General features: G+C 40.2%; 1 protein-coding gene across 6 annotated transcripts; it reads right to left on the reverse strand.

The window, feature by feature from the left end:
- Window positions 1–20,981: 20,981 nt before the first annotated feature.
- TBC1D1 (TBC1 domain family member 1) lies at window positions 20,982–119,580 on the reverse strand. Of its 6 annotated transcripts, none has more exons than XM_058802972.1 (22): window positions 119,274–119,580; window positions 112,253–112,775; window positions 71,447–71,980; window positions 68,347–68,436; window positions 67,246–67,350; window positions 66,502–66,634; window positions 65,003–65,094; window positions 63,293–63,403; window positions 59,699–59,827; window positions 58,567–58,653; window positions 57,225–57,475; window positions 56,030–56,158; window positions 54,733–54,852; window positions 53,363–53,502; window positions 42,715–42,900; window positions 38,789–38,950; window positions 36,813–36,971; window positions 33,597–33,841; window positions 33,010–33,169; window positions 28,574–28,743; window positions 25,692–25,862; window positions 20,982–22,760 (listed from the first exon to the last, which is right to left on the reverse strand). In XM_058802972.1, the coding sequence occupies exons 2-22, from the start codon at window positions 112,667–112,669 to the stop codon at window positions 22,611–22,613; spliced, it is 3,741 nt and encodes a 1,246-aa protein (XP_058658955.1). In that variant the 5' UTR covers window positions 112,670–112,775; window positions 119,274–119,580; the 3' UTR covers window positions 20,982–22,610. The 6 variants fall into 6 exon arrangements, with proteins under 6 accessions (XP_058658955.1, XP_058658954.1, XP_058658957.1 ...); XM_058802971.1 differs by having other exon boundaries at window positions 57,186–57,475; XM_058802974.1 differs by lacking the exon at window positions 54,733–54,852.
- Window positions 119,581–121,896: the final 2,316 nt, after the last annotated feature.

Here is a 121,896-nt window from a genome sequence, read left to right on the forward strand (position 1 = left end):
ACCTGGTACTGCTGCCTGGCAAGGAGCACTGGGAGACTTTCAGTTTCTCCAATAATTAAGAGCTTGCTCCTGCCAGCTGCTGAGCATGCCCATCTTGTGTCCCTTCTGGCTGATGGTAAGGACAGTCATATCTGCAAGACAAGAAGCTTTGGCAGGATGACAGACCATAATTTCATCAATAAGATCACATTAAACATTTACATGGTAAAAAAAATCTGGAACTAAAAACAAATCAACACCTCTGTCCACCAATACACAAATCTCTTCATTTTCTTGCCTTTCTCTTGATGTGGGTTTTAAAAACATGCTGAATTGTGGGGAGCTGTTCCAGACCCTGCATAATGAAAATGCAGTCTGTGGAACTGATGAATTGCAGTTAGCTGTTAATATACAGGACATCCAACCTTTGCTGCCACAAGCAAACTTCTTGGCAAAATTTGGAGAAAGCAGACAATGTTATACATGAGTAGAAGGACATATTTTTATTAAATACCTCAAGGAGAAAACTTATGTCTATATCATGCATGTTTTTGTCAACAACAATATGGAGAATTTGAGACAACCAATGGATTCCTAATTTTGAAATTATGTCAAATTCAGAATGCAGAAATAATAATAGGATGGTAAGATCATGTTATGGTCATCTACTGTACAGAGCATTCTATGGTACTCTAATAAATAAATTCATTTTATAATCCCTGAGAGCACATTTGATCTGTGGAGAGTTGGACAGTTTAAGCTTCTGTTAATAGCTTGGAATGTTTTTTATGCTGCAATTGAGAAAGCAGCTTTGAAGTCATTCAAAGCAGGGACTACTTTGAGATAATCAGATTTTTGAACATTCTTGCTACTTCTTCTGAATGGAAGAAGGAGGAATAAGGAGGAGTTGAAGAAGGAGGAATTGACTGAGGAATATCAGTGGCAGGGATATGGTGAACATCAGTCAAAATCCTGGAAGACCGAGATTTCACAGGTGATATCTGAATCATTGACCAGACATGTGACTGCAAGGATTTACAATGGGAGGAAACTGAAACACAAACTTGCAAAGCAGGAAGCTGATAGAGCAGGGAAGATAAAAAGGATATTGAATAATGTAGCAAAACACACAGACTGCAGAAGTAGAGTCATTCAGACTGAAAACTTTGTGAGTTTTGATGCTGTGACATTAAAGCAGATAATAGTACTGGGAATGGAGGGGAACCAGTTGATTTTACTGTTTCAAATGAAGATTAACGGAGAAATAAACTTCTGTTCTAAACAGAATGTAAAGGAAATTTTATTGAACAGCTCAGAGACACTGGGGACCACAAAGGAACTGATGAGAACACTTCTAAACACTGCTATGCCTCCACATTTTAGACAGTAATGGATGGTTGGATGGATGACAAATGAGAGCACAGCATAGTACAAGGGAGACACATCAAAGCTACTATTAAAGAAAGTGGAAATGGATTACCCACTGTCTGGGGAAATCAGATATCAGAGCTAGCAGTCAAGCCATGGAGTGGAGTCTACAGGGTACAGACAAAAAAGACCATAAAGGTTTGTGCTAAAGAAGATTTGTCTGGCTTGGAAGGATATCAAACAGCACTCTAAGAAAAAGATGAGTTATGGCTCATCTCAGAGGCCCTAAGTGTCTCCTAGATAAGTAATACTAGGAGGAGACTTGTCCAGTATGCCTTTAGACAAGTCTCTGTGAAGTGCATTGGAAAATGGAGCTGTGTTAAACAGGTGGTTCACTTGTTCTCATGAGGGGGACACTTCACTGTGCATTGATGGTACAGTGGCTAATCAATATCTGGTGGAAATACATGGCAACTGTAATTTAGGACTTTAAAAAAAGACAGTTTTCATTTTTTGCTCTGTACTACTACATGGCTGATGGCTGCTAATGTCCAAAGCAATTGTTGTGACAGAGACACATTTCAGCTTTTTCTTACCCTGTCACAGCAGTGACTTCTCTTAGCTTTCCTCCCTTCTCTCCTCTCAATGACTCTCCTGTTTCTCACTTTGTTCTACACTAGCCACAATTTTTTCTCAGCCACTTGTTTCCCCTTTACTGTAGCCACTGGCTTCCCTCACTGCCTTTACACAAATTTTGCTGTGATGAAAAAGCAAGAACCACGAAGTGGACTTCAAGTTATATGGAGGGGAGGAGCAGACACAAGTGGGGACCAGACACAAAGACCTGTATCTTCACACACGTTTTGTAGAAAATACAACCCACTTTCCTTCATGGAGGGGCCAAGCTTCCCTCCTAGGAATCTACAGTAGAAATTGCTCTCAGAGGAAAAGAGAGAGAAAAGTTTTGTATTCCATATTGGCATGAAGTTAGCCAGCAATTATTTGGGGTGAGCTAACCAAACATCAAAAGGAACTAGATAGAGCACACACAGAGCTTTCATGTCAAGAACCTTGCAGAGTGATTGCACTGTGTCTAGTGCTTATGAGTCCAGGAAATTATCCATCTCACCAAAATACAATCTTCCATCAGGCAGGCTACTGGAACTAGACAGATTTGGAATTATTGACATTTAGAAACTCATTTTCAGAGACAGGCATCAGCCAACAAATGGGAAATATCTAAGCCAAAGAGACTATTGTAATGTGGAAAATAAATAATGCACACACTGAATTATTTATTAATTAATTAATGTTGTCATAAACAAACTTTTACTGCCTAGCCTTTCAAAAAGTGTAAACGCATCTAAGTAAAAGAAAACTCAAGCTAAAAAGAAGGGGAAAATAGTCTGGATATTGAAAGCAGTGAAGTAAAAAATCCTAAGGAACAATTTTGTTAAACTTCCTACCTTGGGGTTGACAGTGACTGGAGCTTCCAAAATAGTGATGAAAAAGGTGGTGTCTCTAGTGTAGAGATTTATCAAAATACTTCACAAAAGTCTCAACATACATTGTTAAGAACACAAATTCCTCAGTGGCATTTCAAACTAGTTATCCTAAAATCCTCATCTTTAATTTCCAGTGACTTCACTCAGGCCTCGTTAACAGTTATTGCCTCAAAGAGTAGCAGTGGCACAAGTATTTGCTAATGCAAACCTTTTTTTCCTTTAAACACACCATTATTAAAACAAGTTTCTATGAAGTGTAAGTTTTCTTACCTTAGAGTTGCTTACAGAGATTTAAGCTCTTTATGTCCTTGTCTGCTAAACTCATAGCCCAAATGATCCCCAACCCAGTCTCAAAGAGAAATATCCTTCAGCTCAATTTTTGGAACAATGTTTTTGGCTGAAAACACTTTAGGGAACTCTATTCTGTTACAAGCTCACACAGCAATGCAGGCAAAATATGAAAAGCCCTGAAGTGCAGTGGACCCAACCATTCCTTGACCCCACTAAAAGTAAGCCTGACACATGAAGACTTTGCTGTTCTGGCAGTTTCTTTGGCTGCTTCCTAACATGTTTTCTGAGGAATAGCATCTGGTAGAAAATAGTTTCGTCCTCCCACAAAACTGCAAGACTTTGAAATCTTTCCTATCCTGAGCTGGACAAAACCCAAGACTTTTTGAAGCAGTTTATAGCAACCAAGACATGTCTCACCAGCCAAGAACCTGGCCTGAGGTGTTCAGCACTGACTGTCCTTCTCCCTGGGCTGGCAAGCCATTTGTTCCACCTGCCTCAAGGTGAGAGCGACCATTCATAAAGAAAAGAAACAATTATGTCTGCAAAATGAGCAATTTTCTCTAACAAGCATGGGAGCTTTCACAGAAACCACCCCAAACACATTCCTTATCACTCCCCAACAGAGAAAACACTTGGGAAGGAAAACAGTCAGTGCTGTTCCCTTGGCCTGGAGCTGGCAGGGTATGGATCCAGCCTTGGGCTTTTTTCTCATTCCAGGGGAGGGATCTAATCCCAACCAAATGGGATGTTATGACCAAATAGCCTGTTCCGTCCCATAAACACTCCTCTTTCTCTCCCTTAGAATGAAAATGAAGGAAAAGAAAAAGAAAGAGGAAAGGAAAAGGAAAAGGAAAAGGAAAAGGAAAAGGAAAAGGAAAAGGAAAAGGAAAAGGAAAAGGAAAAGGAAAAGGAAAAGGAAAAGGAAAAGGAAAAGGAAAAGGAAAAGGAAAAGGAAAAGGAAAAGGAGAAGAAAAAGAGAAGAAAAAGAGAAGAAAAAGAGAAGAAAAAGAGAAGAAAAAGAGAAGAAAAAGAGAAGAAAAAGAGAAGAAAAAGAAAAGATTTGTTTGATATATACACATCCTAGTGAAAGATTCTCAAGCCTGACCAGAGCAGGCAATATCTAATGAAAAGCATTTGGCTGCAAAATTCATGACCAACTCTGTTTGAAAACTGCTATTCAGAGGTGGCTTTAGCCGCCACCACCGCTTTCTCCAGGCTCCTCCGTGTTTGTTTTTCCATATCCCCGGGTAAATTTGCACAAGGGTTCAAGGTCTGCTGCCGTGTGTGCCCCCTTTGCCAGCCGTGTTTCTGCGACGTGCGCAGGAAGCTCCGGGGTGACCTTTGAGTCCCGCCCAATCCCCGGCCCTCGGCGCTGCCCGTGCGCGGCCCGGCCCGAGGAGCGGGGTGCGGGGTGAGGGGTGCGGAGTGCGGGGTGAGGGGTGAGGGGTGAGGGGTGAGGGGTGCGGGGTGCGGAGTGCGGGGTGCGGGGTGCGGGGTGCGGGGTGCGGGGTGAGGGGTGTGGAGTGCGGGGTGAGGGGTGAGGGGTGCGGAGTGCGGGGTGAGGGGTGCGGAGTGCGGGATGAGGGGTGCGGGATGAGGGGTGCGGGGTGCGGGGTGCGGAGTGCGGGGTGAGGGGTGAGGGGTGAGGGGTGAGGGGTGCGGGGTGCGGAGTGCGGGGTGCGGAGTGCGGGGTGAGGGGTGCGGGGTGCGGGATGAGGGGTGCGGGGTGCGGAGTGCGGGGTGAGGGGTGAGGGGTGCGGAGTGCGGGGTGCGGGGTGAGGGGTGCGGGGTGCGGGATGAGGGGTGCGGGGTGCGGGGTGAGGGGTGCGGGGTGAGGGGTGCGGGGTGCGGGATGAGGAGTGCAGGGTGCGGGATGCGGGGTGCGGGATCGGGGTGCAGAGTGCAGGGTGCGGGATGAGGGGTGCGGTATGCAGGGGTGAGGGGTGTGGGGTGAGGGATGAGGGATGCGGGGTGCCGGGTCTGGGATGCGGGGTGCGGGATAAGGGATGCGGGGTGCGGGATGCAGAGTGCTGCCAAGGGACTGCCAGTCTCCTGGAGCAGTGCGGAGCGGCTGGGGCTGCCTGACCCTCCGGGACAGTTTGTCACTTGGCCCCCAGCACGCAGCCCTGGGCGGATATGATTTCTTGGCTTTGCCCCCAGCACTCCCTGCCTGCCAATTTCTCCGCATTTGCATTCTGCCGGCGCTCCCGACAGAAAAGGCGCTGCTGCCGCCCGCGCCAGCCACAGCTGCTCTGGGTCACAGTGGCCCAATTCACAGCATGAACCTTCCCAAACCTCAGCCTCCCCTCCTGCACCTTCTGCAGCTGCCTCGAGGAGTCCTGCCTGGTGATCTCTCCCAGGACAAGCCCCTGTTCGCTTCACCCCTCTCCCACTGGCACATTGCACAAGCCAGGCATCCAGAAAAATAATTTTAAAGTCTGTGTTAGTTACTGTTCTAAATGTTAAGGGGATAGCAAAGGAAAAAAAAATCCTACTTAACTTTCAGATCCTTGGTAACATAAACTTTGTTGAGTCTATAACTAAAATATTAGGGAAAGACCATCAATAAATGAGATTTCTTTGGATGAACAGAAAGCTCTGCAGAAAGAAAAAAAAAGACAAAATTAGAGTGGGGTAAAATCAAACAACTAGAGTGAGGTGAAATCCACAGTGGGATCAAGTGGTTGGCTGTGACTAAATTAAGAAGACATAGCTAAAGAAACACAATATTTTAGTCTTGATTTTCATTAGTAGATACAAGCAAGTATGCATAGAAAGTAATCCAGACTCACTGTGCACCAACTGCTCTGAGCAAGCACAGTAAGGACAGCCCAGGCACTGGTACAAGCTGTACACAGCCCTAGGGCACAGTCTATCCACAAGTCACTTCTGTCTGCACTGCTTCACACCACAAAGGCAATGCAATTACATGTGCTCTTGCTTTTCATCATCTCTTTTTCGGTTTTCTGTCTCCTTTTCCTTAAATTCTCAGTCTATAACTTAAAAAAAGGATTACATAACTTAGTACAATGTAATTAGCTTAACAAGGGAAATCAAATTTACTAGGAGGAAATCCTGGTTTTGCTCTAATGCTTCCTACTTGTTCTGGATATTAGGCTCAAAAAGATCAGAGGGAGAGTACCTGTTTCATTATCAGCATGTTTTTCCTTAAAATCTCTAGACATCAAATGTATGCATTTACTTTCCAATTCATCATAGGTATTTATTCATAGCCTTACTGACTGGCATAATCAAAAAGTCAACTTATAGTGCATGACACTCATGGTTTAGCCCCTTCCAGTTCTTCTGCAGGAGTTTTACCCCAACGGCCTACACCAGTTTGAGTAGTGCTGCCCTCTTCATTAGCCCCCCTTTTTCCTGTACAAGCTTTCTTCCCTCAGTGCTGCTCACATTTCAAAGCACACATGTGCTACAGGTGAGGAATTCAGCTCAGCTTCCCCTCCTTTACCTGCTGCACGGGGCTCACCTTGATGGAGAGGCTCAAAACAGGTGAAGCAAGGATGCCCTGGGGGTAGGAACTGAGGGAGCAGTTTCTCAGCATCTTTTGTAGAAACATGTGGCATTGGGGTGCAGCTTGAAGCTGGCCAGCTGTGCTGCTTCAGTGACCCACGGGGACTTGGAAAGCACCTCTCTATCTCACACCAGTGATGGGAATGCATGTGGACTCCCCTATGCTGGTTTATGTAAGGGCAGCAGTGCAGGGAGCTCTGCTCCAGCTGCAGAGCTGTCCAGAAACAGGTGTTTAGCCTGTGGGAAGCCAAGACATGAGCTTATGTTAGGCCGTGGTTCCTTTGACAATTCCATGAATGGCCCAAGAATTTTTGTTGGTGTCACCCTCTCCCTGAACTCAGCTTGGTTGCTTGTAAAGAGGCAGCACAGAATCTCACCACACTTGTTCTCAGGCAAAGTGATCTCAGCTCTATCAGTCTGCCTTCTCCAGAGGTGTTTCCTGCTTCCCCTCACCTGTTTTGTTCTGCACAGACTGTGACAGGATGTATCTATCCCCCACTCTGTCTGCCATGCTGTGCTCCTGTGTCCCTCCAGGATGAACGGGCAGTGACACACGGGAATAATCTGGGACACCAGCCTGTGCCAGCCTGGATCAGTCATGGCCCAGTGGCTCTCACATGTTGATGCTTTTCTCAAGGCCCCCTCTGCTCTTAAGAGATACTCTCTGGATCTGCCACCCTGCTCACACCAAATACAAAGCTAGGGAATTTTGGAGGGCACTGCTCAACAAAATTGGGCTCCTGCCGTGCCTTGCTCAAGCCCTGCCCTGTTCACACATCCCTGGCCAGTCACAGTGGCCCCACATCAGGCAAGGGGTGTTTGCTGTCCAGGGTGCCCCTGCCCAGCCTCTCATTGCTTGCTGGTCCTTCATATATTTCTCTTGTTGCATGGGGAAAAGCATTAGTCTCTCTGTTCTTGGGTGTTTTTTATAGAAATTCATTAATTTGGACAAAGGAAGTTAATAACCTTTTGCTAAAAATAGGGATGACTGCAGTGCAGACCTAGCAGCAATATAGATCTGTGGTGATTTAGTGTTAGGGCCCACTCTTGGAAGAACAGCTAAATATTCCAGCTTTCCAAAGGTTAAGATACATGTCTAATCATTATCTATTTAGAGAAAATAGTTCAGACATCTAATACATAGCCCAAAGTGAAAGGTTAAAGTCTTGGGTGCCGAGCAGGCTGCTGCCCGTCCCTATGCCCTAGCACTACTCACATCTCACATCCCCCCAGCCCTGCAATAACTTTCAACATTTTCTGCCTCTACAGCTGAGCTTCTTTGTCCTGGCTCAGTGCCACCATGCTCTGCACTTTGATGAGTTTATGCCCAGGAAAGGCAGGGCTGTTTCAGGGTAAGAGTGTCTGAGTGGGGCTAAAGGACTTTCCAGCACCCATCTCCATCCTGCTTCTGCTTCTGCAGAGCACAATGAGCCCAAACAGAAACATTAAACTCATTATGTTCCCACCACTGTGCTTATAAAGGGGAAAAAAAGGGGACATCCTCTTCAAGGCACTTGAAAAATCTGCAGGTGAGAAGTTCTATAGAAGAGCAGAGGAATGGAATAATGCTTTCAACTAGCTCTTTGGGAACAGAGGGATGTAAAATTGCTGGATTCTAATTTGAAGTGATAAGTTGAAAACATTAATTTTTTTCTAGGTAAGAATTTTTAAAAATTGTCAAATTACAATAGGAAGAATTAAATTTCATAATATTGAAAGATTATGAGACTATGACACAAACATCTTACTCATGTCAACTTGAACAAAAAATCTGCATTTTCAGATCTTTTTCTTTGCATGTATCTAGCAACTGAGCAGTGACCTGGCAGCTGTGCCATGTGTCAGTGATGTGAAACAGGTTCTGCCCCCATACCTGACCCACAAGAAAATTGTGAGGTCAAGTACTGCCTTACCTCTGGGAGTCTGACATCTAAGACATTCTGATGCCCCAGAATTAGATGAAACAGCAGGTGCAAATTAGGAAAAAAAACCAAGAAGGTTTTCCTGCTCTCTTGTGTATTTTCTCTGGAAAAAGCACATTTGGGTTGCTCTGCCAACAGTCAGACACTTGCATTGTGTAAGGCTGACTGGGCCTTGTGGATTGCTGTCACCAAGTACAGACAGAAATTTGTATTGTGTATAGAAGATGGGCTGCCCAGAGATTTTCTTAAGGGCTTGTTCTGCAAAGCATGTCAGAAGTGCTGCTCTCTTTATGCATCCAGATGATCACAACATGAAGAAACGAACAATATAATGTGAATCTTAAATTATCTTGTTATGTTTCAGAGCAGCTGTTTGTGACAGAATATTAAAATAATAAAATCAGCACATATGCTGTGGTGCGGTGCAGACAGGGAAAGCACGATGCACTCATCCTTCTTCTTGGTCTTTGGCCTTCAGAGGCAGTTTTGGCAGAGACAGCATAATTTACAATCTTTAGAAAAAACACCACCTTTGCCTTCTTAAACTAAGGTCTCTGACTTGTGTGATTGCTACTCAGCTGGGGACTGAATTAGCCACAGGCACAAGAAGGTGTCTTTGGTGGTCAGGTCAAGCCAGCAAAAGCAACCAGGGAAACCAGTGTGGAATGCTTGGGATGCCCAACCTTCCTTCAGTTCTGATACTGCAGCCTCCTGCCTGGACAAACGAATACAATCTGAGCCCAGAAGGATATCAGATGGGTTAGCTCTGATTAAAACTGCTACCTGTCATTGTAAATGCTGCCTCTCTAGATAAGGCACAGGGACAGCAGCTGGCAATGGGACAGTGCCCTTAGAAGTGCCTGCAAAGTCTTCCCCGAGTGTGAGATTCATCTCATGTCTCTTGAGAGAGGGATAAACCTGCTTCTCTGATTTAAAGCAAAACTGACAGTTATCCATTGTTCCATCTAGCAAAGAATAAGGAATAGGATCCCAAACTTGAAGCAGAGGCATTACATTTTTCTCATCCAAACCAAACGGTGCCTTTCCATAACTGTATCAACAGCCACAACAACATCTGCAGCCAAGGCTGGATTAATTGATTAGTAACAATGAGATCACATTGCAGAACTATCAAATTCCAGAATTGCTTTTTAAATTGAACTTCTCTTGAATTTTCCTAATCTCTTGTCCCAAGTGAAAGGTGAAAAGTCTTTTTTTAAACTTCACTTTATTGCGAAAAATAAAACAAGCACAGATGAACTTTGAAGTATATGTAATTGAGTCTCATGTGATCAGAGGATCCAGTGTTGACAGGGACTCACTTTATGTAAGTCAAAAGATGACATTCTCAGCTAGTGCTAGAGGAGAGCTGGTTATTGTTTGCAAACAGAATAAATCTGCTCTTGATTTGTAACATTGATGGGTCACTTCGAAGAAACAAACTGAGCTAATTTTAGGTTTGGATTTTTAATACATCGGTTTAGACCTGTCAGCACATTACAGTAAAATTTAATTTTAAGGATTTCACTGAATTTTATGACAAATCCTAATACAGAAGCTGGAAACCTTGGGTTCCGAAGGTGGAAACAGTGTTCAGCTTTAATGCTATGTGCTATTTAAAGACTTTAAAAAACATTTTCCAGAGCTGCACTGGCCTAGGATATTGCCTGGGAGCAAGCCTGCAGCTGTTTGCTTGCAGCACACGCTGGGACTGTGCTTCTTCTTGTGGGGCAAGTTGGCCCCTTTTTGTTTCACAGTGGTTGTGTTTTGCTGAACACAAATAAATAAATCATGTTTGTGTGACAAGGGCCGTCCTTTGGTCCCAATGCAGGCACATTCCCTGTGAGCACTCAGGAACTGTCTCCTGCTGCTGCTGCTGCTGCTCCCAGTGCTGCTGAAGCTGCCTGGCAGGGCTGCCCTGCTGCTCTGCTGGGACAGCCCTGCACCCGTGAGTGTGCTCAGAGAGCGGGGCCCTGCCAGCATGCAGGGCTGCCACCGGCACAGCAGGCACACTGCTGCTGGGCTGCCACCTGCACTGCAGGCACACTGCTGCTGGGCTGCCACCGGCACTGCACTGCAGGAACAGCGCTGCAGGGCTGCCACCAGCACAGCAGGCACACTGCTGCAGGGCTGCCACCTGCACTGCAGGCATACTGCTGCTGGGCTGCCACCTGCACTGCACTGCAGGCACACTGCTGCATGGGCAGCCTCCACTGCAGGCACAGCGCTGCAGGGCTGCCACCTCCACTACACTGCAGGCACAGCGCTGCAGGGCTGCCACCTCCACTACACTGCAGGCACACTGCTGCAGGGCTGCCACCTGCACTGCACTGCAGGAACAGCGCTGCAGGGCTGCCACCTCCACTGCAGGCACACTGCATGTGCAGCCTCCATTGCAGGCACAGCGCTGCATGTGCAGCCTGCCAAAGCCAGCCCCAGGGAGCAGGGCAAGGGCAGCACAGCTGCTGTTTTGCCCCACATCCCAATGGAGCTCGAGAAGTTTTCTAGCACCATGGCAGAGTGTTTTTTTACTCCTCTGTCTCCATTGCCATAAAAGGAGGAGAAGAGCACTTTCCTACTCCCCAGGAAAATCTGTGGCTAAAAACAAATGAAGGATTTTGAGTCACTCAGTAACAACGATGGGTATCGGATAGCGTGAAGTAGAGATCACTCTGCTTGTCTTCTGCATTCTCTGTCAATTGATTCATTGCTTTCAGACCTTTTCAAACTTGTTTCAGGAACTAAGACTTCCATGATCCTAGTAATTACAGTATATACAAAGTTTTCATCAAAACCTTTTCAAAACAAAAATTATTTATAATAACTGGAAACTTTTTAATTTTCCAAGTCATCTGAAGATAATTTCTTGGACGTATCTCATAGCTTCCGCTTTCTTTCGGAGTTGTTGGCAAGGAAGCTCCTTTAAACACAAACTATTTGAAACAACATTACCATCTAGTGGAGAATATGATCCAGGACTGATGTGAATTCCTCAATGCAGAAATATACACTGTGTGACTATTGCACAAAGACTGTTCACCACTTCCTAATGCTGAATTAGGAAGTCAATTAAATACTCATTTTGAAAATCAGTGCTTGAAGTTAGTTGAGTGGTTTAACAGAGCAGTAAAAGAGTCTTTCAGTTGTACTGTAGATCAGTAATATTAGAAATTCAGGAAATCAGTACAAGAATCTCTAGATTAGTTTTAATTCCCTAAGATTTTCAGAAGAAAGCTTTGATATTCATTCCGAAAAAGCTGGTCACAGAGCTTTCACTTCCTGCACCTCCACCCCGACCTTCCTACACTTTCTCTCTGATGCTCAGTTTGTTTATTGGGTTTCTTTGCTGTGTCCCACCAGTTGCTTCCCCTGCACAGGCTTTGGTAAAAGAGCCAGCATTCAATGGGGCCTCCACAGTGAAGCACAGCTCTAGGAGCGTGCAGGACATGAAACAACTCCCCTAAAATCTGTCTGGTCTCATCTGTGTCGTTCCTGACCTACCATGCTTCCTCCCTCATTGCCACATTTACTTCAGCATTTTGGCTGAAACCAGTTTGCAGTTTTAGACTTGGCTAGTTTGTCAATCCTCTGTGGCCTAAACCCCTCTGATGTAGGTGAAAGTTAACTGTGAGGAAAACACTCCATCCTCTAGGGACACTAACTTTATACAGTGCTCAAATGCTAAAGTAGAAAAATCAAGGCCAATGGCTGCTTTTAAATCCACCCATGATGAGGGCCCCACTTTCACTTGCAGAAGGTTGCCTAGAGCAACTTGCATACGTGTGGATGTCATACTGGGAGCTTGGTTCATCCCCCACTTTCCCTGCTGCTCTGCACAAGCCCTGGTTTCCCTGAGGAAAGCTGCACTCGTGGGAGTTGCAGTCTGGAAGAGAGGGAAGCGCTCTGTGCAGCACAGCCACAGGGGTTGCACAACTCTGAATAACAGCCTTGCAGCACCTCCTGGCCTCGGGGTCACAGCAGCTGCTTTGCTTTGGAGATTACAGGCTTAGGTCTAACACTCCTAGGGTAATAAACACATTAAAAAATAACCCAGCAGCAACAAGAGAGCCCCTCCCCCAGAGGCAGTTTGTTATCTGAGGGTGTCATCCTGTTCCTGTTGGAATCGATGATCAAATTCCTCCCTGGGGATAAATTTGGGTACTTGAATATCAGCCATTAAAAGGCAAGTAAAATGAGACAATAAAATATCTGCCAAAAGTTTTGTGAGTTTTCTTTTTAGAATCAAATTTCTTCCCTTCTGATAAGATGCACTGGGGTAATACTTCACAATTGTTGGTGTTTGTTCACTTACACAGACAGAACACTGTAGATCTGAGAGACAGAAAGCCCTTAAAACTTGTAATTAAGAAGATCATTACAATATGCCCAGGGTAAGACTATATTGAAATCAGCTTGATTTTTGTGAAGGGCCTGGGAATGAGACATGTTTAATTTTTAAACCTTTTCCAGTAACAGCAATAGCTACATACCCAGGCTAATTACCTGAAGCTTTATAATCTTTTTGCAAAAGATGGTTGGAGAGAGCTGGAAGAAGCTCTTTCAGTACAGTCAGAAAATAGGAAAAATGGCCAAATGAATTAAGGCAAGGGAATGAGCTCAGCATTTTCTTTGTGGAAAAAGAAAATAAAAAGATGCGGTAAAGTAAAAAGATGCAGTACATCTTTTCACAATTTTGTTTAACCTCAGTGAGACTCATAACTGGTTTTTTTTGCTTCCAAATTAGGCCAGTTTGGTATCCAGTTAGAACATTAGACTGGATGTCCAGGGGCTTGGTAAACTAACACAGCTGACATCTCGTGAGCACTTGCTTTCAAATATTGCTTGCTTTTAAATGTTGCTCCTACCTTTAAAAAATGAAACTACAATCTGGTCTCAGACAGCTGCCTTGCCCATCTATGTAACAGTGGGGACTGGAAACGACTGGGAAGCTAGGGGGTCATGATGTACATAATTCCAGACTGGAAACTTCAGTGAACCTTGCAAACCTCTGAAGGGGAAAAAGAAATGCAGGTATAGAAGATTTTTTGCACAGATGATGTTTCAGAAGGTTTCTGATGTTTAGGAAGGTTTCTGACTGGTCTTGATTCTTATAATGATACTGTGTCCTGTGGAAACAAAATGCCTTAATACAGTGGAAATTACATAATTGGGAATGAATAATCTATACTATAACTACAGAATAAATCTTGGGATGATAAAAAATTACTGAAAAGGCCTTAGGAGCCGTGGCCATTGCCAGCAAATTTAACATGAGTTCCCTATGGGTGCTGGAACAAGAATGCTATCTACAAAGATGGAAATGAAGGACTAACCAGGGGCATGCAGAAGACCAGGGGCATGGACCATCCCATGGAATATCTGTTCCTGTCTTCCAATAATTATGAAAAATGAAAGGTGATACAGAAGCCCACAACATAAATGGTCAGGGGCTGGTAAAATGCTTCATATTACCTGCATGCTCGTTGTACTTTGGTGAAGAGAAGTCTTGAAGTTGACCTGAAAACACTCAAAGGAAGTCAACATGGAATGGTGTAGACAGACATGAGCGAGCTTTTTCTATACTCCAAGCTTCATGGGCACAGAGTAACTCCAAACTGGGAATCATGTAACTCCTGAGTTTGGGACTGCACTGAGCTCAAACCAACAAACTTGGCCAGGAAGCAGAGCAGTAAGTTGTGGGTTCTGGGTAAAATTAAATACCTCTTTTGGAAGGCTTAGTGTATCTCAGATCACAGACAGCTTTTTGTAAATCTGCTTCTTGGGAATTGTGGAGATACACATTGGGAAATAGCCAAGAATCAAGAATGGAAGGGAGGAGCTGAATTTGGAACCATTCATCAGGAATGCTGGGTACATGTCTAACTTACATCCTTCTTTTCTGACTGAAAGAGCCAGATCTTGGTATGAATAAAAGCTTCAAGACTGCTCATGCCCTTAATTTCCTTTGGGAAGAGGGCTGGCAGTGCCAACAATTTCTGGGCAGAAACCATGCTTGGCAATGAAGGAAATCTGGGGGAAAACATAAAATCTTCCAAGAACTCCATTCCACTGGCTGATCTGCCTCAACAACAACAACAAAATCTTTTGGCTCTGCAGGGTCTTCAATGTTTTGTTCTTGTTTGAACAAAAGAAGGGTCAACCCTTCTAGATCAAACTCTCATGGAAAGTGGAAGAGTCATCATCTCTTGACACTTGCTGGATCATATGCTTCTGGTTTTCCAGAAGAGGTGCTTCACCAGAATGCACAGGACTGGTGTTAGTACAGAGCCAGTGACTCTCCTGGACCTCACAGCTCACAAAGGAAAATACCTTAGTCCTCAGTGATGTTTTTCCTCTTGACTGTTTGGCTCATCAGGGCAGGGTGCTCAAGTGACAGACAACAGAGCTTGCAGACGTTCTGCTTATGTCCTTATGTCTGTGTTGTGTGCATGACCCACCTTTATGTTGCAAGATAGAATAGCTGGTGGGAGGGAAATGCAGAAGAGGGAAAGCATATCATAACCTTCTCTCTGAGAGAACTTTTAGTCACTGCAGTAACTAAAAATTGCTGAAATTCATAGCCGACAGCAGTGAACTGTTGCATGCTTTTTGCTGGGATATCTCTGGAGGTCACACAAAGGGTTTGGGTAAATCACTGCTGTCAGCTCTTTGCTTCTGAAACTCATTTCCTCCTTCTCTCACATACACTTATGTTCCTTTAATCATAGAACTTCCTACTTCTTTTTTAAGCAAAAGCTGACAATGGAAGTTTTTATCTTTTGTTAAGGCATGAGGTTTTTTAAAAGGGGAAACAAGAATTTACTGCACTTGCAATATAAACTCAGCAAATAATAATTAACACAGATCCACTCAAATGTCCAAATATATATTCCCTTATTTGTCCATAATTTTAAGCACATGTTGCCTTAATTTGTACCTATTTAGCCATGTCTTTTAAACATTAGCCCCAGTTAAAACAGTATTGCTTTCTGGAACAATCTGAAATGCTGGCTTTTTTTTTTTCCTTTCTTTTTCCTTTTAAACAAATGCTAATAATTTTGGATGCCTAAAGATGTGCTGAGGATAGAAGACACTGTTAATGTCTGCTGGATTTAGGCTAAAACAGACTTATTTCTCCTACCCTATATGGAACTTGGCAGCTGCCAGAGTGTGGGTAATGGCTTGCATGGCACCTTTCCTGCCAGCCAGTGTATCCAGGGCAGCATGCAGCAACACTGAAGTCAGCAGTTATATATGACTCCATCACTCTATCCTGTTAAATCCTGCAGGAGAGAGGTGGGTCACCTGGAGTTTCTGCAGCTGCAATTTCTGTTCAGACATGGTAAAACACCCACATATGTTCTGTCTCACCATTCTTTTTCTTGTTTTCCTGCAAAGTCAGTGCATTAAAGCAATCTTTCTACCCCTTTGACATAGTTTAGGAGTTTAATGCCAAACAATGAAGGTTAAGGTCAGAGACATGACAATAAACCCCAAAACTGGGAGTCAAACAATAAACCCCAAATTTGTAAGCAAGTAACTTTCTCATTAAATGTCAGGTAAGGTGGCAGGTATCACCAAAAAATGGTTCCATTAGGGGCAGCATAATAATAGATCAGCATAATGGACTGCCTTCGTGTAAGCTCCAGCAAAGTCACATGTTCTAAGTGTCTGTGGCTGAACTTGCTACTTAAATTATTTGATTTCTAGGTACTGTGGAAGCTTGTTCTCAGCATGATGAAGATGTCAGTGCATCCCAGAGATATGCCAGAAACTCTTGGAAGATATGGAAGATATTTTTGTATTAACAAGTCTTCTTTCATTTTCCATGGTCTTACTTGACTTTCTCCACTGCTTGAAAAGAACAGAACACTTTCTTTATCAGAAAAACCCTGCTGACACTGAAGCCTGCCTTTATGAGCTCCATCAGGGACTGAAAAAAAACCTGAAGGTTTTCTGAGGCTTATCCCAATTATTTCACTCTGCTCACATTTGTATTGCCTCTCAGTTCAGTGGGTATTTGTCTTTATGGTATATCAGACATCCTACTGCAGGTGTTGAAAATGTCACAGCTTTATCCTGTCTGGCCCTACATGCCTTCTTATCAGTCCACCTCTTTCCATTTTTAGTAAGCATCTTGGTTTTTCCTTCTCTCAAAAATGAGCATAATGGCTGTTAACAACTTGCTGGACACATTTCCTGTATAGAATGAGCTTCAAATGCTCTAGAATGATTCTGTACTTACATAATAATTAGATTGCTGTTTTACCATTTGCAAGGTTCACTGCTCCTCTGTATCTGCCTGTTACCTCAGTCTCTAACCACTGAAACCACCATTTAAGATTCCTTATCAAATAATACCAGAGACAATTGGTGTATCAGGCCGTTAAACACTAAACAATAACCGCATTTCAGGTTTTGTTTGTTTTGCAGTCAGACTTTTTGTGATATGCCCTAAGAGAAAACTGTGAATAATGAACTGGGAAGACATACATGTACCACTAATCCCAGCAAGAATCCATGACTTCATGAGCTCAAAGTCCCAGCCAGCAGCAGACTCTTGAAGCTACTCAGCTTATCTTAACTAGCACATGGAAGAAATGCTCTTTAAGACAACCATTGCCTTGGCAATTTCAAATCTGCAACATTACAAGAAGTGTCACTATCTACAGAGCCAACAACATCCTATGCATCAAATGCTGGAAAGACAGAAAAAAGAGACTGAATATAGTAGTGTTATTAGTATTCACTCATCCTGTAAAAACTTAGGAAAAAAAAGAAATCTGAGAAAAATGAACTTGAAATAGGGTAATAGGATGAACCAAACTGTAGCAAGAGTTTTATCCTAAGGACCATCTTGATTAGAATGACTTGCACATAACTACTGAGAAATGGAAACTCACTGCCTCACTAGTAGCAGAGGACCAGACAGATACAAAAGATAATTATCATATTCTGCTTTTACCTAGAAAATGAAAAATGTATTTCTCCACAAGCAGTCTAACGTGAAATGGTTAACAAAAGGAAAGGTATTACATAGGAGCTCTAGAAAATGACAGAAACAGGCATTTGGTTGAACCTAGGATCAATGGCTGTTGTCAGAACATTTTTGTCAGTTGTTCCTAATCAAAAAAAGAAATGTAATGAAATTTTTCTAAAATGTCTTTGGTTCTGAAATGATGCACAAGAAAAGTCAGGGATGGGGAACTAGTAAAAGCTTCTCCAGAAGCCCTGTTTTAATCATCTCCGTTCTGTCTGCAAGAGGAGTTTCATCATCTTTTAGCATCTATAGCCCCAACACTTTTCTAGCACCATGAAAATAAATATATGATAAAATCAGACAGAAGGAAAAGTGCATTTATACAAAAGAATAACTTGAAGTCCTTCTTAATTTGCTTTGGGTTATGCTGAAAAGGCCTATTTTGAGGCACAGAAAGTTCTTGCAGCTTCGGGTTTGTCTAGATGAAAGAAATGTTTTCTGGCAGCTACATGAGCAAATGAGTGCCTAGTGACCCACCCTAACTTAGGTTATGTAAAACTCACACGTGTGCCTTCTGAAGGCAATGCCTGGATTGGAGTCCCCATGGCTGGCCTGGCTGCCAGAGCTCTCCTCCCTCCCACGCACCTGCTCCAGTAAAGCTCTGTTGAAGAAAAATTGCTTCATGTCACAGGGTGTGACACCATATAAATGCTGTGCAATGATCTAAGGTGCCTCAAGCAACCATGGCATTTGTCCAGCTGTAGTCAAAATGTATTAATTTCAGGCATTTTTTCTGGTGTCATCAACACCAAAATTGTGTTTGCAAATACGGTGCAGTGTTTGATGTCAAAAAGAATGTGAACATGGAATTTTGAAATGGATAGCATACTAGTAAAGGGCTGTGTTACACAGAGCAACCATTGTGCTGGAGGTGCCAAAGCAGGCTCTAAGAGAACAGGCTGGCTTGTTCAGGGAAGAGCAGTGGCATGCACAGACACCTAAACAAGCCCTGGCCAGCCCAGCCCCAGAAACAGCAGCAGGGCAGACATGAAACCTGAGCTTGTGCTGGGGAGCAGCAAGGGCAGGGCTGCTCTGAAGGGGACACTGAGCCAGGGGCTGAGGGTGACAGGCAGGCAAAGGGAACAACTTGCTGACAAGGAGCAGGCAGGTCAACAGCTCAGATGACCAGTCAAGGCTGAGCTCAAGCAAGAAAGCCAAGCCCATAGGCCAGGGTCAAAAAGGGTACATAGCCAGATGCAGGTGTAGCTGCAACATAGCTCAGGCAAGGACCAAGCACAGGAAATACAGTTTAAATGCATCTCCTAAAAGATGGTGGCAGTGTGGGAAGCAGCTGGCTTCTTCCAGCTTTCTGTTGAATGGTTGCAAGGCCAGTAGGCATTGAGGCCCAATGCTGAAATGCCTTTAAGACAGATGTCTGCATTATGTAATTAAGCAGCCAAATCTCCAGCAGAGAGGGGAATGCAGTGAGGGCACTGACAGTATCCTACCTGACTTGGCTACAAAGTGGTATGCTCTGCCATTTTGACATACCAGGCTGTTTTATTACAGTGGAATTGCAGCACCTACTGTAGTGGGCTTGAAGTAAAAAAATTGGATTCAGTTCCTTGCTTCACTGAATGATGGAAGAAGATCCCAAAGGAGAAAAAGAACCAGTTTGTTGCCTTCTTTGCCATGCAGAGACTACTGCCCTTCATTCAGAGTCCTACTAGCTGCAGTTTTGTGATTTATTCCTAAATAATGCAATTCCTATCAGATTATTGTGTTTGAAAAAAATTCCAAGAATATTTATTGACTGCTATACTACAGTCCTTGCTGATCAGAATCGCTGGCAGAGCCTCTGCTCCAGCACGTGTCAAACAAGAGCTGGTGTGTGCTGGGTACCTACAGAGGTACCTGGCAAGGACACAGCATGTTTTAGTGGGACTGAGAGAGTTATTTTTGGGAAGAAGGAATAGCTGCCAGTAAAGGACAAGGCTCCAGTGGCTGCATTTCCCATTTTACATTGTTTTGGCAGAGCATTGCCTGACATACCAAGTACATGTTACAGACCTTCTGGAACAATCTTTCAGAAAACCAGTAAGACAGTTTGACATGACTCAGAAGATCTAGATTGCACTGGATGTGAGCAACCAGTGAGAAATTGAAATATTTGGTGCAAATCATTGCACTTTTTTGTGACTCAGTTCTCACTCTAAGCAAGAGAACTTGTGCCTTTATGAAAGTGCTTTGATTTTCCCACGATAGGCACTGTATCATTTCTCCAATTCTGTATGAAATAATGATCTCTGGAAATAGACACCAGGGCAAGAAGTACACCAGACAGTCAGAAGCACAGCATGTCCCAGGTACCTACCACAATTACTCGCTGGAAGAAAACCAAACCAGAACTGGTGACCACGACACAGCGCAGCCAGTCCTCCGTCCATGCAGCACAGTACACTGCAAAGGTTTCAGAGATCCTGCCTTTTTCTTGTTGCTCATGTCAACATCAGTTCTTGCCACATTTCAGGCTAGTCTCTCTCTGGACTACTGCATCCATGTAATTCACTAGCACACTTACACTGCATCCTTTGCTGCCTTTGTCATGCACCTTTGGAAGCCTAAGTTGCACATACCAATGAACCCCTTCCTTCCTTCCCTCCTTCTTTCTTCACTGTTTTTTCTTTTCTTCAAAGATTAGGCATCACTGCTGGGGATTTTTATCTGTAGAAATGATATGGAGAAAATGTGGATTATTTCAACTTTGATTTTCTGTGAGTGATTAATTTGCTATTTCTGCTGAGAGATTCAATTCAAATTCCACCTGATTTGCAGATGGCTTTTAAAAAAATATTCTCTGAATCAGAAATTACTGTTAATAAAGAAGATGGTATGTGATGACAATTTCTGGTGCTCAGAAAATAGGAGACCTAATTTTACACATTTTTAAGGATGCTCAGCTACAGCATAGTTAGAGTATCAAGTATCTGGGACTAGCTCTGGGCTCTATTATTTCTTTCTCATACTTCTGGACGGAAAAGCCCTGAGCTTTTTCAAAGTTGGGAACTTGGTAAGTGGTATTACTTCCCTTCAACTTCTAGTCCAAAGCCTTTACTGAGAATTTGTGTAAGCACATTACTAAGTGCACTTAGGTGAGAACTAGAGTCACTGTTCTCAGAAAGCATGAATGGGTAAATAGGTAACAAGCAACTTTAGGCTTTTCTAACTATATAGAAGCAACTGTTCCATTGGACCAGGGAGCTCAATGGAAATTAACAACCACTGTAGACAGCACCGTACTTCCAGGGGAGGTCTCATCTCACGTGGTTTTGAACTGGCACCCCACCAACTGTGGTTTTGTGTTTGAATACCAAAAAATGTAACAACATAGATGTAGGCATAGATTATTATTATTTTTATTGCTTTTGTTAAAAAGTCAGTGAATGAACGATGGCACTATGCTGTAAAAACACAACATTACTGAGTGATCTGACAGTATGAGGTCCATTATGACAAGATTTTAAACATGAAGCATAAGCTTCACTGTGGATTTCCAAATTAAAAAAAAACAAGCTTAAGAGGTAAATGGATTAATAATAACTGATGTATGTGGAATATCAATACTAAGTGAATACAAAGTGGACTTGCAAAAACCAAACATATAAAAATCATGTCCTGGGTGAATCTCCATTATAACAAAACACCAGTGCCTATAAACTCGGTGCTTAGCGACTGAAAAAAACTATGGCAATATTCCTAATTCTGAAGTTAACCCAACAAAAACATATCCAAGGGTATTATTGCACAATGTTGCTTTAACTGGCTTGCAAACTACTTTTGCATTAAGAAAAGTGAGACTTACTCTTTTAGATATGTAATCTTATTTGAAAGATGCACTGCAAAATAATGGCGTCCTAATTAGAACTTCTATACCCTTTATGAAACAGTTTAAGCATATCTGGCACATCATAAAGCTCTTGAAAGGACTCCACTTCAGAAAAAGTCTTTAGATTTCCTAAAGGATGGGTGTGCATAGAGTAGTAAATAAAGGGGGAAAAAACGACAGTGGATGTTACTTTCCCAGAAAAAAAAAGATGTCTTACATTACACAGCAGATCAGAAATAAATAAGATGAAATTTGAAGAGTCTGAATACAAATCCTTGAATGATGCTGCAAGAGTCACATGCTTCACCAATTAATGTCAGTATATTTTGTTAAGAATAATGCAATTACTATATACAGTATGTTTATCAGATAATGCTAACTAACAATACACTAAATTAATGGTAGTTAAAGAAGAAATATACTAAACCAACATACTTAAAAAAAAGGAAGGCAACCCCCAGTTATGCATAGTTACGATAATGTCCAGCTCCCTGGAGTTCAATGGATTCACACCTTCAAGCATCAGGAAGCAGTTTTCTGAGGTGTAAACAACATAATTAACAGAACCCAGCCAAGCTGTAGGGGAGTTACACCAAAAAAAATTTCAAGTCCAATACAAATCACCTGTAAATGTTACCACTGCACAGCTGCAATGGGGCAGTCATCCATTGAAAGGTTTTACACTGACATATTTCTTCAAAAGACCTTCTAAAGGATGTGCTATTTAACTTGGTGGTGATCCAGACACAAACAAAAATGTGACAAACCCAAAGCACTTAGGTTTAGAAGCACTTATTGAAGAATCCACACCATATTTACAGTGTATTGCATATGACTGCACACACTAGCAAGTTTCTCCTGTTTACTATTTCTTACGTGGCATCTTACTCTTCACAGTATTTCTACATACTAAGAACAGAAGAGTCTTTCCCCAGGCAACCAGCTTCTCTGAAATGGAAAGCCACCATGCCCTTATCTTGCTTTGCCACAGTAAGGTGTGTACAACAAACACGACAATGTCAAATCCTCACGGACAAAATGACTCAGTTCTTCCCTTTGTTTCTTGCTCAGCTTCTCTGCTCCCTTACAACTATGCAGGTCAGTCAGCATCCAGTTCTTGTCTAGTAAGAAGAGGCTTCCCATCTGTATCACCCATCTTTTTTTTGCATCTCTTCCACAGCTTTCAGCAGAGCTGCTCGCTCCTGCTCAAGAGTGAGAATGGACTGCTTCAGTTTGCCTTCATTGGTCAATAAAAGCTCTACTGTAGCTTCAAGGTTTTGGATTTTTCCATTAGCCACCTATCAAAGTAAAAAGACAGTAGGGGAGAAAGAATGGGAAGGAAAAAACTGGTAAATTTATTAATGACTGAAACCATCTTTAAACTATTTTTTGAGATTAATATATATAAAATACTAAAGAAATTATGAAAAATTAAACTCAGAATATAATGCAAAGTAATGAAATTAGAAAGTTGCCAAATCTCCAAATTTTATACCAAAGAATTGCAGGTTAAGATAAGCTTCTGTATGGGTCAGTTGGGAGATATTTTTGGCCAGCCACAGTTGTTGCTTTGCAAAACAAAGACAACTCAACATGTTAGCTGCATCCTCATTTCACCTCAACATTGAGTCCAATGAATACCAGGTTTGAAGGCAAAGGAGAAGAGGATTTAGAGCAATATGCAAATGAAAAACACATTGCGAAAAATTTCAAAAGTTCCCCCTCAAAAGGCTGCAAATACTGGCATTCTACTTTATGGTGAAACAAAGTATTAGATGGTTCAGTCACCATGTGAGACCTGTAGGTATTCTGACAACGTCAGGTATCTGTCTGGAAGTTTCAGCACTGGATAATAACATTTAGAGACAGGATGAGTACAGGGTGGTCTTTGCTTTCAGGAAAGTATTTCCCTTTCTGATGAGCCCACTACCCATCATGTAATTATGATGGGTTAAAAAGTTCAGCCCTTGGGGACAAAGTATTGACAAATGATATTGACCCATTGACATTATCTGGTGATGCATTTCCCTCCTATCAGCAATGGGTCACCTTCCACCCTATGAAACAAGGTCTGATGCAGCCCACCTCCAAGACAAAGGGATTGTTCCAACACTACAGTGTAAGATGGTGAAGTTCCCTGCTGTGATTCTAGCTGCTGACTTGCCAGTACTCAGGTGGAGATGAGCTTCATAATAAACTGATTAAGGCTGTCAAGTCTATAGGGACAGGAGTGGGTGGAAGATCACAACATCACAGAGTGGATAGGGTTGGAAGGGATCCCTGGAGGTCATTCAGGTGCAACCTCCCTGCTCAACCAGGGTCCCCTAGAGCATGTCATTCAGGTCTGTGTCCTGAGTGCTTTTGAATAGCTCCAGTGAGGGAGACTCTACAACCTCTCTGGGCCACCTGTGACAGTTCTCAGTCAAGGACATTGTAAAGTTCTCATGTTCAGGTGGAACTTCCTATGCATCAGTTTCTGCCCATTCCCTCTTTTCCTACTGCTCTGCACCTCTGAGTGGAGCCTGGCTCCATCCACTTCACACCTTCTCTTCATATCCTGATGACCTGCTCCAGGAGCTCCATGTCTCTTTTGTTCTGAGGAGCCCAGAGCTGGGCACAGCACTCCAGATGTGCCTCACCAGTGCTGAGTAGAGGGGCAGAATCACCTCCCTTGACCCACTGGCAATGCAGTTCCTAATGCCCCACAGAATTCCATCGGCCTTCTTGGCCACAAGGACACTCTGCTGGCTCATGGACAGCCTGTTGTCCACCAGGATCCCCAGGTCCTTCTCCTCAGAACTGCTCCCCAGCAGGTTGGCCCCCAGCCTGTGCCGGTGTCTGGGGTTATTCCTGCCCAGCTGCAGGACCCTGCACTTGCCCCTTGTTACATTTCAGAAGGTTTTTCTGTGCCCGTCTCTCCAACCTGTCGAGGCCCTTCTGAAGGGCTGCACAGCACTCTGGGGTATTGGCTGCTCCTCCCAGCTTTGTGCCATCAGTGAACTCACTGAGGAGGCCTCTGCCCCTTCATCCAAGTCCTTGATGAATGAGACAAATAATACTGGGCCCAGTATTGAACCTTGTGCAACACTGCTAGTCACAGGCCTCAAACTGGACTCTGTGCCACTGACCACAACCCTTTCAGCCAGTTTTCAATCCACCACACTGTCCACTGTCCAGCCCACACTTCCCAAGCTGAAGATCCTTGATACAGGTATTTACAGGACATCACATCTTGATTATCATCCCAGAAATCCGTCTTCCCCTTACTGTATCCAACAATTTCCTTGTCCATATTGGCCCAAAGCTTTATGAAAATATCTTGCAGAAGAGTGCCTCTCCTTCTGACTTCTCTAAGGCTCAAGCTAGAACCTAAAACAGGATCAGATCTCACAGGATCAGAATGTACAGCTGAAGAAAATTTTTGTTAGGAGGGGCAATCTAAATCTGCATGATTGACTGGCTTTAGTCAGGAAAAAGAACCAATGTCTGAGAAACCTAAACTTCCCTCAGCAATTATCTTACTAAGTTTATGTCTAACAATAATCAAAAGGTTTGAAATGTCTGCTTCTTACCCTTGAAGTCCCTTTCTCCATCCAACTAAATGCACAGTCAAAAGTTCTATAGCAAACATCTGTTATAAAGCAGCCAGAAAACGGACTTCTTACTCAGATAAGCAAAGAATAACCCCTTACAAAGAACAGATACACTGCCTCTGAAAAAGCTGCAGAATATATATTTTAGAAATTATTATTTCACGTAATGTTTAAACAATCTGGAAAACAGCTAAAAATTTGCAATAGAAAGTATGCCTTTATAGACAATGCATCCTTTCTAATGTATCCTTAAATTGTGACATTAGAATTAGTATACCCATTTTTGGCAGAGTAGTATCCCTGCTGTAATAAAGCAGTGACTGAAAATATAAAAATGAAGCTGAAAAAGCACTTTATTTTTAGTTATCTTCTACAGATAAGATTTTAATTAAAAGAGAAGAGGCAGTGTATTGAATCTTTTCACTAACTACAAGTATATGCTCTAACCACCCCTCAGAATTTCTTCTGCATGTAAAATTTGACGGCTAAACTAAATAAAACTTTAAGTGGCTACATTTTAAATTCACTAGACCAAACACCAATCCCTCCTGTGAAGTGGAGTAGGACAGGCTCTTCTGAAAAGGTGCATCAATTAAAAAATTAGAATGTTAATCATATATGAAATATAAATTGTACCTGTAGTTCTTCCAGGAGATCAAAGTTTTGTTTGCGTAAGCTGCTGTTTGCCTTTTCTAATTTATCCAGTCTCTGATTGTCATTTAAAGAAGAATCTATAAGCTCATCCTGAAGCACATGATATTCAACTTCATAAGCTTGCAACTGCTTGGCAATATCCATTTCAAACACCTGTTGTATAGAAAAATATTATTAGGTGCTGTGCAGATCAAAATTGTTGCTCTTTCAAGGCTTTAAAATCTATTGATCTAGATCTAGACTCAGATATTTAATCAATGCATACAAGAAAATAACTTATTTTTTGGTATACACATTTTCTATTGTGGAAATGGCAAGCCTGAGGCAGTAGAGTGCAATACATTGGCATTGGATCTACTTAAAAATTTTGCTACTGATTTGCTGCCTGACTTCAGCAAAACTACTTACACTAAAGGTTTCAAGGCTGTGGACATTGTAGGGTATTCCCCTTTTCAAACTGAATACATCTCAGTTTGGCATAAACCCTTCTAGTCATACTCAGAATTAGTTGTCAGTTCAGAAAAAGTGTGGTCCAAAGTCCTGCCACATGTGTAAGGCTAAGTAAAAGAAAAGCCTTAAATGAAAAACTGTAGACTTTGCTATCTTTATTTATGACTCTATAGTATTTTTACAGACTGAAAGAATAAATTTTCTATCCTTACACTAACACACTTAACAAAAACATAATGTAACATCAAAATACATTTCTATTATTGTTAAATACAAATCACTGAAACGAATGCTCAGTCTTATCCATGAACATTAAGAAAAACTTTTATTTTAAAAGCAGATAAATAAACTGAGATGCAGAGTGACCCAAGGGAAAAAAACCCTACTATTTTCTTTTCCTTTTTCAAGGTTTTGGCAAACATCTGCCTTCAAATTATTCATTAATATGACTCCAATTTCCACTACAAGCAATGAAGAAGGTAGTAAATGAAAAGGACAAGTGTGCCAATCACAGAACATAGAAGAAATAAAAGTTGTTTTAAAAATGTATTTGAAAAATACCCCACGAAAGGAAATTCCAGGGTCATTCTTTGTTTTTAAACCTCTTGTACTTTATTCATTTTGAAAATCAGTCAAATGTCAAATCCCATATGAAATACCTCTTAAAAGTAACAAGGATATTTGCCTATTTTATTTATCTGCTCTGTCTACGAAACTTTAACTGTTGGTTAAAGAAAACATCAGATTATGAAAAGCTTCTGTCATATGTCCAATAAAAAATTATCTCATAGTTAAATAGCAGCAGAAATGTATTTACTGAGCATCTAAGCACAGAAGGCTGAAATACAATTTTAGTTTGAGTTTGATTACGCATAGGGAATTTTCATTTTCTGTGAATCTGAGCATCTCTGGGGAAGACACCCTGTTGAAATTTCAATAAAACAAGCAGCGCAATTCAGCAGGGCAGAATGTTAGTTCCTCTCATGACCTCTGCCACTTTTAGCCTCTGTGCTCCTGAGGAGGGAGGGAAATCCCTGCTGTCATAACCAGAGTATGAAATCTGAAAGAAGGGAAACTTGAGGCAATAAAATGTTTGATTTGAAACCTAGCTAACTGAAGGCATGTTAAGGCATGGAACCAAAGGCCATGCTGGAGAAGGATGAGGAGCATGGGGATTAACACAGGAGCTGTGTATGGACTGTGGGCTGGTCAAACAGCTTCTCTCTTCAGAGTCAGCCCTGATCAAAGGGGGGAACTGCTCTTCCTTCTACTCACTTCTACCTTCCCACTGCTCTTCCTTCTACTCACTTCTACCTACCCACTTCAAATTTAGAGCAGTCAGGGCTGCCTAAACAGAGCATCCCTCCCTCCTTCAGCTCAAAGCACATGGTTTTCTGCAGGTCACCTAAGCACTGCAAGTTTTTCAGCCTGACAGGTAACACACAACCTCCTTTGCCCCTTGGAAATTCCTTCTTTCCTTCCTCCTGCACAGACGTTCTAGTTCTCATGTCTTTCCTTTGACAGTAAGCACCAGGAGCCTTTTTTCTGGCCCCAATGTGAGCTGTGTGCCCCTGAAGCTTTGCTGCCAGGGCTCAGAGCGAGCCCTTCAGCAGCCCTCTGCAGAGCACTGTGCTGCTGCTTTCTTTATCAACCCACGGGCTTTGATCTCTGGCAGCCCTTGGTGGGTGTCAGCATCTGCAGTTCTGCACAGCACAGCCCCCATGTTCTGGACCACAAAAGGACTTCAGAAAAACTGGCTAAAGCCCATCTTCTATTTGTCTGCTGCAGTTTAGATGTCAAGTGTAAAAAACACTTAGGGTTTTTAAACAGGCAAGCCTTAATTTAAATAATTTCTGTTTTTTCATAATACTTAAGTATCATCTGGAGTATTAGCAATGTTGCATCATCTTCCTTGTCTGCTGTTCAAAAGAATTGTATCAAGGATTCCAAGTCTTGCTCTCTAGAGTCACTACTCACTGCAACAGTCTGCACTGCCCAGTGTACTCCCGACAGAATTAGAAAGGTGCTGCTGTTACACACTGGGCCAGCACCATAAAGGCCAGTAGAGACAGAGTGGATGTGGGAAGGCTTCTAATTTCATTAAGGTTAACATTTGTGAGGCTCTTGTAAGTCAATTTTTGCTTCTGATATGAGACTTGGAAGGCAAGCTTTGATGAAATAAGAATTAATTTTCACTAAAAGTTTCATAAAGTGACAATAACCAATGGTTACAATATCATACAAAGCTACTAAGTCATCTTGGTTTACAAGTCATCTGCTTCCAGAAGTTTTCAACATCTTCCAAACTTCAAGTGAGTTCTCAGCTTGAAGTAGTAGCTGTTCTGCTTTTTCTGTTGAGAACTTAACAAAAGCATTCCTTTGCATACCTCTCATGTGTTCAGTTTATTTCATACCTGACTAATGGTCTTTTCCATCTGTACCAAACCCAAGTTGGGAAGAGTGCTTTTAATAAAATCAACAATAGTTTCTAGATTTTCATGCTGCAGAATCAAGGGCTTGTGGCTTCCCAAAAGGCTTAAAGCCACTTTAAATATAGCCTCTGATCCTTGAAGAAAGAGCATATCTGTGAAAACAAGGAAAAAACAGGTTATATCAAGCAAACACATCTTTTGACAAGAATATCAAAGCCAAAAATAGTCAAAGGACAACAACTTCTGATAGGAGTGACCTGGAGGTTAGATACACTGTGCTGGACATGTGCTCTTGGCTTTAGAAGTTTTATAGGATCAAGATTATTACTGTGAATACCACACTTGACTAACACAACACTTATTAATTTGTTTAGTGAGTTTTCACCAAAAAAAAGCAATTCAAGTTTAAGCTAGGTCTACAATAAACTAAGTAGTCAAGTTTATCAATGTTGCCACTTTTTGTGCATGTAATACTTTAGTGGACTGTTTTCATGCTTGTAGGAATATAAATTTGAATAGAAATCTACTCCCAATGCCCTTTAAAAATCGTAGTACAATAGGGAAAAAACCTATACCTGAAGACACAACTGAAGAACTGAAATTTGGTTTTTCTCTCATGTGGTGGAAAAGCCACAAAACCACAATAAAACATTTAGCACATGAGGCTAAATGCACACTTTCCAGTAGCCTCAAGTTTCAGGTGCATGTGTTTATTTTTAGTAGGTGTCTCAACCACTTCTGTTAATATGCTAATAAGGGTATTAATAAATACCCTGAAATCTTAGTCATACAGCTTAGGTGTAAATATTGCAGGTGGCCCTGCAATGACAGCACCTGGCATACCAAGCACACTGAAACCACAATATACAGTGACCTTTCAATGTAATGTCCTTTCCTTTCCTTTCTTTTCTTTTACAAAGTGCTTATGTATTTATAGAGTAAAGAAATAGAAGTCTGCAATAAAGGCATCAGAGAAGAATCCCAGTCTGTACAAACAGCATTGCCCTGCACTTGACTTTCCTGCTACTGTCAGAATCTGCTCCTGGTCTCACTGAAGGGCTCAACTTGCTACAGACAAAAGCATCTAATGAATTAAACAATACTCATGGAGGTGATAAAGGAATAGAAGATACTGTGGAGTTTTTATCATATTTCCTAAATATAAAATTACTTTGAAAAGGCTTCTCTCTTGTTCTTTCCCTGCTTTGTATTTGAAGCTGTGAATGCAGCCACAATCAATATTTCAATACACAAACACTTCACTTAAGAAGTAGCATAGTTAGCATAGTGACACAAAAAAAAGGCTTGATACTAAAAAAAAAAAAAAAAGAAAAAAAAAAAAAGAAAAGAAAAGAAAAGTAAAAAAGTAAAGCAAAGAGATAGAAAAAACCCAGCATGCTTTCCAGCAAAACTACAGTTATCTCTGATGTAGTGAAGAACCTATGAAAGCACTGGCTAACAGCCTTTCTTAGTAAAACCAAACTCTATTTCCAAATTTGTATTATAATGAAATTCCCCTCTTGCACTCTTTAGCTTGCAATGTTGAAGCTATAAGTCATTTCACTCTCTCCCTCCAAGAAAGAAAAGCACAAGTAAAAACTAACCACAAATCTCACACGTTCTTGCCATTTGTCCTAGAAGGGGTGTAACATTTTTCAGCTCTGTGTTGAGCTGACTGTGAACTCCAGTGGCAGAAATGATTAAAAAGTTGTAACAGAGAAGGCATCTGCCTCAATTCTCTATTGAAACTCATAAGTATGGGAAAATGATTCATAGGGAAAGCTCCGTATTAGGACAGGAAATACTGAAGAACAGCTAGAAACACAAAGTGAAAAAAGCAAAGCTAAAAAGAATGTGTTTTTATGATTCAGCACCTGCCCCATAATGACATGCAGATTAACTCAAGGTGACCTGAAAGTTGTTAATGAAAGTCTGCATGACTGAGCTGGTAATACACAGCTGAAATCCCTCTCTCATTTAAAACAGCAAGTATTTAACAAAGACCTGTTTGTTGTCCACTCCCCATGCTTTATATTAAGCAGGCTCCCAGCCAACAACAACACAGTGAAGGTACCCAAATTAATGTCAGCATGACTGGCAGGCTACAAGATTAAAAAAAATTACGTTTTATCTACAATCTTGAAACAAAATAAACACTATTCCATCAAATCTCCTCTATGAAAAAGTAAGCAGGGGTACTAAAGAACGCATCTTTCGTAACACTCTACTTTCATCAGCTCCTGCTCAGAAGTGTTCAAAGTTTGGACAGATAAATGAAAATTTAAAAGGAGTTTTGCTATTTGATTTATAAAACAGTCTAACCCATTTATTTTACATATTGCCTGTTAGATGTCTGCAAAAAGCATGCTCTATGGAAATGCAAAAGAATGGGCTGTAACAATTATATAATTCAATATGAGCGGGCTAGTTTCAAATACTAGGGGTTCAGAAATTAACATGCTAGAAAATGGCAGTGCAATCTCAGACTATTAGTAACCTATAATTCAGTCACTTCAGCATCAACATTCTTTCCTCCCAAGGGTTCTAATAAGTGAGCAATGAAAATCTGTATAAATATGTTCTGCAGGAATGTGTGAAGATATAGATCAAAAATGATTGGATTTTTAACTTGCCATGTTGCTGCTGACAGCCATTGGCAGAGGAACAGCTCTAACCTTTTTTGTTTAAAGTTGTGTTTCAGAGTCTTTAGTATGGGTGAGGACAAGACTTTACTTTCTAATGTAAGAGAATGTTCAATGTTCCTAACCAACATAGCTCCAGTAAATACTGTTTTAAGGAAATTACTAAATACCAAGGAGATACTGAATTTAAGGAAAATACGAAATACAAAGCTGCAAGTGTTGGTCACATTGAACTTTCTAAAAAACATCAGAGGTTTCTAAGAAGCAACAGTTTCTGTCACACATGCTTTTCTCTTCTTGATCTAAAATCAGATGTATGGAGATCATGTATCTGTGCCTTCTATTCTAATGCAAAGTCTTTGTTTTCTAAAGCTCTACAATCCTTCAATGACAGAGAAAATACTAATCTGTGTATTAAGGCAGAAATCCAAATATACTGGATACAGAAGGCACTTTTACAACATCACTGCAGTCAATTGCATTCAAACACTTCTTACCATGTACAATACTATGAAAGATTAAGAATAACAAAAAGAGGAGCTGATTATAAACAGTATATGACACTTGCATACAGCACCTAATTTGATTCCTACAGATTATTACTGTCAGCTACATACTTGTTGATGCACATTAACCTGCTTTGCACTCTTCAAGGAAAAAAAGATGCTCTTTTCCCTGGAGTTTGGATGCTAATCATGGGACATATAGTTTTAGTCTATACACCATCCTTTTCACTGTGAACTTTTCTAGCATTACTTTTAGCATGCCCTTAAACAGAAGCTAGACAGGATTCTCTTTGGTTCTTCCTGAGCTCTATATTCCTATTTGTGGTAGGCAGAACCATATTTTTTTAAGTCAAGAAAGTGTCAGTATTAATCTGCTAATGATGAACAATTTCTTCATTGCATCTCAATGACTAAGGAAAATGAAACTGGCTTCTCACTAGAAGAGAAGAACTTGGGAGAAAGTTCCAATCCACCCCACTCATTATGGACAATCCAGTACCACATAATGAAGTGGAAAAACAAACAACTGAAAAGGAAACAAAGCATCTTCTCAGACATCAAACAGTCCATGAAATATACATGGCATGTATATGGTAGATGGCATCAAGGTAAATTCTTAACTGGAATTTAATTAAAAAAGAAAGCTTCTGTAGATATTAAAAATAGGCTACAGAAGTGACTTTAGAAACTAAACCCCAGATGATGCCAAACATTTTTGGAACTAAAACTGTCAGGACAAGAAACACTAGGTTAAATGTCTTGTATTTCTGCAGAGTAAGTCCATGATTACACTGCAAGGGCCATCTCTGTGTGCGTCTTAAAACATAATGCTCAAGCTAATTTTCTGCTGACACTGCTGGAAATTATGATAATGGACTAAATAGATATACTTCTCAGTATATCTACATCATCTCTTTTCAGCTTGAAAATAACTAATTGTTGGTGTTGAAGTGTCATTGTCATAATACAATGGCTGCCTTCACAGCATCAAATTTTACATCCTCTCTAAAAGTGGTTACAAGGTGGGAAAATGTAATAATGGGGATGAAAAGACACTAGGGACTGTTGTTTACTTTTCTCCTCTCTCATCCACTTTTACTGATATACTGCACATTCCATAGGATGACTTCTGTTGTTTTTCTTCTGTTCACAGTAAGCAAAATATTTCTCCTGGGTGTCTGAAACTGCTTGGATAGTAATGCTATAATAATACCAAGATTCCACATGTAAGACTTCAAAAAGAACAGAGAGAAGTTTTATGAAGAATTACCAAACACTCTGGATACAAATCCAAGGGGAAACTGGGAGGCAAACATGGTGAGAAACCAGGGAGCAGCATAGAGGCTGGGGCCAATCTCATGAGCCTCCAGGTGGTTATACAGATCTCGATGGTAGTCATGAAGAAGTCGAGACAATTGGTACATCTGGATCTAAATGGAATAAGAACAAGAGAATAAAGATCAACACGTTTTAACATTCATAACAGCAAAGTCCATGCTTCATCCTTGTCAGAAACAGAAAGGTATTGTCAATTGATGTTTGGATGAAATTGTGTGGAAACAAGAAATACCTGGAAGCCACCTAAAAGACACAGGATGGGTCACCTCTGAGCCTACAACAGGCTCATTTGTAGGGTCATTTGAACGCAACAGAAGTCTTTTTATTTATAGTTTCCACAGTTTCCCCACAAGTATTTTGATTTGAAAATCATGCATTTAAGATGATGTATTCTTTTCCTAGATTATCCTTCCCTATTTTTAAGAATTCAATTTAAGTTCAGTTTCTGACAATGCTAGCTGTATTGCATTATTATTATTTAATATTAGCATCTTTTACTTAAAAAAAATGAAATCATACCTGCAAAATTGTCATATCAGGACGATACTGTTTTCTCAGGCCCATGTCAAACATAAGAAACTTCAGCATTTTAAAAGCATCTTCTTCACTCATATGAAGCAGTAAAACTCCTGCTACAAAACTAAGGCCCTGGCAATATCCTACTTCCTGGTCCAGAAGTGAATAGGCTTTCAAAATGTTGTAGAGTGACAGTTGCCCAGCCCCCAGCTGTGCTGAGAAGTACGGATGTGTTGGAAATGTGCGCCCTGCGAAAAGAGCTGAAGTTAGCGACTGGAACTAAAAAATAAACAACATAACCCCCAAAACCTTGTCATACTGTCAAATTAAACAGTCTTTCAAAACTGTAGATTCTTTTGAGAAGTAGATTTTGAGTCAACCCAGAGGAAGACCATAAGAAAGTTAACAATACAGAACAATTGACTCTTATACTCCACCACTGCTTTGTTACAGATTTTTTCTAAAACTTCCGAAGGCAAAGTTTTCACTTTTAGGAAAAACCCTCCCCCTATCAAACTTCCACTGTGAAATACCTCAATGGAGGAGAAATCTGAATACCTCTTTTGTTCTACTATTAAGTGATCTTGTTTTCTGGTTGCCCACTTGTTAAATACTACCCCACCCTTTAGCTCCTGGAATGCTGCTGTGCTACCAGATAATATCAGAACTCCTGTTTCAAGACAAAGCCTGGGGCAGAGTCCTTCTGCCATCTGGAAGCTGCTCTAGCCTGTCACATGGGACAAGGCATTCAGTTCTGAGTAGGTCTCCCTGGCCAGGCTGTCAGAGTTGAATGTTACAGAATAAGTATTTCTAGCTTTCAAATGAGAAGGAGCTTGCATTCCTTTGCTTGAAGGACAAGTTACTACAGCACACTGAAGGCAGACCTGCACTGCCTCACTCAGGCAGCAAAGCTCGTTTCTTGTTAAGTCATGAAAAAGAGTTACAAGCTCAGCAAGAATAAGAACGCTAAGAAGTTCTAAAAACCAGTAAATGGAGGAGAAGAACTGCTAAACTCACAAACTGACATGCTTCTGAGTGCTCTGATGTTGGCTTAAATAAGAATTTTAGCCTTTATTTTGGACCAAAGATCTCTGACCCTACCCAGAAGAGACTAAATGAACTGTGATATCACTAGAGCCCCAGAATGCTCGAGGTTAGTACCTATTACTTTACTTTTTAAAATGCAATAAAACAGAACCTAATTTTCCTACCATGTTCAGCAAACACCCAGTGATGGATGGTTTCCTACAATGCTAGCACTGTGACATGTAAATTGGGCCAGCAAAACAGCTGCTATACCTTAGCTCTGCACCCATATGCACACTCACAGCCTCAGGAAGCACTATTTACATCTGAGGATGCATCAATTCAACTAAGTGTGAGCAATACTATTACAGCTTTGGCTCATACTGTGTTAACAAGACCTACTTAGCCTAATTTGGGAAAGATTGTCAAGTATTACAACCACTATATAGTGAGAACATAGCTTTTTTCTTTCAAGCTGTAAGTGCACGCTCTCAGAAGGATTCTTAAAGATTAAGAGAAAATGCTTCTGATGGCCTGAAGGCACACAGGTCACAACATGCAAATCCCTTCTAGCTGCCTATCCAGTTATGCTGTCCGTTACCATGCAGCACAGCAGTATTTCAATGTAAATCACTAGGAAGTCTTCAGCTTCCTGATTCACCTTATGGTTATGACAGGGCCCAATCCCTCTTTCAGCTAGCGGGCTGGCAAATAGCACCCTGGAGAAACAGCAGCTTGCATGAAAACCACCATGAAGTTACCAATTTGCCAACACAAGCAGTCATTTGTTTCTACAAGAAGAGCACATGGCTAAGATGAGAAGTATTTGTGCGCAGAACCAGGTAGAAAATATGAACAGCTTGCTGAGCCAGTAAGCCCCAGTCTGCCATTTGAGACAGCCAAGCTCAGACTGGCTGTGCTCCCTACTGTCCAGGAGTTGTCCCAGCACTATCCCTCTGCTAACGTGTTCAATTTATTTGTCCAGCACAAAACTGTTCACCTCTTACTGAACCACTTCAGTGTCCCACCCTTCACTGCCAGGGCTATCAACAGCAGGTATGCTGGACCAACAGGTATTTGCCAGTAAATGATCTCTGGCTGTATGTTCATGTCTCTCTCAAACACAAAAGACTGTCTGGCACTGCTGGTCCAGGGGAATGCCTAGATTGGTTTGCAAAGTCTGAAGGGAGGCAATTTACACATACTGCCACTGCCCCTTCCCAGCTGGCATTAAAGCTCCTTGGACTGTTACTTTCCCAGTGCCAAGTCAAAACCAGGCAGGTCTGCCAAGTAGGGGAAAGTGAAGGTGGCAGCCACCACCCTCTCCCACCTCCGGTCACGCCACTTTCTGCAGGAACACACCTGTTCCTTCACATTCCTATGTATCTTCTATGCACTGCTTTGGTTTTTTGACTTACTTTACCAAGTGTTCCAAAAGAGGAGAAATAGCCTCTTTTTATCTAAAGCTTAGGTCACCACTTAAGTTTGACAAATCTTCTCACAGTTTAGTACCCACTGAAGACAGTCAGCACATTAAGTTTTTAATAAAATAATAAATGAGGGCTCCCAGACAGCTCTGGGTAAAGGTAATCCTTCCTTATCAGGCAAGAAAGGGGGTAGATCCACTTGCAGTGAAAAATGCTTAAATACTGTTTGAGTAGTTATAAAGAGCAGAATTATGATGGGACAATTTTGTACTACTGCTTTACAGAAAAGATGTAAGAGAAAATAATGCAATAATAAAAATAAAATAATTCAGATCAATCCAAGTACAACTTTTTCCCCATAAATTTTTATCCTGACATTTGGTTACTTGCAGTGCATAATCTCCTTTGATGGAGTTTTTAATTGCAAATTCATTTAATCAAATGCAGTGATAATGGACTTCTTAAACTGACCCATACAGCTCCTCAGAACCAAAGTGTCAGTGCTATGCTCTGCAAGACATTGATTTTTTGCCTTTATTAGGGAAGAGCATATTAAATACTGAGTTCAATGTGGGAGCATCCCACACAAAAGGGCTGTGATCCTCTTGGAAAAACATCAGCTTCTGGTTTCTCACACCAGATTAAAAGCAGCTCTTACCAACAACCTATTATTAAATAGTCAAAGGCATTTTGTGTGCGACCTTCTTTAAGTATCTCACAGAGATCACAAACCCTTTTATTAATTTCAGACCACCACTGTACTTACCTAGGTCAATAAGAATTGCATGCTGCTGGGAAGTTAGTTGCTTTAGGAGTTCTTTATAAGGTGTGTCCTTTGGTTGTTGTTTACTTGGAAACTGATGTTTAAGATGGTATTGCTCAGCTAGAAACTTCCAGATCTCCCCACGGTGGTGACGTGGTACTCCTGAGCAGAGAAAGCAATTAAATCAGAAATTTGTACTCCTACTGAGGCTTCTGCTGTAGTTAACAGGATTGAGGAAATGAAGATGCATAGTCAGGCAGATCCCTATTGGCTACTTCCAGTGGACCACAGAAGTAGATGAAACTACAGTGCTTTTAGTTCCTCAACCAATAAAAGACATCAGCACCTTAACAGGAGTGATTTAAAGCAGAAAGAAATACTATGAACTGCCTAGGGTTAATGCTTACATCCAGTCTGAGAAGCACTAGAAGAGGCATCAAGAATTGCAATACTTGTCTCTGAATATGCTTATCTCAAATTTTTCTGTGTAAAGTACACAATAAAGTACTGCAATAGAACTAATTCACACTTTTTTCTAATATAGCATGGACTCTGATGTTATGAGTAGGTTTTAGGAAGGTAGGGTGCACACATATCAAAATATAGATAAGTACAAATGAGACGTGATCTAGAGACTACAACACAAGGCAGATAATCAGATAGCAAATACTGTATTTCTAGTTTTGCTATTGGCTTGCTTAATGACTGGTGCATATAAAAATGTTTTAAAGTTTGAATTTATTCTCTGTAAAAACAGCAGATGTTACTTAACTATTTCACATAAGTAATGACAGCTTTCGTTTTTAAACTGTATGTAAAGCTCTGAGAGTAAAATTAATTCAGCACAAGACTATCACTCACTATTAAATCAGCTACACAAGAAATCAATGCACTTTCATTTGGGGAAGTGTTCCATCTAATCTATAATGTACTGGAACCAGACACTACAGTTTGAAGTAACTTACAGCTTGAAGTTCTTAGGACTGTTTTTTTCTTTTGGTATATTTGTAACATATGGAGGACAATAACAATAGGAGAAATCAAGATTTACTGAAGCATAAAAGTTACACGGAAAGATAACAAATCACATTACGATTTGATATTGTTAAAAATCTAGAACTACCCAGTTATCTTAAATGGGCAATTTGGTTTAACTTGCTTGTATAATTGCACATAGCCAGGTGCAATATTTAAAATATTAAACTTCTGATAGTGGTTAAATCTTGATACTTCCTTTATATGTTGGAAGCTTTGTAAAGAACTAAAAAAAGCTCCTTGGACCTATCTTCACCATTAGTCCATACAGCACTCAGCTTAAGGCCTTTGGGTCCAACCACGGCAAACCAACATTAAGTAATAGCCCAATTTCTTAGAACATGTAAAAAACATCTTTAGGTTGTATTACTTTTGCTGCAGTGGAGATAGGGGTGGTTGGTCAGCCCTGCAATAGTGAGGAAGACTGTAAGCGGTGTCTGCAAGGACAAAGTTCCTGAACTCAGAGAAAGTTCTTGACCTCAGAGAAAAGACAGTTCTGCAGAGATACTACGTCTACTGTTTGTGCACAGACATAGTACACAGCCTGGAATAGAGAATTTCCAGAAAACAGTGCAGAGGGCTTCTTCAGTGATTCACACAGTCATTTATTGGCACTCTCCAGGCTTTTTTCTCTTTAATTGTAACTTTTAATTTATAAAATTAGATTGCAAAAACTGTAATGCATTGAGGTAGTATACAACTCTCCTGGTAAGGGCAGATGTTATTCAAAAATGTATGCTGTAGTTCCAGTGATACAACTGCAGCTACCACTGAAAGGGACTGGTACCTGCATTTGCATAACCATTATGGTACCAAAACTTGTTACTTGTTTAGTCAGCAGCCTGAGGAACAGCACTAGAGAGAATGGTTATAAGGAGTGGTTAAGTGGCCACAGTATTCAGATACAATTTACATGCATTTCAACAACTCAAAAAACAGTTTACCTTGTCCAACAGCAGAGTGTATTTTTTCCACATCAAATTTAATCTTTGACCTTCCAGGTGTACTCAACATTTTTTCCCAAATCAAAGTTACATCTTTTAAGCATGGTGTGATTTCTTCATAGTCAAGTTTCAGGCGTCTGTTCTGCAAATTGTTTTCAGATGCTAAAAAGTGATATAATGGATGTAGCAGTTAATATTGTTTACTATTTGTAAAATGGATTCATTTAACTTACAACTGTCTGGTGCTACTACTTGAAATAATTAATATCTATAATTCCATGATTCTGGGGTTGGATCAGTTTATTTGGTTTTTGAAAGATATTACGTGCAATATTAATTGTGTTTGGCCAGTTAAATTGAATTCCCTACTTCTAATCAACTCCTAAATATGAAGAATCATGAGATATGATGACTAATGAAATAAACATATGATTTTCATAACAGGAATTTTCATTTTCCCAGCTCTTTAGTGCAGAAGACTTTCAGCAAATGAAAACACAAATCCAATTCGGTCATTTATTTGTTATGCATACAGCCCCGTAATAGTAGTAACTAAGTAAAAACAGTAGCTGGGAGAGCATCAAAAAACCATGGCAGAAATGCAAATGACTTTGTAGCAGAGTGTAATTCCAAAGTTTAGAAGTAGAGCTAGAATTTCAAAGGTTGTCTTGGTAAAGTTTTCAAGTTTTTTTCCTGTGGGGGCATTTTAGTACTATCATGTGCCCAGAAAACAGGATTTTGTAATATTAATCGTGTAAACTAAATAATTAAGCATGTTTTGTGACAGTGGATGGATCTGTGCAGGTAATAAGACCAAAAAAATAGAAGAGGAGAAAAAAAGATGTAGTTCATATGAGATACAGATATGTCAGTCATCTATTTCTAAAAGGATGAAATGATGAAAGAAAATGCTATAAGGAAACCAAGATGAAGTTACAAAGACAGCACTGAGGAGAGACAAACAGTGGGAAATGTATGGAGAAACTTAACAAAATAGGTTTCAAATTTTTAACTATGCTGTAATGTGGCTGAGTACTCATTGCACCTAGTTCCAGGACATGAGCAGCTCTCTACTTACAAAAAATGAAGCAGAGCAAAAGTTCAAAATATGTAAAAGTCTGGAAAGGTTCTTTCTTTAGTATTAAACAAAAATTAAAAGGTAATTCTCTTACAAATAACATGATTTGAAACTATGTTTATAAAATAGTGTATCATGAAGTGACCATGTTTTTCAATTAATTTGTCCTGATGTGTTTACAGTACTTCTGTGTTGTGATGATGCATTACTGTAATGGTAACAAGACACTCTTATTTTGAGGATATTCTGCCATATATCATAAGCCTGCTGCTACTTTTGAGGACTTCACAGTATGAATTCCTATTCATTTCAGTCTTGAGACAATCTATGTTAAAATGTCATTATATTATCTTTTGATAATTTAATAACATTTTAATTTTGATAACTCTCCATTATTTGTATTTTCAACTCTTTTATACAAATTTAGAAAACAGTTAAAGATTGCCTGACATTTACATTGTAAATGACACTATCAACACATTAAACTCAGCTTGTTCTGAGATCTGTATCTGCAATTCAGGTTTTTTAGATAATTGAATTCTAAAGTCACAAAGGGTTATCTGGTCCTGTACTCCCACTGATTAAACAAGCATCTAGATTTTAAAAACTGAAAAGAAAAGAACTGTTTATATCTGGGAAGGGTACCTGCTTACCCTGTAGCTGCTTTCACATGTGAATGACTTAATTCAATGAGGTTATTCATGTGAGTTGTGAGGTTACCTAAGTGTTTGCAAGATTTGGACTCAGGATATTTAATTTTTAATTCAGTAATTAACTACAAATACATGAAATGCATCCACTCATAATTTTATTACAGCCGTGTGTTCACACTGAAAGTAATTCAGTCTTTCAAAACTATTTGTCAACTTCTTAATATTTTTGTCAGGTCAAAATCAACACATTTATAAATCAGAATATTAAAAACCTTAAAACACAAATGGTATTGTATGAATATAACAAAAAAATGCATTTAAATTTCAGGTTATAGGGAAAAAAACCTTGAGTAATCTTTTAATGTTTCATCTTCTGCAAATAAATGTTTTCTGGTTCTTGGCAACTTTTCAGACTCTCCTGCTTTATTCAGTCTTCTTATGCTATGTGCAAAAATGTGACTTGTGAGGGCTGAGGTGAGAATACGCCTTTATCAACAAGCTTATTTAGATACTGACCCTACCCAATTCCCAATATCACACGTAAGCACTACTAGTAAAGATGCTGTGCTCACTGCAGCACAGTCCTCTGCTGTTTCCAACTATTGTCCCACCATCAGAGCTCTTCATGCAGCAGCTACCTAGGACACCTTCCTCACCCCACAGGGCACACAGCACAGCTGGGCCTTCAGTTCTGCCAACCTCATTCATTCACTAACTGGCTTTTCAGACATATTAATCTTAACGCATGTGTGATGGTTTTCCAATTTGTTGTTTTGGGAATACAAAATTGGAGCATCTAGTTAAACTTGCTAAAATGTGTATGGATATCAATGACCTGTACTTGCCAAAAATTTGACTGCAGGCTGTAAATTCAGATAATTTGAATACAAGAGATATTTTAAAAATCAGGAGTATAAATACACAAAACAGAGAAAATTTATTTCCAAATGCCATAAAAAAGTTACAGAAGCTCATTTACAACAGCACAGTTCTAAGCTTGAAGAGACTGTATAAATCATTTCTCTTAGCACCTCTTCTCCAGATGGCCTCAGCCTCTGGCCAAGGACACTGTGTATCTGGTATCCATTGTCATATTTTATTTTACTGGATTAGCTAGTACATTGCTGGGAACATGTTTGCCACCTGTGGGGTTCTTAGGAAACTTAGGTGTCAGGTGTTCTTCAAATAGGGCTGAAACAGGAGAGCTACACTGCTAGGAGCAAACAGCCCAGAGGTGGGTCGAGTGCTTTGGCAGGCCATATCCAATACCCAAGAGGTGTTCTGTCTTTCCAGCCGTGTGTCTTAGCCTGAGTTTAAAGAAATATTTCATGTTTGGTGTACTGAACTTTTCATACAGCGGGCCCTCTTTCTAGACACTTCTTGGAAGTCTGTCCTTCCTCAAGTTGAGAAAGAAAAAGAAATATCGCCATTTTCATGCCAGGTATCTCCCCTTTTGAAGGTTCAGCTGCCTACTCCCTTCCTGAACATCTAAAAATCATCCAGATAAAAATTTCTGTCCTCATCATTCATATTTTCAAAGGAGCAGCTCTCAAAGGCAATCACTTGTGATTCTGCATACACCTGTTCTTTAAGTGTAAAAATTGCCACCAAAATGGATTTGTTGCAGCTAAGTCATTCACAGAAAAACTGCGGTTAAGAACAACTGAAAATTACAGTTTCTCAAGTCCCTTTGGACTGATCTAAGTCATTACCACTCTGCAGAAACCTTGCCTGCACAGTATGGGTACTACTGCAGGAACCCATAGTTTCATGTCCACACCAACCTCTTTAAGAACTTCCTCTGAACCTCAAGACTGGCTAAACACAATGTTGCAATGACCAATACTTAGACAAGGACCTGTGGATGTGAATGTAGAAAAGAATTCAGTTCATGATACTGATCATGCTGAATTCCTTGTGAGGGCTTCTAGACACCAGCCTAAAAAACCTCAGCCATGGTAAAGAGAGTGTCCCTTCAGATCAAGTAAACAAATAAAAGGTGAAGTAATAAAAAAATTATCATACATTGTCACCTACACTAATGAGTGCTGAGGGAGATATTGCTAATCTGATTTACCTGTGGGTTCCCAGAATGTTTCATTAAGTCTTGGTGCAGTCCACTACCAAGGCCACAGAGAAAACTGAAAAGTGAATTTGTATTGCAGTAGGGTGTAGTACAAAAGAACTTCACCAACCTTGTAACTTCTGGTTTTCTTTCTCCATTCTGAGGAGCAGTATCTGCTGAATGATGGCTTTTTTCCACAGCTCCCGAAGCTCATGGGGTGTCCTCTTTCTTTCTTCTTTCACCGGCCCAAAGGGGCCATCCTCACACACTGGTTCTAATGGGGATCTGGGTGGGAGATCTCCCAGTTCACAGTAATCTTTGAAAAAGAGAAGCTGCTGTTAACTACTTGGATGTCTTGAACAGGCGAATGGACAGTTTGCACATACACAGACACATCTATAGATACACACACTAACTCATGTATCCATCTATATCTAGATAGATAGATAAGAGGTAGCAATACCAAGCAAGGTTTCCCAAATGACAGCTCCAAACAGACTTGAAAGCTGATTCAGAATAAGAATCATACAGGCTAAAGCCTAGAATATTTTTTCTATAACCTGGTAAAAACATTGTACCACCCGCCAAGATCACATCTTGCTAATTAGAACTTTACCTGCAGAGAACTGAAAGGAAAAGGCAAGTTTGAGAAATTACAAAAACATAACCTACAGCTGAAACGTGGCATGACTCAAATAGCAGATAAAATCAAATACAACACCCACATAATTTGAAGAATAATCTCTAAAGCATGTTTAACAAAGAAAACACACGCCCTTAGCTGCACAAACACACCACCACCTAAGGCCATACAATGGGATGATTACCAGTTCTTAAAGTAAATAGGTGGAAAGAGACACAGGCACTTAAGACATGCTTGTTTTCACTTCTCATTTCATTAACCATATAATAACCTTCTGCACTTTTTCTTTTGGCTTCAGATGGCCTACCACAAAATATATTATTTTGTCAAGCATGCAAAGCAATTCTAAGACTGAAAACATTACAAAAGAAAGTGAACATTAAATAAATCTCAAACAAATTGAAAAATCATTTATTTTTAGGAAAAGGGTATATAACATTGTTTTACATAAGTAATCAATGTAAGAAGCACAAGCTGTTATACTTTCTTAATACCTGCTGCAGTATCACTTAACTTTATAGTTTTATACAGCTTCTCTGGAGGCTCAGTAGTCTTTGACACAACTTGTATCTAGAAGAAAAATTACTCAACTCACCAACTTTAAAATGAATGGTCAAAACAACCAATCTCTTCCTAGCAAATCTCAAACAGAAGGCCATAGCAACAGCACTTCTTCACCCAACCAGAATGGCTGTGAAATGGCTCCCTGAGATACACGTGCAAGACAGTGCTTTATATTTCATGCCTCAAAATCCACTCACAGCCTGGCCAGCCAACGACAAGTACATCTCTGTGTGCTACTTCAAACAGCTCCTGCAAAAGGAGCATTCCTGAAGCAATTATTCTGATGGCAGCTCTGTGCTCCACATCTTTATCACTAGCATGGTGGTAAAGATTTTGAATTAAACACACACATCATCTCATCTCTTCAAAACTAACGAAATAGGAAGGTTTTCCCCCCTTTAAGTCCTGCCCAGACTGTCACTCTGCTTTGACTCATGCAGCTCATATGCAGCTATTCTTTCCTTGTTTGTTCGAAGGCACTCGCACAACTGAGCTCAAATGACTAAGAATGGAAATGTTCACAGCTGCTCACTTCTGCTTTTCTAAGTCTTGCCAGTGTCAGTCTTGCTCTCTCAAAGAGTCAGACAGAAGTAGAATGGCTTCAAATACCACCCGTTTCCTTATACAACATTTATTTGCTTGCCACCACAAAGTCTGGGGCTAAAATACACATATAAAAAAGAGTGCAATATTTTCAGCTAGCAGAACAATTTAAACCTTTACAATCTTGCACTCTGGGTCTAGATGTGGATACCCACACATATGATATCTACAGCATTTCAAAGAACAATGAACATCATGGGAATGAGAATCAGGCAAAGGTCAAATATTTGACACTTTAATGGCAATCACCATTTTTGCAAAGAAAATAGGAAAACTGACAGATGCACTCAGAAATACAGCTTGTTATGAAAACTATCAATACAATGAAGAGACTATTATATTCACTGAAAGAAACTGGGAAACATTAACCTTTTTTCTTTACAGGTAAATGTAAAGACTTTAATGAGCTAAGGTCTGCAATTATGAAAGAGCTACAGGCAAATGTCAGCACACAGAGAAGATACACACACTCGGTAACTTTCAACTTGTATTGACCATGAAAGGAAAATTATTTTTATTTGATTGCTGGTTTTGATGCAATTGTAGGTTTTGATGCACGTGCTATACTGTCAACAATGTTCTGTACATTTTTATGTAAATTTCTAAATACAGTAGCTTTGATCCCAATTTTTCTTAGTGCATATTAGGAAATATTTAAAGGGAAATGCTCTTAAGGATAATGCTGGTAGAATTCACTTTTTTTTTTTTAATAAAATAATAAAGAAATAAAAAGACAATCTTCAAGGGAAGTTGTTAGTTTCCTCTAAGGCTGCATACAATAATGACACCATAAGAGAGAGGAATCAACAGAAGTGCTCACCATACACCAAGGCAAAAAAGTAAAACTGATCTAGATAGGAAACCCCTTATTCTACTGTACAGTGTCTGTGGTCTATTGACATCTTACATTCACGTTCCATTCTCAAAGCAGCCAATATGGAATGCAGGCACATCTTGGTGAAGCAAGTCTCCTCTACACATCTTCCCAGTGGTTTATGTATCTCTTTTAGCATCAGATGTGTATTCTGATTGTATGTTTGCATATATGCACAAATATGTTAGAAAATAGACTATGTGCAGATAAAGTTTATGGCTACCTACTACTAAAAAAACCTAAACCAAAAAAACCCAGGCTGGCAAAACACATGCAAGGAAACTGATTAAACACATTGCATTCCTAAAGCAAGAAAAAACACATTCAACATCTAGTATCTTCCTGTCTTTAATGTACACATCCCACTTCCTCAGGACAATTTTCAGGGGTTGGTCTTCAAGTACAAATTCACAAGTTTATCAGAGACATAACTCACTTGTCGTTTTCGGTCAAACTGTGCCAAGACCTGAACTGCTGCAAAGCATGAATTACTGAAGACCACAGTGCTCCTTCCATTTAGGCTGAAAATTTCCCATTTGTTGCTGACTAATCCGATAAAATCAGAAATCATTAAAAGAAATAATGCTTAAGGCTATAAAAGAAAACCAAAAGGCTACAAAATTCTATAAGCTGAACAATTATGATTATCAACCCTACCTCTAATGCTTCTGTGAAGAATCCTAGGATTGATTTTGCCTTCCAAGCAGCAGCTCCTTTTCTATCTTTTCTTTTGCTTCTTATCACTTGTGGACATTTAACAGAAAGTCTAAAGTCTACTCTGATAAAGTGCAAGACATTCAAAAGCTGCCTTCCTTCCTGTCTGCACGCTGGCAAGATTTACAGAAAGCAAAATGAACCTGTTTAACTGCTCGGGGGGCCTGTCAGAAGTCTGCAGAGTTGCATCAGCTGCTTGGCTGGTAAGGGAGGGAAGAAGGTGGAACATGAAGATAATCCCTCAAAGCAAAATAAAAACTAGACATTTGGTAAGTCAGCACTAACCCATGTCCCTGAACATACAAGGTGAGAGAGAGACATACCACCCAGCTTCCAGATGCAGAACAGACAAGAGCAGAAATACTGGGACAAGGAACTGAGTATTGTGTTTGGGATCTGGAAGATAACAGAGAAAGCAAAGATAAACAGTACAGCAATTCAACTGCATCTAACTGGGAGCTCACATTCCACTGAGCCAAACCACCATGTGTTAAGATCCAAGCAATGCGCACCCTTCGGAACTTTTATGAGATTAGGAGGTGCACTTAAGCAGGATCTGAATGCTTCAGCACACACTGAAAGACTGCTTCCCTGTTCATCTGCCAACTTAGTCAGCTTTTGTTGATGCCTATTTCACATTTGACCTGACCCTAACCCCTTTCAAATACATTGCTTCCTTTGCTTCCACGTAAAATTCTACCCCCATACAAGCTACTCCTATGAGCCTATAACACTTCTGTTCTCTAAGGTTCAGGATTTGGCAAGGTGACTTGATCACTATTAATAACTATCAAAGGTAATTTTATGGTAAGTCTCATTTGAGGTTCATACTTGGACTACACTTCAGAATTGTTCTTCCGCACAATGGAATTTTACAAGTCTGTGTGTCAACCCAAGGATTCCCTGAGAAACTGCACTTCACTGGGAAAACCACCATCTTTCCTGGGCTTGTGAGAACTTCTTCAAGGTACTGAATTTCAGATGACACTTCTCATGAACCAGATGGAAATGTTGCTCCATAAACATGGAGCAACATGGAGCAATGCATACACACAGCACATCCATACATACCTCAGAAACATTCCTCTTATGCTTCCACTACTTATAATACCCAACAAAGGACAAGGCCAGTAGGAACAATGGACTGAGATGGAATTTGTACAGCTCATCTATTTATTCATATTCAGCTGTTCACTTCACATGGCAGTGCTTCAACCCTAAGATGAAGAGTATCTCTACACTCTAAAAGGATCATCAAACACATTACTCTTAAATGGAAAGATGATGCAAAAACAAAGTACAAAAGATTAAGAAGGAAGTATCATGACATATTTCTACCAGAGCCTACACTAAAGAAAGTCTGTACATGGAAAGATGGTGAATGACCTCAGTAGTAATTCAAACAGACAATATCTGATCAAAAATTATATGAACAGGGATATTTCATTTGTAAATCACTAAGAAAAAATTAAGTTTATCAAATATTTTCCTAATCAATCCACCTTAGTATTAAACAAGGTTTAAATGACAAACCAACCTAAAAGCTTAAATTTAAAAAAACATTCTTTCAGAATCACTTAGTCTAACCAAGCTCAACTGTCACAACCAAGACAACAAGATTAATCTTTGATTAGAAACTCCAACGCTTCAAGCAGAAAGGAAGGACTGATAGGGAGGAGGCTCGATAACAATTCATTACCACCAGCCTCACTATAGAACTGTTTACACATGGCTCTCTACATGCAGTGTTTACCAGTCACATCCACTCTCTGGGGTTAAAAGGTCAGACAACATATGGTGAGAATCTGGACAGAGAATCTATTAAGCCTTTTATTTACTACATTATGTTATTGTTGCATTTTAAACTTTACAAAATTTAGCTTGGCAAACAAGAGAATTTCAAAGTCATTTAAGATTCAGTTGCCAAAAGAAAAGACATCAACATCGTTAGTTCTCTTCAGATTTTCCATTCAGGTAGTACAATACCTTCTTTCAAACATGGTACAGAAATAAAGAGAAATGTAAGCTTCTATAACCAAAGACATAATATTCCTATTATTTTACACAGTTGCCAGGAATATTTAACTTCATAACCAGATGTGGTAAAATGACCAGGAGCCTTCTGTAATCAGTAAGCTTCAGATACAGAACCACAAGAAGCAACAAGTTCTTCTAATCTGACATACAACTTAAAGCAATGGCTGAATGAGGAATTCTTGAAAAACTCTGTATTTCAACACTGTTGATTAAAATCAGCTCTGGACTGTTTTGGATGCTTTGGACTTTTCTTCTAAAGCCAAGACTTTTTAAAAAGTACTCACTAACTCCAAAATAATCTCATTTGCTAATATTATCAATCGCTGAGAAAGGAATGCCCTGATATTTCAGTGGGCACAGAAGCCACCAAACGTGAATCATGTACTTACTGGCTGTAGCCAAACTTCTGTGCTGCAAATCCAAATTGAGCACATATTTGCTCTGAGAGGAGCAGAACTGATTAAACAATTATAACCAACGGGTTTTAATTAATAGTAACTAAAACAGTTACTATTAATTAAAAACTAGGCAAATACTGCTAAAACAGTATTGCCAAACACATTACAAATAGTATACACCCCATAAACACTCTTAAGCACAGAATGCTAAAGCAACAGCTTATGGTATTTGCAATGCTACTACAAAATGATTTTTAAAAAATTTGCATAAATAATGAAGAGATATAGCCTACACCACAAAGCACATAAACAGACAGGTAGGTGTTAACTACAGCTGGTTTAAAGAATAACAGTTCTTCTAATTCAAACTTTTCTTCAGTACATAGGATTTAACAGTTTGGCACCTCTATCTGACAGACGCTGAAACCAAATTAATTTTAATTAATGAATCAAGTTCATTTTCCTGTGCAGAGTTACTTGTGCTTTCTACATCATTTTTTTTTCTGCAACTCAAGGTCTAAAATAAAATGTAGTCGATTTTTTATCTGAATTTATTTGCTGAGTAGAGATAAGTGGTACAAGCATCTCATTGCTCTGAATTTCAACTTCTTTCACTATTCAACAGGTAAAATTCATTACACATTGCCCACATTAAAACAAATCAACCATCCTCCAACCTAAAAATGAGATAACTGTTACAAAAATCTTGTTTACTCCCAATACACCTCCCTCACCAAGAAAGCTCCAACAAGCACCACTACTTTCCTACCATTTCCTTCAAAAACCATTCACATCCCCCTTAAATCCAGCAATTGACTTGACTGTGCTGGGAGTTTCTGACAATCTGCAAAACAGTTCTCCTACTATAACAGTCAATAGGTGAAAACTCTAGTTAAAACTGTCTACTGCACAGAGATTTGTAGATGCTGAATATATGTAAGTGACTATCTTGCTGCACTGCAGTGCAAGGTGAAGTTTCATTATCAGTCTACACAGATTTAAGGATGTCCTGCTCCTGAGCAGAGTAAGGGCACCCACCCTCACCTTCCAGACACCTGTCCCCGCCTGCTCTATTGCTTGCGTAATACTGTGAGTGGGACCAGAAAACTGACCCAAGTGAAAATTAGGGCCTTTGAGTGTGTCCATACTTCATCTGGTTTAAAATGTTCACTGAGTTGTGGTTCTCTTCATCTTTTTACCAGTGAACAGAGAACTAAAGGGTCCTGGACCACTTGCATGGCCAAAAAATGTGGCTCTTGAGTGATGCTACAGAAGTAGGAACATCTGCTTGCAAGTAGGGTGGGGAGGTATAAAGGTGAAAATCAAATAATTGAGGAAACACATTAAACATTACTTAGAATGTTTAAGACCATGAGTAGGAGAGACAGAGCTTTAGAAAAAGAATAATAAACACGTTCTTTCAAGATAAATGTAGTATTGTAACAGATCAAAGTGTGATCCATTTGGTAAGGAGACTCTGCTTCCCTTTTTCCATCTCTCCACTCTGCAGGATTCAACACTCATTGCACTCCCACAAATAAACAACAGAAGCAGAATTCCGAGGATGAGACACTGTGTCTGGAGGTGCCAGTGTGAGAACGCTGCCCCCTGGTGCTCCGCACAACTTGCAGGATCACAACTGTTCAGGGGAAGCTGCTAACACCTGGAGCTGAGGCTGGAGCATTTGAACTGCAGCTTGCTACAGTGGAACTGGCATCAGTCAGCACTACATCCTCTAGCTATCATCTGTAAAGTATTACAAGTCTGACAAATCATTTCACCCATGTAGAAAATCTTTTCTAGGTCTTCAAATTGGTCAGCTTCATCTTCAGGCTCGCTAGGGATCACCTGGCTCTCCTGTCAGGCAGCAAACTGCATAATAGTTCTCTGATGTGCTTAATTGTAAAGTTATGTACAGAAGCAGGGGAAAATACTAGGGGAAGGGGAAAGTGGCAGCACCAACAAGCAGGAAGAGGCTGGAAAAGGGTGTGTATGTGGGGCTTTGCTCCCACAACAACCAAGAGTAATGGTTTCTCTACAAGGCTTTGTATTGTCTCAGAGTGCTTGCCTCATTAAGCACGGCTACTTTAGTCCAATCATCAGGCAAGGCAGGAATCTCAACTGGCAAAAAACCCCATCTTTCTAGCATATCTATCTGCAGCATTTTTCTTCTACTGATTTAGGACAGAATACTCTCCTTCATATACAGTAAATCCTTCCTTTTGAATAATGGTGACTGCAAAACAAACTGTGCTCTCTGCCTGGTAATTCGTGATGCAACCCCCAAAGCACAGCCAGCAACCATTTTGTTCCACCTGAGCTACAGAAGATGAAGTTTTAGCTCAAACTATTTATGAGCACTTCCTAAAGAATTAAAGGATTCACAAGTGCAAGACAGTGGGATTCAGTGCTGTTTAAGCTGTTCAAGATTCAAGTGGAAACTCAGGATATGAGACTTTTATCAAGTTCAGTACTTCGAAAGTGTAAGATCAAAATTTCAGCAAAAGCTATGTACCAGTTCTCTGGGGTTTCTTTTTTTTTAACTTTTAGTAAATATACCTTCATATCCTGCTGTGTTAACCACACAGAGAGCAGCAATGCATATGATGCACTTAGAGATTCAGCTCACCACCTGTCTATACAAACAAAACCACAAATGTCAGAGCCTAGGTTTTTCTACAAATATAAAGCTTAAAGCTGTCTCTAGTTCTTGTGACAACTTACACACTCTTACGTGCAATTTACTCATTACAACCCAGAGAAATTACAGCCACAGAGCAGTTTCATTTGGTTGACAATGCCTGCCCACATGTGGTCAAAGCAATGCACAGTTCAGGCACCCCGGTGGATTTCACATTTAACACAAAGTTTGGTAAGGCAGCCTAGGTTAAACTTGAAAAACTGTATCATCTCTGAGATGCAGAGATCTGGGTATCAGCTTCAGAGACTTACTAGCTTTTAAACACAGCCCCTTTCCCAGCTTCTTTCCTTACTCCTCTCCTGTAGATTACTCTGTAGCAGGGTGTTGACCATGGCACCTCAAGGAAGAAACTGGTCAGTGGAGTATGTGTCTATAAAGGGAAACCCATAAATCACAGATGTTCCCTTATTTCCCTCCCTTCATGCTTACTTTTGCAGAACATGACAAAGCATGTTATCTTTAAAACCTTCTTTGCCCTCTGTCCAGTTTGGCTGGAATTGATATTTTGGTGATATATCAGCTGTTTGTATAAATTAAAGGAAATCAGTCTAAAAAGAGTGAGAAAGATGTAAAAAAAGGACAGAATATGAAAGAAAAACAAGATGATGAATGACAGGTAGTTATTTTTACTTTGGAACTAGAGGGGTTTCTTAGTTAACTGTGGTGGTTATTCCAATGTAGGACCAGCTGTACAGCAGCTCTCTTTAAGCTACAGAGACTGGATAACAAGTGAGTATTCTTCACTGCCAGAAACACTTCAGGAGATGCATAAAAGCCCAAATAGAAAAATCCAGTATTTGCTTTAAATAATTTAAAAAACCTGCTGACGCTGAGTTTTCTTCTGTTCATAAACTAAGTATGTACAGTGAAACAAAAAAGAAAATGAATGAAGAAAAAAGGCCAAATATTTTAAATTGCTGCTCCTATTAATAGCACATCCTGTTTTCCATTTTGGCTGCACTTGTTTCCCAAACTATTCTGCTTACCCAGCTGTAGGTTGTTAAGATTGTATCTTGCAGCTATTATGTCTCAGAGGAAATGCTTGGGTAGGCAATTTAGGTGGATTTTATTTTCCTATTTAATAGGGGAAGGTTTTGTGGCTTTCAAAAACAAGTAAGACTATTTCCAGTCACAAAGAGAGACTTGTAAAAATAGAAGTTTTATACAACAGTCCTTCATATAATATGCCTTTAGGTACAACAGAGCATATCATACCTATGTTCACACATCATGCTCCTGAAATCACTTCACATTGAAGTACACTAAATTTGAGAGGCATCTGTGCCTATATATGCAGCTTATCTCACTTTGTCATGTCAGTCAAATTACATTGCAATGTCAGTCAAATTACATTGCAAGCAGTGCATTAATGATAGAAACACTTCTTTACGTGCCTACTCCAGTTCATCAAGATCTCACTTTAAGATGCAAGAAAAACATCTCAGCGACATTAAGATTGTTACTTTTTACTACATTTACTATAAGATACTGTTCCTTTCTGTTTCCTTATACTTTTTCATATTTTTCATACAATGGCCTTAGAGGTAAGTCAGAAGATATAGCTTTTAAAACTCATGCTGTGAAATTCAAACTTTAGTGAGCCAAAGGATTTTCTCAGGGATTCTTGGCCCCAGCATGTCCTGTACTATCTGGCTTACATAAAGTGAATGTACAAAATGATGCACATGCATGCTTATACACAATGGTTTTCCTCTAGTCGGTGGTTCTTCAGCTCTACAAAATTTCACAAAATACTTACGGGAACAGTGGATAATTATGACTCAAGTGGCAAATGTCACAGACTAGAGCAGCACACATGAGGACAAAGCATACACTACAGAACTCAAATGAGATCATAAAATATATGTAATTCCTGCTGGTACACCTGGATTTTTCTAGTCTGTAGTTCTATACTCCAACACAGAAAGATGAAATAGAAGCATCCTCTTTTCTTCAGCACAATGCTTGGTGATGCATTTTTTCCCCAGAACTCATTAAAATAGTACACATAAAAATAATTTCTTCTCTGGCTAGTTAACATGAGACAATAGGAACAATTTACATGTGAAGCTGAAATGTAAAAATTCAACAGCTAATGAGCTGAGCATTACAAAAAAGCAGGTGGCAAACTGCAATGACAGTACAAACAACACCAGGCAAACAGATCCCCTTGGTGGACACAATGATTCACACTTCACGCACTACATACACCAAAAAGCTCACAGAAGCAAAACCAGGCTTTACCATCATATCTGCTGGGAGAGTCACAGGCTTTCTGAGGGGTGGCCACTCTCAGGAATATCTGCTGCCTCCAGGAATGCCTTCGAGTCCTCACGGGGCTGTCAGCATCCAGGGCCTGCTGGCTGTGCTTGGACTCGTAATCGCTGAAAGGGCAGAGCACAGAACAGTGTGTGAGGGGATCACCTGGGCTGCCAGGAACAGCCACACAGCCTTAGGGAACTGAAAGGGCAGAGCACAGAACAGTGTGTGAGGGGATCACCTGGGCTGCCAGGAACAGCCACACAGCCCTAGTGGACACCTGGGCACTGCCTTGGGGGTGCAGTGTGCTGTGCACGTGCAGGGCCAAGCTCGCAGTGTTAGGAAGGTGAAACTTGCTTTGTGGCAGAGGCTTACACATGGCTGCAAACAGCACTGGGGTTCACAGACAGGGACTGGCAGCTCTGTAGTCTACTCTTTCCAGTTTAATTAATTTTCAGTTTTCTTTGCAGCAGTATATTAATCAGAATGTATTAAAGATACATACACAATATTGTAGCTTTACCATCACACTATTTATATGCCATCTACAAAACTTAGCAATTATTCATAGGAGACACAAAGACTTGCTGACGCCTTTTATTAGTACTCATCAAGGAGCTTTCTAAACTTCAACTGAACTTCCAACCTTCTGTGCACTGGGTATGCAATATATCTTCTCCCAACACAGACTGGGAGAAAAACTTTAAACCTTTCTGTTAGCCTCTGAAATATGCAACAAACTTGGGAACAAAATCCAAGAACCTTGGATATTACTCCTTTGATGTCATCTACACATGCCATACAGAGGTTTTTACTCAGAACAGAAAATGAAATAGTGAGGAACAATGCTGTCTTCCTATTAAAAATCCCACAAATAACTTTCACATGTTAGAATTCTAAACTAATCATTGCTTTATTCCAGCTATGAGCTCAATGATTACAAGAGTCTTTGTAGAAGCTGAAAGGGATAAATGAAATCCAGATAGCTCTGGCAGCAACAGGCAGGAGCATTTTACAGATCATCCTCTCCTTCCAACTTGAGGACACTGACATTGCTCAGGAAAAATCATATATTCTCTTAAGTGAAAACTCTCCTATGTCAGGAACAATCACAGAAATACATAGATGGAAGTTGTAAGGACATTCCAACATCAAAAATGACTAAAATCTGCAATCCCAATGGGAGAGTAGGCTGGGATACCTTCATTCTTTTGACAGCAATTACATGCAGAATACACGCAGGTGAACCATTGCACAAATCAGGTTTTGCAAGTGCAAGAAGCATTTGAAATATTTCAGACAAAGAAATCTTTGAAAACACAGTTTTACCTCTAGGTTTTAAGAGAGAACCCTACCTTGTTGTGCTCCTAAAGTCAGAGGTGTTATTTTCATCTACAGGAGCCAGAAATTTTAAGAAATTTGGCACAGAAGAGGAAGAATGAAGCTTTTTCCTTAAGGCAGTACGGTAGGAGATGCTGAGAGTGCAGTTGGGAGAAGTATAGTTTAGAACAAAGAAGTATAAATCCACAGAATAAAAATAATACACATTCCTAAGTTTCAAACAAAAGGCAGCTAAATCCTGAAGGTCTGAATATCAAGGAAACTAAAGTCAGAACTAAAACTGCTAACAAAGCCCTACTTTGAGATACATATCTGTTTGGGCAAACTAAAATGTTCCAACGTATATAAATGTACTTCCAGTAAAGTTATTATTCTTTGATATATCACAAAATTTTTAGTGCATGTTTCAAATAAATTCCTTTAATCTAATAAGAAGGAATGACAACTTTAGTACATTTTCTTAAACAGCAACAGCAATAAAAATTTCTTGCCAATGGCCAGTGACTGTTGACAGTGCTTCTGAGGACATTTGGTCTCATTAGCCTTTTGAGCTGAAATAAGCAGTTTTAGCTCAAGAGGTTAAGAAAGAGTTTCACAGTTTATGATTTTTAGGGAGCCACTCAGTTTCAGGTTCTCAGGGAAACAAGTGTTAATGTCCTTTTCTTCAATGCTCTCTCTCTATATTTTTAATTCTAAGAAAGAAGGCATGGAAAAGCATAACTTGATACTGCTGCAAGAGTATCAAGACCAAGACAAATGATGGGTTGATGGGTTGGGGTTTTTGCTTGTTCTTGGGGTTTTGTGAGGATGGTGGTGGGGTTGTATGTGGTGGGTTTTTTCCTATCAGCTCTGCATATTCCTGATGCTTCTTGCCCCATGTAACTACTTGGTCAACTTGCCTTTGATGTCAGGCACAAAAGAACAGTAGTATGTTTTTGTGTTACCATGAACAAAGGACAGAACCAAATGCTTCAAGAAGGACAGACAGAGTGAGCTCTCAGGTTCTTGGCAACTTATCCCTCACACAATTTAAGGAGTGCTGCTGTCTGCTGCATAACAACAAATTGCTTTGGAACAACTGATTCTAAAGAAAGAGCCAGTGCCTGAAAGAATTTGATTGATTAAAACAACAAATTATGTAAGCACATAATTTACATTCAGTGGTGGAGCAGTTAAAGAGCTCCCTCTCCCAAAAAAATCTATCACCTTTGGTCTATACTAAATTGTTTTAATTATTTCTGCTACAGAGTTTCATATTTACAACCTAGGAAAACAAACCCTACCCCAAACTATTTCCAGGCACTAGCTCACCTTTTTTGTGCAAAATGGCCACTTGGTTCTCCACTTGAATTATGCCTTAGATATTTTAGAAAGTTGGGTGAAGAGGCCGAGGGATTAAGACGAGCTAGAGTAGGAGAACGTGCAAGTTGACCAGAAGAACTTTTAGATTTGCCGACAGATTCGTTCACAACATATAGTGCGGATTCCAACCAGAGCGATGGAGTTGAGGTAGCACAGAGAACAACACAGAAAGAAAGGAAAGGAGGGAAAAAAAAATGAAATCCCTTCTCTAATCATTGAAATGGAGCTGGCATATGTAAATGAGACATTTCCTATGCTTTTCATAGTTAATGCAGCAACTCTAAGAAAATGAACTTTTTTTAACCCAATCAGCAAAGTCCCAAATTCCCATTTACAGGCTTCAGCAAGGCATTTCAGAATATAACTTACCAAAAAATGGCACTAACACCCCCATTTCTTTTTCCTTATATGTGCTTCTCCTTGATTTCAATGAGAAAGTCAGGCATATGATCAAGAGTTACAATGAATGAAAAGTGAAATACAGAAGTATTTCAACAGTAATTGGAAAAAGCCAGATAGAAGGGAGGGAGAAAACTGTCATAAATTTAAGAGGGGACTGGAGATGCAGAGGCAGGCCTTTGAAGGAGGACAGCTTGAAGAATATTCATATTAAAGCAAGTAGTAGTTTGTTTTTGTCAGTAAAATCTAGATGGGCTCATTGAAAAGCTAGACAGGAGCCCCACCTCTACCAATAACTAGGCACTTTAAGTTACTTTTGTGTGCTATTTCAAAGCTACATATGAAAACACCAACTAGTAAGGTTTTCAGGATCACAGAGGCTACTGGATTTTTCTCTGTAAATAGAAAACAAGAAGTAGCATTTATTTCTACTGTTCACAGATCAAAACAACAAAAATGATTGCTTGGACAAATATAACTGAATCAAGTAGTTTATAACATATACTGTGAAACTACACATCTCATGTCTTCTTTCCCCTGTGAAGCACAGAGGGCTAAAGGTGCTTTTAAAAAGAACACCTACAAACCTCCAAGGAGTGACACACTGCATCTCTTATCCATTAAGAGGACATACCTGGTATGCAATTATCATCCCCAAATATGCCCTCAACAAACAAAATCATAGCCTGCTTTTAATAAGGCTTACTTTCTTTTGTGAGGAGTCTCTGTGCTCACTGAGTGATACCTCATAAGTTTTCTCTGAGGAACAGATGGTGATGATTCGACAGGCCCCAGAGACTCCTGGCTCTCTGTTGGTAAATGACTGAGTGTGTTTGCTCGCCTCCGAAAGCTCTGCTGGGGCAATGGAGCAGACTGCTCCAGAGAGAAATCCTCTGTGTTGCTGCAGAGATCATCCAGTGATCCAGTGGTCTTGACAGCATTTTCTGCAGGAAGTGTAGGAAGTCTGTCTTTCTCCTTTTCACACAATGGTGGCTCCTAGCAGTGCAAGAAATAAGGTCAGCAATACATGGGTTTAGAATTTATCTTTGAGATTGCAGTACTGTGTCATTATTCACATCCCACAGACATCTGCTTCAAACACACACGTTTTTATCAAGCTAGTTCAAAGAAAGATGTTTGATGTTTTATGTCCTTGTTATTCATCACTTAGGCCAACAAAGCAGAGCTTTTATTTTGCAGAGAAAATGTTGAGTAATTTTGAGAGTAATTGTATTTTATACTATGTTGAATACAACTCAAAAGACATAGGGTCAGGACAAAATGGTGACATTTGGCTAACAGTGAAAAGGGTGGCATTGCAGAATGCTGTATCTTTAGCAACCCAATCTAACCATATAATATTCCTCTTGTCTACCTGCAGATTCACACAAAGAACTTAAGCGTATGACTAGGTGTCTGTTTCAATCCCAAGCCATGCATTTTCCTTATTCCTCACCTTGTATGTTTCCTGCAGAATCAGCCATTCTTTCAAAAACATAAGCAGAAAGAGCAGACTCTTGTTTACATGGCGTCAGGAGTCTGCAGGTGAGCAGGCATTTACAGCAGAATCAATAGCTGTATATCTAAGCCTGCAGTGCTATGCTGCTTCCAGGGAAGAAGACTGGCTCCTTCCCTGCTGTTTGTTTGCATTGTTTTATATAGACTAAAAGTTTTCTAGCCACACAAACAGGGAAATTACTCTACCTTCTGCCTTAGTTTTAAGTTTCTTGTAATACAGTCCTGCGTTCATGGTCTGAACTTTCAGGACTAAAACCAGTCATATTAGGATCAGCAGCATGGTCATTATAGCACTTGTTTTGCTGCACACTGTTGTAAAATTCAGATGATGTTATATAATGTTTTATTTCACATATACTCACATATTCATACAAAATATATGTTATATACAGTACAAGGCATTTCTAATTCAATAGCACTTCTCTGGTTTATAACACAGGGAATAGAATGAAAAGCTTGAAAGCAAGTTCAAACATTTCACATCTGACCATATTTCATACTTGCTTAGTTGTTTCAGGGAATATTTTTGAAGTGTGTAAATATGTACAATTATCCCAGGCTTTACTTACTTTATTTGTGCTGCTTAAGGTACTGGACATAGAGGTGTCCAAATCCACAGAACCAGACCTGTCCAGTGGACCTCTGGCTTTACTGCCCTGTAGCAATAAAGCACATCAGCAGTTAAGATTATGATATATAGGGCACACCAAAGAGATTTGGGTAGCACAGTTGAGATCTGTAATTTTCACAGATAGTGTGAAATTTGATTTCCTGAAATACCTAAAAATACCCTTTTTCCCTATGGGAAACAGAAGCTTCATTCAGGATAGTCTCTGTCAATGTGAAGGATCCTGTAGAATTAAGGAATTCTCATGGGGATTGATGTGCTTTCCATGATATGTACATAATCATATATTTCACATGTACTAGAACTACTGTTAAAGTACCTTCTGTATTAGGTACTTACCAAGATACAGAAAAATGAAAAGGATGTCTTTTACAAAGGACTAAACCCATGTAAATTTAATACACAGGAAAACATAATTTCTGGTATTACCATTCAGCATCTACAAATCAGAAAGCATTTATATATTTGTATATAATTTGAGTAATGTTGTTGTGTAACTAAGAAAAGTATCTGATGAATTCTGATGTGCTAACACAATTATGGAACTTGTATCTTCCTAACCTTAAATCATATAATTTTTTAATGTTCTGAAGTTAAAGCTCATGTTCTCTTTGAAGTTTTATTCCAGGTAAAATATAAAATGTTGTCATTACTCATAACAGTGAGTATCTCTCTAGTTCAGCCAAAACTTCTGGCTCCAGATCTGATCAAAATCAGGAGTTTCCATCAAAACAGCAACGCCAGTGAAAATGCAACCAGTGTACAGCTATGCTTACATAGGCAGTTTATACCAGGTCAGGACAAACTGAAGAAAATTAGAACAGTACTACAGCTAATATAACAACACTAACATTGTATTTCATATCCTGAGCACAGTTGCAGTAGGATTTTATAGGGGTGAATTCTAGAAGTGCTGTCTGGGAAGTAACAAGAGGAGATACTCAAATATTCTTGTCACTGGGACTTTAATAACTTTTGGGCTAAGGCCTGGAACGCTAACAAATATGATTTTTCTATCAAATAAACAAAGCAATGACATTATGTTCAAAGATAATAAACATGAAGATACTTACACGTGATAAAATACTTTCAAAAGATTCTGTAAGAGACCTTTTTGCTTTGTTCTTTAACATGTCTAATCTGAATCTCGAAGCACTACTGGACACTTCATTTACAGCATTCTCAGCAGGAGCTTGTGAAGCCTGCAAGTGTTTAGAAACAGAAATGCAAAATACTCAACAGCATGGAGAAAATCTCAGTGAATGGTCTGAAGACTTCTATAACCCGTATCAATAGTTTTTCCTGGTGTCCTCACCTTGTCATGCATTTTTCTCTAGCAATACTTGTACTGAAGTTTAACAAACTATCCTAAAATAAGGACAGGAAATCTCTTAAAGGAAACATGTTGAGTGAACTAGCATGCTTCAGAAGAATTGCCATTTTAATACAGATTTATGGCTCTACTGACAATTTTTCATTTATGCCAATGTAGAATTGTACAAATTCTAAATGTTTAAGTGCGGCAGATTCGAGATTTCTCATGGATTGCCTTTTCTTTAACCAAGAAATGACTAAAGATCTCATCATTAACAGAAACTCTCAACATTCTCCATTATAGCCCATTTTTAGTGCTGGTGAATACTAATGCAGTAAACATAAAAACAATACTGTGATACAAATATTACCATCCAAACCCAATATCTGCAGTAGAAACCAGAGCTCAGTTTTCAGTGCTGTTTTGGGAGGTTCATCTTGAAGCTGACAGGCACCAGAGCCCTCTCTTCTTGTCCCTAAATTCAGAGACCTGAATGCTTGATCTGTGCAATTAGTACTGGGCAGGTGAATGACATATAACCATCACCAAATTGTCCCGCCTAGATGTAATTTTAAAACATCCTATTTCCAGTGTGACAACTTTACAGGCTCCTGTATTTTCTTTTTACCTTCTATCCTGATTATGCCAGGCCAAGGTTAATTTTTGTAGTAATTGGGAAGGGGCATGGCCAGGACCTGAAGGACATTTTATACCATCTGTCATTGCTGGAGAGAGGGGGAAAAGGTCTCTCTTCAGAGAGAAGGGGCTCCTTCCAGTCAAAAAAATGTGTCAGGAGGGAGCCTTCCAGTACTGTCTATTACTGGGGGATGGATTCTGTGTGAATAATTTCTTTTCTTGTACCCTCTGTGACTAGTATTGTTGCTATTACTGGTCATTTTCTTACCTCATTGCTGTTTCCAGTAAATTGTTCTTATCTCAGCCTGTGATCTTTGCCTTCTGTGCCTCCAACTGTCCTCTCCATCCCACCACAGTAGGTGCCTGGCTTGGAGAGTCCTGGTGGGGGCACTGAATGGAGAGTACCATTCCTAAACAACTATAGTTTCCCTCATTTTATTCTCCAAGAGTAAATCAGATGCTGCTTGCTATTACATTCTTATGAAAAGACATTTATTTTCAATATTTTCTTATTTTTGTTAAACAAGATCCATGTAGTAGTATCAAATTTAATCTTTTTTCTCCACTCATTTAAATATATTTTTTAAAAAGGCAATGAAAAGCATGAAAGTGAATATGCAGAACAGAAGGGAACAGGGACATCAGGGTGTGATGGGTTAATGATTGCTGAGACAAATAACAGTATGTGTTCAAAGTTATCTGCTATTACACAGGCCTGGAGATAAATGATCAGAGTAAATATAAAATGTTATGCTGAGACAAATGATAGATTATGGGGAAGTCAGTTCTCTTAGAACACTGGCATCTTTGCAAGTGTCATATTAACCAATTTGTTTTCAGGAACTGAGCAAACATTGCAGCAGGCCTTAGATATTTTCAAGTCATTGAAGACATACTTCAGTACTTCATACTTCATACCTAAAGATCTTATCTCACTTTGTATATCCCTATTTCCAAGCTGTTTGTGACTGACCATCAGCTAGCATTACACCAAACAAAAATATTTTAGGTATGATAACAGAGGACCTCAGGCAATGTTTCTTCCTCTTATCCCACAACTGAAATGCTTTTTTCTTAAAAGCATATTTCTGGTGAGATGCCCAATACAATAAATCAGAGAGTGAAATATGCAATTTTCCTTCTGTTTACTCAGGAAGGTCAATAATTAGTTAGTAAGCTATAAAAGGAGAAGATATTAACAAAGTGAAAATACAGTAAAGGATGATTTGCTTCTACTTTCCTAATTTCTTCACAGGTCTAATAACTGTCCATGTATTTATTTCCTAGTTTATATCACAAATGGCTGACAGCAATCATCACAGTGGAATTATCAACCAACAGTAGAGGGACAGTCAAGACTTTTAAAAGGGTCTACATAATTGGAACTGAAAGTTTCCAGAGAGTGGATGGAATCCTTTTTTAAATACTAACCTCCTTGAGTTGTCTCAAGGTAGCTACTCACAAACCAAGGCATCCAAAACCACTAATCCCTTTGGAAAAACCTTAACTGTGCTGTATAAACAGCCAGTTAAACAGCACTGGCTATTTTATTCTCTGATAGAGAATAAAAGGTAGCTTATCTCTTTGGACATGGATAAGAGTCTCTGCTGCTGTTTCTGCAGCAATCCTCATCATCTTAAGGCCACTTCAAATGGTTGTTTGCACACAAGTCAAACTTTCAGTCCTGAGTAAATGTAATAGGCTTTATGACCAAATCCAATGTGGTGTCATTACACTGACTCAACACTGACAGCAAGATGGCAAATGCCACAGATCAGGTGACAGCAATCACAAATTCATTATACATTCTCTCACATATATTGAATTTTCTTTGCAGAGAGAATCAATAAACAATTTAGTAGACTGTCTTGTTTGCACCCCTGTCTCCTAGGCCTGAAATCAGACTGTACCAGGGACCCTCAAAATTTGAGATATGTTTTGTTACATGACAATAGTTTATGAAGCATAAGCAAACCCAGTATTCACCACTGCTTACACACTGAAGTTTCAAATTACAAGTGATGCAAATTTGCCTTTGGAAAGACATAAAAATTGAACGGAAAAATTTTTTCCTGGCTTCTTGTGGAAACCCAGGGCACTGGGAATATTTCTCTGTCTGCTCTGGGGTGCCCTGACCCCCAGGGGAGCACTGACTTTGACCCTCATTCATGGAGAAAGTTTCCTAGACTTCAAGATAGACTAGAATCCACAAAAGTGTGAAATAGATTATAGAGAGTAGTGTAAGTGTATCACTTGGTGAGAAATTTAGGGTTTGGGATTTTTAGTATGTTCTGGATAGAAGCAAGATGGAGGGCACAGGGTGTCTCATCCTGGGTTTCTTCTTCATGCTTCTTCTTCCTTCTTCCTCATGGGTTTGGGTGGCATTTTGTAATTGGGCAGAAAAGTCCACATTGCAGGGTCTTTGGGATCAGTTATTGGGTTAAAAGGGAAAATAATCTAGGTCAGTTCTTAATTGGATAGTTTAGTCTTAAAAGACCTTGTAACAAGAGATTGTTGGCCATTTTATGCCTTCTAGTGAAAAGCTGCTGAACTCACAGTTGTGAGACTGTTTTACTGATAAGAGATAATCAACACCTGAGTCTGAACATGAACTAACAACCGTCTCAAGTGCCTTCAATTCACACCCAGAGAAACCAACGACTGGTACCCCCACAGCTTCTCCTTATATGAACTAAAATTGAATTATTAAACTTACCTGTTTTGCTTCTCCAATATGAACATGGTCCTTCTGTTTTTCTTCATACATGTTTCTCAAAAGAGAGATAACCAGCTCATTCTCTTTTTGTTCATTTCGTGGTCTTAATTTCTGTAATTGAGAACACCACAAGCACAGTAATTATACATTTGTGTAACAGTTTGCAAATGTTTACACTTTTCATTTGTCACTGTAATAAATCATGAATGTAGAAACAAATTTAGTCTGTTAATGCTACTGCTCCGGTCCACCAGAGGACACCAGTGTCCCAAAGTACTAATACAGCCACAAAAACACTTGACCTCACTTCATACACAACAGAATTTACACCTAAGACAGAAGACAACTGTACAGATATTGAACTGCCACAAGCAAATAAAGGCTTTTAAAAGATTTTTGCCTATTTTCTTTTGATATAAAGAAAACTGAATCACTGTAGTTCTGAGTTTGTAGCACACATGGAGCACTGTCCTAGAGATAGGATTCACAACATTTCTAGAAATCCTTCACACTGGACATTTAGTTTTTGGGAAATGACATAGGTCTTTTTTAAATTAGTGCAACAGGTGAACCTATTTATCTATGCTGCATTTTATTTCAATCTCAATTATTGTAAGAGAAGATTTTAAAACAATTTATTAGAGAATTTAATCCCAGAAACTGAACTTTAGAAAAACATATGCTGCCTTAAGCCTGTTGATATAATGCAGAGGATACAGTATGAATCAATGCCAAGGTAGCACATTAGAGTAATAAAAGTACCACAGGAAGACAGTTACCTAAAAATGTGAATCATGGTAACAATACATGGATCTGCAAGAATGCAACATTCCAGGCTGTCCAACTGAAAAAGTTAGCTGAGAAAGATGGGCAGGAGATTTGTACTTTACCCTTAGTTTTACCAAGTTAATGCTTTGCAGACCCTCACCAGAAGCAATTAACAGTTTCCTGTGACTACTAGAAAGAAGCTTTAGACTGTGTGCGGAACACTAAAAGGCAACAGTGCTGCTAGCTGCCCTATGCTAAGAAATTACTCAGCTTATGGAATTGGTTCCACAGAGTAACTTCCAAATTTGGTACTGAGTGATAAACTGCCACGTGGAAACACACAGAGACTGAAGTGACTCAGGAGAGGAAGGAAACATTACTTTTTAAAAAGTCTGACATTTCTTAATCTTCAACAGTGTTTCAATCCCAGTGACATTTCCTACAATCTACATCATCTATTTTAAATCCAGCTATGCTTTCCTCGGTCCTAAAATAGATTTAATTAAGGAGATAGAAAGTTTAACTTCTTTAGTTAGTTTGATAAGAATTAAGATCTAGGATAAACTTTAGGCAAGAAATTTTCTCATCTGGGAATATTACAGAAATTTGTTTTGGTCCAAGTAACAGTTTCAATGTCCTCACAGTACACGTTATTGCCTTCACCCATAAAAAATGTGTTCAGTTTTACTCAATGAGAAGGCAACAGCTCCATGGAAAGCAAGGAGTATTAGGGGAAGAAAAATTAGTAAAACACTAATTTACATCAAAAACTAAGTTTTTAACAGCTCTAAAAACACAACTGAAATTAAAGCACAAGCTGGCTAACAGTCTGTTACGTAAAAAAATGAATGATTCACAAAAAATTAAAATTACTTCTGTGTTTTACACAGATGTTAGCAAAATCACCAGCTGCTTTAAAATCTTGTAGGAAACAAAGCTTACCTGAACCTCTTCAAAAACAGAGGCCTGTTCCTGGTTATTTAGTGTGGTTAGATGCTTTTGTAGTTCCAGTTTAGTCTTAGAAGAGGGCAACCCTAACAAGAGGAACAAAAATGAACAAATTAGAGGGTCAAATTTTTCAGAATTAATCAATCACATAAATATGCTGACAATTTAAGCCAAAGGTTTCAATTATTTGAGCTGGCCCATTCCATGATTTCATAAGAGGGCATTAGAAAGAACTCTAGGTTAATTTGAAGCTACTACTAACTCATGCCTTTAAAATGAGGGACATGAACTCTGCAATGAGGAGATTTACTGAGCACAGACCAGGATTATACTCTTAGCTGAAGACTCCATTATGAGACAAAATAAACCCACAATCTACTGCATTTTAGCAGACTGTTTTGTTGATGTTTAGTGCAGTGCTGCTTGGATATTGTTTATGGTATAAACAGAATTCGCTTTCATTTTCTCTAATTTCTATGTTGTGGGCCCTTCTGAAAACAAGTAAATTTATTGCTTGTTAGTGAAGGTCTTACTTTGCCTTTTGATGAAAACATTTATTGACAGTCTAAAGCAGACTACCCTTTCATTCAGATTATTTTTTTTGTTCTCTTCCTGGATTAAATTTCTTTCCTCTATTTTCTGTGGAAAAACAGCAAACCATCAACAGTATTGTGCACTTCAGTTTCTGATCATGGAATATCTCCTTCAGAAGCAGATGATACGATTAACAGGATGGCACAATTGAAGGCATTAAGGGACATTGGCCTTTAAAAAGCTTCCCAAAAATCACAGCTAGCTGAAAGCCAAAATAGAGTGAAAGTAGTTTTCGAAGTTGTCCAGTTTCATCAAATTCATCAAATCAGGCAGGTTTTAGTCCAACAAGTCACTGCCACGTGATCTGACAAGCTGCTGTTTTCCTCTATTCACCCCAAGCATCACTTAAATTAACAAAATAACAGTAAAATTTGCTAAAACATAAAGAGATTTTTTATGACTTGAACATCTGTTCCGGGTAACAACTACAATTCTAATTTCTGCATTTCCATGAAGGAGCAGACAAACACAGATGTTAAAAGCATACTGTTCAGTTCCTGCTTAGTGATAGCATAATCCCAGTATCTAAGCGTACTCAATAGGACAGCAGGTCATAGCTATTGCAGCTTCTACCCATCAGAGGTTCCTTATCTACAGGCTTCTGCATTTATAGGGCTAATAGAGCCAAACAAGCTGCAACTTGCTAATGTTTACACTCGGAAACAGATTTTAAAAGTTCAGCTAAAACACAATAAAGGAGCTTACCTCTTGTTAGAAAATTCTTCTTACTTTAGAGAAAACTTGATACCACAGCCCTCTAAATAAAAGTACCTGGCTCTCAACTTTACACCCCAAATCCCAAGCTCTTTTTAAGCACTAATTTCCTTAGGATTTTACATACTGTCCCCCAATGAAACTGCCACAAAAAATATTCAACCAGAAAATTCTTTAAACCTCACCTTCTATCTTTTCGCAGAGTTTATGCAAATTTTGCATAGGACACCCTTCACAGAGCTGGGGCTGTGCCTTGGAATTCTGTTGCACAGCAGCCACAGTGAAAGCCTGTTTCAATGTCATCATGATTTCATCAACCTGAAAAGAACAGCATTAAGAAGAACAGAATTTCACTCTTCCACTGTTTTCCTTAACACAAACACAACAGTCTTTTAGAATAATACTGCCCTTGCTTGGGAACGTGCTTATGACTAAAAACCCAAGCTCTTCATATGTTGGTTCTGTGCACAAACACATAAGCACAATAAAACTCATCATGAACTCATGTCTCTTCCAGACCACACAATTTTATTACTGTGGTCTAATGAAAGATCCTACCCTCTATCTCAAACCCCTTTCTTGTCTATGCTCAAAAAGCTTACTGCAGTTGTGATGCACTGGTCTTACTTAGAGTACAGGAGTGTAGTGCTGACTTTCAGAACAGGTGGCCTAAGAGAAAACTCTCCCCAAAAAAGAAGCATAAGGTCTAACTTAGTTTGTGAAATGAAGATTTAGTGGATTTTAAGGAGGATTTTAACTTCTGCCCTCAAAACAAATGAAAAGGTCTCTTGCAGACAGCTATATTAGTTACATTTTTGTATTTCTGAGTGGAATAAGATTTGATGACATTCAGCAAAATACAGAGCATAGAGCAATAGAAGACATTTAGGGTCTAATATTCTATTTGGCTATTCTTTTCTTTCACTTACCAGTGCTTCATCTGTACACTGAAACACATAGCAAACAAAGTGGAAGCCTCCATTTTCTGAAGACTCTCTGCAGATGAACCCAAAGTGATCCACATGTCTAATTCCCTAGGAAAGAAACAACAGCAATGAAACAGCCATACCTACTTTCAATGTTCTGTACCTGTATTTCTTTCAGGAAGAAAAGAACAAAATAGCATTACATATAGGTCACTTATCTCTGTTAGAGCTACATTAAAGACATCTGGCCATTAAAATTCTGTCCTGTTATAGAACCTAATACTTCAAGAATCTTTAATTTCAATTAAGTCAGACATTGTTTTATTTTTCATTTTGTTTTTTATGGATGAATTATAAAAGACCCATACTGCAGACCCAGAGGTTAATAAATTCTATTAAAAATGTACTTTACTCTGAAATTTTCAGAATATGTGCCTGCACGTTTAGTGATGAAAGCTGCAATCATCAAATTAAAAAACAAATTAATTTATGGAAAACAAAACCTACAAAAGAAACCAAAAAAATCTCAGGCAGAAGGACAGAGAAACAAACTCTGTGGCAAAAAGAACAGGGATTAGGAGCAAGTGAGGAGTCTCTGACACATACCTGCTCACAGTGCATGACATATACTACCTCTGCATTGCAGAGGACTGTCCTCATTTAAACGCATGTAACTTATATTCTTGAAAAGAAAATTTTTTTAAAGTATTTTTCAGATAACTCTTTCATATAATTTTTCTCCTTTCATTCTCACTTCTTGAAAAATATGGCTAAGAGATCCCAAGATTTGCACAACCGTGAATCATGCTCACTGCAATCTCAAACAAGAGTGTGCTCCTGACCAGTGTGTTCCTTCTAGCTAATGTTAGTCATCCACTGCACACAGGAGTGATTCTTCATCTCAGGAATCACAATGCAAAGCATGAAAGAAGAATAATGGTCTCATAAAATTACTGATTAATTAGCAGCTTTTCAATAGCAATCACTGAAATTGCTGTTGAGAGAATCCATGCGGAGTGCAAGGAGAGAGGATTACATGAGCATTCACAAGTAGAGAATATTTAAACAACAAAAAAAGATAAAAAGAATACCCAACAATCTTACCTGAGAACAAAAGGATATTTCTTTAAAGCTTTTCTCAATTGCAACTTTTTTTGTGTCAGGACTGATAAGGTAAACTTCAGACTGGCCAATCTAAAAAGAGCAAAATAAATTGCAAGATGCTAAAAAGTAACATTACACTTCTTTTTGTCCCACTATAAAATGTTTCCTGAATACAGATCCAATTTTTTTTCTACCTGTATATTTATACCAATTAGCATATTACTACCAGAAAGAATACTGAAACAACACTGATTTGGCATTGAGAGCTCTGCACATTATGGCACTGAGGTTTAATGAGACAAGAAAATAATGTTTAAACAGATGACAGCAATATTGTATCACAAGTAACCTGCTTTGCACTGAGAGAAATACACTCACACTCCCTTTTCCTATTTTCTGCAGTCTTGGAATGTACCACAGTCACAGAAGCTAGTTAATGAGATTGCTTTAAAATTTAAAGCCAAGCATGTACTTCTTTCTGTAGTCTACCTAATAATTTTTGTGAGCTTGCTTTATTTATTTATGGCACTTAACTCAAAAACTATACAAATGAATTTACTGGAGTATATTTTCTAATGTAATTTAATCTGTAGGCCATTAGTACAATCAAAAGATGATGCTAAGTATTGATGGGCAAAGGGCATTTTTATGGTGAAACTACTGTTTTCATTTTTTCAGCTTCTGGCAACATCTTTGTAAGATAGTAACAAAAAAAATTAAATTCCTCATATTTTATAGCATGTCAGAGAATGCTAAAAACAACTCTCAGATTTTAGGAAGGCAGGCAGAATTTGGATCCACTCATGAGTATGACTTGGAGAAACCTGCCTCAATCAAATCAAAGTACCAAATCCCAAAAGAAGCACACAAAACCATCAGCAGCACCAATGTAACTGTACTTCATTAAGAAATGGGAAGGGACAAATCTCATGTGTGAATAGATTGTGTCAGATGTGCCACCTCTGTATGTCTAAAAATGGCCCTGTGCATTCCTTCTACCTCTTCTTTCACTTCAACCAGTCACAATGGTTCTCCCCAGATGCCTGCTGGTTTCCTTATATAGTCCCTGGGGCTGATCTTGCATCTGTTGATGGGGCTATTCCTCCCAACACCTACTCAGCAGCCTCCTGATTGCTGCTGTCTTCCCCTCCCTGCAGCAAGAGGCTCCTTCTCATTGCTCAGTTTCACATAATTCTTTCACATTTGGCCCTTGGGCAGTAGTGATCATTTGAAGTCAACTGAACAAGAGGAAAAAATCCAAACCAACTCATCTCCTCCCTCTCAATATGCACAGCCAGGAGAAAAACCTAAAAGTACCCCCTCCTCAAATCCTGAGAAACTGGCTAGGAAAGCAGTTCTTCAGGAAGAAGACATGAAAATCAGGACTGTTTGAATCAAGTGAGGAGAGCTGCCAGATAATTAATCAGAGTATTTTTCACACCTCATGCATCAACCAACCTTTGCTTCAATCCTGGGCAAAATCTAACTAAATAAGTGAGAATATACCAACCATTTTTTTCCTCTGGATACTAAGCTACTTGAAAGCACTCCGTATGTAGCCACACACAAACTGATGAGACCCAACTATGCTGCCTGCATTCCCTGACTCAGAACCTGCTGAACACTGGGGAAAGGCAACCAACAAACTCAGCTCTGCCATCAGCTGCTGCCTGTGGATACTGAAGGCACAAACTAGAGTTACTTCACTTCCTTATATTCAGCTGAATTTAGACTGGCTGAATAGGAAAAGAATACAGCTGCGCATACTAAACAATATTTTCCCAGACAGAAAGGACAGAAAGCAACCCAAGACACAAAGCCAGATCAGCAAACCCTCACAATTCTGAAATGTGGCTGCCAGCAGGTGACTGACATTATATTCAGACTGAAGCTGCAGGTGTCTTTGAGAACTGCTGCATCTATTTAATGTAAATTAAAAATTCACTCACTGGAGTAAGAGGATCTGGACCTACCCAGCCCAACTATAATCTCTCTATTTCTAAAATATGTGCCATGAATCAATAATGGAGTAACGATTTATTTAAAATTAGGCATTATTATTACAAAGGGTACTGTATTTTCTATATGAAATACATGCTCAGGGGAAGAAGGTGAACATGGATGGCTTTCTTTTTACTAGGGAAGAAACATCTCTCCACCTTCTTGCACTCACTGATGTCAGCCTGCCACAACCAAACAGAAGCTTTAATTCAGGTAGAGCTGACTACAACATTTTCTGCATGCTACTTTTTACAGATATAACACAGTGGCAATCCTGCTCAAGCATTCTCTTTCCCTGCTTTAAAAGCCCTGTAATTGCACACACTGGCCTTAAGAATGCCCAGCTCCAACAGCAGCTGATGGATCCAAGATGACCTTAGGAGAGTCAGTCTTTGCAGAATCAGCTCCAGGTTTGTATTATGCTCAGAATACACAAGCTAAGTAAAATATAGCTTACCATCATGAGGATTGTAAGAGGAGCAAATACCACATTCCTTACTTGCTTCTCAGTTCTTAGAAAAAGTTTTGCTGCTCACCTATCAAGGCAAGGGCATTGCTAACCACACCAAAGCAGGGCAGGAGTGGAAACACGTGTGGAGTAGCATAGGAAGCTATTCCACTACTACTCCATCATTACACAAACATGCTGGCAGCAGGAGCACCTTCATCAATTACACTGCTTATCATGGGACAAAGTCTACTAGCTCTCAGTCATGGTTTGGTCCTTCTGCTCTAGTTACAGATAATTCATTTCCCTGGAAATTTATTTCTGCAGTTACTAGCTAGTGTAATTGCATTCTGCAATTGCACAACTACCTACTAACTTGCAGTAACTTTCTAAAAGCTTTCTTTAGAAGCCCAAGGTTTCAGGTAGTACTGTTTTAAACTATTTAATATAAACTTATTTAGAATATGTAAGCCAATTCTCACTAACAAGTAATGCTCTCCAGAGAAACAGGCAAGTTTAAGTTAAGCTTTGGTAATTGCAATTAAGTTATCAAAGAAGTAACTGCCATCTGTCAGAACATCTGCTTTGGTGTCTGCCACTCCAAACTCCAAGATGTGAAAACGCCACCCAAAGCTGCAAATCTTGCTTTACCGTAAACAACATAGTCCGGTTTTCTGCAATGTCAGTTGGCTGCACAACACTGTGTCCATAGACGAGTTGACTTTTTAGGTTCAGTGAAATTGCATCTTCTTCAAAAGACCTGACAAAGCTGTTACTCCTAAGGCTTCCCTCTTGGAAATCCTTCTTAAAAGCAAAGGAACGAAGTCCAGGTTGAGAAAAAGATTTCCTAATTGGCCTTTTTTCCTCCTCTTCATTGACCAAGGGCTGGAACACAGACCGCAATTTGCTGCTGAAAGAGAAACCTCCAAAGTTATTGGCAGTTTCATGTTGCTGGGATGATGAGCTGAAATCTGAATTTTTTGTACAACTTGCACGATTGAATTTCTCAATGCATTCATCTATGAGTGCTGGAGGTGCATTTTTATGTGCTACTGTTACCCGTCCACAGAAGAGCACCTCAAACTTTTTGGTAAAAGGGTCTTCAACATCTGAGAGATTATTCTGAAACTCTTCTTGACGGGCAATTTTTCCAGCTTGTCGAATAGAGCTTATAATCTCAGGCACCTACAAGAGGGGGAAAAAATACACATTAGCATCTGGTATTTTATGACAAACAAATTGCAAAATTAAGAGGCTCCCTGTTGTGATTTTCCTGGAAGGATACTTTGATTTAGTTTCAAAAATAAAAGACGAGTTGAAGTGATCTTGCATTTATTAAAGAGACACATTTCAGCAGTTAAACAGTGAGAAGAGGAATTTCTCATTTGTCTCCTTGCCAGGAGTTCATCATCATCAACACTTTGTCAAAAGAACTTTATCCCTTGCAATCTCTTCTCCAGTAAAACTTTTGCCACTGAAGCAACCTTTATAATGTGACACATTCCAACCCAAAATGAAAGATAAAAATACTTCAAAAAGCATACCAGGAGCCATGGACTAATTAATTGGTAAAGTTATTTAATCTGTTATTTTTCACTCCCTTCTCTTACTCAAACACTCATGTCATGTAGGTTAATGAGTCTCTTGCAAATTTGCTTTCCCCTTCATAATAGCATATTACATTGTTATGGCAGTTTGGTGGGGTTTTTTAAAATGTAAAGAGCTGTATTTTTTAATAACTATATTCATTATTTTACATGTTCATTTTTATTCTACTATCCTAGATGACACTTTTAAATATTATTACCTCACATACAGTATGACTTGCAGGGCAACTGTATGAGACAGCAGTCTGCTACAGATCACAGATGTTGTAATTAGAACCCAAACTGCCATGTGACACATGAGGGACAGTAAACGGTCTCAGCTGCTGATATGGTAGTGACAGGCATATGCTCTCTGCTAAGCTGCTGTGAGGCCAATGCTTGGTTACATCACACTGCTTTGACTGACCCAGGAGATTAAGGATCTTCTGCAGTCTGTGCTGCTCCTGCGGTAACGAAACATGTGAAGCCACCATCTATGATTACAACTGCTAATTCTGCCAGTTTTATTTACCAAATTTACTTTGAGAAAAATCCACGCAAAGTGTGCTAATTTCCTGACAAAACAGATTTCCCCCGTCAAGCATCAACTGGAACTCGCTTTACTTACAAATTTTTGGTTGCAGATAGTACAGAAGGAAGTCCAGGAATGTCAAACTAAAATAGCAGCCCAGAAGAACCACCTCCGCTATGAGAAAAGGCATCTCTAAACCTAAAGAATATTTTGGAGACCTGGCCTCTGTTTTTTTTCAGACATTTTTATGGTTACCTATTGCTTAATCATAATGCAGTAATGTGCATAAACCAACTGAGGAAACAGCAAAGGACTTTGAGGGGAAAAAAATCTGAACCGTGAAAATTGAATGAATATTCTGGGTGCTCATAAAGACCTCAATATTATTCCTTTTATAGACAAAGAAACAAAGATAAAGATATGGATAGATAGGCAGGTAGGTAGGTAGATAAAGAGAGAGAGAGAGAGAGATACATAGATATTCACATGCATATAGCTAGTGGATTTAAAACAGTAACACATTACAAAATAGGAACTCAGGAAGCATTACTTCACCCTTCAGCACAAGGCATGAGTCATTAGCTAATCTTTCAGCAAAGACGATAGGGAAGAATGGGCAAGAAAAGCAGGATCAGGAATTTTTAAGTCCATTCTCTGATATGTCACAAACCAGTCAGAAAGCCTTGGGCTCAGGCAGCTTTGTGCTGAACTTCATCATATGCAAGAACAACATTGAGGGTATAACAAATCTTTAGTACCTTAAACAATATGCATTTGCTCTACAGTGAGTTTAAGGTCTACCTCAGTTTTATTTACTCAACACTCCTTCACAGAAACAATTCTGAGTGGCATAACATATCAGAATTACAGTAAAATGTAAAACTTCATTCAACTCAAATTTGAAGCTGCAACTGCTTTAGCAATTTTTAATAAACATATTTTACTCTTGTGGGAGTGTCTGGACTCACCAGCCATGGGCAATTTTGCTACTGAGCTGCCCAGGATACATGCAGAGACCAGCAATCCCACCTCCACTTTTGCTGAGGCTGCAGAGGCAGCCGCAAAGGACTGAGGCATATTCTGAACTCTGCTTACTTTGGTAAAGCCAGGAACATCAGCTCCCAAAAGAGGACCACTATCTCAACCACAGTTAAGCTTCCCCAGCTATACACACCTCAATGACTGTAAGGAGAGTTTCCAGCAGCGCAGGTGCTGTAAGGGTTACAGCTGAGCTAAAGCCCTGACAAGGCATTAGGGATCCAGCACATCTATGCACTTACTGAATTTAACTTCTTCAATGTTTTTTGTTAACAAACACCTTGAAAATTGACAAAATAGCCATTCAAAATATTGTCAATAATATTGACAAAATATAGCCATTCAACGATGGCTACATTTTATATACAGACAGTGCTTAGGGAAAGACACTACATCACACAGAAGGACTTTGCAGTAGTTAATAAACTTTGTGTCTGAGGAGACCAAGCAGGCCTCTTGATGAAAAATCAAGGGGAGTATTTATTTATTTATTTTCACACATGCTAGGGCTTGAATCATGTCATTGATAAATAACAGCTGGCTTCCGTGCTACACTTACTAAAAAACACAGACTCTTCTGTTCTCACTTACAGACCTAAAAAAATTTTCAGCCTGCTAATAAAATTTTATTACTTATGATTAGGCAATTGATGTAGAAGCAACAGAAGCAGCAGATCATCACCTCACTTTCCTGTGATACTTATGTATGTTAAACATTTATCTATTTTTATTAGTAAAGACAAGTTCCATGATGAATAAAAATACAAATCTAAAATACTTATTGCCCTGGAACTGCGCTTTGCCTAATCAAGATTTGTGCTCTTTTTATCTACCTGTACCACTCCAGACTTTTTATGCAAGTATGGAAAATGAACAATCCACTTGCCCTCTGTATCCTCTGACACCGGCTCTCCAAGTGAACAGGCCTGGATGCTTAGTAAATAAACATGAAGTAAACAGTAGTTAAAAATAATTATTTCAGGTTATTAGAATAAAGATGTAGGCTTTATCTTGGCAAATGTTTATTAAGCACAGCTGGAACATTTCCAGATTAAGCAGCATGCCACTGGGTGATCAGTAACCACATCTCTTGCAAACCACCAAAAATTAATTAGGATGTAAACAGAGTCAGGTTTTATGGCTCTTCAATTTATATCAAAAAGCAGCAAGGATGAAATTGCTCCTGAATTAAGTTAATGTTGCCTGGAGTCTTTTAAAGGCTGTGGGCTCTTTCTGAACACAAGAATTAGATACACAATATGTTTACATAAGATATATTATATACACAAGATATTTATCTTTTTTGGTTAATTACAAAGGTAACTTAATTACAAGCTGGCATAGGTTGCCCAGAGCGATTGCAGAGTCTCCATCCTTGTGGATAAGCAAACTCTGACTGGACATGGGCTGAGCAGCCTGCTCTGGGTGACCCTGCTTTGAGCAGGGGGCTGAACTAGATGGCCTCCTGAGGGGCCACCCTCTGTCACCCTGGGGATTTAGATACCAACTGCTTTTATACATGCCTACTGCTAACTGTGCCTTCTAATCTGAACTTGCTAAGACAGTGGGAAAAGATTGTTGCACACAGTTGGGATTTCTTCCTGCCATGGAAATCCTCTTTTCTAGCATACTTCTATTCTGACATGTTTATTTTCTGTCTATTTTCTGACATGTTTATTAATACAAATATATAATTAGTGGATAAAGATTATTTCTGTAGTCAGAAAAACCACTGCTGCTGACCTAAAATTATTTCCCCAAACCCACAAAACTATGTACAGAACATCAGTGTAAGCAACAATGAACCTTTACCGAACACAGCATTACCTTCTTATCAACTCAGGCCAAATATGCCTGCTGAACAGAAGACACAAATGAAATGTACTAGGGAAAAGGTTTTGTGTTTAGAGTGTCTGAATTAGATACAGAAAAAGATCGTGTATCTATAACCATTAAAAATAACACTGGACTCGTGGGGTTTTTTAAAGCAGACCACATTATTTCTGCTATAATGAAAATTTTTACTTTGCAGAGACAAAGCAGGGAACTGAAATGCTGAGTATTCTTGTGACTTGGCTTGTGGCTATTCAAGCAAAATACAAACCAACACCTAGGACTTCCTAGTGCATGTTACTCAGTTACAAGACAAATAGCTACAGCTTCTATGCCACGCACCAAATAAATACAAAGGGCAGTAATTTTTAAGCATGCATGGGTTTGCTGCATCTGAAGAACAAAGAACAGCTCTTTCCCCTCACATAAATTGCAGTTGCATTTTTACCCCTTGAAACTAGCAGTCACCCTGAAAGTTTACATACAAGCATGTAAGAGGTCAAGGTCTTTATCCTGTCAGTAGATGTAAGAAAGAGTTAGAAAATATTTTAATGAACAGAGCACAGTAACAACTAAATGCAACAGCTGACTTTTGGTAAATAAGACCAGACTAAAAAAAAAAAAAAAAAGATTAGTTTCTATTATACATGGTAGCTAAAAAAGCAAAACGTGCCACAGAAAAAGAACTGCTAACACATCAGCTAGGAGGACTAGGAGAAAAAAGAAAAAAGTGGGATAATTTATTATTCTAGATGCTATGCAATGTTTATACCTGCAGTACAAATCCACCTATTTATACCTACCAGTCTCTGCATAAGGCTCAAGCACCAGCTCAACGATTTCAAGGACATAGGGGGTTTTGTTTAACCTAAGCCAGACCTGTGCTGACAGGAACTGGTCTTATGCAACAGACTCCAGAAACTGCTGGAGACTGAAAAACATTAGGGTCAGATTCTTAGGCTGAACCTCAGACAGAAGGTCTCATACCACTCCAGCTAGAACAAAGCCTTGAAAATCTTTCACAAAACTCTTGAAACAAGTAGATGTTTTGATTGAATTTTGCTAGCTTAATCAAGCAAGAGAGGACATCAGAATTATTTTTAAGTGCTTTTATTTGCTTTCCTTTCCTGATCAATAGAGCAGGCTCAATAAAATATGTCAAGAAATCTAATGCTGTTTGCTGTTAGTATCTTTCCTTCTTGATTTTAGTAGAGAGTATTACTACAGAAAAGATAGGGTACACAGCTATTTATGGGAGAAGCTATGTCATGGGAGAAGCTCTCTATTTGTATCAGGACAGATAGCAATATTTTTGTCACCTCTAAGTTATCTACAATCATGGAATATTTGTAAAAGCAGTAGAATGAAGAAATTAAAATAATTTTTTAAACATATTGTTTTTAAACATGTTGTTTGGTAAGCAACACAGATAAAAGGTAACATAGCACATTATTTACTTGCATTTTTAAAAAGACTGCATAGAAGTTTTTATTTCAGTAGCTTGATATGTAATAAAAAGCAGCTGGTCTGTTTTCAGCACACTGGTGGCAAAATAACTGTCCAGAAATCAATGCAGATCAGCATTTCCTGCCCTTACCACTCCTTAACCCACAGTAGTGGTCAACTGACTTCTCAAACACTTTTCTCCACTCATAGGATTTGAAGTTTGGCATTTTTAAACCAAAAGCATTTTAACTAATATAGTTTACAGATATTCTTCTTCTTTTCAATTGAGATACTGCAAAATTTCTCCTTCCAAAATTACAGAATTACTTAATTTGGAAGTGACCTCTGATGGTGCAGTCTCCCACATAAAGCAAGGCAAACGTCCAAATTAGATACAACTTCAAACTTTGATGAGATGCTGGGGGTCACATACAGCTAAGTCCACACAGGAACACCAAGACAAAATTTTCTTAGTCTCTGACATTAGCAGAAATTCAAGGTAGAAAAGAGTTATAAACTTTGCAGTTCATTTCTATTTCAGTGAAAGGCTTTTTATATTCAGGTCTTATCTCAAGTGTCTTCACATGCTTTTTCTTCTTCTGTTATCTTGCTTAGAGACTGGTCTACAGTCTCCTACACCTCCCTGACTTTTTCCAGTCATTAACTTCAATTCTCATTTTAAAACATTTTAAGCCATTGACCACTAATAAACAGATTTTATTTGATTTTTATTCCTCCCACAAAACCACTTTGAAACCCAGATTTAATTCAGGGAACAACAGAGTTCACAGCTCTTCCAGCCCTGGCTGATGACTGTCCTTGCAAGCTCCTATCAATTCTTCTGTGCATAGCAAGTGCACCAGGGGTAGAACTGAAGTGACATTCTTACCAACAGCTCCCCAAGTACTTCAGACTGGCAGGTGCACAGAGAGACAAGTCACCCTTACTCCATGACTTCACTTCTCAACACATATGAACCAAAATTTTGCTGCTGTATCCTCACTGCTTATAAACCAGCTATAAACTGTGCCACTCTTAGCAGCTTCACCAGCCACACACATTGGTCTAGCACATTTCTCTCTATAGTGCATAAGATGCATGGGGTGTCTCACTTAACCAGGGAACTCATCAATGTCCTTTGAAAAGGAGAACAAGTTGGAGCACAGCCAGAGGGATGAGAGGGGTAGCCAGGAGTAACAGCCAGCAGGAATAACCACAGTGCAGGTGTGTTACTTAGGAAGGGCTGTGAAACCCACAAAAAGCAAGACAAAGGTGTTGTTTCAGCCTTAATAAGGGAGAATTCAACAGCTGAGTATCACCATGGGCCCATGAAAGGAAGAAGAGTCATACACATATTTATTTGTGGGCATGGTTTCCTTAGTAAAGTTTGAATGGGCATTATACAGAGAAAGGGATAAGTGAGGGTGATAAGGCTAAGACTCAAATTTTGCAGGGATGCTTTAAAAAGCTGATGAATCTGCACTAAAATTCAGAGGATATTCTGTGAGGGGCAGAAGAGAGTTCTCTGTTTAAATCTAGTTCTTTTTGACCTGGAGGAGAGGATAAATGCCACTAGCATTGTCTGAGATGACTGACACAGTAAGCACAGTAGGCTGAAGAATGGAGCTCCATGTAGCCAACACATACTCTTTACAGTTTACATATTATCATGAAGAACTGTAAAGAGGATAGACTTCCCACACACATCAAGTGCTAGCTCCAGAATACTGCTAAAGTACTGCAGATTGATGTCATGAGTACTGTATGCCACTTTCACAGTATCACATTCCTTTTAATATCACAGGCAAATCTCAGCTTGAGAACATTCCTCATGATTCCTCAGCCAGACAGAAAAGAGCATACTTTTTGCAAAATCATGTGAGTTTGAGAGCACTCCATATAATTTAAAGAGGCACAAAAGGGTTTTCTTTCCTTTTGGAAAAAAAACCCCAACAAACCAGTATTTGCAGAATCTGTTGATGGAGTATTGTAAACAAGCTCAGAAGTAGAACTTAAGTGTACTCAGTACTCTATTGAAGTTGGACTGCTCTGTTTTGTGATGGTGCTTTCTCCTCAGGAGAGATGCATCACATTGCTAATACACTTAAAGGGTTTCTTACACATGCTTTTAAGGCATACCTTATTTGAAGCCTGTAATACAAAAAAAGCTGGCTACTCTCCATGAATAAACTTCCATGTCCTAGATTGCTTCTTACTTTCAGACCCTTGCCCATGAAAATGCATGACCCAAAAGCAAACTGCAGTTGGCAAAATGTGTGTTTAGAATACCTCCAAATGCAACACCACCTGACTGGTTCAGAAGGGGATGTTCCCACAAGGTGTGCTTTTGGGAAGAATACAGGTATACTCTGCCATACACTTGGTGTGCTTATTACATGGTGTTCACTAATTCATATTTGCCCAGTCCTTTCTGTCCTTACAATAACAACCATTTATTTTCATCCTGCACAGTTTTATCAGCTCCTCCATTCAGTACCACAAACTTATATGGAACAACTGTGAAATAAATGAAAAGATATTTCAAATAAGGCATTAACATCTTCAGAAGTATTTTCTCCATATTTTGTTTCAAAGGTTTCTTTTCACACAATTTCACAAATGAAAACAGCATTTCTAGTCTGGTCTAGTTGCTGTTCATACCTACAGAGTTCCTGGCTCACATTTTATAAGGTGAGTACTGAACGACGAGGCAATACCTGTTGTAAAGCAATGCCTAGAAATATCTGTGCTCGTTCATTATCAACAGAGATGAAATCCTTTTTTCTGGGAGAGGTGCAAGATGGAACTGCAAGCAGCTTCCTTCACAGGGTTGAGACAGGTTTGGGACTTTGCTGGAGGCTGTGGGGTGGGAACCAGAAGGAAGCCTGTTCTTAAATAGCTATAAATGGAAAAAGACAGCAATGGCATTTCAAAGCTTTCAGTACAAGAGTTCTTTTCTGTTTTGATTTTTCTTGAGGCAGGGCGGATAATTTGTGTTTTATAACTGAAAGGCAATATCAGGACTTAAAAAGGAAATTAGGTAGTAACTTTTTTTATTAATTATTAATCAGATTAAATTTCATTTGTACAATAGCATACACAGGCTCTCTCCTGGTCTCCTTTGTTCCTGGGCTTCTGGCAGTTATCAAAATTGGTACAACTGGCAAAACAGGGGTGAGCAAAACAAACAAAAGTGAATATAATTTCTTTACAAATCAAAAAAAGTCTGAAATTCTTCTGTCCTTCTAATCAATATCCAGCTCAAATCAAGAAAGGAAGAAAACTTCATGTGTATCCTCACTACAACTAAGGTTATTTCTGACATAACGTTTTTGACAGCTGACCCAAATAAGTGTCAAAATCTCCCTCCCCTCAAAATGTATTTTGATGCTTTCACAAAGGAAGGTAGTGGGGGGAAGTCAACCTATGAATGCTTTTGGTTGACATGATGTGTAAGCTTTATCTGCAGCAGAGTAAAACACCATCTCTTACTCTGACAACAGAGCTGACAGACTTCCAAAGCAAACAGCCAGCCACACAGTCCTTCCTCCTAGGGCTGCTGGTGGGCAGCACAGGGACAGATGATGTTTTTAATTGGAAGAATCTTACTTGAAAATTAAACTTACAAAGGCCCCAGGGGAACTGGAGCGAAGAAGCTGATCAGCTTTATCCAGCATTCTATTCTGCCTGATTGGTACAAAATTCTGATTTGCTTGTGGACGAGCACATTTGCTGCTTTGTCATATAGTAACAGATTTCAGCTGCCTCAGGTCAACTCCCAGGAGAGCAGGATGGGAAAGTAATGACTAAACATCCCATGAAAACTACTCTAACTTTCACTTAAAAGAGCAGTTAGTTCACCAGTTTTCATCCTTCTCTGCTGACACAGGAAAAAAAAAACAGAAGAAAAAAATGCTGATGGAATTATAACAAACTACAATAAATAATTTTTATATGATTCCATATTTCATAAACAAATCCACATCAGCTGCATGAACTGTTTGCATATGAAAAAATATGCTTTAGTCTCAATTGGTCAGCCCTCAATGACTGTATGTCAAGCAGAAATGTTGCTTTCTCAGAATAATAAACTGTAGGTTATATTCCAGTGGGACATAGCCTAATCTGAAATTCCAAAACATATTACCGGTTCAGGTTCTGGGTAAGTAACAACAGTTTTAAAGACAGGCCCCTTGTACATAATTGTCTAAAACTCCAAAGCACTTCTACAAATTTTCTTTTCCATGACTTGCATTTGGGGAGATTAGAAGCTATAAAAAGCTCCACAGAAACAAAACCAGCATGAAACATTTAGTGCCAACCATCCAAATTTCCATGACAACGGCTTCAGTGAGCTACCTCATTGGTACTACAGCAGCAGACGAATAGTTCAGTAAATATAGTGAGGCAACTGTTAAGATCTGGTAAAAGTAAGACATTTGGCTATATAGCTCCTTGCAATAAACACATAAATTCCCCAAAACGGTTCATTGAAAAAGAAAGAAGTTATTCAGTTTAGCTCAGCTTTGCCATTTTCAGTAGCACGGGGTGTGCCTGCGCAACTATGCATAAGCAGCCTGTTTTCCCCAAACCTGCAATTTCACAGAATATCTGTACCTGAAAATCCTGTTTGGTAGCTGCATATCAAAGGTTTTCCCTGGAAAAAAACCCATTTTTTGACTACAGTGATGGTGCTGCAAAAGTATAAAGAGAAACATTACATGTCCAAAGCTAGCAACTTTTTGAGTTGGAAAGAAGCTTCCAGATACTCCAGAATAATGTTTAGTTTGGTTTTAAAATGTCACCATCAACATGTGTGCTCACATACACAGTGCCCTGAGAATGGAAGGCAACAAATGTTTTTATACTCTCTTCACAGTTCTTCAGTTAGTTACAGACAGAAGTCTAAGGCACAGAAATTCCAGATAACCTCTTCAGGCCTGATATTTTCACTAAGCACTAGCCAAAAGGTCTATATCTCAATAAAGCAAAAATTCCCTGATGGGCCCCTAATTCCTACATCAGAGCTATCCACTGTGCCACTGTGTGTCCACACAGCCACACAGTCAAAGCCACGTGTATGCTGTTTGTCCAGCTTCTCTAATTGGACTCTCAAGTATAATCTGGTGTGATTATTTAACTATTTTATTTTGAACCAGGAATGTATTTGAGAGTGGATTCTCCCATTCCACTTCTTGTGTGACAGACGACAATATGGGGATGTCTCAAAACACCAGAACTGCCACCCATTTACACAGAACTAAACCTTCATTTTGTGATACATTTCACTGCAAACAGGCATTTGGTTCAGAGCACCAAATTAGGGCCAATTCAAAGTGAAAGTCACTTCCCAGAGTGAGGCACAGAACCCATCCTCAGCACCAGCAGCCCCCCCCTTGAACAACATGTTGCTATACAGCACTTACTGACATACATGCAACCTACAGGGGATTTCATCCAGGCTAAGAACTGCAGCTTTTGTGCACCTGGCCAGCTGATCCAGGAATACTGGCCTGGCCTTTTGGGAACTTGAAAGCACAAGGGAAAAGAGGCAACAGAAACCTGTTGTTATGCACTAGTCCATTGAAACAGGTCCACTGAAAAGGTGCCTGAACCTCCCTGTTGCTTCTCAGCAAGAAAACCATGCTTTTCAGAAAGATTTTACTTTAAAATTGGATACTAAGCAAGTTTGTAGATGACAGAAAACTGGGAGGAGCTGTGACCCTCTCAAAGGCGAGGAGGCCCTGCAGAGCAAGCTCAATAAACTAACAGACTGGGTAATCACCAAATCTAGAAGTTTAACAAGGGAAAGTGCCAGATGCAGCACCTGGAATGGGGCAAACCTGGATGTACAGACAGACAGGGGAATGAGATGCTGGACAGCAGTGCCATGGAAAAGGATCTGGGGGTCCTGGTCCATGACAAGTTGAACATGAGCCAGCAGTGCCCTGGGAGGCAGGAGGGGCAACCCTGTCCTGGGAAGCATCAGGCACAGCATGGCCAGCCAGGCAAGGGAGGGGATTGTCCTGCTCTGCTCTGGGCTGAGGCAGCCTCACCTCGAGTGCTGGGGGCAGTTTTGGGTGCCACAGTATAATAAGGGTACAAAGCTGTTAGAATGTGCACTAAGGAGAGCGATGAGGATGGTGAAGGGCCTTGAGGGGAAGCCGTATGAGGAGTGGCTGAGGGCACTCGGCTGATTCAGCCTCAAGAAAAGAAGACTGAGGAGAGACCTCATTGCAGTCTACAACTTCCTCCTGAGGGGAAGAGGAGGGGCAGACACTGATCTCTTCTTTATGATGACCAGTGACAGGATGTGAAAGAATGGCCTGCAGTTGTGTCAGGGAAGTTTAGGTTGGATATTCAAAAAAGCCCAGAGGGTGGCTGGGGCACTGAACAGGCTCTTCAGGGAAGTGGTCACAGCACCAAGCCTGACAGAGTTCCAGAAGCATTTGGATGATGCACGTGGTGTGATTCTTGGGGGTGCCTTGTGCAGGGCCGGGAAGTTGGGCTTCATCCTAGTGGCTCCCTTCCAACTCAGCTTATTCTATGAAAACACTCCTATTAAAATTCTATATTTATGCATTATTGCATCTCATGATTTGTTATTGTAACTTGATTTAAAAGCAAGAATAACTGAAAGCAATTCAAATACAATTCAGTAGAGTTAACTCAGTTACAAAACCAATACACAGTAGTTAAAGTTATTCCTCTGCCTCAGCTTCTGCTCTTTAAGTTCTGGCTGCTTTTCTCAGCTCTGCTGCCTCACTTCCCCATACAAATTAGTAAGCATCTCTTGACATATTTTGTGTATCTTAACTGATATGTAAAATACTACCAAAACAGAGTCTGAGAATGTTTTTCCTCTGAGTCATTACCATCCATAAGTATTTCAGGTTGAACAGTAGAGCTGTAAAAGGCTTCTAATTAAAAAAAAAAGCCAAGCTGTAATTCTATTAATTAAATAATAATTTAATAAGTCCATTGAGGATTTACTTGTTAAGTCATTAGTCAACCTTTGTACACCATACACAACCTCAGCTCCTTCAAATTTAAAATAAAATGGTTCAGAAGACTTCTTAAAAGTATTTAAAGCTTTTATTAGATAGCCCAGTAAAAAATTCCAACAACTCCTTAAAGCAGAAGTTTCTCAGAAATGCTGCAGCTTCTACATGGACGATGGGAAGTTAGGAACCATAAAGTTCCTTTACCTGACTTTTCCCTAAGGATATTTCTATTTAAGGGACCCAGAATGGAACTGGTGCTTTGGTGTTCTCATGAATTCCTCTAGTACACATAGAAGACTGCTTCATTACAGTAGCCTTTCAAAAAAAGGCTACGATGTGAAACAGTATTTTAAATCATCAATTGTAAGGCAAATAAAGTTAAAATGCAGTGCTGCAGACAAATGTATATATGGAAAAAAAATCCAAACAAACTCGTAGTTGTATTATCTATCTTTGATACAACCTGGGGTTTTCCCTAATCCTGCAGGATTTACTAGTAGTTTTGCTACTGGTTGGCTCAGAACATGTTAACCACATGAAGACAGCTAGCACCAACTTCCAGAGTGCCCGTCAGCAAAGAAAAACAAATGCTGTTTGACTAGAGGCTAAAAGTTCTGTTTTGAATTGCAGAGGACAGAACCTGTACAAAAGAGCAAGCTCAGCTACCTTGTCAGGCTTGGCTTGTTAAATCTGAAGGTCAACATGAACCTGAAAGAAGATACTCATGAGAAATTAATTCAGAAAGGCATAAATGATTCAAGAGAAAGACCTTGCTAAACTGCAATCTACATGGCCAGGAATTTCTCTGTGAAAAGCTCTGCTCCTTACTAAGCACCCCTAACGTAGCTGACAAATGCAGAGGACACTGCCCTGCTACACCTGTGCAGCCACACAAACGCCATGTTAGCGACCATATTCCAGCCTCTCCCATCAAATGGGGAACACCTAAGCAGGGCAGGTGCAATTCGAGCCTGCCATGCAGAAAAGGAACAGGAAGGATGAAGAATAAAAGCAAATAGTTCCAAAGAGAACTTAAGTGCTGAGTAAGTGAGGGGTTTCACCACAGGGCTGACTTCATTTCCAATGCTGAGCGCATATTCCTCAGTCATCAGCCGGGCCCCCGCAGGGGCGGGCGGGAGTGACTGGCATACAGAGAGCAGAGCATTTCAACTGCTCCGTGTTTGGTGATAATCAGCATTTATCTGAAAGCTGTCAATGGGCAACAACATTTTACCCCAACAGAAACTGACCTGGAGAATCACACTGAGCAGAAATGTAGTGTTCTCTGACAAGGGCATTGTGCAAGCTTGGGCACCAAAACACGGTTCTGGCAGAAATCTGCACTTTCTCTTTGCTCCACTGCTGGCACCCAGCCTGGGAGACAAGCGAGGGTCTGTCCTTTCAGCCCTACCCACAGCGTCAATGGCTTCAAGGAGATTCTTCCACAAGCAAAACTGTGGCTTCTGAGCCTTCCCTCCTCAGCAATTCCCAATTCTTCCCTGGCACTAGCTCTCATTAACTACTTGATTCTTGATACCGTATGCAAGTATTCAAATTCCTTTACAATTAGGGTTATCAGGGATAAATGCACTAGCACAAACAGGAGTTGCACCCCACAGAATACCACTGCCACTTATTCACCTACCCAAATAATTTATCATAAGTAAGATGAGCTTAAAAGTAAGACAGGTTTAACAAATGTTTACGTTTTTTTGGCTCTAGACTGTTTTAAAATGGCTGGTTATGAGGGCTCCTTAGGAGAGCAAAACTTTTATTTGTCTGACTAAAATGTAAATCATTCACTGAGGGATTAAAGATGACCAAGGTGCTCAACTTTGCTGGAAGCTGTGGGGAATAAAAGAAAGAGGCATGTCAGTTGAAATGGAGCAAAACATCCTCATAAATGAGTGTGATACACCCTAGAACAGACCAGCAAAAAAAGCCAAAATCATCCTTTCAGAACACTCTTAAAAAGGACAAAAAAATAAAAAAAAAAAAAAGCAGGAGGGGGTTACTTGGCCATCATGATTTTTAGTCTCTCATTCCTATTCATTCCTTTGCAGAAGGCAAATTAATTTCTTTTGTAGCTTCTGACCTAAACTAAGAAGTATATTATTACTCCCATGCATGCTCCTCCAGAGGTCTACTACTCTGTTACACAAAGAATAGGAATAGTAGGAATGATGGCAAAACAGCAGCAATATCAATTCTAACACAGAATAAAAAGCTGTATTAGTATTACAAGAAATATAACTGGCACGGTCCAATATTATTATGATTACTTTTTCAGTAATGTTTTATGGCACAAGCCAAGTAACCACATCTTGCTGCACTGAATAGGACAGAAACTTTCTTTGTTGATAGCTTGAGAGCTTCCCAAACTGTGGAAGGCTCACAGGCCCTTCCGAGTCAGAAATCCTTGAAAAAAACCCAAACCAAACTAAAATTTCTTGTTTTGCTGTTGGAATTTCAGAGCATCTACTGTGAATACACACTAAAATCTGATTTTCATAGGAGAAGGAATCCAAACAATTGGCTTACTCAGCTCAAGGTCCAAGAGTAGCCAACCCAGCTGGGGACAGCTACACTGTAAACCCATCCTTTTCTTCCAGTGCTGGTGGCAATAAGTGAGGTTCCTCAAGCTCCAGCACCAAACTCTATCACTTGCAGCTCCCCTCAGGAAGGAGCATCGCTTAATAATTATAGAAGAAACCTTGAATTAAATTGTGTAACTTTGCTTTGCATTCTATCTTAGTTATTTTCTTTACTGGTTCCTTGTTGGTTTATAATCTTTCAGACAAAATAAATTGAACACAGCTATTAAATTATATACAGTGGGTTTTTTTGTAACTTGACAGACAAACTATATATATTTCATAGCTAGCTGAGAATCTGAGGACACATTTACTCAAATTTTCTATACAGTTTCTTGAACTAAGAACTGTTTCAATTTCTTCAGCAATCAGTTCTCTAATTCTGTAAAGCTGCTTCTGAATAGAAACTTGCATTATAAAATTAAGCAATTTGTAAAGAACTAAGACAAACCTCTTTTTTCACTAAAGCTGTATTAATATTATAGGACCAGAAATAAAATTATTTGTAACACTTGTCACTGTATTATTACCTCCTACTAATGAATTAATAATGTGTCAGCTTGCCACTAAAACTCTGCATGTGTTTTTTGTGACATTTTTCAAGCCCACAAAGATTACTTTTAGTAACAGTTACTTCAGTAATCTAAACGGAATATGAATAGTCTTCGTGTATCTACCAAAGCACAAAACTGTATTTTCTACTCAGAGCAGTGCAAACATAGTTTACACTTCCAAGAGACTCTGCTTTCAGGTGCTTAGTCAGAGGTTTCCTTTGAGTCAGTTGTCTCACTTTGTATCAAACCATGCAGGAAAAACAGGTATAATTATTCTTTTTTATTTAAATAATTGTATGATAGTAAAACAAGTAAGTTCTTTAGAATTCATTACCCACAGAGCCATCATACAGGGGTTCAGCCAGCATCCATATGGCCAATGGGGGCAATGTCAATCCACATGTGACTCAAATGGGGCTTTATCCTCCAGGCCAGAATGGACCCATGGCTGAGCCTGGCAGCACTGCAAAACTCAGCCCTGAAGGAGCCTGTGTGTCGGTAAGAGACAAGCTGGGTGCAACTGCAGATAAAAATGTCTAAACAAGATATATTAAAAGGTAATGTTTATACAAACACCAGGGCAGTCAATTTCATAGCACATGGGAGTAAATTGCTTCACATGTAAATATCTGCAGGCCTGGTGACTTACTTAAGTGGAAGGTCACTCATTTTTAAGTAAGAGATGGAAGGGGACAGCTTTCCTTTGAGGGGGGGCAGTTTCCTCCTCCTACAGTCCTTCCCTGTTCTCGAATGGGCCACCATCTTATAAATATTGGAAAGGCTTGCATTTGTGTTGAAAGCCCACAATAGGTTGTAGGAGCAATAGCTCCTACAACTGATCATATTTTGGCAGGCAGGAAAGTTTTGTCTATTAAAGAGCCTGATTTTATGTTTCTATTAAGGCAGTACACTCACTGCCTTGCTTTCCCTCCCAAATTAGTGCTGACAATTAATGGCCATCAAAAGAATAAAACTAAGTAGTTGTGAAGAACCAGCACTGAAATAATTAGTTTTGAAAGCACAGAAAGTACTCCTAAAAGCCCTCTGAAGTGCGTTGGTGCAAGAGATTGTTTCTCTAAAAGCACAGCAAGCTCTGTGTGCTGCAAGTTCTGACCTCCTCCGACCACACCTGCTCTCTGACCAGCTGCCTTGCCCAGCTGGCAAGTGAACAGGGAGGGAAGGAAATGAGCCATGCCTTGGGGATATCCTTGAAGTACGAACTCAATGGCATCACCCGTCCTTGCCAGCAGCCACCTGTACAGGAGACCAGCACATTAAAAGAGCCGGGACGGGGATCAGCCGGTGTCACTCCTGCAGGCTGCACGGGATCCGGGTGTGAGGTTCTGCACGGGACAGAGCCTGAGGAGCGACAGGAGAGGTCACTACAGGTGCTCCACCCAACAGGTCTTCACCCCGAGGAAAAAGGCAAGTGGAAAGACAGAAGGATACATTTCCATTTTTCAGGGTGTGTCTAAAAGTCAGCAGAATCTTTTCAAAACAGAATAGAGCAAATCCTTCTATCTGAGAATCTGAACAAAGGCAACAGTCACAGATCAAGCACTTTCCTCTTAGTATCTTCTGAGGGTAGGTATTTCACCTCTTAAATATTCAGGAAGAGTGATGCAGAAGTAATTAAGCAACTGACCACTTACACCTGACAACAGAGAAGGGAGAATCAGGTTTTGTGTTGTCTGCCTAGCAGCCTACACTGTCTGCTGAATTTCAAGATATACGTTTTTTCCCCCAGCTGATTTATTCAAGGGACCTACAATTCTTGACTGCCGTACAGCTGTTTCACACACTTGTCCTTTTCTACGTGTTGAACTGTGCCTTGAGACAGAATATCATTCGCAGCTCCTTCATAATGACAGTTACTTTAGAATTTTTTTAAACACCAGCTCAAAACTATATTCTAGAGATCTTTAACCATCTTTACTGCTTTGCATCCATATGTAATTTCAGTTACAGTGGAAAACCCTACTAAAGCCCTAGACACACAGATGAAGAAGGCAGCACGACACGTGCATTGTCATAGTAAAACACGTAAGTGTCCCACTAAAATCCAACTTATTGTTCTTCATAAATTCAGAGCATGACAAAAACTACGGGGAAAAAAAAAAAAAAAGGACTCCAAAACAAACAGTGGGAGCGCTGTTACACATTCCCCAGAGTGCAAAAGTAGCGTTAGACTTCAAAAGGCACTAAGATCGGGCCTGCCGAGCAGTTTTAATTTCAGGTCTCCCCTTCTGCAGATCCGCAGCAACGTAGAACAAGTCTGCAGCTTCGCTTTTAACCCCTAAACCCAAGCCATGTCAGACAGCAGGTTGACTTTACTTTGAGTGCTCCTCCTTTTCCCAGGCTGAACAATACAGCTCCCTTCCCGGGGTGACTGACTTGCCTGGAATTACACGCGAACATCTGCAAGCCCTAAGGCTGGACTTTACTTCCCGAGCGCGGAGGGCGGCGGGCGCCGCGCCGCCTACCTTGGCCACCCAGCTGAACAATGGTGACATCCTAGGGGCTCCGGCGCGGCGATCCCCGGCTCCGGCCGCTCCTCTGCGCCTCTCCCGCCCGCCGCTCCCGCCGTCTCATGTGCCGGGAGGGCCGGGCCCGCGCGGATCCCGAGCTGTCCCCGCCGGAGCCCTGCGCGCCGGGACACTGCCCGTGGCGGCGCCGGCTGAGCCGCGGGGCTGAGGGGCGGGAAGGGAAGGGAAAGGAAGGGCCGCGGCCGCGTCCCGCCCCCGCCGCGCTCCGCCTCCGGAGGGGCTCCCCGCGGCCGCCCGATCCCGGCGGCGGGAAGGGAGCGGGCTCGGCGAGGGAGCGGGCTCGCCCTGCGGCAGCGCGCCCGGCAACGCAGGCAACCGCCGGCCGCCACCGCGCGCTGCCCGGCCGCGCAGTGCAGCGCTGACCGCGGGATTCCTAATTAAAACTTTCCGGGAACATCCCGACATCGAAGCCATTCCTGAAATTAAAGGATCGAGCGAAAAAGCATCTGTTTGAAACCACTGTGAAATGTTACACTTCCAGTCTGTCTTGCCATTCGTGTTAGCTAATGGCATTTGACATCACACGCTAGCACTCAACTTCCAGAAATCAGACTGTCGTGGAAGGCCAGGCAGTAGTGTACATGTTCCCCGCAGGTCCAGGGATGTCACTTGCCACTCAGCCAGGAATGCTCATTCCTGTCGTTGCTCCAGCTGAGCTGGCTGTGAATATCCTCCTCTCCTACTCAGTGGCTGTAGGGCTGCCCAAGACAACTATTTTTCCTGAGTTTGGAGGAAGGGCACAGAACCAGAAAAAGAAAAAAGGCTTGGAGTTCACAGGAAATAATCCACTAGGCTCAAAACAAAAAGCCCTTTATTTTCCACCACCTCAGAAACAATACGAAGAACTAGATTTGCACAATCATAACAGAAAAGCATAGGGGTCTGCTATGCACTTCTCAATAAAATTCAACTGGTCAAAGTTAGATGATGAAGTGCCAAATTCAACTCTTCTTTTTGCCCAAAGACACTCTCCCTGAGACAGCTACCCCACTGTGAGAGTGCCCTGCACATGCTTGCACTTGCACACTTATGGCCAATGGAATGATCTCCAGGTCAGAGCTGACACTGCTCCAGTTGTTTGAGTTATTAAATGAAAACAGGAGGGGAAGAGTGACATTCCCAGCACATGGGCTGGGGAGAAGCAGACCAATCTCACAGCTCTCTGAGGCAGAAAATGGGTAGTTTTGGCCCCTGCCCTGGACTGCATGACCCTGCAGCCCTGGGTTTGGTTCATGCAAGGCAAACAAGGGAGCAGCAGCCAGAGAGCTCTGTCACCTCCTAACTGGTGCTGGTGAGTGCCCGAGCACTGCTGCATCTCTGCAATGGGCCACAGACAGATGAGGGGGCAACACAGAGGCAATTCAGTTTCTGAAATGAAAACCTTAGCAAATGCATTTCAGATCTTCATAAAAGGAGAATGGAGTTCCATTTTCTAATACTACTACACATTAGAGATAATTCACAAGGATGGCCAATGGATCTCTCTGTGATTATGATAGTGGCCATGGACATTTTGATTGTACAGATGCTCTTAGCCATAAGCCAAATAAGTCACTAAATATGACTGACCCCCTTCTGGTAGCAGTCTCTAAAGGCTTACTGGCATGATAGAGGGAGAAATTTTCACTGCTGCTACTACTGTTCATGATGTACAGAGCACAAACATGAAAAAATAACATCTGTTCTCAGGGCCTTAAACTCAGAACCTGACAAGAACTCTACTTTTATTTCATAAAGTAACTGAGGGCATGAGCAAGCAAGGCAGAATGCTCCTCCTCATTATGTGCTGCTCATAGTTGTACAGCATAACCGCTATATTTGATGGCAGCATGAGAGTCTCAAGAGTCTCATTTCTCTCATGCTGCGTGTGAACAATATTACTTCTAAATAATTATTTCTTCCCCTTTCTCTGAGGAGATCCTGCCAGCTTGGAAGTTCTTCCAGCTCCCCCTTCCTGTCGACATCTTTACACAATTTTAAACTAACAATACATACACCTGCCCAAGAGTCCACATTAAACTGATGTCAGCCAGGATATCTGGCTTCTCACCCTGTCTGCAACTGGCTCAAACAGCCATCTCCAGTGTGTCACTTCATACTACTTAACTTTGAAACCTGTTGCATGTAGTTGTTATAGTGACATTTGTATTTCAAATGCACCCTGAAAACTTCTACATGCTTCTGTAGGATTGGGTAGAAGAGTGATCTTGTGGTGAAGATACTGAATTAGGAGATAATGAATGAATTCCAGTTTCTGCTGTTAACACGACTTTCAGGCATGCTACATAACTGCTCTCTCTGCTTTAATTAATCTGTTAAAAAAAAAAGATGATAGATGCTGGCCTTGAAGGAAGGAGAAGTGGGCACACTTTGGCATTTGGGAAACAGCTGGAAGTGAGGCTTAAGTATTCAGCTATAAAAACATTTAGTAATGCATTAAATTCTTCTGTGTAAATGAAAAGGTCACTCTGTTGCTTACCTTCCAAAAAAGATGCATTTAGAAATGTAGTGGGAACAATACTGAGTTCATTTTTCAGAATGATCAAATTTCTAAAAAGAGAACTTCTGTATTTTAGTATTTTAAGTTTGGCTTGTGTAGATAACTGTCTCTCTAAAAACACTACATACCCATTTTGGGGAAATAGAAAAATTCAGGGTCAGGGAATAACATCTGTATTGCATAAATAGTAAGTAGCACTTAACACCATCTTATCCAAGTCTATGATCTCTTAAAAATCAAAACAAACCCCTCAGTCCTATAAGCTGTTTCATGTTATTATGGAAAGTATTAGCAAGATATTTGTGGCTGTTTTTAAAACAGCACCAATTAAAATACTTCAAAGACACAAATTAGAGCTTCCATCATCAGAAAGGTGATCTTTCTGTTCTACAGATGTCCTGCATAAATTTACACAAATACCCCCATGATTTTTTCTCCAACAAAGTTTTCTCCATTTAAAGAAGCCATCTGGAGAATGAAAGAGATATAAAAAGAGAAGGGAGACATAAGGAAATATTAAGAAAGGAAGATGCAGCTGACCTTTCAACTCAAAAGAGGAGTATTCCTGAACTAATTTTCCTCTGATTTCAGTTTCTCTAGGTTTAATGACCATAAATTTCTTTGTGAATCTTCCCAGTGTGTCATCACTGAATGATGTCTCACAAGAACTTGCATTAAGGGTATAGCCTCAACTGTGGTATCTGAGAACTGGCCTCTCCCTGTTGCTCTAGTGTTACCACTAGTGGAGATTTTAAAGCAGATCCCATTCCCATTTAAAGTTTTTTCTTCTGAATGGTACTTAAACATGCTTTGGCAGTTATTCTTCTCATGAATTATCCCTCTGTCCACATTCACTTGCAACTTTCACTTATCTCCTTCCTTCCTGTACACAAGAAGGTCTTAATAAATTCAGGTGGAAAAAATACAAGAAAAAAGTAGGCCTGCCATTAATTATCACTTTCCAATACTTAGTCTTTGTTTAAAAACACCCACAATTTTTATCCTTTATCACTTATTTCTCACTGTTCTTTAGGATTTCCCTGAGTACTGTCTCATCCTTTCCCGAAAGTTCCAGGTGTGATGGTTTCCACTTTATCAGAGAAAAAAGAGAAGAAGAAAATAACTACTGTGAGAGTACTGTTTGTGATGTGAATTCAAACATGTAATAATGTTTTGGTTCTTAGATGCAGCTGCAATAAATCATACCAAAACAAAGGTGTCTAAGGAAACACCAGACTTCTATGGCACCTTCCCACAATGCAAGATGCAAAAAATGATTTATCTGAATCCATCAATGGAAAAGAGTAATGAATCCTCTGGATTTCATCCTATGCAAAGACTCAATCAAGCCTAACTCAGTGGCTTCTGAACAGATATTGTGGTAAAGAAAAGAGTAACCTTTGTTACTTCTTTTGGCTAAATTATAAGCAAACATTTTTCTCAATACAAAATGAAATATTAATCATAAAACAAATTACTTCACCAAACCAGATCTCCACCAGCCCCCTGATGAAAGACAACAGCAAGACCCAACACCTAACCACAGGCTAGTAGCAGCTGTCCCTTTGAATTAAAGTGCACAGGAGCCCACTGCCCATGCTAATGATGAAATCCAGCTTTCACCAAAGCACCTGGGATGACTTTCTTGGTGGTTTCTAGATACTCAGTGGAAACAGAAATTACACAATTTGGATAATCTTCTTAGTACTGTAAGTGAAATTTTCTGGCTATTTACTAACCAGTAGCATTTTTGCTGACATTGGGCTGATGCCCAGAGATAACTTGCAATTCACTGCCCCTGTGGCAGACAGAAGACAACAGTTCCTCACCAGACTGCTGGGCACTGATTCAGCACCAGAGTCCTTTCCAATCTCTCCTGTAGGTTTAGCTTACATATCATTGTATTTTCCACCACAAGATTTGTAATTGCTAAAATGCTTTGATTCAAGTGATATTAGGATTCTCACTCAGGAATGGAAAGTCATGTTGGTGATGTCCTCTTCTCTACCACCACTATCCCTTCTCTCTCCAACAGTGTCAGAGCATAAGAGGGTTACCATGTGCTGAGGCTCAACTGCACCTCAGCAAGAGGACTGAGGGAAAGCAAGATCTGCAAGGGAAAGGTGATCTTACACCTGTAGGAGAGAAGTGTTAGAGCACACAGGCCATGTTGCTCACTCAGCAGACAGTGGAATTGAAGACTTCCTTGGGCAAGTCATATCCTAGAGGCAGGGTTACATCAAGTGGAGTGAGGTCATGAGAGTATTAGAGGATAAAACACCTCATAAGGTTGAAGCAGCTTTCCTGATTGGCTACCATCATCTTCAGATTCTGTCCCATGGGTCTGTTTTGGACCAGAAAGTATTTAGGCATTCTTTTTTTCATTTGAAAAGTTGTATCTAGAGAAAACTGTTTGTGCTTTTCTTATGCCCTGTTAGAAGGCAGTTGTGGGTGACAGCAGATGCTGGGATGATCAGTCAGTTACCTTGAATGGAATGGATAATTTCTTAGTATTTGCTCCAGAAAGTTCAGAGTAGAAGGGTTTTCGTGAAATTCTTAGTCAAACAAGGAACTGGAGAAAATACTACTCACAGCATGTGGAACCCATCATCCTGTAAAGGTAACCAAGGCTATACATAATCAGCTTAATGGTTACACAATCTAGCTTTGGGTCCATTGGTGCCCATTCATAAACATTAGGGTCATCTGATGCAAAGAGCACACCTGGACTGAAATCATTGTACCACTTCAAACACTTCTGAAAACATTAATGAGCAAACTTTGGATTGGCAAGCTTTATGCTGGATTGAGGATTTTTTTGTCTTCCCACAGACAGCAGAAGAAAGCTTAAAGCTGTCAGGAACTTTGCCATGGGTTCTGACTAATTCCACTCAAGCATAATCATGTCTGCATTTGACCAAGATGAAATGTACACTGCTGAATTATCTAATTGTAATCAAATTATCAGATCTCTGTAAATGAGTGGAAAAGCACTGCCTGAATCAACAGGTAAGTCCAAGCAAGATTTACAAAGATATCTTGTGAGGAGATAATTTTGATCTGAATAGTTGGATGCAGAAAACCCACAAGGACGATGTGGCAAATGTGCAACAGGGGAAACTCAGAGCACAGAGGGAATTGTCACAAAGAGACATCAGAAGTTCCATACATTTATTCTATTTAGTCATGAGGGTTTTCTGGAAGCTGTGAAATGAGTAGGAAGAGCAGAAAACAGGTAGAGCAAACTAGCAAACTGCAGAACCAAATCAGAGCTCAAAATAAATGGGGTGCTCCCAGTGTGCAATGACAAACACACATGTCAAGCCTTTGAGACAATCAGCTAAGTCTTGACTGCAGCTGAAACAGCTGGAAACCTCCTGTTTTTCCTCCTTGTAGGGCAGTAGCTTTTGGTCTTCCCAGCATCACCAAGCTGAGGGATAACTTAGCTGAGCTGTCCATGCTGAGGTGGCTCTGGGGAGAGGGCAGCAGTTGCCACAAGGATGGCACACACCTGCACACACACCCTGATACAACTGGATAAACTATAAAATATTATTTATGCAAGACTGCTTATTTTAAAACTCTCCCGGCACTGGGATGCAAAACATGTGAAAATCAAATTGCCATTAATGTCCCCTGGCACTAGACACTTGGCCCTGAAAGGACTTTGCACCCTCTTCTGTCAACTTCCTGCTGCTTCCTTGTGACAAGCACCACGGGTCTCAGGAGAATAAAAAAACCTCCTAAAGTTTAAAAAACATTTTCAAAATGCAATTAGTTAAAAGTTATACTTAAAGTGATTGTTGATCTTGAAGCTTATATGATTAACTCAGATGGGAAAAAGACAATTCATTTGAAGATAAGTCACATTTCCTTTGTAAAGAAGCATTACCTCACAGTGGAAAAAATCCTCCAAATTACTAAGCACTTCAACTTCCAATAACAGATAAGTGACAGAGTAAAAAATGTCTAAAATATTGAGGAAAACCTATGAACAGAACATGACACCTCTCATTTGACTGGTTAAAATCAAAACATAATTATAATTTTATCAATTCCCCATATGCTATGGGAGACGTGTATTATGAATGTCTATTTCCATTACATGGGACTTCATGTTAGTTTAGTTAGTCCATATTTACTGTAGCCCACTAGAACATTCTAGTAATGAGTAATACAAAATAAGGAATAATGTATGCATCATTTTACAGAGTTATAACCTAGCTCTTTGTTCACATAATTAATTATATATACAAAAATAGTCCCACTGTCCTAGATATATTATTTTGCATACCTCAGTTGCAACAGTAGGAGACATGGGAAGTATTTTGAGCTCCACAGAATGGAGAGCCATGGAAAGTAGCCAGTCTTTTCAGTTCTCCACAATTTAGTTACTAAATCTATTTCTAACAGCACTGATTTCTCATTATTTAATTCAGCCACCATCCCCAAAGCCAGTACACAGATTCAAATGGGCTTATATTGTAGTACCCTAAAGCAAACCCCATTTCAGTAAACTGAAAAAACTCCAACAATTAAAATAAAACTTTAGGTGTTAACTATTCTACTGCCAAACCAAAACATTTCTTGGTTTTCCTGGGAATTGCTTAACAATAAGAACTATCAGTTCAGGTTTATCTCTCAGCAAGTGCAGGGTCCAGAACTTACCTAAAGTCTATGGAGCAATATTGCAGTTCACATATGATAAGCAGCTGAGTGTAAAAGCTATTTATTTGAGTATTGCCCCCACTAAAATCACAGACCAGCTTGTTACTATATCCTTATGCATCTTAAGCAGAGATAACAAAAAGAGGAAACAAATACCATATTGTCTTGTTCTTTTCCAGAATCAAGCTGAAGAAATTTTAATGTCTGTAAGGTTGCTTTCATACCCCAAGCCTCCCTGCTTGGGTGCTCTTGGACAAAACCCTGGTGGAAGAACTGTAGCAGCCAGCTGAGAACTACTGCAGCCCCTTGCAGTTCATTACGAAGTACACTCAGCTGCCCAGCCCCTGCTCTGCATCACTTCTCATCACCAGCCTTCCATTTGGTTACAAGCTGCAGCACAGTCCTTCCCTAGGTAGCTCCAGTGTAATGTGAAACTGAGGATACCACTGGAACCTAATAACATAATAATTTGCATGTACAGTAACTTTGTATGGAGCATATAAATCTGCCTTTTTATTAAATTATCTGTGATTTTTACTTTGCTATGTTGTGCTGTTGATTATATTCCTTCTCAGCTGTCCTGAAAGTGGAAAATTTTATCAGCTATGTTCCCTTGCACACGTTTTTAACCCTTTCTACCCTCTTCTGCAGGCTTATTAACCCATCAAGTGTATTTTTGCCAGTGATGTGGACTCTTTTGCTTTTGTATATTTGGCTAAATCATACTGTCTTTCAATTACAGCAAAAGCCACAAAATGGCAATAAACCATCTTTCAAACCAAGATTCAAACACTGTCTTTACCAATCTGAAAAATCACTTTCCCCATGATACAGCTGGCTTTCCATTCAGAGATTTACAGTTCCAGGTTTCTTTACAAACAACATTCCACATTTAGTTACTTCAAGACAATTCTGTTTTAACTCCTAAAAAACACACTGGAAAACATCTGTGAAATATAACACACAATAGAGAGGCTTTTAAAATACAGCAGCAGGATTTGTCCTTATGGCTCTTTTGTGGTTTTGATAAAGCTACATTGCTTCAAAGGGCTCAGGATACTCTACTGTAAGTCACTGCTGCACATTTCACCCACATGTGCTGACTGCGCTCCCAGCCCTGTGCCAGAACAATGGAAGCCTCTGCGTGCTGAGTCAGCCTTCCAAAAACCACAGATCCACACAGACCCACACAGCCCCTCACCACAGGCTCTGTTAACCATCTTGTCACCAAGAAGGGGAGAGAGCAGCAGCATTTCATGTAAGACTCATCAAATTTGGAAATGTGTACATATTTCCAGGAATAAAGTCTGAAATATTAGTTGACATGCAATATACTATTGAAATACATAAATAAATACATAACTAATCATGGGTCAGTTTTGCCATTTCCTCCTTTCTGGGTATTCCTAGTAGCAACAGGGAACTCTAGCATTCCAGGAGAAACCTGCACAAAGCTGGATGGATGGGCTAGAAAGTTGAATTCTTCACTGAAGTGATCTGGTAAGTTCAGATACCGCTACAACTTGCAAGTCTGAGCTCACATATTTGAATAATTTTTAAGTCTTAACTCACATATCTGAATGTGTTCACTGGTGCAAAGACTCAAATGGATAAGTGAACCTCTGAAGTCATCTGAGCAGGTCTTTTAGAATCATAGAATCAATTTAGGTTGGAAAAGACCTGTAAGATCATCAAGTCCAAGCACTAACTCAGCACTACCATATTCACCACTAAACCGTATCTTCAAGTGTCATATGCACACATTTTTGAATGCTTCCAGGGATGGTGATTTTACCACTTCCCTGAGCAGCCTGATCCAATACCTGAGAACCCAATTACTGAGGATTTTTCTTCCTAATATCCAATTTAAACCTTCCCTGGTGCAACTGAAGTCACTTCCTCTCATCCTGTCACTTGCTACCTGGGAAAAGTGGTTGATCCCCACCTTACTATAACCTCCTCTCAGATTGTTGCAAAGAGTGATCCAGTCTCCCCTGAGCCTTCTCCAGGCCAAACAATCCCAGCTCCCTCAGCTGCTCCTCATAAGCTCTGTGTTCTGGGCCTTTCACCAGCTCCCTTGCCCTTCTCTGGCCCAGCCCCTCAATGTCTTTTAAGTTGTGAGGAGCCCAGAACTGAACACAGGACTCAAGGTGTGCCTCACCAGTGCTGAGTCCTGGTTCTGCTGGCCACACTACTTCTGGCACAGGCTAGGATGCCATTGGCCTTCTTGGCCACCTGGGTACACCTTGGCTCATGTTCAGCCAGCTCTGGCCACATTCCAGCCACCTGCCCCCAGTCCATAGCATTGCCTGGGATTGCTGTGACCCAGGGGTAGGATCCAGCACTTTGCCATACTGAACCACTTGCAACTGGTCTTGACTTATTTATCCAGCCTGTCCAGATGCCATTGCAGAACCTTTGTGCCCTTCAGCAGATCAACATTCCCACTCACTTTGGTCTCATCTGTGAATTTACTGAGGGTGCCCTCGATCCCCTTGTCCAGATCGTTGATAAAGATAATTAACAGAATATTTAATGCAGGGTATATTAAATTCTCAAGTGTCCCATCGCTTTCAATTATAATTTATGAGTCGAATGAAGGCTCGTTTTAATCAATCTTTCCAGCTTTTTCTCTTATGCAAAGTGCTGTAATATACAGTCAAACAACAATAACTTAATAAGAATCAAGTATTACTTTCTCTCACTGTAGATCCACGTCATCCCCATACAAGTGCTTTGAATTTGCTCACAACAAAAGACAAAAACCCGTAAGTCTAATTCAGCGGATGTTTCAAGCTGGCATCAAGACTTCCAGAACAGGCTGACATGTCTGTGCAAATGTATGTACCTAAAGTCAGGTCACTGAGGGTTATCTGGCTAAGGAAAATTTGTCACATATCTAGGTTTTATATGACTTGCTGGAAGTACGTTGTCTCAACATGTGCAAAGAGGTTTATCTTGAGACCTTGACCGTTTCTGTTCTGTAACTTAAACAAGAAATGTAATCAGAAATCTGTGTTTTGTTTATTTTAGGTTCCTGGGAAATCTTCTGACTCTTCTGAATCTAGCACGCTTATGGATACTGTATTAAACACAAAAACTGAAAGACAAGAAAAAAAAAAGACAACTCCATTCTAAAGAAAAACTTGAAGCATGTCTTCTACAGTACATGAAGTCTCTGCAGAAACCCCACTGAAAAACCTCCTCCCAGTAAAGAGGAAGCCTACATACAGGCAATGCATGCACTCTGAGATGTAGAAGCTATTCATTTGAGAATTGCCCCCACTTAAATCACAGATCAAGTTACTACTATATCTTTATGTGTCTTAAGGATGTATCTTAAGTATGTTAATAACATATATGTAAAGAATATCCACAAGTCCTGCAAGTTTCTAGAATATAAACTTTTGTCCTTGCACACATAAAAACTTTATTATAGCAAGCTCCTAACATGACCAAGAGCTAATGGTTTCACATCTATCAGGTATTCTGCTGAGGGGAGCTGAAACACCCCAGAACAGTGGCTGATGTCAAACACTAACCAATGTTAGTGAAATTTAACACACAAGAATGAACTCCAGAAAACGCATTATTTCTGTTCCACAGACTTTATATAGTGCTGCTTCTTGTTATGTAGTAAAATGCAAACTCATTCTAATATTTTTAGAGGCATTGCAAAATTATTGAAAAAACACCCCAATGAAAAACAAAAAACCCACTAGGAGAACCTAAACAGAACTTCAGTAGGGCAATTTGGGAAAAAAGTAAAATGGAAATTACACTACTGAAACTTCCTAACTGAAAACCCACCAGCATCTTTCAACTGATTTCTACCAGTTTTAGATTAAGCCTTCAGTATCTCCACGGTAAGATGAGCAATTCTCCTGCTAGTGGAAAGCAGAAGAGGTGAAAACTGTCACAGCAATCGCAGGATCTTACATTTGCTCGGGACAGCCACTAAGTGGCACTTAAACACCTCATCTTAAACCCTGATGAAGCTGCAAACTTGTGAAGGGATAGGAGGGACAAAAGGAGTTATGTGCTCTGGGGAATAATCCCTTTCAAGAACAATGAAGTTCTCTTCCTGCAATTAGAAAAGCTTCCTACCGGCCTGGCTACGAATGCTACTGCCAGGAACAGTAGAGGAGCTGTACAGACCTCCACAGCAGCAGAGATACTGCAGAGAGCTCCTCAGAAGCAACTGCTTTCTCTTCTAAGTCCCAGTCCTGATTTGGGAATCAGTGCCTCGTTCCAGTGTGTCAGTACCCACCACTGTGTCGCTTTGAAATCTGCAGTAAGTCAGGAAACCTGAAGTGCCTCATTGCTGCTGGACAGCTTGTCCAACAAAGGCAATCCTAACATGATAACTCCTAGAAATGCCTCTGAATTCAGCTGCAGTGAGAGACCTCTGAAGGTACCAACACTATTTGTACTAGGAGATGCACATTAGAACATGGTTTTTGTAGTCTGCAGAGAATTACAAGTGATGAACGGGGCTTTGCTCTTCTTAAAACTTTAGTAAATTATTGCTTCATAGACATATGGCATACTTCTATTTGAAATTTTAACTAAGGAAAGAAACCTAAGTTTTGTAATAGTGCTGTTGAATCAACCATATTAATCATCCTCAATATATTCTTGTATTTGAATTACAATTTTTCTTGTTCGGTTTTAAAAGTATTTCTGTTTCATTAAAAATCTTTCTAAATGAATTAATTATAGGTATTGGAAACCTTCTTTTTCTATGTGAACAACATAATTGTCATTGAAAAAAATCCAGGGCTAAAACCAAGCTGAATAATATGTTATGTATTATAGGTGCTAACCAAGCAAGTATCTACAAGCATGTTCAAAGTCTTGCTGCAAGTATATCCCCTGCCTTCAAAGGACCTAGCCTGAAGTTAAAGTACATACAGAACTCAGCCTCAAAGACTCAGAAATAAGATTTATGTACAATTTGCTTTCTGACTCTCAAAAAACCACCTCCATTTCAGTTAGCCACAGGTTTAGATGCAAATACACCACCAGATATTCAGTGCAAGCTCTGCTTTACACCTTTGTGCTGAACATAGCTTCCAAAAATCTCAAATGAGGAGTTATAAAATCTAGCTTTTATTCCCTCTTCCTGTGCAAGTTCTTCACATTGTAAGTAGAAGCATAGCATATAAGGAACAAAGTAACACAAAAAAACACATAATGATTACTAGAAATACAATTTTGAAGCACATTCTGCCTGCGTGAAGCTAGTTTTGTGGGGGTCTTTTAAAGAAGCTTGCACATGAAAAGTGTTCAATTAGTTATGCAGAAGGACCAAACAATCCCATGCAAGAAGAACCATCATCAGTGAAGCAGTTTTTATGACTAGCAATAGATTTCAATTACTGTCACTCTGGAAAAAGTGGGGGGAGGGTGGGAAAGAAAGGGGAAGTCCCCATTGACCAGCAGCTTCATACAAAGGACAAACCAAGTATAAGCTGGCATTATCCACTCAATCCTTGTATCAGATCCTCCATGATCAACCTTTAGGGCAAACACACATATCCATTTAAGCCTATATTTGTCCAGTCACACAAATCATTCTTTAGGAAAATATTTCCCACAGCCCTTCCCATAACTTGACGTCCACAGAGAGGGTAAAAAAAACAGAAATGGAGAACAACTGTGTCTACACCAGGCAAGGGAAAGCACTGATTTTACGACAATGATTTTCTACCATTATTCACTTTGACATATGACATGATGGGAGATTGTGCTGCTAAAGTAAATACAGCAGTTATATATGCCTCCTCTGCTTTGGTTTTCTGCTCCACTACAGCCAAAGAGCTCCCATCTGATGACCTTGAGGGCACAGCATAAATGTCAGCCCAGGAAAGGCAAAACTCTAAATGAAAAGCCAACTGCATGGAAACATAAGGAGCTATTTCAGGAAGATGATTTACTCAGTATCAAAATTTATGACTTGGCATCCCCATATTTGAATGTGGATAGCTTGCATTTTAAAATCTGAAAAGAAGAAAATACAACTGCCTGAACATGAATGTCCATGTTTAAGTAGCTCCAAGTGAGCTAAAGCCCAAGCTTCCTAATGAAACTTGCAAAGAAAATTAAAAAGGAGGTTTTGGTTTTATTAGTCTTGAGGAAAGATAACTGGTGTCAACCAGATAGGAGCCAGAACCACTCCTGAGTCTGTCTGTAGAGACTGTACTAACCTACATGACAGATACAGCCTTTGCTTATTCCTGTATTTGACAAAAATTACCTTCTCAGTTTTGCTAACTAAATCACACTGTCCTCAATATGTTATTGTATTGCGCATCACAACAACTAACACTGTTTAAGGTAAGACTGATTTTTAAAATAAAAACTCTTATTTTCAAAGCAGTTTCCCCCCCTCTCTACTTTCTGGCTTTAAATTGCATACAACTACCATTGCACCAAGTATCCACAAAATTAATTTAAGAACTTCACAACTGTGCATACTTTGTATTACTTAAGAGTGTTGAGTAGTTAAAAAATAAAAACCACCAGTGAGTCTAGATTATGAAAATTTTATAAAAATAAAAACCATCTAGTGAGTCTAGATTAGACTTTCTGGCTTGAGTTCAGAGATCAACAAAACAGCATTCAAACTTCCAAACTTCTTCTAGTCTTAACTTCATTAAGCCTCAGCAGTGGATAACTCAGAAAATACACTGGAGCTCCTTCATCATTAAGTATTTCTTTATATAGTAGTGTGTATACAGCTTATATTCAATATTTCTACAAATCAAACAATATTTTCTGAACTCTTAATTCTGTATACACAATTTTTATTTCCACACTCCTTCTGTTTCTCAATCAGAACTTTTCCATGGGCACAAGTCTCTCAGTTTGGTTTGGGATTTTTGATGTGCCCATCCCTGTCTGCTTGCTGGGTGTTTGTTTGAAGTGGTAGCACTGATGAGGCTGCAAGGCACTGAGGGACCCATTCACTTCGTTTGTGTCTCGCATCCAGCACCTTCGCAGAAATCAGATTACTACACCACAGTAAGGTGAGCTGGATAACTTTGTTGCTAAATATTTTGTTATTGCTACAAGTTGTGAAGCTGAGGACTTTTAAAATGATTGGTCTTTAGGCAATATTGGATAGTCAGTTTCCCAATTGAAGACCACCCACCATGTGATGTTTGTCTTTTTAGAGCAAGGCTACTTTGGACTCATTAGGCAACTATGCAGTGATTTCTTCTCACACATGACTAGCATGACAGATTTCAAGGTCAGTGACACTTTCAGAGAATATTCTGAGCTGGGAAGGACCCACAAGGATCACCAGGTGCAGCTATTCAGTGAATGGCCCATCTGGGGATTGACTCCACAACCTTGGTGTTACAAACACTGTGCTCCAAACACGGTGGCTCTGTGTGCAGAGACCAAAGAAGCCTGCAAGTGTCCCTGCACCTCCATCCTCACAGTCTTACTTTTAAGATCTATGTCATCCTACAAAGAAAGAACAATAGGTTTCTGCTCCACAGCCCAATCCCTTTGGAGTACTCCTGGTGTGACACTCTCTTTCCCTCACCTGCTTATGAAAGCCTTGTCCCAAAATATTTTATTTATAAAATTATTTATTTATAAAATTTATGTCTACTTGAAATTTGACAAAAAGCATTATGGCTATCTAGCAAGGTGCACCAAATGGGTTTTGGAGAAAAATGAAATTAATTTCTTTTACCTTAGCCCCTAAAGCAGCTCAACACAGAGCTGGACAAACATTAGTGCCAGCACAAGGGAAAACACCAAGGAAGAACATCAAGGGATGGATCAGAAGAGAAAAGAATAACAGAATTGCCTTTTTTTGACAGAGGACAGCTATAAAATCTCCTCAGTGTACCATCACAGATTATACTTGAACTAAAACCCCACAGCAGTTTAAGACTGAGTGAATTGGGGATGTGAGGTCAGGCTCTAGGTGGCTATGCTCTGACTCACACAGTGCACATGAAACTGTTCTGTGATCATGTTAGGACGTTGATTTCCTTTGGAATATTCAAATTACTCTGAAACATACCACTGAGTGATACCACAGTATAAAGAATAGGGAGAAAGGTGGGAATGTGCAAATCAGCAAACAAAGGATTACAAGGCCACGAAAAGCTGACTAACTTGGTTAAGATGTTAAGAGTGAGCTTCTCTTTGGAGATATGTACAGAAGCTCTTCTCTGTGTGAACAGGAGCTTTTAAAGAAAACTCTTCTACAGATATAGAGGATGCTTAGATATTCATGGCTCCAGTCACCTGTGCTGGACATCATAGGCCACAAATAAGACAAAAAGAGTGGTCAGTAATCAGATGAGAGGCCATCATAAATCCACTAATTATGTTTTTGCCTCAGTTCTACTGTTTTGTATTTCTGCTACAATCTCCACCAGGAAAAGTGAAGGAACAACTTTTCCTTGTTCCTTAATAGCCTTGAACAATAAATAGCTTTGGCATGAACTCTTACCCTAAAATCAAGTGCATGTAACATCACAAGTAGAACACAGCTACTTTCAGTATTATTCAAGTAGAAAAGTACATGAAAAATGCTATCTGATGCAGTTTACTATACAAGTACTATACTAAGATATGAAATCACAAGAATATATAATTTTTATGTTGCTGCTGCCACAAGAGAGGGAATAGGCAACTCTTTTTGCAAACCTTGTGATTAATTTCATCTTCCTTGATCAGACATTACCTCTGACTATAACTCAACAGCACTGGTATTGCACAAATTACTTCCTCCATATGGCAATCACAAAAAGTTTAGGGAAATGCCACAATAATTTTTTATAAAATGAGAGTGAACACATGAGCACTTAACTGATGTAGCACGTCACAAAGTCACTCAAAGATTTGACAAGAGCCCCATAAAGGCTTGGAATAACACTGCTAGGGACCGGGTCACTGGCCACGGAAGGTCCCTGACAGAATAGCTCACATACATGGATTGTTCAAACAGATCCCAGGATAGAACTGGTGTCATCACACTCACGCTCAAGAAGCCTGTAAAGCTTGATTAATTGTGAGAGTACTGAAAGCACAGCTGGTTGGTTGCATTTTACAGGATATTCTGCTAGGATTTACACAGCTAAACTGTGACCTACTTTATAAACTGGACTGTGTATGTGCACATCACAAATATGTATTGGATTTTTCATTTGTTCTGCTGCATTTTTTTTCTCCTTCTGTATTTTACATTTTCTTCAGTTAGTATTTGGGAGACAGGAGAGATGTCCTAAATCAAAAAGCAGTGCTAGCACTTTTCAATTACACAGATTCAATCAAAACCCCCAAAGGTGCATAAGGAGGCAAAAAACAGCCGAATTAAGTTCTCAATTGCACTGACATTGGTCCAGTTACTTAATTTTGTTTCATTGTTTTATGTTTTTTGCAAAAGAAGAACCATGTTTTCATCTCCCTTGACTCATCAGTCAGTAAAATACAGAAAAAAAGATCACCTCTACCTTTAAAATTATGTTCCCTGAATTCTTTTAAGAAAGGGAATGGTGCTATTAAAAATAGATACTTAGTGAGGCTATACCTTAAAGTCCAAAGTAAAAACAAGTTGTGTAAGAATAGACAGCCATGAAGCCAAGCCTCACAACAACTGCTTAGGAGTTCACTGGGCCCCTGCCATTCCTTTTATAGATGAATAATGTGAAGTTCAGCTCTGTTCAGCCTCACAGAGAGCTAAGTGTTGATTATCTGAAACCAGCTTCTTCAGCACATAATCAGATAATAAACAACATGTAACAGAGTGCTGCATTCCAGGTAAGACAGCGTGATCTACTTAAGTGCATAAGCTATTTTAACTCATGAAAGTAGGTGAAGGTTGTTTAAAAGCAAAATAACTGTTGAAGCAATGGGTGAACAAAAAACCCGAAGACATCAGACAACAGAAGGCATCACAGCTGTAACTAAAAAGCTCCACAAGAGACCAGGTGCTGCATTTCCAGAAGTTCCTCAGTATAAGGAGATGGGCTCTATCTGTGCTTGCCTTGGGGCAGATTTGGCACAGGTGAAGTCAATCAGCAGGCCCAGGTTTCCAGCAGGTGTCCCCGTCTGCTGCAACCACACAGACACTGCAACTCTCACAGTAACACCCTGCAGCTGCCTGGGCCCAAACCTGCCCCTGACTGATGACACCACAGAGAAGATTCAGAAGCACCACACAGACTTGTGCATCTCCTGTGCAGCTGTGATCCTGTTTAAATCACAGGCAATATTTTTCTATTAAGCAGAGAAGTTCTACCCAGTGTTTTGCCATCACAGCATTAACTGCTCTGGTAAACACAAGCATATATTACAGGCTGTTATGACAACTTGTGCACAGACTCTTGGGAACCAAAAAAACCCTAACCCACGCAAAAAAAACCACCAGTACAAAATGTAACCCTTTAAAAATCTGAACTGAACTTTTTACCTTTCTTCATACTCCAGTTCTCCATTAGTAATGTCACAGAAATATTTTCCTTGCAAGGCATCAGGCTCAAGTTTCTAGGCTTTCCCTCAAATTCTCTAAACCTCCAGTTCATATCACAATATAAAAAAGGGGAAACTTTCAAGCATTCTGAGCATCTGCTTCACCAAAAAAAATAAACTAAAAAATGACAGCGTTGTCTGCCAATTTCGGCTCCACATACAGGAATTTATTTTACCCTGTGATCAGAAAGAATAGGTGGGTGATGCACTCTATAGACAGCTCAGAGTAGCCTCACATTAGCATACCCTGCTCCTGATGAGGAACTTCAACCACTCAAATATCCACCGCAGGAAAAACACAGCAGGGCATAGTCAATCCAGCCAGTTTCCAGAGAGCCTCGATAAGAATTTGCCAGCCCAAGACAGAGACATGATGAGGAAAGCTGAAGTCCACCTGGAATTGAATCTAGCAAAGTCTTTATAGCTATGTAGGTGACAGAAGACAGGCTTGGGAAAATGTGAGCCTGCTGCTGAATGGAGCACGGGACATGGGAAAAGGCTGAGATACTGAATGTCCTCAGACCTCTGTGAAACCATTAAATTTAGAACTGTTAATCTTAATTTACAATAAATATAAAAGCACAATAAAGGACAGCACAACCTTAACTTGCCTTAAATCTAAACTAGCTCAGGGCATGAGTCAGATAAACTAGTGACCCATGTTCCATTTGCCAGCCCAAACATCCATCAAGTAAGATTAAATATACCTAAGTAAAACAAATTTTTCAGTACACCAAAGAAGGATCAACATAATGACATCTGGAATTACTTTTCCAAGCTGAAAATAAGAACAGCAATTACTCATCCTCCATAATGTTTTGGGTACTTTGCATCTGCTGGAGATGGAATCCCTGCTACAGTATGCCCTTAGCCGCACATTATTTATCTCTTTCATTTTTGGAGGGAATGATGTGATAAAACAGGGCTTCATACAGAAGCAAAGCTGGGGAGAATGAGCTCAGGAAGGAATGGCACACCTCGCCTGCAGTTCCAAACAGTTTAGAACTAGCACATCTCAAATGCAGGACTAAAATGCCAATAATTTTTAAAGTATATAGTTTTCAACAACAACAGTGGTATCAACAGCATCCCACTTCTGTAGTACATAAGCAAATGTCAGACCAGAGGCCACTGGGGAGACACAGAGGGTGGAGCATGAATGATTTCATTGCACTCCTACAGTAGGCAAGCACTCTCACCAAGGTGTTCAGCAAGGCTGTGTTCTTATCCTGAAGGGACTATTCTGCAAACAGATTTAGGGGAGATTTAATTTTTCCCCATCTTCCCCCACCATTACTCACCTGACCTATAAGTAGCCTTCATAAGCTCCCTGCAGGCAATATAATTGAATCCAGCTCCATTCCTGAGCACCTACAAAGAATATTCATTAATGCTCAATCATGAGGCCACATCAGAACCTCTGCAGAATGAGGGTGTAAGGATAAGGAACTCCACTATCTGTAACTAGTGGAAACTTACTGAAGTTATATATGAAGGAAGAAACACTGCAGATCCCATGTCTGACAAATTGACTTGGAAAGAAGGCTCTAATCCATAAGAGAAGCTCTCTCTAGGCATCCTTTAAGCACAAAGTAGAGTGAAATCATCTCCATATTCACATGCTTCTTTTCAAATAATGTCATCTCATCCTTCCCTACTTACTGCTTTCCAGCAGGGAAAGTGAGCCACACATTGCCATCATGGTACAGTGGCAACAATTACAGCAGATCCTACAGAGGGAAGACAAAGACCACGATGGGGCACTACCTTTTCTTTCACTGCTACAGAGCAGGATAACAAAGAATTCCTTGCAAACAATCCTGACATTACTTAGTGTTAATTACCTGTCTACGGATTTCTTCTCTGAAGTGGCTATGTTGGAAATGCAGCAACAAGAACCCAAGAGCCTTGTATTCAGGAAAAACATTGCATGGCATTGCATGCACCTCCACCAACTCTAGAGCTGAGCTAAATATGACCCAGCAACATTAACAAAACTCTCATATTAAACAGTAAAATAATCCCTCACTAAGCAGATGTATGTTCTTGCTCAATCTCTATCTATACAGGAGTAAAACTACAGTTAATGGATTGCAACGCTGATGCTAAAAGTCTGACCATTCCTGGATTTCTGTACTTTCTACCATCTCCAGTGCTATGCTTGTCTGCATGACTTCCAAGTTTCTTATCCTCCTCTTAAAGGCTTTAGTTGTTTAGTCTTCTACTCAACTGCCTTTGTCTTAACATTCTAATCTTCCTACTGTACTTCTCCCACAGACACACTTCTGCCCCCTTTTATTCTACTTATCTTAAGGTGAGGATACACAACAGAACTTATTTGCAAAGCCACAAATTACCTTCTACTTCAAATCTTCAGTCAGACGTGACTTAATCCAAGAACTCTTCGTCAAATACAACCCTACTACAGATTTATACATGCAGGCACAAAGAATTGTGGCTCTTGCAGTTTAAAATATTATTGTAATTAGTAATTATCACAAAAGTCTGGATGCCCAAGATTGTTGGCTAAAGATTGTAATGAACATGTAAATTCTGTTATTAAATGTATCTGGACTGCTGTGATTCTTTTACAGACCTGAAGCAAATAGGAAAAAAGGGTTCTTACAAACAAGAGTGCCAACACAGGAATCTGCTGAGTTGCACAGGCTGCAAAAGTTCAATTTCTAAAATTTATTTCTTCTGAAACTGAACATAAATTACACTAACAATCCTAAATCCTTCATCCCAACTCACTGTTTTTTAACAACAGCTCCTTCAGTTTGTAACAAAGGCATATGTGCACTCCCTATCCTTTCAAGTTGGGCATCTGCACAACAGGTAACATCAGTTCCCTCCTCCTGATAAATACACAAACATCAGTTAGCTCAAAGGCATTGCATGACCATATTCAGGGCAAAGTAACAACACCCTACAAAGCACAAAGAACTTACTTTAAATATGGAAATTGCACAAAATGTAAGTAAAAGAGGCAGGGTTTCACTTTAGATGATAAGAACACCTGGCATTTCCACTACCCTTTTGTTAAAACATAGGTCCACAAATGCTGATTGGATGTCTACTTAGACTGCAAAGAAGTCAAGAGAAACAACTCTTACACACGAGGCAAGTTAAGAGACCAGGTGGAAGGCAGTTTTTGAAAGGATGGACATCTGTGTGAACCTAGAGCTAAGTAGTTAAAGGAGGCATACAAAAATTGTGGGTGTTGCCTCCAAAAACATGCAGACACAGCTGCAAATTTAACTAAAGACTTAGTTTGTTCTTGATCATTTCAAAAATGTCCAGGAATTTGATCAAACATAAAGAAAAAGTACTGGAATCCTTTGTTGCAAAAGAAAATGCTTAAGAAAATGTACTGGAGGTGATCAGTACTGTGTTTTCACAATAATCCTGGAAAATCACAAGCACAAGTAAATGCAGATGCAAACTGAAAAATGCATCACCAGCTGCTATCCAATGCCAAGTTTTGAAATAACTATTCCTTATTTCTGCTCTTACATACATAAACTTGGTATTCCACATTTAACTTGACAGGATTTTTCACTTGAATGCTTATGATTTACAATGTATTTGCCTTTTAATTTACTGGAACTGCAGTTTTATCTGGGGCGATTTAACTAAAGCTGTTTCCATATGTTTTGAGCTGTAAGCTTGAGACCACGGATTTGGAACTGTACAACGTTTTGCTATTGGGCAGGCTGGCATAAATCCCATGTGTGGTGTACATTCACATAATGCCTCCAGGGTTCTTCAGCAGGACACCTCCCATGAGTCAAGTGAGCATTCTGTTTTCCAACATTATGGAGACCGGAGTTGACATTCAAGAGGTGAAGGATACATCACCATTTTGTCCTCAGTAGTTCACAATAACTTTGTGTTAAATCTTACTCATTTTACTCATTCATGAGAACCAGTGTCTCACTCTCTAACAGAAGAGATCAACAATTTTAAAGCTTCCACTTTTTCAGCAAAGACACAACTGGTTAGGAAATGCAGACTAAGCCAAAGACATGCATATCCAATTCCTGTCTCACACTATGCAGCAGCAAGCCTGTATGTCACAGAGGGGCAAAGACTGTGCCTTTCTCCCACTCTTTATACTGCCTGCCAGGCTTTGAGAATTATAGAACTAGGAAAAGGTTTCCACAAGGCCCTGTTGTTAGAGATATGATACATATGGAGGCTCCACACTACCCTCTCCTCTTTCTGAGAAAGGAGGTATCTCTGTTTCCCAGTCACATCAGGAAAACAGAAATTTGAGAGGTCTGAGTGCAGGATTAGATAAAGTTCACAGTGACTTGAGAGTGAAATACTAGCCCTAGTGACATCAACAGAAAAGCTCTCACTGACTTGAGGGTCAAGATTTCAGCCCACATCACAAACTAAAATGGTTTTTAAGCTGATGAATTTCAGGCCCTGATCCTGTAGGAGATGTACATACCTTTCATTTGACATATTGAGCAGCTCGCTCAAATTTCACTGAGCAATTAACTTCAACTAAAGTGAGTAAGTTTTAATGAGATGTGGTCTCCAATTGTGAGTACAACCTTAAGGCTTTACAGTGTAGTGAAAGGATTCAAACAGCACAAAAGCAGCTCCAGGGATGCTTGCTTTAGCTCTTTTCTTTTTACTTACTTTTGTCTGATCATCAGCCTTAAATACATAGCAGATACTTTGCTGATTTGCTGCTTCATCCTTTATCAGACAAGCAAAGTAGCTCGGATCGTGGCTGTTGTGAATCAGTTTGTGGACCTGCTGTGGCTTGTATTCAAATAAACTTGAACAAATTAAAGGATCCCACTGCTGGGTTTCCCCTGTGTCTGGCTCACACCGCAAACTGGCTGGTGAAACACAAAGTCGAATTTGGCTGGCGCTGGGTTCTTCTTTGGAAGACTTTGCACTGAGCAATTGGATCTCAGCCACAATCCAAGGCAGCATTGACATAGTGGTTAGGGAATGCACCGGGAGAGAACCCACGAGCTGGAGACTGAAACTTGCTGAGAAATCACTAGATGTTTGACACTTTTTAACTTTGAAAGTTATTGGCTCCATTTTGCAGTCCTTTAGGGAACCTGGACTAATTCACAGATATTTCAGTTCCATGGAATGACATTATCTGCATGCTGGATGGCTCCTTGGATTAAGGAACAGGAGAGTTCTGAAAGGAAAAGAAAGAGTTATGTAGGTGCTGGAACTCTATGAAAAACCAACTCTCAATAACACAAATAATTAGTAGCTTAACATCAGAAGAGAGACACCATGGCCCATCTAGCAAGTTCCCCCCTCTTGACACTGGGCCCTACTATTTCAGATCCAGCAAACATAATTGTAATAAATACATTGCTTGGAAAAGAGACAGTGCTGATTTAAAATTTGCTTTATAACCTTAGCTCAACTATCTAATGAGTAACTAAATTACAATGAACATTCTTTCTAACCTGTGTCTGTTTCATGGGCAGGCACATGTGGATCACATGGGCCTATTTCAATCCTGTTATCACAGGAAGAACTCAGCTGAGCCATTCTGACCTTCATGACAGTTGAAGTCACTGCCTGCTGAGACCCCTTTACATCTGGGGAATAAAAGGGTCAGCTTGACAACTTTCTTGTCCATATGTGGATAACTTTGAATTTGGCTACTAACATGAAGCTGTTTCCTTAGGTATAGTTTGCTCAGTGATTATTTCAAACAGATTTTTTCAATAAATAACACCCTAGAAATCACTGTCATGTAAAAATGCTAGCAGCAGTCAACAGAGTGATCACTAAAAAACGTGTCAGACAGCAGTCACAAGCAACAATCCTTACAGCATTCTGGAACCAGATGACAATCATAATTATGGCTGCATTTTAACGCTGGTCAGCCAGACAGGAATACTTAAATGTTAGCCAAACATTGTATAATTTTCATTTCTTAAAATATCAAATGGAATATACCAAGTTACACACAACCCTGTTGTAACCCTGTTACACCCAGCATCCACGACCACTACTGTCATTATGTATTAGTACTTTTAGTAATGAAATCCAGTAATTGCATTTCTTTATAAATTCCATTTCACTAAATGCCGTCCATGAAAACACAAAGATTGGCATTTGTTATATACCATGTTTTAATTCCTCTTTAATTGCCCCTAGCTTCAGCTGTTACATTTTATTGTGTGAGACTGATGCAAGGCTGACAGGCCTGTAAGTGCCTGTGTTTAAATACAAGGACACTAGCTTACCAACAGTCTTATGAGAGTTTCCCATGATAAGACCTATTAAAAACAACATAAATAGTACCAATATATCTTTAAGTAACATTTTAATTACATTTGAACAAGTTTTGAATAAGTGCCATCTGTTTACTGTGGTAACAGTATTTATTGTCTTTGTTCATCTACAAACATGGTCAAAATCAGCACTGTTTTTCTCAAGAGTTTCCACTGAACTTTGTCCTTCTTTTGCTCTTATAATAACATTTTCAGACTGAGGTTCTAACAGTCTTTCATCTTGTTGAAAATGAAGAGAAATTTCAGGATTAAAAAAGCCCCAAAAATTTCAAGATTGAAATTAATTTTGAGCTGTTTAAAATGCAACTAATCTCTAAATGTCCCACTGGGGCAAAATGTTTCTGCAGTACTTGGCAAACTGTAAAAACAAGAGAGCTGCAGAAATCATCTTTGAATACATTTACCTCTTTGAAACTTTTTCATCTTTTGATAAACAAACACTGTGCCAGCATTACCAGTTCCAAGAATAGCAAATTTAGCAAGAGTGCAAGTTTTCAAGATACTATTCAACAAATTAATAATAAATAGCATTCTAGATGTGTAGATCAAATTTTTTAAAGTCTTTTCATAAACTTCTCTGTGTGTATCTGGGCATGGGAGGTGTGGGAAAAAGAGCCATGAAAATCAAGAATTTGTACACCTCACTTTAAGTATACTACAGCTGGGAGGCTTTTTTGTTTATTTCACAAATGAGCAAGAAAATAAGCATCTTTGAGATTAATATGAATGCATTACATCCTACATGAAATGGCATTAATGGATGTGGTGGAGTCACTGTTCCTGGAAGTGTTCAAGGAACAACTGGAATGTGGTACTTGGTGCTATGATCTAATCCACCTGGCGGTGTTCAGTCAAGTGCTGGACGTGATGATCTTGGAGATCTTTTCCAACATCAATGATTCTGTGGTTCTAAATGGGATAGCAGCTGCAGGAAGCATTTTTACACCTTATCAACACAGACTGCTAAACACAGTTACCATTATAGTTTTCCTTCAGCCAAGAATCAGAATGGTCTCTTCTTCCACAAACTATTACAAACTTTTTCTCCTTAACTGCAACAGTGAAAAATAGTTCAGCAACTGCAGGGAAGATTGGATGAATTCATAACTACCATGTTGTGTAGTCTAAACTATATAAAAATCGAGATTTTAGCTTCTACTGCTCTTGTCACTTAGTGGTATAGATAATAATCTCCAGATAAGAAAGCCTTGGAAAACTTCATTCTTAGTTGAAAACAAGAGAAGAGAGCTACCATACAGACAATGATGTATTAGCCACATACTTTTTGTAGCCAATTTCTTATTTGTGTTTTCTGAGACCCCTTCTTAAAAAAAACGTAATTAAAGGCATGTAGAAATACAACAAAGTCACTCTTGTATCTAGCAACTTTTCAAGTTTCTTTTTGCTCTTTTACCCTAGATTTATGAGGCAATGCAGTCTCAAAGAGAAATGGATATCACAATATAATACATTATTTTGCATGCTAACTCTGAGGACTGAACAGTATATAAAAAATCCAAGGCTGATACTATGTCTTGTATACTTAAACAAACATTGTACTGCTGGAATGTATTTAATATAAATGTGAAGCTTCTTGGCATTCATCTCTTTTTAACAAAAATAAACACCTTGCAAAGTCAACAGCATAAATACTCCAATTTGTTATTTCCAAAGAAAAACACTTACTACTAAATCAAACCAGTTAAGTAGAAGTCAAAATGCTAGGTTTTTTTGCTAATGTTTAGGAGAGGCTGAAAGTGCAAGTTTCTCAGAGCACAAATTTAGCAGCATCAGAAATCTCCTTATCTAACCCGTATCATTCTGTATATTACTGTTCTGCATGTTCCATTTCCCTTTCCCAGCCATTCTTTCTTTGTTTCCCCCTCCTGTCATTTGTAAACAAATCCCACCAGAAATTATGCCAATTTCAAGCTGCTGGTGTTAATGTCCTCAAGTTTCCACTGAGGACTAGGTTTTACTTCAAGACCATGAAGTATTTATGTATATGCTTAATTCAGACCTAAGAATAGTTTTGTTCTTCTCAACAGGCCTCTTCCCAGCCTTAAAATTAGGCACACATTACATCCAAAGAGTAGCCATGCTCTCAGCCCATCCATGTCTGCCCTGACTCCACTGCTTGGAATTTTAACAACTTTAGCCATCTCTGATTGCCCCTCTGAAATTTGGCTCTGCAGGTGCCCTGAAAGTTTACCATACACATTAATACAGTAGGCTCAAACAAGTTTCCTCTTCCTCCCAAGTGTCTGATTAACTCATGCTTATTAAAGGTTTATTTCACCTCTAATCCTAAAAGGGAATAGAAAAGATATAAAAATACAGCTCTCCACTAGTTTTCTTCTACCTCAACTTTGATGTTCCTTTGGCAGCTCTAAGCACCACTCAGCTTCATTACTCCAGGCTGTGCTCAGCACACTGGATGTCTCCAGTTGTTCTCCCAGTGCTCACAGACACAACTGGGACAGTTCCTCTTTCTCCTCTCCACCAGCATCTTTTGAAGGGTGTTGGTTGTCTGTGCACTCAAAACTGAGAACAGCTTGAGTGGCACTCCTCAGCTGACAGCTTTGCAGCTAAGACACAGTTTATAGAGATATAGAGAATATGAACCTTATTGCTCCTACTGTTTAGCCTGTATTTGCTCCATCAGCACAAAAACAGCCAGTCAAACTCTAACACATAAGATATTTTCACAAACCACATTAATCTATTTATCCCTACCTTCTATACTAGGGAACACCAGGCTGACTTATTAGTGTGGAAGATACACATGGGAACATATGTGTGCCCTTTGTCCTCAGCTTTTCTTTTGCTCTGATCAACCCAGCCACTTCTCACAAGTGGAGGGGCTTAGAAAGCATGCAACAATACACTGATGGTCGTGCTCTAGCAAAATCTGATAGTGTGTATTTAAAACCCTAACCCAATTAAAAAAAATAATTAGCCTCTTGCTCTTCAAAATCAAGTTACATTCTCACTGTGTTATGCCAGCAAGTTAAAAGGGACCCCTTCAGATACAAGACAGCATCAAAGGGAGAGCTACACAAATTATTATTTCTCTATTCTGGACCCCATGTCTAAGCAGCATTGCTTCATTCAAGACAGCATTCCTCAAAACTCACTCTCTCTCACTTTCTCTCACTTCAAGGGCAAGGTATTGGCTCCAGGTGCCAGTTAGTTAGATGGGGTCAGGTAAGCTTTGAGGTTAGGAAGGAGAATCTTGTGAGGTTATTGTGTTAGTAACCTGGGAAAGTGAGGTACTGAAAATCAGGTTTGTGTACCTGGGGGAACACCAGGTAAATCTGGGATAGGCTCAAACTAATACAGAAAAAAGAGAGGAGAGAGAATGTTCTAAACCAAAAGAATATCACCTCCCCCATAAAAAAAACTGCAGAAAATTTGACAGTGGTGAAGTGTTATCCTTCTTTTGTCCTTTCTTCTCAACTGGACTAAATTCAATACAGACAAGCAGCCAAAAGTTCTAAACTATTGTTCAGAACATTGGTAACTGCAGACTTCAGCAACCCTTCACCTTCCTCCAGCTCCTTTCCTGCTTTGGTAGCAGTTGGAGTGCTGGGACTCACAGCAGAACTCACGAGCTTGGAAGATGTGTCATGCAGGGAAGCAGTCAGGGCTTTCACACAGCAATGAATAAATGAGGGGTTTGACCTGGGAGCTGAACAGAAAGATGCCATCATCCTCGACCTTTGCAGTTCTTCTGAGTAACAGCTGCGCAGTTACTCCAGGTCAGGCTCAGGACGTAACAGCAGCTTTAGTTTATGTAAGTTTCTGTAAATCAGTTTTCCTCCCCTTCAAGAAGCTAAGCACAAAATCAAGCATACAGCAAGCTCTTATGAAAAACAGCTGGTCTTAAACAGCACAAATTTGTTCAGCTCTTCTCTGCATGGCATTAGCACTGAACCCTGTTGACAAATGGAACCAGAGGCACTGGTACTGACTGCACTTCACCACTGATTATTTTAGCAGAAATATCATACTACTTAAGGATTATGAGGAGCCCTGGCCTGCAGCCAGAACTCTGGAACACTAGCCAGAACTAAATACCACTTGTCTCCCTCTCTTTCTGATCCCTAACTGAAATTTACATTGTCTTTGCTCAAGCTGACAGATTTCTCCATCCACCTGGCAGGATATACAGAAAAACATAAATGAGAAAATGTATTAAATATGTCACGACATGGTCACTGCTGAGAACAGTGTTCAAAAAGTTTTTTTATTTAATTCAAATGGGCAATTGGAAGCATGACACATCCCTCTTGTTGCAAGGATATTCTTTTTATCTCATAGCTACTTATTATCTGCTTTTTCTCTCTGAAGCTGTGGTTTGCTGAGGCCAAAAGCATGCACAAGTCCAGAAACCAACTTGCCTCAGAAATTAGTTTTTATTAAATGCTGACTTTTAAAAGACTTTATTCTTAAATGCTGTTAGCAAGTCAAGACTAGGTGCTGGATAGCATAACCATATACTCTGGTACTAGTTCCAGTAATAAACACACCTAAAATATTTACCAGTACAGTCAGCATTTATATCACTCCTCAAGTAAGTTTTATAAATAGACTATTAATTTAAAAATTGCAACGAAATGGTAGTGTGTTCTTGATCACAAGTATACACATTTACAATCAACTATCAAATGAAGAAAATAGTTGACTGTTCCTGTCCTTAACACCTGTTGCTATTTCCTTAATCAAGTCCATGGACATTAATATGCTGATGATTGAAGTCTTCTGACTCAGCCTCACACAAACATGAACAAAATATTGAGCTATTCTATGAATGTAATGCACTAAAAAGGAAAAAAAATTGTAAAAGAAAGCTTGCTAGGTAAATTACATTATGAATACCATTCATTTTTATTCAATTGCATATCCACAGCCAAAATGCCTGCATGCGACTTTGCAGTTAACCAAATTAAAGTGAAAAAAGTGTCAAGTCATCCACACATCACTGAATGTGTTTCACTTTCCTTCCATCCTGTCGTTTTTCTCACCTCCAAACATTTCTACTTTTGTGTTTTACCTATGATTTTCAGCATTCCTATATAACAACCCTTGACAAATTTCTATTTCAGCACTGATAAAGGGTGTTAAAAGTACTGTTAAAAATATAGTCATATGCATCAGCTCAGAGGTATTCGCTATTCAGAAAATATACAATTTATTAAATTTACCCACGATGTTCCATTCAATCTCTGGGCTTAACGCAGACACAAATCCCACCATCTGCACTACTAAAGGTTCCTACAGCAGATCTGCCATGTTAGCCTCTCTCCCAGATAAAACACAGCACACAAAGGCCTCGATCTTTTCAAAGTACGCTATAAATAACCACATTCGTTTCATACCTCTCGTGAACGCAGTTTCAAGAGATCATTCCTCTGTTCGCGAATTTAAAGGGCCATAAGGACACTGCGCCGCCGTGGGTAGACTGAAAGTTACACTCGGCCGTGCCGCGGTGCCAAAGGTCCGCGCTCCCCGGGGAAAGCCGCTCGGTGCCCCGAGACCGAGCGGGCTCTGGGAGGAGTTATACCCACCTGTTTTGCATAGATGGGCCAGGCAACAGCGGACAAGAGAGAAAAGGAACTAAAAGCACCTCAGGTCACTGACTGATTAAATTCAAGACGGTCTTTTGGTTATTGAGACGAGAAGCCAACTCTCCCAGAACAGCGGCACCGGCGCTCCCGTCCCCGCTGCGCTCCCGCCCGGCCGCCCCGTCCGGCAGCAGCGCTGTTCCCGCAGCCAGAGCTGCGCCTTCGCCGGGAGCTCCGTTAGGAGCGACGGCGGGACCGCCGGGAGCGCGCAGCGGCACGGAGCGGGGCCCCGGGCGGAGCCGCCCGGCGCCGGAGGCGGCTCCCCCCTCACAGCGCGGGTGCAGGCACGGGCCGGCTGCGGCGGGTGCCGCACTCCTCGCCACAACTCTTCACTTCCTCTGCGCCGAGAGCTGCTCTTCCTCCTTCCCCCCACCCTCCCAAAACGCTGCTCGGCCCCGGGCCGGCCCACAGTGGGGGCACGGCGGGCCCCACCGCCGCCCCTGACAGGCCTGGGGCCAGGGGTGCCCGGGCGCCGCTTACCGCCGCAGGATGTGTTCGCCGCAGGGAAGTGCCCTCGGCGGGCAGCGGCCGCGGGCTGCCAGGCGCGCCCGGGCACCTCCCGCGCGGGGAGGCGGGCGGGGCCGGTAACGGGCGCCGGGCCGGGCCAGGGGCTGCCCGCCCGCCGCCTCCTGCGCTGCCCACCGCCTCCTGCACTGCCCGCTGCCTCCCGCTACTCGCCGCTGCCCGCCACCTCCTGCACTGCCCGCTGCCTCCTGCTACTCGCCACTGCCCGCTGCCTCCTGCTACTCGCCACTGCCCACCGCCTCCTGCCACTCGCTGCTGCCCGCCCGCCGCCTCCTCTGCCCTGCCCGCTACCCGGCCCCCCCCTACCTGCCGGCGGGCCGGGACGAGGAGGGAGCCGCGCCGCACACCCGGCCGGGCCGCTCGCCAGCGCGGGGAAAATAGCAACAGGCGGCGGGTCCCGGCCCCGGGGGGCGGACGGCACGGCGACAGAGGGACGCTACTGTCGCGACAGCGGGCAGCTGAAGCCTCCTCCCCTGGCCCGTGAAGTTCCTCTCGAAGAGCATTTCGGCGGCGCTGCCCCTTGTGTCTGGCACAGCCTCTGATCTCCTGCGGGAAGCGTGTCCTTGTCGCCTTGCAATAGTGTGCGGATGGCGGGGTCAGCTGAAGTGGCGAGCGAAGCCGGCGAGCGAAGCTGCCTCACCAAGCTGGAGCTGGCCCGGCTCACAAAGCTGGAGCTAGCCCGGCTCTCGAGCTCTGAAGCGGTCAAGTCCCCACTCGGATGTGGGCCCAGCCCTGGCCGCAGGGCAGCCTTTTGGGAGCTTACCTGAGTCACCTCGATGGCTTCCTCAAAGAAACCACACTTGCATATGCATAAAGTCATTTTAAGAGTAGGTATTAGTTGGTCTTCCAGTTGCCAGAAAAGATAAGGCATGAATGGATCCAGAGACTCAATTATACTTCTCTGCAAGTGGAGAAGATTTAGGCATCCTACATCCCCGTTGTGCAAACCACTTCTGCACTCAATTAATTTTCAATTTCAACTGCTACTTCTTGGCAGTAAGACTGATTTTCTTAGTTTTAATCCTGTGCACATTTGTAGAATCAGAGCTTTTTACAGGAAATCTGCTCTTGTTGCTGTGAGGGAAACAATCAAGCAGTTAAATGCAAGCACGATGTTGCCCCAGATTACGAAAAACAAGTCAGATTTTGGTATTCAAGCACATCCCCTACTTGCAAAATGTAGATACACACGTAGATACAAAATCCATTGTGTCTCCATGACCTTAGGCATCTGGGTGTACTTCCTGGTACAGTAAATTACCGCTTTGCTGGAAAGTGAATTGAGGCGTGTAAGTAGCAGCTCACCCAAAGAGCTTATTGCCAGCCTGTGCTCAGGTCGAGGTTGCCTGCTTCCACTTCAGACATGGGAATTGGTACGAGTGCCTCTTGATTTTTGGTGTCACCTTTATGGTCCTTGGAAAGAGGAATGCCATTTCCTTGCAATCAGTGCCTGACTTAGTTTTTAAAACGTTTCAGCTAAGGACAATGATCTTACTCAGTTATTATCCAATATGAGTACCTGAGTCAAGAATGCCCTTTTGCTCATTTTAAGCCTGTCTGAGCATTATATACCTCTGGTAACCATGTTCTAGCAGAAGGTGAACTGCGGTTCCCACCCAGACAACTTCAGCAATGCTGCTGAGGCTCATGCGTTCCCAAATTACCAGCCAATGATCTTAGGAAGATCTTTTACTGCTTCACTGTTGCTTTTCAAAAAATGTAATGAAACAGAGAACAAGACTATTTCTCACTTTTTGGGAAATCCTTGCACAACAATAGAAGTCAATACTAGAGTGTCACAATTAGAAATACTTTCTTCTTTCTCTTCTTTGATACTGGGAAAGAAATCAGC

This window comes from Ammospiza caudacuta, chromosome 4 (assembly GCF_027887145.1).
Source record: "Ammospiza caudacuta isolate bAmmCau1 chromosome 4, bAmmCau1.pri, whole genome shotgun sequence".
Taxonomy (NCBI): domain Eukaryota; kingdom Metazoa; phylum Chordata; class Aves; order Passeriformes; family Passerellidae; genus Ammospiza; species Ammospiza caudacuta.

What these genes read in the sequence shown, in the direction of transcription:
- TBC1D1 (XM_058802971.1), bottom strand. Translation starts at nt 112,669, where the DNA reads ATGGAGCCAATAACTTTCAAAGTTAAAAAGTGTCAAACATCTAGTGAT. An exon ending in AGGCTGATGATCAGACAAAA is followed by an intron (nt 71,981 to 112,252) that starts GTAAGTAAAAAG and finishes CCCCTCTTGTAG; the next exon opens with GTGCCTGAGATTATAAGCTC. An exon ending in CTGTTTTTGAAGAGGTTCAG is followed by an intron (nt 63,404 to 65,002) that starts GTAAGCTTTGTT and finishes TCTCAATTACAG; the next exon opens with AAATTAAGACCACGAAATGA.